Source organism: Pectinophora gossypiella, chromosome 21 (genome assembly GCF_024362695.1).
Source record: "Pectinophora gossypiella chromosome 21, ilPecGoss1.1, whole genome shotgun sequence".
Classification (NCBI taxonomy): domain Eukaryota; kingdom Metazoa; phylum Arthropoda; class Insecta; order Lepidoptera; family Gelechiidae; genus Pectinophora; species Pectinophora gossypiella.
The window spans coordinates 8,662,795-8,806,973 of record NC_065424.1 but is presented as its reverse complement, the minus strand read 5'-3'; the positions used below and the strand labels follow the sequence as shown (position 1 = coordinate 8,806,973).

The window sequence follows — 144,179 nt, the reverse complement described above, 5'->3', positions numbered from 1 at the left end:
TGGTGAACTGACATAATCAATCGATCACTTTTTAGGCAATTTTTACATAATGAGAGCAGATGTGTAAAAGTCGTTACAGTAACTTTTACTCCGCTAACATTACAGTATTATTATATTTAAAGAAATATTGTCGTTCTCGTATGCATTGTCTTAAGAGCTGTAAGTAATTTTGCTTCCAAATAATATTTTAACCAGATGGCGGTTAAGTAAATTTGCTTTACTGTAAACTGAAGTCATTTTTACGTAAGCGCCACTATATCCTAAAATAGCAATCCAACAGTTATAATATGTATTGCTGGACATAGAAAATTAAAAAACAATGTAACCTTACCTTGACATCATCTAAATTGGATAATTGGGTAAAAAGTTATGATAAAAAAACGAAAAAATGAAACTTTAAACGGCTTTTTCTCGAAATGGCCTTTTGGCGCTTACGTAATTTTGCCTTTCCAGTGACGATATGTATGGCATTCCTATTGCCATTTATTTCTGATTTCGAATGGTTGGCTAGAAGTAATACATTTTTCACATTTGCTATAAATTTATATTTATTATGGAACTATATTGAAAACTGTTTATATAGTTTTCAACTCAACTATTACAGGTTGGGCAGAGCATCGTGCCTGATGTATCGCGTAACGGCCTGCATCGTCAGAATACGAGGTGAGTTTCATAAAGTCTACGAGTATTTTTTTATCTCTATCTCTACTAGATGTACCATATATCTATCTATGTCTATCCTTATCAAAATCCCGTTACTCCGTAGACACGATAATGCCCGGGACACGGTAACTGGTAACGCGCCGTCTGGGAGCCGTGTCCGGGGAAATCATAAACTTGACCCTCGCGTCCGGGGGCCGGCCCACTCGCGACGATAAAGCGGACATTTTGTGACTTGATATTACGATTTTGACATGATAAGCATTTAAGCGTGCTTTGGAGGGCACTTCAAACTGTCGGTCCCGGCTATTAGCCGTATAACAGCTCCACCAACTCCCAGTGGAGCAGCGTGGTGGAGTCTGCTCCGTACCACCTCCGGTTGATTAAGAGGAGGCCTGTAGCAGCAGTGGAATGTATATAGGCTGTTTATGTTTGGAACCATTTAAAATATGTATAAATTTAATTTAGATTTAAACGATCCTAACCGCTGCGTCGTTTAATTCGAGTAAAATGGATTACATTATCGTTTACAACTTTATATTGTCTTGACTTATGGTAGGTTTGTCTCTAGTAGCATGTTTACTACTTGGCCGGATAATGGGGATAGCTGAGGGCTCTCACCGCGACCTTTCCAGCAACAACAAATTTCTTCTTCTATCGTGTGGGTTGTGAAGTGAAATACCAACAACCTCAACCCTGGTGTCAGGGTTATTATTGAGCCGCCAAAGGCCCCAAACATGGCTCATGTAACTATTACTCACTTACATCGGTAAGTAGTAACCGGGACCAACGGCTTAACATGCAAAAAAACAAAGAATTAGTTCGTAGTAACATATGTTCAGGACTGTAATATTCGCAATCGGGCTAGCTAGCCTGGCCCGCTGGCTATCCGCTGCCAGCAGACAGTGCCACAGCCGGCGCACAGCAAAACTTATATACTTTGATGACCAAGCTTCCTATTTGTTATGGAAATTGAGTCGAAACCACTTGAAGTCAACATTATTACAGACCTAAGAAAATAAATTCAAAACGTAATTTATTCGTTATTTGCCCTCTTCATAGAGATCCCTGAACAGCAAGTTAGTATTTATGTCCTGAATAGTAATGACGTACAAAAAATTAACAAGTACAAAGTTTTATGATAAAATATGGATCGACTTGTAAACATCTCGACTTGAAAGTATTGAAGAATATTTTATTGCATTATAGTATGGAACTACCTCTACGAGTCCAATAAGTTACCATCATACGTCTATGAAATATAGAATCACTCGAAGAGCAAAGATCAATAGATTTTTCAATAGTTTTAGGTTTGTTATGGTTTCATATAATTTAGATATTTATTTAAAGAAAGTTGTCACTATTTATGTTTCTACAAAGTTTAATTTAAATTATTCTTTTTAGTAGAGATAATTTGTAAACTTTAGCGCCTGTTATTATTATCATAGCCAATGTTATGTGCGTCCAATGGGCAGGCATGCAGGAACCTTTATTAAGCGTATATTATTTTGTGTTTTGTATATGCACCATAATAAATAAGTAAAGTTTAAAACAAGCGAAGCAAAAATGTAAATTAGAGTTTAAATCTCTTCTATTAAGTAGTCTTTCCTTTCTGAATACGAATGGGCTCCAATGTCATTTAACATTCTCGTAACGAGCCTTGACAACAACCCCCTCAGCCAGGACGTGGAGGCTCTCAGCTCGTCCTGCCAACAACAACAGACGCCGCCATTAGCCACAAAGAGAACGTAAACTAATAACGGAGACAATCCGAGCACTCCGCTACCGACATCCAGATACTTACGTATGACATTCTTTACTTTATGTGGCCTTTAAGACTCGGTTATGGAGGAAAACGAGGAGTACTAAAGAATTCCGTCACTGGAAACGTCTCCTAAAATAGCAGTCCATGTTGTGGCAAACATAGAAAATGAAAAAAAAATCTTAATCTTAATTCCGTCCTTCGGAGGGCACGTTAAGCCTTTGGTCCCGGCTATTAGCCGTAAAAACACCTCCACCAACACGCACTGGAGCAGCGTGGGGTATGCTCCATACCCCCTACGGTTGATTGAGGGGAGGCCTGTGCCCAGCAGTGGGACGTGTATGGGTATATGTTATGTATGATATTCAGGCGAGTGGTGGAGCCCGCAGCCCGATTATTGTTATTCCCGCCATTGTGTGGGTTGTGAAGTGGATTACCAACCGGCAGCGCCGCGTCGTACAAAATTTCTTTTCTTTTTTGTCTGTTGCGAGGTTTTGTTAACAAAAATCACATACGAATATGATTTTTCAAAAAGGCGCTTATGTAGTTGTCACTGTAATACGACGATGTACCAGTAGAGTCCAACATAGAAGCCATACGTCTTTTCTGGACAGGAATACGACCTTTGCGCGGAGGTCGATCCCCTCCATCTCGCCAGATCGAAAGCGGCGAGGTCCTTAATACGATCCACTTGTAATCCTAATTGAGTAACCACCGCCCTAGAGTTAATTAAACTTCACAACTACAACAGTGGAACAATAATATTGTAGCGACTAAGGGAGATCGTATCGCCGGCCATCATTATATGGGATAATGGATAAACTCCACTAGTTAGTGGAGCATAATGTGTATAATTGTGAGGGGTAGTGGTGTTTTAAGGTCATGTTGGGGAGATGAGAACTATCAAATTTGGTGTTTCATCAACTTTTTTTATTTTATTTAGGTAGAAAACTTTTTAAAGAGTTTTGTATTGCTCACAACGTAGAAGCCTACAATCTCATTCGCATTTATTTTTATTTTTATATGCAGTTATATATTTTCTAAAAAAAATATATCTATTACAGGGTGTTAGTGACGTCGTAACGAAAACTTTGAGGGTTGATTCAGACCATGATTCTCAGTTGATATCAAGTGGAATTTTCTGTCGCAAAAGTATGGAATTGAAAATAATTTTAAAAAAACACAAAACAATTCATGAATTTTCCGACAGGAAATTCCACTTGATATCAATTCAGAATCATGGTCTGAACCATCCCCCCTAGTATTCGTTACGGTGTCACTAAGATCCATGTAATACCTACTTGTATGGCTACCTGTACGTACTTGGACAGGGTGTAAGTGACATCGTAGTAATATACTTTGTAATTAATTATCCGAAGTTCATTATCCTGTGAAGATTAATCATAAATGTGTAAACGCATGTAAGTACCTACTTACTTACCTAGGTATGTTTATAAATATTATCCTTGAAGATAACCGTAAGGGCCTTATCTCACTAAGCTGCTCCACACTATGGTTGAGCCACCAGCGGGAAATTATTCAGGATTCGGTTGCCGAAAACTAATTTTGGTTGCACAACCAGGTTAGGTACCCTTAATACAACTGTATACATTTTGTCGTTGGCGCCACCACGGTGTTGGGTCCTATGTCACGGTGTGTCTAGTGACATAGGACCCTAACAGTAAGTGACATATTACCGCTCACTAATATAATTAACTATTTTCCTGTCATATTTATGCTGGTATTTCCTACGAGGAGGAATTGTTAAGTTGCTTGTAATAATTATTGTTATTTTAGAACACGACACTTCCTCACAAGTACTTTTTAATACATATTGAGTACTATATCTGATCATTTCCTTATTATGAGGATAACACATTGATAAACGCATTGTTTAATTTATAGTTTAGCTACGCAAAGTACCTACAATAAGTCTGCCTCGCCCGATATCCCGATTGGGTTGGTGTTAATGCCGAATTAATTTAAATTTTTAAGATTATAAGAAATTCAAGTTTTTAAGTGATGTCAACTCTGAAGTTAAGTATATATATAATAAACTTGTAAGTAACTGGAAGGCCTGTGCGTAGCAGTAGGCCATATATAGGCTGTTTATGTAAGTATGTAAGTAATTGGAAGGTAGGTACCGGAGAATTGTGATCAGATTCGATCGTCTGCAAGTACCAAGCCCGCAGCGTCGCTTAGCAAACTATTATAAACTAATCCTACCAAAGCAATCCTGAGAATTACTACGATTTCCCCGAGCACAACATGCATCACAAGTTTCACCCCCGCAGTACCATCATACTGTCGAATGCCAAACTTCACCGACCTCCGTACAAACAAAGGATCCCGCAAGTTCATCCCGCACTGAAAGCGTCTTGTCTCGTAAACTTGACAGACTTGTGCTGTCAGCTGTACCTTTATATTCTACCTCAAAACAGTAGAGTGGAATATTCTCGTCTATGAGTGACTCCAACTAAGTTTAACAAGTCGTTGTTTAATCGGCTTTCCTGAGAGAATTACAACTGCAATGTTCGTTCGGAAGATAAATTATTCGCGTACAGACGATGTATAACATCGAAATAACACTTTAGGTTGGACTCTGTTATTTTTATTATTGTTTGTGATGGTGCAGTAAAAAGTACATTCGTATTGTATCGATTATTGAGTACTAACAAAGAAAAAACTTGAGGGAACAGACGGAAAATATCTCGCGAAAGAAAAACTAATTTGTGGATGCGAAAAGTGTGTTAGCAGGCTTTGTTAGGAATGGCGAGTGAATTAGTTGGACGGAGGGTCTGTACCACTCCCCCCCCTTCACCCCCGTCCAGTTGAGCCTGATTGGCAACCAATCGCCGAGAGCGATCCAATGAATGGGGCTCTCCAGCTAGATAATATTACACCATTTCGTAGCCCCGTTGGTTCGGAATGATCTGAGGACAAAGGATGCTTATTTGCTTATACTCGGCCTTTTTGAATCATTAATTCCACAGATGACGCTCTCATGTTTTGTAAATTGGCATATTAAACCTCATTGCACCCGTATTTAAATGGTATTGGCGGCCATCGTGGAAGTTAAGCTATTCTCGACGCGGGTGAACACATTGAAGGAATTAATCTAAAATAACAATATATCTATATCTACGTAACATGTGTTTACATTTGTACTTTTATATGCGCAAATGTCACATAGCAATATTGCTTTTAATATTCATTGCTTAATTGTGGCCTTTTTAGACCCTCTGTTTCATTTATTTAAGAGCACGACGGTGATGCATTTATTAATATTTTGCGTGCTAAATACATTAAGTGTTGAGAAGTCCAAGATTTTAAGAAATTGTTTGGGAAACACAATTTCACCGGTCCTTCGCTGTTCGCATTAAAAAAGAGGCGAAACGTTTTGCATCCACGACAAAGTTGAAAACCCGTAGACCACAGTCACTGCACTGTACTATAACGTGTAGGTAGGTATTGTTTATTAATCTATGATACTTACTGCTACAGTGTAGGTTACAATATCCCTGCCAGCTCACCGAGCAACAGGTCAACTGTACACTGTACGAGGTATACTGCAGTAGTTGCCGTCTACTGTGGTACAAGTGTTGGGTCAGTTCACTCTGGTGTAGGTGACAGGTAGTATTGGTCACATCCCGGACACTCCATATAAAAATATAATTCTTATCGTGTCCCTCCTAATGTGTAGCTGCGAAGGAGATAGATAGTCCGCGCTCCCTTACTATTATTTTATTTAGGGAGTTATGACTAAAATCAGACCCAGAGTGGGTGAGGTGGCGCCCGTCACGAACTGTTGCGGGGCGGAGAGCTACCGTTCTACACTTAGTAGTATTCTTTACTCTATGCTAGTAGTGTCAGTTAAATTTGTGGACAGTAGTTGCGGTCTATAGTGACTGAAATAGTTTTTTCAAATTCAAATTCAACTCAAAATTCTGACATGTTCCCTAAATAGGCACACAAATTAAAGTTGCTGTGACCTAAATTCATTATTCCAGTTAAAATAAAATTCTCCGACATTTATAGATAACATAACATAACACATTGACATTTATAGATATTGACACAAAAAGATAAAACCTTTTTTAATACACTTCGCATACAAATATATCCAATAACAGAACGGAAATGAACAAATATTGGTATTTCTAAACGAATGCAGTATCGACTGTCAGTTATTATCTACGCCCCAGCGAGCTCTGGACGAACGTCCACACGGCCATAGAGTAAACAACTACACCATAACATATAGAAGGGACACTAAGGGATAAAAGCTAAGAGCGAGCTTGATTTACCTCCCCCAGGCTGCGACACTACACACCTCAAATGGCATGCATATGCATCGACATGCATAATAATGCATATGCAACGGACGATACGGCGCATACTCCCGTCTAGTTAAACGTGTTCAATCGCTCTTGTAATCCAGCTCAGACAGATATAGCTCACAGTCATTAGAACACCGGAGATCTGCGTTCTGTGCTCACGCCCGTATCCTGGCAGGGTGGGCAGAGACACGAACGCCGAAATAAAAATAAATCTCTATAAATATAAGTCGTATTATCATGTACCTTATTGGACTTATGACTTTGAAGCAATCGTCATTGGTCATGGGTCCTTTTTGTGATACTGCCAGGGTCTGATCTATTTACTTAAGTACTAGTCGTTACATGTCAGGTGCCTTTAGCGGCTCAATAACAACTCCGACACCAGTGTTGATGAGCTGAGTGTTGAAGAGGAAGAAATAAATAAGGCCAAGTTTAAGTAAATAGTTCAGAAACAAAACAAAGTTATGTATTCATCCTGCAGCCATTGTTGACGGCCTCGTGTGACCACTCTCCCTTCTCTGTCTCCCAGTCCTCTGGCATCCCTGATAATGCCACAAGACAGTGTAATCCTACATCTACCGCGTCGGCAGATGGACCTACTTCAATTGACTGATTAATTTATTTAAATAAGTATGATACAACATTCCCTTCCTGCCACGAAGTTCCAAGGGCCCTTAATATCCCTCCCACTACAAACATAATTGTTAGTATTAATTGGGATATAGGTGACAATGGCTGACATTTGCCATTATAATTACGATGAGAATCACGTCCAGCGTTGTCAATAGATAAACATTATTATAGGGAGGCGGCCATGTTGGTTCATTCAATGAAAACAAAGGTTATCGTCAACATCCAGCAGCACATAATAATATAATTATGCATATTTGCGATAGGAAAACTTTGCATTTAGGTAAAAGTTTAATATTAAGTTTTTATTTAAAACATACCTGATATAACTGATTACTATTCTACTATTATAATCTGAACTCGCATACTCACACATTCATATTCCTACTTAACACACACACCCTTCACTCTAATACTTAGATGTAAGATTAATGTTAAGTTTCCTTTGGCAAACTATGCGCCAACATCAGATGTACCTTTTTTTACGGTTTCCCAAGATACAGGCTCCGCCTAGTTTGGGAACCTCTGTTCATTGGGTCATATTTTTAATATAAGGACCCATCCTACTGTATGTGCGTCATTGTATTATTTTCTTAACGAAGATGCTGCTGTTGGATTGCATGTCGTCGGCGAAAGTATCCATAATTTATATTGACATACGTAACGCACCTGGCGACGCTTTGGAAACAAATACATTTAACTGTTTGGTGACGTGGCCTCGGCGAATCTGTGAGTGATTGCTCTAAAGTTAAATAAAATAGCAGAATGTTGATTGTATAGATAATATATGTTAATGTTTATCACTACGTATAGATACAGCATCAATAGAAAAGAGAAACTTGTTGACAAGTACGGGACACGTCCCGCATTGATCGGGACACATGAGACGCGGGACCGCGCGTGACCGACATACTCGATCACCGGACTTTGATATCGAGAGAGTACGACTTTGTGCTTACCTGCAAACGCAACTACCCGTCCATAACTCCTAACAGGACGGGCAGAAAAACAGATAGTCCGAAGACAACTTGTAGCTATCGAACTGACATGATATCGAAGACCTTAAGATGGGTGGAATGGGAATTTGATGAGAGTGGAAGAAGTGAAAGTGGTGTGTCAGGATGGTAGTAAGTGGAATTCTGTGGTCTTTGTATACCTTGTATCTAATTATTATTATTATTTTTATTATTAATAGCCCTCAATGTCCAACTGCAGGGCAAAGGCCTCTCTTCCCTTTTTCCACTCCTCCTTGTCCCCAGCTTGTTCGTGCCACCGTTTCGAGTAGCGGGCTAACTCGTGTATCTAATATGGGTACAATAAACCAGTACGGTAAACCTTATGTTTACTAGGCGACAGAGACTTTCACCGTGTCTGTCGGAGGATCTTTTTTTTTCAGTTCAGCAGAGCAAATTTTACCGGGTCATAATTATATACCTTCAACACATTATAATTGTTCGAATTATGGCTGTCAGCGAATCCCCGAACGTCGATTCCCGTTACGTCGCGTCTGTCATTTGTTTGTATTGTTCAAAACAGTGACAATGAATATCCAATTTTGTACCTTTCACGAGCAAAAAATAAATAAGTCATACGTATTCCTTCAGCGGCGTACCTACACATGACACACGTCTGTCAATGTTATGTGTTGTGTAGAACGCGTCAACCTCACGGACGCCATTAACATACTTCATAATATAATCTTGTTGACACCGCGACAGTTCCGCGGAGTGACGCACGGATAATGCCAGACACCAGGATTATCCTGGGATATCGGTATAACCGGGCGACAGAGCCGTCTTAAGGAATGCAGAAGCCCATAAGCTCAGTGTTGGGGAATCCTAGAAAGCCAGTACGTAATCAGACTCAGGAAAAAGGATACTATAAAATAAATAGTACTGTAGACGTATTGCTAAGTGTACAGCTTAAACACAAGCCCCACAGCTGGACACGGGGTTCCATTGAACCGGGGTACGGGTCTCGCTGTCTGACATGTTTATATTAGGTACCTCCTATAAGAGGTTATCTAAAAGGGCCCCATTTAAATTAAGCTTTTCTTGAAGGAAGTTTCCATCAAGACAAGGGGACATGTTGTGGAAAAGACGGACCTGTGTGGGAGGGGGGCCGCGGGGAGGGATCATGAAAGGTTAATAAAGAGAGCAAAAGGTCGCGTCGTCACACCTCCATGGAGGACCTCGACACCCTGTGTGAATGTGTTTAATGGACCGCGAGAGATTGCTTTAATATATGCTGCTTCATAGAAAGGAGCAACCTAAATTCTCTCGTTGATTGAAAACACGAAATTATTACATTAATTTATGAACGTACTGTGGTGTGTGTCCATGTAGAGTTCATCAATATGCCTTTAATGACTTGTAGATCTGCCAAATTAAAGAGAAGGCGGAAGTTGCGTCTTCTTAAAAGTCAAGGAATTGGCCTTTGATAGACAAGAATGGAAAATACTACACCGACAAGAGTATGGTTTTTACATTAATGCTGGTGAGATCTGCCCAATCCAATGGGGGTTGAGTATGGGAATGTCTAAAATGTAAGGGACGGCCTAATCCTGTGGTGGCCTTACAACACTGCTCCAATCCAATTTCGCACCTTTAGACTGATGGAGAGGCTGAATGTGACGACGGTCGAAGAGCTGTTCCATGTGGCCAGGAAGAGACACACATGCCATGAGCTGATTGCCAATCTTCAGTAATGGAGAGAGGCATGCCAGAAGAAGTTTTTGGAATAAAAATAACTTGCTTTACAAGTCAGTCGATTACATAAGATTACTAAATCTTTTAAGGGGCAATGTATACGTTTTTACAATAAGATTCCCATTGACATTCAGAATTTGCCTTTCAACTGCTTTAAGACAGTAGTTAAACAAAAACTTTACAAAAAAGGTTATTATAAAGTTAGTGATTATTTAGAAGATATGAATGCATGGGATTAACTGTCTGAGAACTGATATTAGGCAGCTAAATTACTCAATTGTATATCAATATTTTATGTTTATTTTTATTTTTTTAAAGAACGTCTAGGGCCCTGTGCCGAGGTTTTTCTCGCAGCTTCTTTTCCCCGGCTATACAGGTTGTGAGAAGCTGCAGTAGTTTTAGGCGGATGAGACGTTCGTTATGTAAAAATTGACGATTCAAAGTGTAACTATGTTACCTACTGTATAAAGATATTTTTGAATTTGAATTTGAAGACTTACAACATGCTCGGGAATATACCTAATATTGCTGACGGCAAGCGACCAGATGGGCTAACTCTTACACCTTGGGAGAAGGGTCGCTGTTTAGTGTGGGACGCCACATCGTCAGCACTTACGCGGCCTCTCACTTGCCCCGAACAACCCGGAAGGCTGGTTCTGCTGCTGAATGGGCCGCTTTACAAAAACGGGCTAAGTATAAGGCTCTTGAAGGGCCATATATTTTCATTCCCTTCGCGGTAGAGGTGAGTGGGGTATGGTGCGCTGAAGCCAGGAGTTTTGTGCGCGAGTTGGGGCGGCGCCTCAGAAATAGTGGAGCGGATCCCCGCTCAGAATCGTATCTGGTGCAACGCATATCGCTGGCTGTTCAACGCGGAAACGCAGCCAGCATTATGGGTACATTTGCACCAGGTACGATTCGAGGCGGGCTTCTTAATTAATATAGTTTAGTTTAAGTGTTAATTGTACATAATTTATTTTATTTTGAGTTCTGTTTATTTGTTTTAGTTTTATTTTAATTTTATTTGTTTTGTTTCATATTTTTCTAATATTTTTGTTATGTAACTGTTTTGTTTATGGTGTAAATAAATTTTACCTAATATTTCGTATTTAATACATATTGTATTCCGTAAGTCCACTATATCGAAAACTCTTTCAAGATTTCCTAAATAAAATTGTTTTGCAGCAGTAACTGCAGGCAGACCGCAGATTCTGTTTTGTCCATTTATTTATTCTATATTGTTCTGTTTATATGTGTATTAAAGAACCATAATCTCACTAGGGCACAATGGTGGCGCAACCATGAATAGAGCTGGGCAAGAGTGAATAAGCACTTTCTAGGGAAGCGTGTTCCATCCTTGGCCACATCTTCACACCATCACGTGAGATTGGGATCAAATATTTGCCTATCTTCCATAAAAAAATTATAAAAAACCGGGTGCATTTATAGAACAACATTTTCTTGGTTGCGCTGCCATGGTGTCCTAGTGAGATAGGGCCCAAAGAGAATTTGTGTTCTATAACCATCTTACTAGCTACATTCTGTACTCCCACTCCATCATATAACTATATAAATAATTCTGTACGCGATTTACACCTAAGCGATATATTAACCCCCCATCCATCATAGAGCCGCTCAGTACAAGCTGTTTGAAACACTTTTCACTGTACGTCTCAACACTTTCTGGAAGCGAATGAAAGAGCCGGGGCTCATTGAATATGAATTGAAACTAGCGAGGGTTCTATTCATCGCACACCTCACCACACCGCCGGTCGGTATAGTGCGGTGTGTCGCGGACAGAAAGCCGCCAATCTACGCTCGTGAATAGTGGATGAGGCGCGGTAGAGCGACCACGATAACACCAATAGTGGGACTTGTAAGAAATATAATTTAGTGACAATTATTTGTATTATTAATAATTTAGACAGAGTTACACAGTGTCAAACAGACGCAATAACAACAACAAGATATGACGTAAGTAAGGTAGGTTAGCCAAAGTAAAGGTTTCTCCGCTTTACAACCAGGCTAGGCTTATTACAAAGCCTTTACAATTTACATACGAGGGGAGGTCAAAAAGTTCGCGGAATGGAGGGGTTGGAGGGGGTTGGTTTGCTCGTACAGGTAGCCGCTAGTTGCACACCTCATTAACAGTATATGTACCAAGTTTGAAGCAAATCGGGTCATTAACGTTTGAACTATCGACCAGCAAACAAGTGAATCGGGAAGAACTCAGCGAATATGGAGAAAATTGAACACCGCGCCGTCATTAAGTTCCTCACCAAGCAAGGAAAATCCGCTCAGACGATTTTTCAAGAGCTGTTAGCAGTTTACGCGGACTCTGCCCCTGGTAAAACCATGGTTTACAAGTGGCATAGTCTTTTCAAGCAAGGAAGAGAGTCGATTGAAGATGACCCCCGCTCCGGACGGCCCATTGAGGCCACCACACCGGAAATCATCGAAAAAGTAGAGAAACTTGTATTAGAAGATACCCGCTTGAAGAAGAAGCAGCTTGCAGCAATGGTCGGTGTATCCGAAACAAGTATTTTAAATATCCTACATCAACATCTTGGTATGACTAAGGTCAGCGCAAGATGGGTTCCAAGAATGCTCACGCCACTTCAAAAAAGCGAGCGTGTCGAGTGTTCTCGCCAGTTTTTAGAGCTCTGTGGAGAGAATAAGGAAGAAGTTATGGCCCGGATTGTTACTGGAGATGAAACCTGGATTCACCACTATGAACCTGAGTCGAAGCAAGAGTCGATGCAGTGGCATAAAAAAGGCACACCTCCTCCAAAGAAGTTTAAGGTGTCACAATCGGCCGGAAAGATCATGGCCACTATTTTTTGGGATACAGAAGGTATTTTGCTGATTGATTATAAAGATCGTGGTGTGACTATAACGGGACATTACTACGCTTCTTTACTGGATAGATTGAAAGAGGCTATCAAGGAAAAAAGAAGAGGAAAGCTGTCAAGAGGTGTGCTCCTTTTGCACGACAACGCACCCGTCCACACGTGCCATGTTGCGACGGCTGCCATTCACCGATGCGGGTTCGAAAAATTAAACCACCCGCCTGACAGTCCAGACTTGGCCCCCAGCGATTATTATTTGTTCCCAAAAATGAAAAAGGAACTGCGTGGACGAAAATTTGGCGATGATGAAGAAGTCAAGTCTGCAATTTCGGCCTATTTTGACAGCAAAGAGAAATCTTTTTTTTATGATGGAATAAACAAATTATTTGATAGATCCGGAAAATGTGTTAAGGTTAAGGGAGAATATATTGAAAAGGAAAAATAGTTTCGTGTTTAATTTCGACCCCCTTCCCCTTCATTCCGCGAACTTTTTGACCTCCCCTCGTAGCATACATAGCTGCCCGCGGCTTCGGTGATTCGGGCCGGTCTCATGTAGTTTATTTTTATGTTGTTCGTCTTTCGAATCTGTTACTAATACTAGGTTAAGCTTTTTGTTACTACCTCAATATGGACTAGTTTCCGAAATAATATTTTGAATTTGAATTTCACAGTAGCATTCTTCTGTTCTTATCATAGGACTCCCCGTAAACGCACAGGAAACAATATCTCTACTTTCTTAATAGTATTTTTAATTCATTTTAATTCTTATAACTAACGATGAACTTACTGGAGTCATGAGAATTGTTGGAGATCCAAATAAAAGTATGTATACTACTATGTATGACATGGTCACCCTACACCCTCCGCCCCGCGCGGTACAGTCGGCCGCGGCTACCTGTTGCTACGATACTATACCGAGGGGATTACAAACAACAACCACACAACAGGTGGATCGCATTAACTAGATGGACCAACATTATGGTATTTATTAGTTCCGTCACGTCTCGTTGAGGATGAGAAAACTTTAGTCATCTGATGTCTTGTGCTTTGTTCACGGCGCAGGCGTCGGGCAGCCATCAGGTGTGGTGTCACTCACAATCTGATTAATATACAGTGATGCTCTATTACAGATCCAAGAAAGGGGCTGCCATGGAATCTAGGGGTTCCGTAAAAAAGTCATCAGGATTCCGCGAAATATTCTTTGCATTCAAGGTTTCACCTTTACTATATTTCTTATTACAGTATTTAAATTATAGTTTCTTCGATTGGTAATCAAATGATATGGGGTTCCATAAAATTAAGGTATATGGTGAATGTTACGTTATATTAAAGTTTGAGAGCCGCTGCTCTATTAATATGCAGTGCCGCTCCATCTCTATCACGACATGGTACATCTACGTTCCTAAAATGGGTATAAACTTCGAAAAAGTTATTAAATTAAATGCTAAAGTGACATGCCAATCCTTAACTTTGTCAAATCTAAAATAATTTGATCGATCACTTTTATGTCATCAGCTAATTTCACGACAATTTTCCCGACAAATGAAATTCCAAGCAATCTAAATGTTTCCTCCATCTCGCTGGCTCGTTTGACACTGACGAATGATAGAGACGTCGCTAGAACTCCGACACTGCGATGGCACGGTTACATATCCTGGTGTTAGGACAACTGAAGTTGTGCGGGAGTTCTAGTAAAAAAAGATCGGTTTGAGCTGGTCAGGAGTATAAGTTTGACACATGGCAAGGCGGGGCGATGACCAATAGACGAAGGCAGAGACGGTTTACTGCTTGGAGGCAGACCACGAGCACGCCAGGTGATTGTATGAGGTATCCCGGAAAGGAAATGATCACAGCCAATGGTTGCACAGGACCGCAAAGACTGGCTTGACAAAGAACATACTCCACTAGAAGCAGTGGGTAGATGCAGGCTGAATAGATACATAGATGTAAATCTCGACTCTATCGCGAGCAAATGCGATCCGTCCAAAAAAAATCTATCCTAATATTCTAGGAAACGCGCATTAATATACGCTTGAATGTTGATAACCTACCGTTCTCTTTATACTAGGATAGTGTATGGTAATCCTGGAAGACAAACTACCGGATTATCCTAGATTTAGATGAGAGTGTGTGTGTGTGTGTGTGTGTGTGTCAGCTAGTCACGATCTCATCTCACATGCGCCTCCTCGCCGCAATATATCACCGGCTACTTACAGCTCTTCACATATTACGGCCGAGAGTCTCCATATAAACCCTAGATTAGTTTCATCGTAGGGGCGCATATTTGCCTAGACTCTACATGAATAGTTGTTAGCAAGCAAGTATTACAGACGTACTTGATCTCTTCTATGTCTGTTTAAAAATAAAAACACAGGAAGCTCCACGCCTGTATCCCTGAAGGAGTAGGCAGTGGAGTATAGTACATACACTCACTCCTCGCCAGCTATATTTAACTCCCATGTAACTGAGGGCGAGCCTAATGTTTACTATTGGTAATAGTTACATCTATATCCCAATGTCTATAAGGAATCCCTCACTTGTGACAGGACCTGAAACTATGATCTGTTGTCTGTAAAAATAAATACTCAATTTGCTTAACCCCATCGATGCTCACTGGAACTAACCGCAACAGATCGCCGGCGATCCGTCACTGTCCGCGCCACGTCACGACGTTTTGTCCGCGCTGTCACCGCGAGCGTCACGTGACACTGCGGCGACAGTCGCGCCACAATTGCTCGCGACCCCGCACGCGATATCCGAACAACTGTAACATGATACATACAGCCAATAGCTACGTTTTTCTTTGTTTATTCCGAACAGGTTTGCGTTTGACCGGTATTCAGCCTGGATGATAAAGCGGTTGAAAATGTGTTTTAATTCTAACTTTCAATAGGAATTCTAACCCCAAATGTGGCTGACATGGAAAAGTGGTTGTCGGCTGTAATATCCAAATTCTACTTCCCCATAACCTTAAATAGATCTTACATACTTTCGTGAACGACTGTACATTCAACAATTTCTTAGCATTTTCATTGCTGGCAAGGAGTGGGTGTAGTTATTTTATAATATCACCGCTTTAAGTACAAAATCTGATGCTCAGTATTACGGAATACCCGTTAAAAAAATGAGTTTAAAAATTAAACCCAACTCCGGAAAAATCACACTCTAAAAAGTATGAAACAAGAAAATAGGTATATATCTCTGAAATTCTTCCGAATAGTGTTGTTTAGGAGGTAGCCGTGTAAGCAAACTCTTAGGACAGATTGGCATACGACCATGGCTATCTACTAAACATCAATTCCAGAAAATATAGCGTAAGTCAGGGATAGTTAGCCGTAGTAATTTCTGGACCATATTAAATAAAACACATATCCCCCTTGAGTCGGGTAATTAAGCATCCATCTTTTCTCTGAACTCTATAAGGGACCGGTGATAGGATTTAATAAAGATTTCCAACTCAAATAGATCAGTAGGACATTGACAAGTCGGACGGGACGTGGGCAAGTGGACACAATATCGCAAACAAAGCAGAAGCAATCAGTCTCCCGGCGAGACGCGACCGGGACACTGATGTCAATAGACGATATTACTGCATTGTCCGGCGGCCCCGACCGAGGGGTAGGACACGGGGACATTTTGCACAAACTTGCGTCGTATATAACGGAGCTAATCTTAGAACTGCTTTGTTCCGCGTTGAGCTGAACATCAACGACACAACCAAATAGACGCCTAATACCACTTGATTTTTGGCAATATAATTTATTCTGTCAACTAACTTAGGTTTTGGTTGCGTCCTGCGTCCTGATTGGCTCACTGAAGATCTTAAACACGTCGAGAAAACTCGGAAGCGGTCGCAATTGGTCCAAACATTAAGCGGCATCTTATACCTGATTTATTAGTCAGATGTGCTGGCAGAATCGGTTCGTCCGTTATAAGGAGTTAGATTGTGTTTTGCGACGGTTCGGACATATATTGCGGCAAGCGTGGTGGTGGAGGGACAATAATTTGAATTTATCTAGCCGCAGCCACGAAGGTACACATTACGGGCACAGATCGTCGCCAGATTACATTAATTACGAGCACACACCCGCCGGCCGAGGCACTCACAGTTTTTGCAGCGCCATTTGTTACGACTGAGGTTAATTTACTGTTGTCTCTCAGAGGCAAAGGTTTTGTAGGCAAACGTGGACAGAATAAAACGTACCCTTTTTTGTTACTTTGCATACTTGGATTAACTTGCGACCGTAATCCATTTTATTACTTAAGCGGAGATATTTTTGGTGTCAATGTTCAAGATAATAGCTGATGTTAAAAATGAATATCTTCTTTAGTTTATATATATGTTTCTCGTCTAAATGTAGTTACAATCAAACGCTTGTCAGCGTCCAATACAATTTTTATAATTCTATAACAGCCAATATTACATCCACGTATTTTCCATGTCCTCGAAAACCCAGATCTATCTCCCAATATATTAGAACAACGATCTGATATCTTCAATTTTACCATTAAGTACATTTTCGCATTTCATTTTAATAAGGACATCTACTGGAGTGTTTTTGGCAAAAAATTAAAAAATATCGTAAAACCGGAGTGACCTCTCCTCTGATCAAGTAGCGAGCATTCTTGGAGGACCTTGGGCGGGAACGTGGGAGGTCCGACACTCTGATCAGGAATGTACTTGACAAGGCAAGGGGAATAAAAATAGATAATTAATTACTTTTGGAAAAAGTTCTGTCGACATAATGAATTAAAATAAATCAAGGTTAAATTTATTGTGAGTTATAGGTATTCAATATTCTACATTTGCATACTATACTATTTTTTATTTACTTGTATTACTTCGAACTTTTTACTTAGTATGGAGGGTGTTAGTGACATCGTAACGAAAACTTGTGGAATCAAGTGGAATTCTATTATAATGTTGACCTCCAAAATTAATTTAAACGAGTCTGTAGGTAAAGCATAAAATTAGGATTGGTCATGTAAACTACACATTGACACGATATTTTTTTCCTTACTTACAGAAAATCTCAAGTTTAGTGACTTTATTCCACGAGCTAGAATAAAAGTCCGACCATACTTGTTAACACATTTTACCGCAATTTGTACAGATTTAATTCCGATGAAAGGTTTCAGCAACTATTGGCGCTTGTTCAATACTAGTTTAGGAGTATAACATTTAGGTTGTAGGTACATAAGTAATAGATATAGCTACGTAGGTGCGTGTATAATTGCGTGCGTTCACTCGTATAGTGGTCGGCGACAGCGCGGCGCCGCGCGTACTGTGCTCAGCGTTTGGTGTTAATTGCAGCATCGCCTAAGCTGTCTTCTACACTACCAAATGTAGGCGTGAGAAAAGTACCTGCCCACCCTGTAAATGCTCGACCACCACTTTATCTACGATACGAGGGGTGGAATATGCAGTTTGGCCACCTTTCTAATTACACAGACTTCAGAATTTAATATACTAAATTCTGAATACGATATCTTACTTTTACTTTCTATTAGACAAATTTTGCTGTCCGTTTTTTCAATATTTTTAAAGCACACGTGTTTTGAAGTCCACATAAGACTATTGTACGAATATTGTGCAATTCCAACAATACCTATTACATATCAAATTGATAATCTCCTAATTTGAAGCCGGTTAAAAATATAATATTAGTTTGGTACACGAAAGAAAAAGTTTGGTAAGAATAGTGGAATAGGTAGGTTTATGGCTAGTGGGAACACATACCAAAAGTCTTACGCAAAGACAAACCCGGGATGATCAATAGCATAATTTATTACTTACTTTTTAATCTGACCCATTGAGGTACCAGTCGTACTATGTTGTAATAGCAATCCCTGACACTGCTGTATACGCTCGCCTGATCTCGCCACTCGATAGAGGCATTCACTACAAGTCCTGAGAGCTTTCACCCATTAGCAGACGATAGTCGCTAGATGTTAGATATATCTCGAGGATTCACTCCGATCCATCGCCATTACAGAGCAGGACTCTACAGAGAGGGAATGGTAAAAAGTAGTACTTATTTCACTTGATAAATTACAAACTGTGGTTAATAATTCCTTATCTTCTTTCCTTTAGGTATATAAACTTTAAGACAATTATAGTGTGTTCAGGGCGTCGTTTGCATGGGGATTATATTTGAAAGTATTAATCGACCCTAATGGGTTGATAGCGATGAGCGCTGAATGAGGGCAATCATCGACCACGCCGGTGGGGTAGGTATCGGAGTTCTGAAGTGTTTGTTGTCGCGAGTTGATTGGCCGCCTCTGTAGTAGATAAAGTCAATTTTGTATCGGATTGTACTATTAGGACCAAAGGACGACGCAGCTTTTGCAATTTTATCCCTAATACTGTTCTAAATTACTGTCCACCAGGCTCATGCGGTACAGTAACACCGTCCGAACATTCACAATAGACAGTTGGCATGCAATAACAGCTGTCATCCGTCACCATACGCGTCACACGACCGCCCGCGCAACGCGCAGCGTACATACAACGCGCAGCCACAAACTGGCAAATGAATGCGTAGTTCAAATGTATTCAGCGGGAGAGTTATTGCCGACATGAATCATGATCGTTATGGAATAAAAGTTCGATTAAATCCTGTGGAAAATTACAGCCATTTTGTTCGACATAAATACCTTTGCTGGGTAAACTCGTTACACTTTCTTAAAGTTAAATCAAAGCCTTTTGATTTAAAAAATCCTGTCGTATATTAAGATATCAGATACATTTTACCCAAAAAGAAATATTCTCATTGATCTACCTATATTTGAAATAAAATTGATACGGACTTTGAATCTTATTCATGAATATTATCCCGAAAAAAATACGACACCCCACAGAACTTGTCTTCGAGGAATTGTAAACTTTATTGAAACTCTATTAACTTTTTTAGTCGTCTTTTACGATTCACTTGTAATTTTTAATAGGTTTCAATGTAAATGTTTGACTCGGTAGTCAATACTCAGTTGTGTGCCAATTAGAGGATTTGATCCCGGGATCCCGGTTATATTTTCTAACGATGTGTGGCTCTGCTCGCCTCGGTAGGGATCATACACTAACGTAGTCGCGAATAGTATACTAACTCTCTAATAAAACAATTATTTTCACTTTAGCCTCGAGACCAGTTATTTGGCAACACACAAATTTTATTGCGTAATGTCTCATTACTCGACGTAATAAATAGGCGTTTGTAGGCTAATGTGTAGTATCGTGCGCAGAGCGAGTAAATACAAGAAATAGGCCAGCGGCCCTCGGTGAGCACGCGACTGCTGTAAGTGTATGTCGAAGTTTACATATTTGGATACATACTTTGTCTGCTTGTTCCCTCGTGTGGGTTGTGAGACCAATGACCGATCTCATCAGCCCTTGTGTCAGTGATAATACTATCCGCCAAAAACTCCTGATATAACTCATGTAGCGACTACTTACTTAAGAACGTAAATAGTAATCGGAACGGACTGCTTAACATGCCCTCCGAAGCAAGTAATCTCTGAAAGTGTTTTACTTTTTGATAGACGTGTTTCCACCGGGAATCGAGTTCAGAACCTCGGGACGGAATGCCCAACGCTCAACCATTGAAGAACTCTGTGAATAATGTTCCCATTTCAAGCATGAGTCAGATAAACGCTGTCTTAGTATGATACAGGGCGGACATCAAGCGTGCAGGCGGCGGCGGTGTGGTGCGGTATGCGTGCACCTCTCATCGTATGTAAATTGTTCCCGGGACACCGCACTACACCTCACACCAGTCTATAGCTTTTACACCCAGCTCTCAGGAAAAGGCATCTTTTATTTTCTTTCAAGAGAAATATGTTGTTTACATCGGTATTTGTTTAGTGGGTGCATCGCAATCGTTAATTTTATAAATAACCGCAATACAAGCTCTGCCTACTCCCCACCTTGTATGTTCTATGACACATTACCGACCGGCCCACGACACTGTGCGTATGTGTGTAAGTTAACCAGTGCCTGAAGACTAGTGAGAGTATCCTGCCTACCCTACAAGGAGTATCGGTAACGTACCACATCATATTGCCATAGTTCGTCGACTGACTATTTTATATTTTACTTTGTGTTCCCCTGTACCCCAGCAACTTCCAAAACATTTGGTAGCAGAGCGTGGTTTAGATGCCTCTAATCTAATAATTGCATCCAACATAGTATCTCATAATCATAACAGTACTAAAACCCCTTAAATAAATTAATTCTTCCTTTTAAATTGCGTATTTGTAGAATTGAAATTGTGATGCGCCTACCTACTTCTGCATAACATTTACACCGCATTACTTATTAATTACCTATTCGAATTTGCCAATCGTATATTTCAAAGTGTAAGAAGTGATTAAAACAGCTGTATCTTACGTAACTTGTTTGTTAGTTAGTTGAATGCATCTTATCAGCCTACTATTGTAAGCGCGTTTAAATCTTTTGTTCCCAATCAGCCGGTCCTTATCGAGTCACTACCTTTAGCTTCGTTCTCGCATTTTCGAGTTATACTTCGAATTTTATAGTGAACTTTACCTATCATGTCGGATAACGACAATGTGACTGTTAGGCATGTACTCTTCACCGATACGCCCGAATATCGTGACGCAGTTGGTGTGGTGCGTTTTATTGGTGAGTGGATAGATGATACTCACGAAATGTTAGATTCATATTCCGCGGCTAAATTACGTGTTCGCTTATATGAAGTCGATAAACACCAGGAGAAGTTCTCTAACGCGTGTGCCCGCTTGTTAGGTGGCCTTGACCCTAATATCTATGAGCAGGAATACACCTATGTTAAACGACAAATGCGTGTGTTACGGGAGAAGGTGGACGATCTTAAAATGAAATATGAAGAGATACGTCCTCAGCCTCCAGGCGAACCCTCCGCGTTTAGTACTCCTGTCAAAGATGCTAGACCCTCCACCTCAGAATCAAATATGAGTAGGCTCCCGGACTTGCCAATCCCGCATTTTGACGGCCAACCTGATACTTGGATCAGTTTTATCGATCAGTTCGATAGCGTAGTCGACTCACAACCCAACCTGACCCCTACTCTCAAGTTGCATTACCTAGTAGGGGCTCTGTCGGATGAACCGCGCCGACTTATTCAACATTTAAAGATCGAAGCGGGCAATTATGGTGTAGCTCGCGATCTATTAAAACGGAGATACCACAACCTACGGGTGTTGACAGACACACACATCGCTCATATTATGTCCCTTCCTACCATTACATCCAAATTGTCTGGCTTGAGGATATCGTTCCTCAATCCCCTCTTGTCATCCTATCGGTGTTTAGAACGACTAGACTTACCTGTTAAACACTGGTCCTATATGTTGGTTCATATATGTTTGGGAAAGTTACCTTCGGAACTCAAATCTCGATTTGAACGTCGTTATGGCGATGACCCGCGGTCGTTACCCACCTTTGACCACCTAATTACCTTTCTGGAGAATGAGTGTCGACACTACGATAATGTAGGTAGTACTGCACTAGTGGACACCCGTCCTCCGGCGTCTAGTGCCCCCCGGTCGGCCCCGGCCAAAGTTATGGCCCGCGCTCTTTCCCCCTTGCCTAGAGCGTACGTAACGATGACGTCACAACCTCGGCCCAAGTGTTTTATGTGCGACAGTGGGTCGCACTACCTCCGTGAGTGTCCGGACTTTCATCGGCTGTCAGTACGAGAGCGCTCTAATTTTATCAGAGAGGCCCGTCTCTGTTATCGATGCCTAGATGGACACTCTGTCGCCTTATGTAAGCGCGATTATCGTTGTGGCACCTGCCATCGCACCTCCCATCACACAATGTTGTGTTTTAATGACCCGCGCCAACCCCAATATCCACCTCAGCGAGACCGCACCGTCACCTTCCGTGATATAGTAGTTAACCGTACGCGTTCTTCACCCCCGCGTACGGGCGGGCGATCTTCTCCTCCTCGGCGATCCTCTCCTCCTCGCATGTACGCACGTTCGTCTCCCTCTCATTCCGCTGAGAGGCATCCTCGCTCTCCGCCTCCCTCTAATAATCGCCGCGAACGTAATTATCGTTCCCCTACTCCCACACGTGATCACCATGTGGATCACGGCAGCTCGCGACGACAGAATTCCGGAATTCATTCCGGTGTTCGCCAGAGTTCTAGGCAATAACTAGGCTCTGTTTCTCCATCCTCCCTACCTGCCTGTAAACCTATCCCTCAAAGTTCCCTCGTGCTTCTTCCCACTGCTCTTATTCAGGTTCGAACCTCCTGTGGTTACTTTGTTGAAGCGCGAGCCCTGTGTGATACCGGTGCCCAAGGTTGTCTCATCACCACGGAACTGGTTGTTGACCAAATGAACATTGCCATCTCTCCTTCCTCAACTCCTGTGCGTGGTATAGGTAATGTTCAAGTTACGCAGTCCCGTGGTACTGTTTCCCTGTGTTTTAGGCCTGTGAACTCGACCATTCCAGAGATCTCGACTACGGCAGTGGTAGTTGATGTTATTGCTGGTACCCATCCTGAGGTAGAGTTACCTAAGCAAGTGGTGTCTTCCACTTTTCACCTGTTTTTAGCTGACCCTTCCTTTTACAAACCTGGGCCTATAAATGTTCTCCTTGGAGCCGATGTCATCGGATCCCTTCTGCGGCCCCAGATTAGTATTTTGCCTTGTGGTCTCACAGCCTTATCTACCGTATTCGGGTTTATCCTTTCTGGCCCCGTTCCAGGACGTTTCTGTGATCTTGAGCCACCTATGACGGGTGTGTCACTATCTCAGATCGTAGAAAAGTTCTGGAAAATTGAAGAAGCCCCTCAGTTGGATGTAGCTAACCCCTTAGATCAAGAGTGTGAGACCATCTTTAAAACTACTACCACCCGTGGAAGGGATGGTAGATTTGTAGTTCGTCTTCCTTTCCTACAGGATCGGCCTTGCCTTGGTGATTCCAAAACTACTGCCTTGCGTCGATTCCATAATTTGGAAAAGCGTATGCAAGCAAACTCTGAGTTTCGCGATAAGTATGTGGCCTTCATGCGAGAGTACCTAGAACTGCACCATATGTCCTTGGCTTCGGTAGACCTTACTCGCGAGCATTATTTTATCCCGCATCATGGAATTTTTAAAACTGGTGGAGACAAGATACGTGTGGTGTTTGACGGTAGCAGCTCCACTTCCTCTGGCGTCTCCCTCAACCACTGCTTGCATACAGGCCCTAAACTACAGAGAGATATTGCCCATATTCTCCTAAACTTCCGTAGACACGAGGTAGTATTTGTCACGGACATTCGGATGATGTTCCGCATGACGTGGATCCATCCCGAGGACAGAAAGTACCAACTTGTGTTCTGGCGTGCGGATCCTTCCCAACCTCTCCTTGCCTACGAACTCAACACCAACACATACGGTTTGCGATCAAGCCCCTTCATATCCATTCGTGCCCTGCTGGAGCTTGCTGAGCGAGAGCGTACTACGTTCCCCCGAGCCGCAGCAGTCCTTGAGAGTGACATTTATGTCGACGACTGTCTCACTGGTGCCGAGTCCCTTGAATCTGCCCGTCTCCTTAAATCTGAGCTGGAAGGTATTATGGCATCTGGTGGTTATGAGCTCCGTAAATGGATCAGCAACAGACCGGAACTGCTTGACGACCTACCACCAGAACATCTTCAACCTCATTGTTTCCAGGACTCAAATAATCCCCAGACGATAGCTGTCTTAGGCATTCAGTACGATCCCGTGAACGACACCTTTTCCTATAATACCCGATTGGATTCACCAGACCTCATTACCAAGCGTAAGGTGCTGTCACTAATCGCACGTATTTATGATCCCTGCGGTTGGATAGCCCCTCTTGTATTTAAGGCCAAATTAATTATTCAGCGCATGTGGCTCTCAGGTTTGTCGTGGGATGACGAGTTGACCCCAGTCCTTGCGGCGGAATGGGAAGCGTTTGCCCGAGACCTTACCCAGGTGAGCAGCATTAGAATCCCTCGCCACATAGTTCCTTCCGGTTCCTCGTCTCTTTCCATCCACGGATTCTGCGACGCTTCCGAAGCCGGCTATGCAGCTGCAGTATACTTGCGTGTGGAACATCCTTCAGGCTCTTGCTCCGTCCACCTTATAATGGCGAAAAGTAAAATTTCACCTGTTCGGACCCATTTAACAATTCCTAAATTGGAATTGTTAGGAGCTGTTCTCCTTTCAAAATTACTTCGACACGTTGTCCTCTGTCTCCAGAGGTCAATGGTGTTGGACAATATCAATAGTTGGACGGATAGCAAGATAGTACTCGCCTGGTTGAAGACCCCAGCCCATCAGTTGCAAACTTTTGAAGCAAACCGTGTGACCCAAATCCTCAACAGCGAACCTCAGTCCATATGGAGACACGTGCCTGGTGTTATGAACCCTAGTGATTGCGCGTCACGTGGTCTCCTTGCCTCCGAATTAGTCAATCACATACACTCATGGCTATCCCCCAAGTGGCTGACACAGTCTCCTGACCTCTGGCCTGGTGTAACAGAACCGGATCCTTGTCCTGATTTACCCGGACTTCGTTGTTTGGTGATGACTTCTGCACCACTCTCCTTTGACGTTTCTTCATTGCTAGAACGTTATAGTTCTCTTAATCGTCTAATCAACGTTGTCTCATACATGCTCCGGTTTGTTCATAATGCACAATCTCCCAATGATCGTCGCAGTTCTCCTTTCCTTACCTCAGACGAACGTGGACGAGCCCTTCTATCTATAATTAAGGTGGTTCAATATATTTCCTTCCCTGACGAGTTAGATCTTTTGCATCGTGGTGAACTTATTCACAATTCTTTGAGGAAGTTGAATCTCTTCCTGGATGACAGTGGCCTTATCAGAGTTGGGGGTCGTCTACGTAACTCTGATCTCCCTTACGATGCGCGTCATCCTCTTCTCCTACCCAGAAACGGTCATTTTATTAATTTATTAATCTCCCATTGTCACCAAGAAAATGCACATGCAGGCGCTAATACCATCCTAGCTATTCTGAGCCGTGACTATTGGATCCTGTCCGCCAGGAGAGCCATCCAGCATGTCATTTTTAAATGTATCCCCTGTTACCGCCTGAAGGCGGTAGTCTCTCAACCTCCGATGGGTGACTTACCTAAAGACCGTGTGACAGCTACTAGACCTTTTGATGGTGTAGGTACGGATTTTGCAGGACCTTTCTATACCAAAGTTCAAGCCTATCGCAACCGTAAACTCGTTAAGAGTTACCTGTGTGTATTTGTGTGCTTGTCTACAAAGGCCGTTCACCTCGAGGTTGTGTCGGACCTTACTACCGAAGCCTTTATTGCGACCTTTACTCGTTTCGTCTCACGTCGCGGTTTACCTAGACTTATCCGATCTGACTGCGGACGAAATTACGTAGGGGCCAATAATTACTTAAAGGAGCTAGAAACTTTTATCTCCCAATATTCTACGGTGCTAGGCTCAGAGCTTTCCAAAAGGAAAATTAATTGGGTGTTCGATCCCCCCGTTTGCCCTCACTGGGGCGGCCTATTTGAGGCGGCAGTTAAGTCAGCGAAGTCCCACCTAAAGCGTGTTATAGGGGAAACCCCACTAACCTTTGAAGAACTGACCACCGTCTTCACTAAAATAGAGGCAGTTCTGAACTCGCGTCCCCTGTGCCCTGTTTCCCCGGACCCCAACGACGTTGAGGTACTGACTCCCGGCCATTTTCTTGTAGGTCAGCCTTTAACTGCCCTACCCGAGTACCCGTATCAGGATGTTAAGATGCATCGACTTACCCGATTCCAATTAGTGCAACAAATCACGCAGCATTTTTGGTCACGCTGGCACTTAGAGTACCTAAATACCCTACAGACCAGACAGAAGTGGACCTCCCCTGTCAACCCTCCCTGTGTAGGCGATTTAGTTCTTCTCAAAGAAGACCACCTTCCCCCTTTGCAGTGGCGCCGCGGACGCATTACTCAATTGTACCCCGGTCAAGACAAAGTCGTACGTGTGGTCGATGTCAAAACTCCCACCGGCACGCTCAAGAGGTCCTTGACTAAATTAGTTCGCCTTCCTATTGATTAAGTTTTATTGTTGAAGTCTTTATTAGTTTCCCTTTCTTTTTTCCATATTATTTAGTATATCGTAAACATTTTACATGTTTAGGGCGGGCGATATGTTTACATCGGTATTTGTTTAGTGGGTGCATCGCAATCGTTAATTTTATAAATAACCGCAATACAAGCTCTGCCTACTCCCCACCTTGTATGTTCTATGACACATTACCGACCGGCCCACGACACTGTGCGTATGTGTGTAAGTTAACCAGTGCCTGAAGACTAGTGAGAGTATCCTGCCTACCCTACAAGGAGTATCGGTAACGTACCACATCATATTGCCATAGTTCGTCGACTGACTATTTTATATTTTACTTTGTGTTCCCCTGTACCCCAGCAACTTCCAAAACATATGTGTTTAAATTTTCAGTCCTCTTTTGTGGCTATGAACCTTTTTAGTAAAAAAGGTGAAGCATGAAGCGGTTTTGGAAATGGAAAAACGCTTGGCTTTTGCTGGTTCGAATCCAGCGCGGGCTCAAATTGTTTTCGAATTCATCTTTGGATCATAAATGCTCACGAGCTCAGCGATAAAGGAAAACATCCAAAGGAAACTCTCACGCCAGTTAAATGCATTTTCGGTTTAATTGAATAAAAAATGTTTATTATAAAATAATGCCTCACACAACGTTCGTCACGATCACGTTCGCTCTTACCAAAGATTTTATGACAATTAATGTTTGAATGTAACAATAATTGAACAATTATCCGTTGTAAAAATCAAATAACCCTTATGCTGTCTGGGATAATCAATTTGTAACTGTATATGGGGCATGAGTGGATGTGTGTATGTAATGTTATGTAAATATTAAAGTTAGTATTTCTATACTAACAGCAACATTGTTCATGCGACTGACTCTGCAGTACTCTCATGTTGCCACGATCACATGAGTTTATTTACGCCCACGCCACGTCATGCCACGCGACGCCACGCACACGTGACGTCGCTAAACTTTAACACAGATTAATGTTGCTGCTCTGAGCACGAGACAGAGCAGAATAATTATTATTAAATATGCTCGCATTATTATATTTATATGAAACGTAATTGTGTACAAAGCTAATACAAGTCGATAGAAATGGTTATTCCAAGCACGTATCGGCATGCCTCAGAACCACACCAATTGGACGCGCCACGCCGCCGCCGGGCGTTATTATGGCAGCCGTAACATGAAGCTACGCACGTAGCACGTGCTACGAGCGTAGCGGGAGAAGCGTAGCAACAGACTACGAACGAAATATAATTTGATACGAAAGTTTTCGCTTGTTTTGTTGGCAAAACTCTCCAACGTCCGAGATGAGTAAATCCGTGATAGCCCTGTTCGGAAAAGCCATGATTTACATCGTAGAGTCACGGGTTCGAATCCTGGCTCGAACTCTAAACCACTGAATTCGACTTTACGAATTTGAATTCATGATTGGACCATATCACGTAGTTACCAGGAATTATGACCGGTTAATGGCAATTATAGGCTTGCCCCCAATAACATGGGACTTAAACATATATGTATATACTATACACCTCTGTGTACCACTTCGGAGATACAGGCGTGATACTATGTTATGTAAGAAAATTTGTCCACAATAGAACAAACAAAACTTATATAATGAATGCGGCCATTGAGGGTTTAACACACCCGCTGATACAGGTTGATTTGCGGCGAGATTACCGTGGTCCCGGGGCAGGCGTTTACTGGACAATATTGTTGCGTAGGGTTCCCCAGGAAGGGAATAGTCACTTTTTAGTAGGTCTACTGAGTTAGCGCTATAAAATACATGGTTTCCTAATACATTTATCTGCGTTTTTGTTTTACTTATTTATGCAAGTTCCGAACGAATTCAGAAACAGTTTACACAAGTTATTTTGTTGCTCAATGTTTCGACTCTGTCTATTGATGGGTTCGAAATTCGTGTAAATGTAATCTAAAATGTCCCACAAGGAAAGTAAAGTATTGGCGACAGGAGCCGCGAGACAATCTCCGGCGAACAAGACTGATTTAAATATTTAAATAAATACTCGAGACATTCGGGAAAAATGTCCACAGTTACATTGTCCCGTCGCGAGCAATCAGCGCAGCTCCTATCTCCAGGGCTTATGTGCTAATTTGCTCTGGCGCACGACACGCGGCTTCAGAAGCTGATTAAAGCATTCAGTGCGTAAACTTTATGCAAATTGTCCACTTCCCCCCGATAGATGGGGGGGGGGGAGTTTAAATCGAGTTTTATCTCCGACGCACTGCACAATTTTATAGGTATTAAGAAGATCCTCACCGCGGGTATTCTCGTCACGTTTGAAGTAATTCAGTCTTTGTGGACAAGTATTGCAAATATCTGATGCGATTGTAAATATCGATAATTCCAAATACATAACAGCAGTAGCAACATAGAACACGTTCAGCTGATTGTCTTCCCAGGCATGTCGAGAAGTCCGACAGAGGGTTTTGTCCTTTCAAACAATGGATTTTTTTTCTGGGCGATAGGATGCTCCCTTGTCACCTTAATGTCATCATATCCCTCTTAAGACTTCGTATCAAGCTGCAAATTGTCTTTGATTACTAGTGATTATGTCCACCCCATTAGGGATTACGGGTGTGAGTTTATGTATGTATATAACTAGAGAAATATTTAAAATCTTGTAAAAAAGGAGGAGATCCTAAACGGCGCGTTCACGTAAGCAAGGAATGTATGGAGCAGCGAGTGCATTGATATAAAGTCGACGACGTGCGGCCCGCACGTGACACACACACAGGCAGCTGTCCACACACGTGCTGCAGCTGCTGTATTGTCTTTTATGAACTGCGACAGTTCTTCCACAAGTGCAACAGTTCTGAACTACGAGTATCACAAACTGGCTTGCAACAGTTCAGCACAGTTCGAGTTTATTGGTGAAGACCATGTTGCATGTGCTCTATTTGCTTAATTATTTTAGTATCTCGCCTGTTTTTGAACGTGAAAAGGACGAAATATAATAGGATTATGAAAGATTTATATCAATGCTCGATGCCGCACCATAAGCAATAGCGACATTTTGAAATAAGAAAAACAAAAACAGATCTGTAAAATAGGATTACACTCCCACGCCGGAGCGGGGCCGGTGTGCGCACAACACCGTCGTTTGATCCCGCGGGTGTCACTCGACACAAAAGAAGCTAGCGTCTAATTCGCTCCAGTACGAAATTGCCTCCCGTCCTTTTTGTAACAAGTCCATTTATAAACAAACTATTAGGTATTTCCTTCGTGCTGTTGTTGAAAGCCGAAATTTGACTCACAAATTTCTCTTTTGTAAGAAAACACAAATCAAAGGCATTGACTCATCACGAGGGCAAGATACAAAACCATCTTTAACATATAATAATATTAATAATTTATTTATTTATAAATTGATTTGTACAATTTCGGTTAACACATTATTGCACAAATTAATTGTTAAACCCTGAGTCCGAAACTAAGCTTAAGTCTGAATCTTGGGAATCAGTGTTTTACAGCAGCTAATGATGAGGCAGGAAGTGAAATTGACCGGTAGAACACTAATAACTACAAACCAGAAGAAAGATACAGTACAGATATAAAAACGTCATCATATCGTCATCTTTCCTTTTCGTCTCTAAAATGCAAGTGTTGTTAATAACTCAGTTGAAATGTCGCCAGGGCAAATGTCCCGAATTACCGGACATGTCCCACTTGCCCGCTAAACTTCGGAGGACAGATGTTCTGCTGGCTCGCGGGCGAGTTAATTCAACATCCAATTAAAAAGGAAATTCCGCAACCGGCCTGCCGCAGGGTGATTTCAATCTGTTGCGTTTGTAACTCATTTATTATTGTAAGTATTCTCTGTAACAAATGTTTAATAATAGAATTTCCTGCATTTTGCTACGTTACTCAGAGCAGCGTATTTCTCACTTTATGTTTAATTAAGTTAGATAATTTATATACCGCGGCCGGACTGTGCTGGATCGGGTCACCTTGTCGACTTAGGTGACTACTCATGGGATGAAACGTCACTCTTCAAATTGTTAGGACACGAATCATCCTCGAGTATCAACCACCATTTTTACTTGGCTTGTGATACTTTTAATTTTAACCGAAAAGGCTACGCCAGAATGATGCGTCAATGAGAGACTGATGTTGTTATATTGTCAATGGACAGTCATGAGTAATATTATGTACCCACTTTAGAACCCTGTCGCACTATCATATTTGACATTTATTGATACTTACGGTTTAATTTGTCAAAAAAGTTAATGTGACATGGTATCAAAGTGTATACATATTAGTACTCGTGACCGTATGTGGCGGCCTTTTATTTTAAATAATTTCCTTTTTCCTTTTCTCTATCAGCTACGTGTCAACTCATTGGGTAATATTATAGATGATCTCAACTATTTGAAGAGGGTGGCGATTCATCCAACAATGAAATATTTAACTAAGTAATTCTTACTCTCAGCTTTAATATCTTGTCGATCTAATAAAGACAAGTGTGTCGTAAGTATTCATATTAAACCAGTTAATCCGTGAGGATGGCCAGTTATTAAATTCCTTGAGATAAGAAAAGTACGAGATGAAGTCGACAATGTAGGCACTTAGTATTCACGGGGTGTTGTCTTGGCGCCGGACAGCAGGGCGTGAATAACCGAAAGCATATCGGTGAAAGTGGTTAGCAGTATGACGTCATACCTTTAAACAACGATACCGAAATTGCGCGCTGCCGAAATATGAACAACCAATACCGAAATTATAAAATCAAGCTCATAAAGGTTTTAGAACTGGCAATGTCGTCACGCTCGTGTCGTATCGAATTTCGGTACCGTTTCAAAACCATTTTTCGTTACATACTGATAAATAGTGATATGTACTGGTAGCGTTATATTATACCAGTACCATAACCATGGCTCTCCCTTTAAGTCAAACCGGTACAATAATTTTATACCGGTAGCGTGACCGTAGCGGACCGTTAGAACTGTGTGACAGCGAGATAACAACGAGAGACATTCACAAAGTAAAGCAGTTAAATCTTCTACAATTTCGAGTGTAAAAATGAAACTTAGCTAACTGCTAAGGAGTTTCCTGCGCTAAATTACGTGAGCTCTCAAAACTTTAGACAGTAATGCGACTTTTTAAAATTTTACTCAAATATACAACTCTTGACAAATGGTTTTAGGTTGTTGCTGTAATCTTCGCCGGGAAACAACGAGACTGCTTCATAATCCTCGCAGAGTTGAGTGGTTGTTGCCGAAATGGAATATCATCTTTTCACATGAATCACTGTAACTTTCAAAGCAATCCTTACAATTTATAGCTCACACAGTCTAAAGATCTTGATAGATACATCCAAATATATTTGGGTAGCGACGTAACTTCCGAAAACCATGTATGACGTCATTGAATGCAAATGTGATCGTAAAGAGCCGGTCTCTGTGCAAGGACGCGCGCAGGAGACGCCTGCTGATAACTGGGAGACAGCATACTGTCCATTGAAGCGAAAATTACTTCCGTAACAACGCGTTGTTATTGTCATTAAAATGAATGTGGCGCCCAACAATGAAATAACCTGCTCTCTTCAGTGCCTGCGGCACGGGTTCAGCGCCGCTATCGAATGGTATCGAGCTGTTTAGACTATTGGACGCAGCCAATGCTGTCTACGTGAATAAACGGCTCTTCGATACAAATCCCGTGCCACAGGCGCAGATACCTGCTACCTACAAAAAATACACAGGTAACCCAACATCCTCCTTAAAAGAAGCCTGATATACTTGAATAGCTTACTACGTGAAAAGTAAAGATATATTTAGAGCTATAGCTCTACATAGAATTTATCAAGTTCTTATTTCACCAGTCTCAGACATCATAAACAAAAAAACTTTATGATCTTAAACTACCAACGAAGATTCTGTAGTTTTTTTTTTTACATGGAAAAGTTTTGTACAACGTAACAAATTAAAAACATGATTCAATTAGCGAGAGACGCTCACCGAAAAGCAGCTTGCACCCTGCTGCCAGATAGTACTTGCCTCACTGTACAACACTCAGTTCACACAATCATCAGCACGACAACAAACTTCAGTACACAGTAATGAGAGTATCTCGTCGCGAGTAAGTTGCTCGTGTGCCGTGAGTATGTCGCGCGGGTGTCGCGGCGGGCGCCGGCGGCTGCGTTGTCGCGCGTACTGCCGCGCCGCAGCACCGCGCCGCCGGGCGGGCCCGCCACGCAGCGCCGGCCCGCACGGCCACATTAACATTTATTTAGTTACAGCCTATCAGGAAGGTCACTATTAATTGCTGAAGCACGTAAGCTGTGGCCCTCTCAAAGTATTTTTTCAGCGTGATGAAGTATAACATTTTATTAATGATGCTCCTTGGTTGTACCAGGACTATGAAAGGGAGAGAAAATGTTATGACATAATAACATTTTACACGTCAATCGTTATCTATCAAGATATGTATTAGGTACTCTTCATCTTGAACTTCAAACTCTGAAGGTTACTTACCAAATTGTAAGGAGTGTTAATAAATTATCCCAGAAGCACCAACCTATCTCATTACCCACTAAAGTCTGAACTTACTTGAGGATTGATCTCGCTCCTAGTTACCTAGAGAGCCGTACCTGACTTACGACAACATTTATTTGGTATTATTTAAGCAACATTACCAGCGACTGTTTCGGGAACAAAATGAAATACCACTCATAAATACGTCGTAAACATTTTAATGGAAACATTTCATCACTTAACATCATTAATTACATTCAGCCTCTATCGCTCGAGGAAATAAAACGATGAAATATGAAGTATGAGCTATGACACGCACGGAGTGACGGCGACACTTAATGTCTTCTGTTTGGTGTCGGGATGAACGGGTGCTCAGGTAGACATTTTTTTGAGAATGAAATCGAATCATTTCAACCACGAACTAGTAATAAGGGAACAGGAGACTATATTCGTATAAGTGCCTGCGCTACATTAACCCTATAATTTACGTACAATAAACCGTTATTGCTCGCACGTTTTAATACTCATGTACACAAATATTACTACGTTGTACACGCGCTTATGTGAAGATAGTTACCGGCCAGCTGTTGTAGCGCCAGCGCCCGCGCCGCCCCAGCAGCGCCCGGCGCCCGGCCTAGCGCGGGCGCGGGCGGTGCGCGTCCCGCAGCTGGCGCGCCAGCCAGCCCAGCCCGTCCGCCAGCCCGGCGCCCGACACCGCCGACGTCGCGCAGATGTGCCACGGCTTGTCCACCACGCGCTCCAGGCCCAGCGCTGGACAACACACCAACACACATACTTACATTACATATTTAACCTTTTATTTTCACACAAACACCTAGACAAAAAAAAAAATTCAAAATTCAAAAATATTTATTTTTCAAAATTGGCTTACAAAGTTAGCGCTTTTTGAACGTCAAACAAAATTAAATTACATATTATGTAACTAGCTGTAAAACTACTACCACATCGGAATCTGTAACGCTGAGGGAAAGACGTGGCCAGAAAACCTCCCAGCACAGGGCCCTAGTCCTACTGTTTCATGTTTTCCTTTCTTTTCTTTTTTTTTTAATCCAGTTTGTATTACATAATTTATAGACTTAAATACAATGGTATTCCAATTACAGTCGGTGGAAGGAAAGTGAAAAATAAAGAGTTTATGTGACTATCACAGAAACAGTGTTTTATGAGCTCCCTGACAGAAGCAGGCCTGTCCACATACGCAGCACCCGATCACGAGTTGACGCGAAAGCCAGCCATCGCTCCCTTCGCACATTTTTGAGGGAAAGGTGCGACCCGACTTCCGGACGCCACCGCGTACACGAACATTTCGAGGCGAGCATGCACCACTTATATAAAGAAGCTCAAAATCCTCCGCCTGGATATAAAAAAAAGTACTCTACTGTTCAAATATCATCAAGTGTTTCACAATCCTTTTTAATCCACTTACAAAGTTTTTTTAAATTCAGTATTTTAGGGCCAAGTTTTTATTGCAAACAGTCTTGTCTTTCTTGTGTTGAGCTGAAGTAATCCATTTAATATTATTATCTTTAAGATAGTCTCCTACTTTATAATAAGCTTTACTGATTAAAGTAGTTTTTATAACATTCTTAAACATGTTTCCCGAAAGGCCTAGTACATCTTCTGGTATCTTATTATAGTATCGCACACACAGCGCTACAAATGATGTGCTAATTTTGGATAGTCTGGAACTAGGAACTGCTAATTTGTTCTTATTCCTTAGGTTGTTTTTGTGCTTATCACAGTTTCTTAAATATAAGTGTAAATTTTTCCTAACATACATAATGTTCATATATATGTATTGACAAGGTACAGTCATAATGGAAATCTCTTTAAAAAATTCTCTGAGAGAATCGCGGCATCTCAGTTTGTAGATAGATCTGATTGCCCTTTTTTGTAGAATGAAAACGGTTTCAATATCAGCTGCTCTACCCCAAAGCAAAATACCATACGACATAATACTATGGAAGTAGCTAAAATATACCAATCTTGCAGTCGTCACGTCAGTCAGTTCTCTAATCCTTTTGACTGCAAATGCAGCTGAGCTAAGTCTACCTGATAATGATTTAATATGTATGTCCCATTTGAGTCTATCATCAATATTTAATCCCAGAAAAACTGTATTTTTAACAAAGTCTAGTTTCTGGTTATTTAGAAGTATATCACAATCAGCAGAATTTACGTTAGGTAAACTGAATTTAATACATTTTGTTTTCTTTCCATTCAAAACTAGGTTATTTATTGTAAACCAGTGGTGGATCTGGCAAAGGGCGTGATTTATATGGTCATTGTTGGGCTTTCGTCTGTCTGTTTTAAAAATAAGGGAAGTATCGTCCGCAAAAAGTACGATATTTGACAAGTTCTGACCCTCCACCATGTGGGCCAAGTCATTAACATAAACTAAAAACAAAAATGGCCCGAGAATGGAGCCCTGCGGAACACCTATCTTGACTTCAGAGCCGAAAGATTCTGTATTATTTATTTGAACCTTTTGTGATCTACCAGACAAATAAGATCGCATAAATTCCAATTCTTTACTTTTAATACCGTAGTGTTCTAATTTGAGAAGCAAAGTTTCATGATCCACACAGTCAAAAGCTTTTGAGAGGTCGCAAAAAACTCCTATAGCATCTTGGCGTTGCTCCCAGGCTGAGAAGATATGTCTCATGAGAGCAACTCCCGCGTCACTTGTCGAACGACCCTTTGTGAAACCAAACTGTTGCTCATGTAGCACCTTAGTTTGGTTAGCTTAGACCTAGAAGAACATTTATGAAACAAATAAAAGAAAAGGTACAGGTCGTGTCGTATCAGGAGGTGAAGGGAGGAATGGCGATTACTCCACCGACAAGACTGACTGGCAGTTTAGAGATTTTCAGACGTGAGCGAAGGTTATTATCACTATCATTATCGCGGTTAAATACGCGTCCTTTCAACGGCATTAATTGAGAGTTAGGTACGCCGTAACTGTGATTTACATCAGATCTCTATACAGGGTGTTAGGGGCATCGTAACGAAAAAAAAAATGGAACGCCTATTTGATTGTACTAAACACGATGGTGGGTGTTTTTCTTGTCGCAAATGTTTAATTAAGATTTTGAAATTTTACTGTGCCGCAATGTAAGTCGAACAACGCGGCACACAGACGCTAAACCTACGCGCGGCTACGTTACGTGCGTGATAACGCACACGGCACACGTACATCGTATCCGATGTTGATATCTAGGTAGTTTTCATTCTCTTGTATTTAGATGCTTAGTGGTTCAACGTTTAAAAATGTTGAGTTTGTTGAAGTAGAACACCTACTGCCACGATTTTTCACGCACGGTACCTACCTACCAGTTATTAAAACGTTCCTAACTTATTAACAATAAAAACCCTACTCTTGCCTTACCTTAATTGTTATTCCTTCGGATGAAGTACCTAGGTAGGTACCCTAGAACATGTCACGTCACGTAGGTATGCAACATCGCGTTTCCTCCGCGGTAGGTAGGTATCACACGCACTCACAAACACAACACCTTGCTCTTTAATAAACATCAACAATCTTCCATACTTTTGCGCAGTAAATGGTCTATGATCTATCATCATAGTCGACACTACTCATTTACAGAATAAAACAGACACAAAACACTCACAAACACGAAAAAAATATCCTCGAAAAACATCACGCAATTCGGGTCAAGCTTAGTACTCGACTGAGCGGAAGCGCGCGGCGGCGTTCGCGCAAAGCATCAAAGGCGCCGACGACGAGCCGGCCGCGGGCGAGTCGAGCCGACGACTAGAGAGAGAGAGAGAAGTATGTTTATGGTGCAAGTGACAGAGAAAGAAATAGTATCTCTTCGTAATGCCTACTTTATTGGCGCGCGTTGCCCTTGACCCGTGCGCTGGCTATTCACCTGTGCGGCTGTGCATAGCTGAAGTTGTAGGTGTACGTTATTATTTATTGATGACATTGATAAAATTTAACAATTAGTAATTTTTATTTGTTTATTTTAAATGTGGGTTCTATGCAGCTTAAAACACAATATGGGACTGAAAAAAATTTAAAAAAAATCCTAATTTTTTATGAATTTTGCGACAGGAAATTCCACTTGATAGCTATCAACTCAAAAGAAATAGTATCTGTTCGTAATGCCTACTTTATTGGCGCGCGTTGCCCTTGATCCGTGCGGCTATTCACGTCCGAGTATTCATCAAGACAGATCAAACAAGCCCTAACTCGGAGGTCTTGCGTCCCAGGATCCTTTAATAAATAAAAAAAATAAAAAATTTAATTAATTATGTCTTAGAACCTTCTTGGCCTATGTGGTCCAGTGGTTGAGCGATGGGCTCATGATTCGGAGGGTCCGGGTTCGTATTCCGGTGGGGACATATCACGAAAATCTGTTTATAAGGCCGTTGGTTAGGACGTTCAGGCTGATCACCTGATTGTCCGAAAGTGAAATGATCCGTGCTTCGGAAGGCACGTTAAGCCGTTGCTCCCGTCTACTAGGTACTTATGTAAGTACGTACCCGTTACATGAATATTGTACACAGAACAGGATAGGTTTAATTAGTTCTTTACTGATGATTTAACAATGAGATTTAAAACCACGAATAACTTAGTACTTAGTACCTCGGTACCAACATGTAACAAGAAAAATAAGATCACTTCTCTCGGACAATTTTTTTCTTTGAACATGCCGACATTGCCTACGCGGCTTAGTTGCCGAACTATCGATAGGTAGATTATCAATTGTTGACCTTGAAAATTGTCTAAACTATCGAAAGTAGTGATAGTACATTTAGATCGATACTAGCGATAGTACCGATAGGTCTTGCTTTGTAACAATAATGGGTATTGATCTAAAAGATCTATCGATAGGTACCTACTATTGGTTTTTTTTTAACTAGGTATCGATAGAATATCGATAGGCAACACTCTGGCGGAGTGTCCGCCCAATTCTAGACGCGATCTCGCTCGATTTTTGTGTAGCGAGGTTTTGCGTAGGTACTTGACATACTAAGTTGGTGGATGGTTGACGTAGTAGGTAACTAATTACCTAATCTGTGGTGGTTGTGTTAGTTGGTTGTGAGTTATTCTAATGACAACAAAGAATACAATTATTTACTGTTTCAGCTGTTTTAGGTAGATAATGGCCCCGATTCCTATGAGTGAATGAATAACCCGGCCGAATCAAAAAGGTATCTCGCTGGTATGCAAACCGTTTGACGTGTGCTGTCAACTTAATTCTGTCGGTTGTTTTAGATTTCTGCCTAAAATTGACGTGTATTTCATAAATTTTATGCCTGTCGGTTACCCGTCCATTTAAGAATAAGAATAAAATAAATTTATAATTTACGATAGACAGAGAAAGAAATAGGATCGGTTCGTAGTGCCTACTTTGTAGGCCGCGCCGCCGCCGCCGCGCCGCCGCCGGTGTGCGGAGCGTGGCGTGCGGAGTGGGGCGTACGGAGCGGGGCGCACGGCGCGCGCGGCGCGGTGCGGGTGGCCGTTGACCCGTTCGAGCGTTCCGTGATTACGGATACCGCAAAATTGTTGGCTCCATTACATTGAAAATTTTCGATAATTTGTCATTATTGGTTTTTTTATTGAAATTTGGGTTCTATGCAGCTAAAAACACAACATGGAATTGAAAATAATTAAAAACAAAACTCAAAATTTCATGAATTTTGCGACGGAAAATTCCACTAGATATTAACTCAGAATCATGGTCTGAATCATCCCCCTCAGTATTCGTTACGATGTCACTTACACCTTGTATATATAATTAGAGTTAATTAGTATAATGCATAAATGTAACCCATGTGGCAGTACTAATTAAATAAATAAATAGAAGAACCTCCGGCAAAGGAGAAGCACCGGAAGAAAATACAAATATTTCCGTCGGCAGCACCCACAAACGTGCCACAAGTTGCTTTGAACGTTTGTACCCGAAAGAGCGCCGATATAATCCGCAGAGACATCGCAGCGGAATTTCAATTACTGGTATTATACATAATTTATTACACGCGGTGGCTGGATATGAATACTTTATTGATTCACCTCCACGAGATAACAAATTAATATTACTTCGTAGGTCACACAATATTCGAAATATAATACTTATTGTGCAACAAAATCCAAGACGAACGAGAGAGCATATTGTTAATTGACCAACATCACCTACATGGGTGTTGATTACCATCATATAAGGATAGAAATATAAATATAATTTGAATAGTGCACATTATAATATTCTACTTTCGTCGGATCGGATAGCATTCACTATCTGTCCACCTACTTATTTGATCATCATCATTGGCCGCAGTATCTCTTATGTGATTGTTGCGACTCTAGTGAGTTTCCTGCGGATTCCCGATTGGTCGTTGATGTTTTGATTTGCTACAGGTATTGGTGCGGCGGCATGGGGGTGGTGGTGTGTACCGGCGGCCACGTGGTGCGGCGGCAGCGCGCGCGGCTCGTCGCACTTGTTGGCGCACACCAGCAGCGGCAGGCGGCGCGCGCTCAACTCCGGGTGCGCCAGCGCCAGCTCCAGCTCCTCGCGCGCCACCACTGCACACACCAACACACACATCGCTACCTCCTCTTCTACACACATCATTGCGGTCACGTTGCCACTGCAATACGTCATCATTGTCAAACAACAAACATACAACAGAATTTGTTATATCGCTGTTACTTTCGTTTCGACGAAAAAATATTTTAATTAAATTAATTTCGCTACATCGAAAATCATCAGAGATTATCACAACCAATCCGTATGGAACGAACATCTTTAGGACCAATTTGAAGTGAAAATCAGTGAAGCCAATAATAATTTGCAATCGTACTGGAAAATAATATCGAGTATCTGTAGCGCCGCCTAGTGGCGAGTAGTACTAAGTATATAATGTCACCGAGTCTGAGATGGTCAGCGGCGTCGACGACGAAGATGATGGCGTGCGCGGTGCGGTAGTGGCGCTCCCACAGCGCGCGGTGCCGCGCCGCGCCCGCCGCGTCCCACGCGCTGAACGTCACGCCGCCGCCTACGACACAGGCAAGCTCGTATCACTCCTCAAGTCCTTGTTCACGACACAGCCAGGTTAAACTATAAACTTTCCACGTTATAGGCACACCCCGGACACTTCATACAAAAATCCTCGTTTTACACGAATACTGTTTGTGTAACGCCTAACAGCATACCATTTAAGACTAAAATAAGACTCGTTCAGCCGCTGGTGGAGAGGAGAGAGTAGCCGTTCTATACGTAGTACTATTCTCAACTATGTTATAGGTAATTATGATAATACTATCTGCTTCACAGTAATCAATACTATACCAGCTGACAATTCTAGACACAACAATTATAAAGTCAATAACATAATATATACCTGAAATAGAATAGGATCCAGGAGTGATCCTTGAGCCACGATCATTATTATGTGTAAGAGTAATTTTAAAACTATAATTTTTTCGAACTCCTACGTGAAAAAAGTAATTTTAAACAATCTAACATAGTTACATATAGTATTCATTTACAAATACCGCATTATTTAAATAAATCTTCATGCTTAACTCAATCAAACGCTTTAGATAAGTCTTAAACTATATCAATATTATTTTGTGAAGTTTTCCTGGCATAAACAATGTTCCAACTTTGTTACACGTGTATTTAATTTCTAGTTTTTCCAACAACTCACCACAGCCACCACTTTGCAAAGGAGTAAGGTTCTAAAACTGCGCCCAGCGGTGAAACTTATATTACTCATAAACAAATTACTCATAATGTAAACAACATTATGTTATAGTAATAATAATATGTGATACCAGGGTGATTGAGGTTGGTACTCCACCTCACAACCCACACGATAGAAGAAGAAGATGTGTCTCACAGCCCATGAGACTCACTCTGGAAGCGCTCGGGCTGCGCGGGGGCGTCGGGCTGCGTAGACGCGTGATGCGCGGGGTCAGGCGGGCGCAAGGCGCGCAGCAACGCCGTCTTGCCGGCGTGGTCGAGCCCCAGCACCAGCACGTGCGCCTCCAGCCGCGACGTGCCCAGGAAGCCGGAGATCTTGTCCAGGAGACCCATCGCAATCACTCACTCACTTGCTCTGCAACTTCAAACTCACAGATATTAACTAATTTTTAGGTATCGGCGCCGTATTTCATGTGCCTACTGTTGGGTTTCACTGATATTGTGCTATTTTGAGTTCAGCAGAGTCCTATTCCTGTCCGAGAGTGTGAGGGAAGTTTAATAAGAGTCCGTGGAACGAAACCTCTACCTGACGTCCCTATGCGACTCGTCAACTGTGACGTCAGTTGGAGTCAATCGTCCGGTAGCGCGCGCGGGGTGCATGAAACAATGCCTACGATAAGAATAAAAATAATTTTGCCATCCTATCGCGGTGGTTTAGTTACTTGCTATAGTAACATAATATTATACATCAAATAAGCCTGTTCACTTAAATTAACAATTAAAATGTCACAAACTTACTCAGACAACTCGTTACTAACTCCAGAGATACTATTAGTACAGTCACCAAGGTTGTAATTACAGAAAATTAAACGGAAATAAAGGTGTAAAATGACTTAAGGTATATTTAAAAATTGTGAATTATCTGACGTAGTCACTAACGTTTAATATCATAGGTAGAGGAACACGGGTCTGGTAATCAATGTTTGTAGCATTCGTAGCCATAGCAACCTAACCTTATCCAATACTATTATTCAGCATAGATGCGACTGGATTTTGCTAGAAAGTGGGTTTAGAAATAAAAAAATACATTTCAGGAAAATGACTAACACTTATTTAATAACGTTACAAGTAGTTTACTTATCACTAATTAATTTAAAACGAATTCACAGGGACGTCCATTGAGTTCTATCACTATCATCACTTTTCACGGGGACCACTGTTACACTGTCGGAGGGAACTTTATTACTGTCACTTGTATCACCGGGCGTGTTTTCGACATCTTTATGTTTGAGTGGGCAGATGACGTCATATATCTGCTGTGGGTCCCTGCCCCTTGTCTCCGGCAGCGCGAGCGCCGCAAACGCCGCGTAGGCCAGCGTGAGCGCGGCGGCCAGCGCCACGGCCGGCGGCACGCCGTACATGCCCACGGCGCCGAATATGGCCACCTCCAGCGCGTTGCCGCCCGCTGCTGCCGCCGTCGCCACGATCAGCGCGCACCCGCGGTACTGCAAATTGGAAAACCAAATTATTTACTTTCTTTAAGTACTTAAATAAAGTCCCAATTGAGTAGTTCGAAATCTTCTAAATCGTTGTTGGGACTTCCTAAAGCTTCGTTCAGAGACCTGTACCAGGAAGCTGGGAGCCCCATTCATTCTTATCTCTTTTACAATTTAATAGAAAATACGAGAACATAATTAATTAGCTATATACCTACTTACAAGATATTTGTTTAAGCTCTTAGAGATTGCGTTGCGAAGTAATTTTACCATATTTTGATACGGTCAACAAAAGAAATTCTTTGATAGATATGAATAAGTATTTGAATTTAATGACCGCAGCAAACTTGATAGAGTGGAGAGGTCGAGAGTAAATAGGGTCTCTATTAATGAAAAGGAGAATAAGAGAGAGATAAAGCTTTCAAAGCACTTACCCGGTAGTGGAACATGTCTGCCAACAGCGCGTAGGGCGCGGGCTGCATGCCGAGGGAGTCCGCCGCTACGGCCACGCCCAGCAGCCCCGCCAGCGTGGCTGCGCCGGCACCGCTCCACGCCAAGCCTGCGCCGACGGCCAGGCAGCCGCCACATATCAGCGCCGTCCACACTATCAGCGGCTGCAAGCACACCACATACACGAATCAGTCAGAAATTCACAAAATCATCAGAACAAGGCGACGCGAAGTCTCTCGTCACACTCTCGGCGTGACGAGGCGCTAGCGCGGCGTTGTAATGTGACACCAGACCTTTACACTCGACGCGACGGCTCCCCTACATTTCGGTACATAACAACTACTGGCACCGCGGTAGAGAGTATCGGCGTCCGAAGGACGTAATATACGATCCCGACGACCCGATTACTCTAGCCATAGAGGCAGCCAATCAGCTCGCGACACCAAACACTTCAGGACCCCGATACCGACCCCGCCGGCGTGGTCGACGATTTCCCTCATTCAGCGCTTATCGCTATCGACCCACTAGGGTCGATTAATTCTTTCAAATATTTTTCCTCTCAGACGACGCCCTGAGCCGAGGTTCGCGCCCAACTGGGCACACTCGGGCCTGTTGTCTTAAACGTTGTACCGGGTGAGAGCCTTCAGCGCTCCCCATTTGTCCGGCCAAGTAGTTAATGCCATCTGCGGCAAATCTACAATAAGTCACGTCAAAAAAAAAAAACAAAAAAAAAACCGCGGTAGAGCTGCGTCAGGCCGGCAGTGAGACAACATAGCGTATCCAAAAAAACTTTTATTGTGCTCGCTCAATCAATCAATCAAATCAAGATTCCTCACCTTCCGTCCAACGCGCTCGACGAGGTACAGCGCTATAGCGGAAGCGACCAGCTGCACGGCGCCGAGGATGAGCGCATGCCGTGCCGGGCGCCCCGCAGTAGCCGTGGCCCCGCCGTCGGGGATAGCTTCCTGTAGCACCAGCTCGGCGAACTGCAACAGCGCCAGTAGCCCGCAGCACTCCTGCCCCGCCACCGCCACCACTGACAGCACCAGCGCGCGACGACGTCCCCGGTCGCTCCCTGAGCATCAGGGAAATGTCAAACGTTAAAAGGGGGTTAAGAATATACGTCATTTAATTTTGTTCCGGTCTAAATCGAACAGTACTTAACCGCCTAAAAGGATGGGAAAATTTGCACATAGGTCGATCTAAACTAAGAGACGGATACAGGGGGTACTTTCCAGGGCAGGCTTAGAGTACTACCGCGATATCCGCAACCCCGTCGCGGCGGCTAATACATACATAATTCCTTAATGAGTGAGAAAGGCGACTCGTCGGAGTCTTCCCGCGGCGGCAACATGTCCACCTCCTTATCCAGCCGCGCACCCTCCGCTGGGAGCACGCGCAGCCACGCCAGCGACGCACGCGCACCCTGCAGTACATAAAACATTACAAAGGATGATATTTCAGTTAAGAAATTTGCACGAAATGAGTGACACAGTTTATCAAAAACTAAATTAATAAAAACTACTAAACTACCACTAAATACTATTTGCTGAATTAGTAATTTCAAATACTTAACTATTTTGAATTTGATTTTATCTGTATGACGCCTGACAAAGATGAATGGAAGTTTAATACCTATAGTAGATAACTTGATCTGATCTGTTTGTAGATAACTGTATGTTGTTTTGTGTTTAATAAATAATGATATACTTATAGTACAGAGTGGGATAGGGGCAGTAGGATGATACCTCGTGTTTCCCGGCGGCGGCTAGGAAGCTGGGTGACTCGGGCACGAACATGAAGAGCACGCAGTGGACCAGCGACACGCCCAGGCACACCCACAGGATCACCCTGCAAGTGACGAGACAAACATAACACACCTCTATTTATACGCAACGAAAGATATTTAAACGTATCCTTATGTAAGTAAACCGAGCCAATAAGAATGAAAAGTCTAAGAATAAAATAACCATATCTTAAAATACAACATCTACAAACTCTTGATTTCACACAAAAGAAACACTTTACATTTACTTTGTTTACATAAGTATCATATCTTGTATAGACAACGATGATGATGGATAAGACAAAACAGAGGTAAGCTCTCGACTCATGGCAGGAGTGAGTGCGACGCCTGCACAGCGCTAGTAATCGTAATGTACTGAAATGTAGGAGAGACGTCACTCTGCGGGCGCTCGCCGTCGGGCCCGCAGAGTGCCGGGAGGTTTATTTCTGGCGATGGCAAAGAGCGTGTTACATACTGGTGCGGCAGGTCCGCGTCGGCCGCGGCGTACATCAGCAGGAAGCCCACGTTGTGTGCTAGCACCGGCGCCGCCGACGCCGCGCCGCGCACCGCGCCCGAGCTGATCTGGCGGAACAAACATCCTTGATTTTGTTTTCCTCCTTCTTTGTACGCACACTTACAAAATAAAGTATTTCAATGTTTGTGGTAAGATTTAAGAACACATTAGGTAATGGATTTTGTTGTTGGTTTGCAAAGAGTAGTATGTCTGACGTACAAAAATATAAATAAGCAAACGCTAGAGAGATGTAACATTTTAGTCAATAAGTAGTACCTCTCGTCCGTACAGCGGCGCCGCGGTCCAGGCGGCGGCGCCGGCGAGCCCGGCGAAGATGCGTGCTGCCAGCAGGCAGGCGGGCCCGGCCGCCAACTTGAGCCCCCAGCAGGCGACGAAGGCGGCCGACGCGGCCAGCAGCGGCGGGCGGCGCCCCACGCGCAGCGCCGCGGCCGCCAGCAGCACGCCGCCCACGCTGGCCGCGTGCGTCAGCCCGGCGCCGCCCGCCACGGCGCCCGCGCTGGCCCCGCCGCCCTCCTCGCCGCGCCCGGCGCGCGCGCTCGCCAGCGACACCCACGCCAGCGACATGCCGAACGACACCGTCGGCACGTTTGCTGCAGCACAACACAATCGTAATACCTCGCTGCCACAAAACCTTAAGTTGTGGTCCTAACACGGAACAGATATGACGGTGTACCAACGACGTAGGGTGGAATACCTTATGAAAATTCAAATATCACCTAATTGTTATTAGGTGATTTCATTTTAACGTTTAGTAACACGACCAACCAGTTGTGATCTGGTGATGATAATTAGGTGAGTGAGATCAAACTACAAATGAAACAAATAATTTAAGATCCTCGTGGACTTCAGTTGCACATTTACATCACCCGCTTTTTATTTCAGACCTAATCATCATCATCATCAGCCGTACGACGCCCACTGCTGGACATAGGCCTCCCCCAAGGATCTCCACGACGATCGGTCCATCATATATGTTGTATTGTTTTCCGGAATAAAAACTTTCCTCTATTCTTCCCCAAGTCTCAAACAAAGATTAAGTCTCAAACGATGTCTATACCCTACATAACATAAAGATGTTGTTTAAATTCGGCAGGCAAAGATCGCCCACCTATAAAAGAACTTTCTTCTGTTCCGTAGGCACATGCCTACCCTCAATCAGCCAGAAGAGATACCTAGATCATAGAGTAACACGGACCTCCGCAGATGCTATAGATTGATGATGGATTAACTTTCGCATTCATAATATTAGTAGATTAGGATTTATTTCGTTTAAAGCGTGTGCTGAATTCTCACTTGATCCTTTAAAATTTATTTGATCCTCAGCAGTGAGTGTCTGTCTTTGTTTCTGTGTACAATAAATTGTTAAATAATTAAACCCAATTAACATCCTCGCAGAATCTGATTTTGAAAAAACCGTTCACGAGGGTTGCACTGAGAACATGCAATGAGTTGCATGTTTGTTTAAAAAATCAGTTATTTCATATTAACATTTATTACGGTGGAATATTTACATGGCACACGGGGCATGGAGTAAGTAGATGTATAATTATTAAGTAAGTGGTTGAGATTTGTCCAAAAATAAGTTTATTTTTGCCGGTTAACTTGCCGGGAGTTTTTGTAGTGTTGATTGAATGACTTTGTTTAAATTTAATTCAAGTTTTTGTCCCATGGGTTTTATTGCGGTCAGAACACGAGACTAGTGCAGCGTGGGACCACACCGCGGCTCTTGTATAATAGACCGTAACTCAATGCCATAACGGCTAATACCTCCAGCGCAGCGGTGGTCACTCAAGTGTGGTATTTCCAAACACGTGTGGCGATCGTCTGATGTTATTGTTTATTATTTATTTTTGTTATCTTTTATTTTATAATTAAAACCCATTTAGGATTTTTTGTGGTTAAAACCGTACCTTTGCCTAAAAAATAATATTTTTAGGCGTATGACGTAATTTGTATAATTGAGCTGGTTTTAGCAGTCGCTTATCTGTTAAACGAGACCTGTCAACTTCAAGTTAGGTAAGCGAACCCCGAAACATAGGTAAGTACGTATTTAACCGGCAAAAACCACGTTGGTAGTCCATCATTAGATACTCTGGAGTAAGAAGAAAATCTATAAATACTATCCTATCTATTATCCCGAGACATATTTTAACTATTATGTGTTACGTACGTCACCAGCCAATAGGTAGGTACTTTGAGTGTAAAAAACACTGAACACGGTAATTATCATACCATTAAATTGAACAAGTATAGGTACCTACAAACATCACCACCGAGTCGAATTTCAACATGGTGGACAGTAAGTACATTCCCCGCTTATTGATATTTTTATAAATTCTTCCACTGCTGCAGGCGCTGCAGCAATTCTTTTCGACGACGTATTCAATGTACCTATATGAATAGTTTATGATACTTTACGATAAGTACTTATTATTTCTTATGATTTGTTTATTTTGTATTCCGTTTATAAGACGTTACTGGTATACCTAGACCACCGCCGTAAAGTCGCCTGTCTGTCGGTTTTTTACAGATTGTACTTCGGGGAGTGTGCACAGGAGCTCCATCGGCTCATTCCACCAAGTCCTTTCCATCTGAGGACATCCAGACGTACGGCGGGTTACCATCCTTACTTGGTTGACATACCACTAATCCGCACCAAGCGCTTCGCTTCATCCTTCATAATGCGCACAGCCAAGGAATGGAATGGGCTGCCGGCGTCGGTGTTTCCTGACTCTTATAACCTGGGGTCCTTTAAATCACGGGTGAATAGGCATTTTCTGGGTAAGCTCGTTCCAACGTCGATCTCTTCTTCTTGCAGAAGAACGAAGTCAAGAGCAAACCCATCTTAATTAAAAAAAAAAAAAAAAAAAAATACCGGTCAGCAAGTGACAGTGTACACAATAGTTATATAACGCATCCAGCTGCTTGTCGTAAATTAAGCTCGCCCTTTACTTTGATCACCCGTTCATCAAACCCATCTTAGGAATTCTTATCAAACCTCTACTAGAAACTTACCCCATTAGAGATTGCGGACGTGAGTTTAATAAAGACGTGAGATGTGGGGCGTGAGTTGTGTTTTGGTGCAATAAAGTATATATTTGTATTTTAATCTCCAAACACAACTTACCCAGGAGCACAAGAAGGATCTGCCTGGCGGCGGCGTGGCACATGCGCACGCGCTCCGACACTGCCGGCACCGGGAGCACCGTCATCTCGGACTATCAGCGCTCACTGCTCACAACCAACAGCCCACTATACACTGTCTAGTGTAGCACCACAGGGCAGCCGCAACATGCAGCAGTACACACGGCGGTGGTGGGTGCTCGGCGCGCACTACGCGGGCCGCCGCCGGCGTCGGCATATAAGCCCGTTCGGCGCACGCGTCTGGAAAAACACATGTTTTTCAACAATTTACCTACCGACGTCGGATAACAACCGTCGTGCCGCGCACTTTCCTCCTCTTTTACCTTTACTTGGTACGCGTTACTTTAAATTGTTCAAAATCTTGTTTATTTTTTATTATTTCCTCTTTGCCTACACTCCTATAGAGGAAAGGAACGCCGCCGTACACGTAACACAAGGTTTACAATCTCATTCATATTGTTTCTGAGTCTTCTAACAATCATGAGGGTGTCCCTACTTGGTCTGCAGCATTATTTTATTTCAGAAAAAAAACTCTAAGCGCACTCCATTCCGTAGGAACCTACCTCATATCCGCAAGGCGAAAGCTCTTTCCGGACTTGTATGTGTAAGTATCGCTTTTCATAATAACATAATGTCTAAAGCAAAAATGTTGATATGGCTCATTGGCTACCAAACACAATCCGTGTTCACCGATTATTTTCGATTCGGGGAATACCTAACACCCTACTTCCTAAATAATTAATTTGTCGCTTAGTCTTTCTTTCTATTTTTATTAATTATGTATTTTATTTCATAGCTTTGAATAAGAAGTCGTAGTGTAGGTACCTAGTAGTATTTACTTAGGTATGTAGATTTGTCATTAGAAGTGGGTCACTAGTTTTAAAATTCAATGTTTGGGGTGATCTCTACCAGAAAATGAACCCCATATCAATAAATAGGTTCGTCGCACGCAAGATGATGCTGCTGAGGCCTGAGACATCATGTGTTTATGTTGTTGGAGTTGATATACTTAGGTACCTACCTACCTACGTCACGTAAATGGGGTTTCTTAAGCTTTCAGTTACTCATTAGACCACAAATCCACAGTTTTCTCCTTATAAAACCACAATTTCAAGCTTTGTACACAGAACAAAGAAACGAGTCACTGCAACGATTCATAGTGCATAAGTATTTCTGAGTCAGTGTCCTATACAATGTATCTATATACTTACTATGTAGGTATCTACTTTCGTTTTGTAAGTATAAGAAATAATAATAACAAAGGTTCTACCAAGTACTCAATGAATCAGAAATAGCAAGGCATCAAACAGATCAGATGCAGTTTGGAAAGGATCAGCGTCTTCGTGGGAAGGATCAGCGCTGGATCTTATCTGCTTGCAGCACACGTAACATAAACAGCCTTATAATTATACGTCCCACTGTTGGATCAGTCAACGGGACCGGACTGGAGCTTACCTCCTAAACCACGCTGCTCCACTGCGGTTTGGTGGAGGTGTTAGGGTTACCTTACATAAATCAATGTTTCCTACATAACCTTTAAACATACAATTTCGGGATATAAAAAAAGTATTTTTAAGCGGCAGTAAGTGGTACATAAGCTAGGCTAGGATTCGAAGTGGTCGCCATGGCCGAAATCGGTCGGAGATCATCATCATCAAGTGGTACAATCAGTAGAAGGAAAGCCTAGGCGAAGATGCAGTACTCTGCATACCCCAATGGGTAATAGGCGTGATCTTAAGTACTTACTCGAGTAATGTAAATAAGATATAGAGAACATAGGTAATTATTAAGTTAAATCTCGACAGCGCCACCTATAGGTATATACCTATAATTTTGGGAAGCGCAGCCTGGAAAGTCCCTTATTCACCATCGATGGCCGGTCGGTGTAATTATGCCGGAGATAAGCATCATACATAGAACACTTGTATAGCTTTTTTTTTCTCTGACGAATAACGTTTTCATTTAAGGAAATTCTTGAAATATCTTTAAGTTGCCATAACGCACATAGTGGTATCTTAGTTACACGTGTAGTATTCGACTGCCTGTACTTGGATATTCCCGCATTGTACTAGGTATGCTTGTTGTAGATATTCAAATGATTCAAGTCGCAGCGTGGTCACGGCCCGGCGTACCTATCCTCCCGCAGTCTGAATAAATAATAACTTACTTTAACTACTTTTGCAGTTTCCTGCTCACCGCCACCGCCGCCTCACGCTCGATCGTTTTACATACACTTACCATCTTACTTACCTACTCAGAAGAAAACAATATTTCCCGCGATAAGGAAGATTACGATTTTCCTACTTCGGTACAAATAAATTAATTCATGAGTACCAATATAAAGATCTGCACGTACCTACATCATGTAGGTACACGTGCATGCGTCTACGCTGGACTGGGAGTGAATAAAAAACTTAAAATGCGTTCAGCACTTATATAATATTATTTGTTATCTTCCCGGGCATCTTGTAAAAATACGCATGGATTTGACCTCTCATCAGCAATGAAAGTAATGTCGCGCGTAATGTTATGATCGCGCTAAGATTTGATAGCCCCAGGAGTAATAAATCTATATAATCCATGCAACAGGATATTAATTACTTTAAGGAAACAACCATAAAGAATTTCTGTAGTATATACCTACTCGCACTTAGTAACATGACATAGCCTCTGTTACTCTGTTGTATTGTACGTGGTTGTCCCATTATTCTATGGTTGTACATCAACTCCACAAAAAACGATATAGGTACGTGTCAAACATATCGTTAGCGCTCGCATCGCGTAATGAAAACGAGCTTTACTTCATGTGTTTCATGTAGTGTTGGGTTCTTACCCGGAAAATTCCCGCGATTTGGGAATTTTCCCAATTCTGAGGGAAAAAACCCGAAAAATTCCCATTTCAAGGGAAAATATTTTTTATCGCATATATTTGTATTAAAAGTAAGGATTTCCAACAAAGACCATTTAAATATAATGTATGCCTACTTATGCCCAATTTATCTTCAGTCGTAGTGTCGTATGAACTCTTAAAAAACTTAAAAGAGATCATCGGATTTCGGCCCAGAAGTCAAAGTGCCGGCCAAAAAATAATTTTGCTTTATTCCGTTAGATCTTATCCATATGAGCATTTATTACTATGGCACCAAAGCTGTAGGGTCAATATCTTCGGTTTTATTCGATTTTAAAAAACTGTATTTTTCATACATTTTTGGTGAAAATGTAAAGTGCCGGCCATGAAACAATATTTGTATATACCGTTAGAACTTATCCATTTGGCTATTTATTATTAGGGCACCAAACGTCTATGACCATTATTTTGACTTTTGTTGGACTTTACGTTATAGTTTCTGTGTGAAAAGTGCCGGTCAGCAAGTACACATGTCAAAGCTATCGAGAAGATACCTGTAAACATTATTCACTATGACAAAAACGTGTATGACCATTAATTAGTTTGGCTTTTGTTGGATTTAAAAAAACTTGATTTTTTATTCATTTTGTATAAAAATAAAATATAACAGGCGCGTTATTTAAAGGATCGTCAGAATGTTTATTACTATGGCATTAAACGACTATGACCAATATTTTGAACTTAATTCGATTTTCCAAAAATCAAAAAAAAGTTTTATCTAGTGATAATGGAACTATCTTGCTAAAGGCGTAATATGGTGGTCGTCTTTTGAAAAATAGGTTTGCGTTTGACCACTACTTTACCTGATGGTGATACACGCTTAAGAAACTACTTTTTTTAAAGAAAAGTGTATACAAGGAATAAACAGTGGGGTGATAGAGGTACCTACTATGTTATCGGCCGAGTAGCACCAGGATATTGTGATAGGCATACTTGCAAAGTACAACTACCCGAATCCTGTTTTCCCTAACAGATACTTCAAACGTCATGCCAATATACGAGTTTCGTCACTAGATGGCAAGCTTATCTTTGGAGGGTGGTAACCATTTACGGTCAAGGTGAATCAATACCATAATTCAACCTAAACTTAGGCCGTAACGTTGAGTCGAATGCAAAAACTACAGCCAACGTCATATCTAAAATCAGATAGTATTAATATAGAAGTTCACCTAACAACACACAAAACAAAAACACAAAGTATTTATCTGACTAATAACTAGCCATTGGGAAAGCTCTACTTGTTGTCATTGTTAAAATGTATAAAAAAAGTTTTTTTAAAAAGTCCAATAAAAGCCAAAGTCGACATTTGGTAGTATAGTAAAAATACGTCGTTCAAGTCGTTTACCAAAAGATTTGACTTATTTTGTTTCGCTGGCTGACATTTTCCCATTTGAACCAAAACGGAAAGAGAGACGAATAAAAAGTCAAGATAACGGTCAAAAATGTTTTGCGCCAGATTATTAAATGTTCTAAAGGTCCTTTGTAATCCGCCGTACCGCATTTTTTACCCAAAGCACTTTATTTTCATACAAAATAAATAAGAAACAAAATTTTTAAAATACACTAAAAGCCAAACTAATGGTCATACAAGTTTGGCGCTATAGAAAAAAATGTTAACAGACATCTACTCGATACTCTCAACATGATATTTTTGCTGGTCGGCATTTTTCATATTTAAACTAAAACGTAAATTCCAAAAATAATGTCAAAATAATGGTCATAGATGTTTGGTGTCATTAAAAAATATTGAGAAGCAACTATTAGACAGATTCGACGTATTTTTTTCGATGGCCGGCATTTTAACATATTAACCAAAACTGAAAGTCCAAATAATGGTCATAGAAGTTTGGCGCCATACTAATAAATGTTCTAATGGTCCTTTGTAATACGCCTGTATACCTTTTTTTCCCAACGGACATAATATTATTTTTTACAAAATGTATGAAAAGTCGAGATTTTTAAAATCCAATTAAAGCCAAACTAATGGTCATACACGTCTGGTGTTATAGTAAAAAATGTTCAGAACAATCTACTCGAAAGGTTTGACACATTTTTTTTCTCTGACCGGCACTTTCAAATTTGGGCCGGCCAAAGTATGGAAAGCCGATGATCTGCTTTGTAATATATTTTGAATGAAATGTTCGATTTTAATAATTCCATGCAAAGATATCTACATATTATAGGATATATAGAATGCTTTTGGCACGAGAGAATGTCATCATTGAGGAGCAACATGGTTTTGTGCAAGAAATTGGGAGGCACGAATACCTACAGATATTATTTACTTGGACTATGAAAAAGCTTTTAATCGAGTTCCTGTCACACGATTGATTGCTAAATTAGAGCCCTTTGGAATCAGAGGCAATGTCGTGAAGTGGATTGAAGACTTCCTGTCAAATCGCACATTCTCTGTGCGCATCGGAGAATCATACTCTGTTCCCAGAAAAGTCCTCAGCGGCGTGCCGCAGGGATCGGTGTTAGGACCTATTTTATTCAGTATCTACCTTACATATCTTAAACATGGTATCATGTCTGATATATCACTCTTTGCAGATGACACGAAAATAACGGGGAATCCACTTATTAGCCATAATATAATCCAAGATGATCTTGATAGAGTAATTGCTTGGACCTGAGATTGGCTAATCACATTAAACGTAGACAAATGCACTGTGTTGCATGTTGGCAGTAACCACCCCACGTTGAGTTACACCATTGACTCAAAACCTCTCGAGTGTGTTAAAAAACAAAAGGACCTTGGCATAACGATAACACATAATCTAAAGTGGGACGAACACATTATTGGAATCACTAAGAAGGATAACTCGCTTTTATACATAATTAGAAAAGCTTTTTATCATATAGATACGGAATTGTTTCTTAGGCTTTACAAAACTTACTTACGTCAGACCGCTGTTAGAACATGGGTTTCAAATATGGAGACTTTACTATCGGAAGGACATTGCACTACTAGAGAGAGTCCAAAGAAGAGCAACAAAGATGGTGACAGTACTGGCTGGCCGGAGTGGACCTTAGCGGGGGCCGCAGGACTCTTACCTCTGGCTTGCCTTCATTGGCCAGCCAGAGTGGGGCGTTAGAGCTATACGCTCGCAGGGTGGAAGTGAAAGATGCATAAGTCGCGAGTTGGTAAGGCGGATAAACCGCCTCGCAGAAAGCGGTGTACACCTCTTGACACCCTGAGATGCTCACAACCATGTTGCTGTCTTGCCGTCCAGTCGCGTCGGCTAGATAGGTGGCCCAACCAGTGAGTGACGAGTCACCGCCTGCCCAATGTATCTCTGTTATTAACATTGGTCGAGCAGGCGCAGTAGCCCCAGTATATAGGTTCACTAATCCCCAACCCAATAGCCCAGTTCCTTTTGTTCCCATAATCTGCAATAGTCCTACACGAACCAGGGATTGACTTTGGGTGCACTCCCAAAGTGCATACAGGGATAATCGCCGGTTGGTGTCACAACACATTTAGAGTAAATTGTCTTAAGGGGCCTCTACGTGTTGGCTTCGGCCCTACGCACGCCTTCCAAAAGTCCGGGACTCCTGACAGACCCGACCCGAGACATGGAAACGACATACAAATAATAATAAGATTAAAAATAATTAAATAAAAAATATTTTCCCATGATTCGGGAATTTTTCGGGTGTTTATTTTATTTTCCCATATTTTCCCGATATTTTTTCTTTCCCACCCAATTTTTTCTTTCCCTGCCCATCACTAGTTTCATGTGTTTGTGATGTGCAAAGTGAAAATGTAAAGTGAACTTTATAAATTTATGTAAAATATATAAAAATATAACAAAACCAATTTAAATTTTCTAAGTATATCTTGTTAATTAATTGTAGTAGGTATCGATTTAAGTTTTTTTATACATTTGTATTAACTTCCATTTTTCGGCTAATGGTCAAGTTACCAGAGCCGTAATTTTAATAAAATAACGTGCGGTGCGAACATTGAATGCGAAAACCGAAACGTCAATGCAATGTCAAGTCAGTTAGTCAGTCAGTTGTCATTGTCACACAATCACAAGTTCAAAACAAGGTGTGAACGCTGCTATAGGGAAACCAGGAGAAGGGCGTAACACGTCGTATTCCTCGCGTGATGAGTATAGTAGCCCTGGCAGCCCCGGCATAGCGTGCGCAACCATGGGACGAGCAGGTCAGTGCGGCAGCGGAGGCGCCATGTGACCGGCGGCGGGTACTGCGCCGCGGCCTTGCCCGCGTGCTCGGTGTAATCCGGTTAGCGGCGGCGCTGCGGGCAGCCCGTACAGTCGACGCCCTCGCCGCCGTCGCTGACCCGTGCTTTTGTTGCAGGAGCCGCCATGAAGCCGCACACTCGCGATGACTTCCACAACGGAGACGGTGAGTGCCTCAACAAACGCGCCCGCGCCCCGCGCCCCTCGGCGCCGGCGATCGTAGATACAACATACACACTAATCTTATCACAGGCTGTAAAAATATAACAAGTTATTATGCACTGGCTGTACAGATGCCAAAGGTACACATTATAACATTACATAAATAAAAGTAAGTCAGTTGAACAATGTGAATGTGTGTGATGTGGGAGCTCATAAACATTTGTCATAGCTATAGCTTGGCTTGCACGGTTGTAAGAAATGAGCGTGACATAGAAAACCATAACAGATTTACTACCTATAACATTGTATGATGTACTGTATTATTCAGTCATTGATGGAGTTAATAATGATCAGCAAAATATTGCGATATGAAGTTTAGTATTGCAATGTTGAACAAAATTAAACATTCACAGTCTTAGCGTGGTATGATACAATGCTTACCTTTACTATAATAGTAATTTGATAAAATCTTCTAGAATGTTTGTCCACCTAATAGTAGATATTAATAAAAGTAAAGTAAGCCAATCAGTCCACACAATGGTTACTAAAATAATGTAATTTAAAAACGTATACACATACACACATAATCACTTCTATTTCCCACCGGGGTAAGCAGAGAATATGAATTCCATTTGTTGCTTCCTCAACATTCATTAATCGTTTCATAAATGCATACCTGTTCAGAGTAGATTATTATTATTATTAGAGTAGATTGTACTGAACCTTTTCTAAGGACATCTCCAATTTGGTCAATGTACGCCCTTAGATGCCTTTCTGTGCAAGCCTGACCACCAACCTAAAACACTTATAGGTTATGGTTTAATGGAATCAGTCTTGTTATAACAGTTACAAACTACTACTTAACAATATGTACTACTACTACAAGTGGATTTTACTGGTACTTACTACATAATAATAGGTATGTATTAGATATTTAATTAGGTTTAGACTACCTTCTATGTTCGTGACACTAACAACTTTAGTTTTGCATGCTTTTGGAGCTTCCATTGTATTGAATAGTAAATAATTTGATTATTTTTCTTATCTATAATAGCGGAAAATATAGGAAGCTGAGTGATAATAGTCACACTTATTATCTTTACATCAGATAAAGCCTCTGTCTCTTATGACCATACATTTTATTGTGTATGTAATATCATTACAATCACAAAATCCAAACATGTGCATTTTGGTATAAACCATAATTATATAATGTAGTTCAATACTTCACTGCTTTCAATTACTATTAAAGGAATGGCATGAGTTCATACAAACATGCCTATGAATATAATTATTGAATTCATAATAATAATGTTAGATAACATTCTTCAGACATGTAATATGTGTCATATTACAAGTTTGTACTAAAAAAAACAGTTATATGTTCTTGATTGGAATTATGTAAATATTTTGTTGTTACATGTTTTGATTTACATATTTTGAGTGCTTATAAACAATATTAAAATTTGTTGGATAGAGTAATGGGACAGTCGTTGATCGAAATGTGTAGCACAGCACATCTCGTCGCGGCGGGCTAGCAACAGCCGCGAGACATGCGTGCCGCGGCGGCCCGTGATGAGCGCCCAATTGAAGCAATTGCCGGCGCGGACTACTGATTGCGAATTGTAGATTTGTAGGTAGCTGCGAGTGTGCCGGTGGGTGGTAGGAGCGTGTATGCAGGCCCCTCGCGAGGCTGCGCCCGCGGCCGCGCGTCACGTGCGCGCCGCGACCTTTATCTGTCGTCACGCGAGGATTACCTTCCTGCTTATTGCATTGCAACTTACTTACAATTATTTACCTCGATATTTGCTCTCTATTATAAATAACGTTAGTCATCTAATGACACTGTTCACACCTTGTATTTTGCAGGTAGGTAGGTACCTATATGGTTTGTTGTTGTTAATGAGTGGTATTCTGTGCATCAATTTAAACTACATATGTATACCTGATAGATGTATGTTATATGATAGGATATTTCTAGTTAATCGGAATACGACTCGTGGAATACCTGTATGTCATGAACGAAGGTAATAGCTACGAGTGATGAATGAGTCGCTTCAATTGACGCGCACGAGAAAGATCAGCCGGCACGTGTAGCGCGGTGCGGCGAGATGCTCGTTAATGGTTTCTTTAAAACGTAATCATTACGTCATCTTTAACAAAACGTAGACAGCGTAACAAACAGTTAACACGTCACATAATTAACGAGAGTTCTCTCAAATAACACCGCTCACTAGGAGGTAACGTAAACTCGTCGCTATAACTGCGGGTGGGGTGTGCACACAGAGGGCTCCGGGTCGGACTCGGAGGCGGGCTCGGAGACGGACAGCGAGCTGTGGGTGGAGGACCGCGAGGCGCCGGCCCGCGCGCTGGCCGCGCTCAACGCGCTGCGCAAGTCGCGCCAGCACTACGACGTGGTGCTGCTGGCGGGCGGCGCCGAGGTGCCGGCGCACCGCGCGCTGCTGGCCGCGGCCTCGCCCTACCTGCTGCAGGCGCTGGCGGCGCCCGCGTCGCCGGCCGCGCCCGCCGCGCCCGACGCGCCCGCCGCGCCGCCGGCCGCGCCCGCCATCCGCGTCGAGGGCGTGGACGCCGACGCGCTGCGCGACCTGGTGGACTACATGTACACGGGCCGCCTGAGCGCCCGCGACGCGGCGGCCGCGCGCCGCCTGTACTGCGGCGCGTGGCGCCTGCGCCTCGAGGCGGCGCGCGCGGCGCTGGCCGAGCGCCTCGTGCGCCGCCTGGCGCCCGGCGACTGCCTCGACACGCGCGCGCTGCCCGACCTGCCGCCGCAGTACCTCGAGCAGCTCGACGCCTACATCGCCGACAACGTGAGTTCCGCCGCTCCCGCTCGCAACGATCATCGGCGCTCGGTTCGTTCACCCCATAATCCCTTCTTGGCGGTATTTGCAGTTCGACGAGTTATGCACGAGCGGCGCCCTGGCCGCGCTGCCGCTGGTGCGCATAGAGATGCTGCGCGCGTCGAGCGCCGACGGCGGGGAGGAAGCGCCGACCGCCGTGGCCGAGGCCGCCCTCGCCTGGCTGCGCGACCACGACGTGCCCGACACGGTCAGTCGGAACGTTCTACTTTTTGTCGAGCCCTTGTACCCAGACGGAACCGATCGTTCGGTGAGTTTTCAAAGCCGTGTTCACGGTCACTGAACGGCCGACGCTCCGCAGCTGGAGGAGCTGTGCTCGCGCACGCACCTGGTGTTCGTGGACGGGCGCGGCGCGCTGCGCGACTGCGGCGAGCTGCCGGCGGCGCGCGGCGACGCGCCCGAGCTGCAGGAGTACCGGCGCGCCGCGCACCTGCGCGCCGAGCGGCCGGGGCGCCGCGCGCCGCCGCCGCGCCCGCTGGCCGGCCTGGAGCTGGGCGCGCGCCGCCCGCGGCCGCACTGCGCCGTGCTGGCGGCGCGCGGCGCCGGCGCCGGGCCCGCGCCGCAGGCCGCGTGCCGCGTCACGCGCGCGCTGCTGGCGCTGCACGGCCGCCTCGTGGCGGCGCGCGTGGCGTGGCGCGACGTGGGCGACGCGGCCGGCGTGGCCGTGGGCGGCCCGCTGGGCGGCGCGCGCGACGCCGAGGGCGCGCGCCGCGCCTCGCTGGCCGTGGGCCGCTGCGCGCACGGCTCGGCCGTGCTGGGCGCGCGCCTCGTGGTGTGCGGCGGCTACGACCGCGCGCGCGTGCTGCGCGCCGCCGAGGCCTACGACCCCGAGGCCAACGAGTGGCGCCCGCTGCCCGACCTGCGCACGGCGCGGGCGCGCTTCCCGGCCGCGCGGCTCGGGGACGCGCTGTACGTGTGCGGCGGCAGCGACGGCCACAACGAGCTGGACTCGGTGGACGTGTACACGGAGGCCGCGGCCGCCTGGGCCCCGCGCGCGCGGCTGCCGGTGGCGGCGTCGCACGCGGCCGCGGCCGGCGACGACGAGCACGACGTGCTGTACGTGGTCGGCGGCTGGGCCGGCGGCCGCAGCCTGCGCAGCGTGCACAAGTACGACCCCGCCACCGACGCCTGGAGCGAGGCGCCTTCGCTCATTTCCGGTCAGTTCCCTCGCCCGTCGCGCGCTGTGCGTGGAGGCTAGCCCGTGGTAACGTGCCGCACGTCGCGCAGGTCGGTCGCAGTGCGCGGCCGTGGTGTGGGAGGGCGCGCTGTGGGCGCTGGGCGGCTGCGACGCGTGGCACTGCGTGGCCAGCACGGAGCGGCTGCCGCTGGCGCCGGGCGCGCAGTGGGCGGCGGGCGTGGCGCTGCCCACGGCGCGGCGCTCCGTGGGCGGCTGCGTGTGGCGCGCGCGCCTGGTGTCGGCGGGCGGCTCGGACGGCGCCGCGTCGCTGCGCCGCGTGGACTGGCTGGCGCCGCGCGCCGCCGCCTGGCGCGCGCTGCCGCCGCTGCGCCGCGCGCGCGCCGCGCTGGGGCTGCTGGCGCTGCACGACGTGCTCTACGCCGTGGGCGGCTTCGACGGCAAGGTACGTGCCGCGCTCGCCGCCCCTGTCGTGCCCTAACGTGTTACGCAGCGACGTCTCGGTCCGCAGGAGTTCCTGTCGTGCGTGGAGTGCCTGTACTCGCCCGAGGGCGAGTGGACCACGCTGTGCGCGCCGCCGCCGCCGCGCCCGCCGCTGCCCGGCGCCGGCGCCGCCGCCGCGCTGCCCGAGGACGCCGACGACCCGTCCGAGGTGACCGACTCCTCCCGTACGACTTTTTCTAAATAAATGTTCGACTTGACGATGAACTACCGTCGTATTTGTGCAGGACTCGCAGCGGCTGGAGAACGGCGCCGCGGCGTCCGCGGGGCGAGAGTGACGCCGAGGCGGCCGTACATAGATAAATATATTTTTATAAGGTAGCGGTGGAAGGGGAAGAAGTATTAATTTTATTGAATAGTTATACTTTTATTACGCCACGATGTAGGCGAGCCAGCGCCGAGGGTCGTATTATTGTAACCACCTACCTCAAAATTGTGCCGCGGGACTCCGCGCACGCGCACTCGACGCCACCCGCCGCGGCGACGGTGACGTCACACGCGGGGTGACTCCGGCGCCGGGGGCTGCGTCACGGGGAAGCAAAGTTGATGCCTTTATATGCATTTTACGTAACTGATACATTGTCCATATGCATGTATTGTATATATTGCTCTTTTGTACCTATCTACTTATTTTTAATAAATTATTATATCATTCCGGGTGCAGAGTGAATGAATAACGACTTGCAAAATTGTTTCGCTGATTCTCCAGGCTGGAACATGGTAGACAGATAAATTGAACATTATTATTATGAATTGAAGACGTGATGTGCGAGTCTTTAGTTGACTGTGCAGCCGGCGACGGCGACGGGCCGGGCGCGGGCGGGCGAGGTGACGTCACCAGTCACCAGTGCGTGGCTGGGGTTATCGAGGGTGCAGAGAAACAACATTTTGGTACCCTGCCTTAATCATATCATACTACGTCATGACACGTACTAGTTTCTGGAATTAGGAGAACTCGGCTCGTCCCGCGCCGCGGCCCGCTCCGACACACGCGTCGCCAGTAGTGCGCCGCGCGCGCCTAGTGTAGGGTCCACATTAAAAGACACTAGAGTAAGTCCCGTCCGCGCCCTGCGGACGCTAGTTATAATCGTTTATGGTTACTAAATAAATGCATTTTATGTGGGCAAACGAGTTTTATTTCATTTGTAACTAACGCTAAGTTTCTGATAAAACTAGACTTACGTACTGTTGAATGATACCTCGAAGAATAAGAATTAGATTAAAGACGAGATAATTATTATTTTTTACTTTTGATTAGATTCGTAATAATTTTAAAATTATATCTATTAATTCCCAGGTCCGTGAATTCCCAAGACAAAATATTGAAAAATGGCGGGAGGATACTTTTTTTATCGGTATTTTTTTGGCTTGAATTCAAAAATATGCCTTACCTCATTCAGGACACGTACAATTATTTCTTATTCTATAGCCTCACGTGAGATGATTTATTATCATCAGTTTAATATGAAGGCAGCTTAAAACTATACATCTAATAATACCTATATTTAACAACACAACTTCCAAAATGGCTGTTTGCGCTTAAACAATTGCATTGGCATTACCATATTCGGGAAAAGTAAAAAAAGTTTATGACAGTGACAGGTAGATGACAACTACACAAAGTTCGTGACTAAAGTGAAGTTTTTGTTCCAATTAACAAAATTAATAAAAGTTCGCCATGTGTCAATAGCGAAATTAATCCGACCCGCCATAATCTGGCTTATCAGATTACCGTGTCTAGTGACGTGGGCGCGTGCGTGCTAGTGAGACAGAGGGAACGTGACGGCGGCACGATGTTGTCGCGGTTCGTGGTGTCGCAGGTGAAGCACAACTCGTACTTCCTGGTGGGGCTGGCGCTGGGGCTGTGGCTGGCGCTGGCGGCCGTGCCGCTGGAGTCGGGCGGGGAGGCGGCGTGCGCGGCGGCAAGCGCGGGCGGCGCGGACGAGTACGCCGCCGTACGCGAGGAGCGGCCGCTGGGCGGCGGAGGGCCGGCGCGCGCGCTGCAGCGCCCGCGCTACTACACCACGGAGCTGGGCATGCGCGCGCCGCTGCTGGCCGCCGTGCTCTCCTCCGAGGACGCGCTGGGTGAGTCAATACTTAATGCAGTGCACAAATTTATCATCCGGGTGGATGGGAGCCCTTATCCCACTTTAAGTGACATCAAACTTGACTACATGTATTCTTCCATTCATCTCTGTCAGTCATCATCTCAGTACTTACACCTTTCAAAAACATAATAATATCCTTCTTCACACATGTGTGAATATTGAAACACATAAATAAGAATACAAGATCTGAGCTGTCATGATAATTCTAGTAAGTCTTTATCCATTAAAGATACTATGTTGTAACCACATGAATTCATGTATTGCACTGCAGACCCTGAGTAGATACACACTGATATAAAAAATATATCATATGATAAGCTTACGACTGTATTCCCACTGTTGGTAGTTAGTGGTACAGCATCACCTGATGATCCAAGTACCCATGTTTCACAGAACTGTATCAGCCGTAGTGATAGGTGGTGACCCTACTGCCACGTGCAGTTACAGGGTTTATTATTCAATCAGATGGTTCATTGTATCTCACATTATGGGAATTAACTTCAGTTTTCCCTATAATAACCTCAATATTAAAGTGTTGTTTAATGTTCATTGAAATTCGGCTCAAATTATATTTTAGTAGTATTATAGTTTACCAGTAGATTATTATAGTGATAAAAGTTATTTTATCACCTTACAATGTTTTACTGATAGCATGTTGAACATTTATGTGGTGTAGTGGTAGATCCTAAATATCATATGAACTTTTAAAATTAAAATATTATACTATTTTAAAGCAATAAAGAGAATACAAACAAACAAACAATAATTATGACTTTTCTTCAATTAATTAATCTTAAGTTTGTCATATCACTCTTTAGACCTAAGAGGGAAAGATAAATATATAAAATACTTTATTGAGCACAATATACAGATGTAAGGACAACATATACACAAAGGCACAACAGGCGGCCTTATCGCTCATGCAGCAATTTCTTCCAGCCAACCTTTGGGTACAGGAAAAAAGGTGATGCAAAATATAAAGAGAAGTGGTCCATTTTCACCAGGGGCAGTAGTGTACAAATGCAATGTTCTGTAATTGACATGATACGATCGTATGAGTCCACAGGCCCCGAGGGCCGCGCGAGCGCGCTCAACGCCACGGCGGGGCGGCTGGGCGGCGCGCTGCGGTTCTTCATGGCGGCGTCGGCCGTGGCGGCGCCCGGCCTGCCCAACGTCGTCGGGTTCACCGACACGCGCGAGATGCTCAAGCCGTTTCACGCGCTCAAGTACCTCGCGGACAACTACCTGGACGAATATGACTTCTTCTTCCTGGTGTCCGATACCAGCTTCGTGAACGCGCGCCGCCTCGCCGCGCTGGTGGCGGAGCTCAGCGTCAGCGCGGACGTGTACATGGGCGCCGTGGCCGACGACGACTCGCACTACTGCACGCTCGGTGAGTCACACGTCACGCGCCTGCGCCGCTGAATTGCATACAAATATTTACATTTACTTGAATTTACTCAAGGCCGTAATCTTTTATGGAGGGGGCAGAACTACACTTCTCTATCGACTTTTACGACACGCCTGGGAAAATGGCTGGCTTCCAGTTCGGCGTTGGAGCTACACGTCGTCTATAGAATAGTATGTAATAATATTGGTGTCCCGTGTCGTACACGCAGAGGGCGGCATCCTGCTGTCCAACTCGGTGCTGCGCGCCGTGCACGCGGAGCTGGACTGGTGCGTGCGCAACTCGTACTCGGCGCACCACCACGAGAACATCGGGCGCTGCGTGCTGCACGCGGCGCACGTGGCGTGCGCGCCCGCGCTGCACGGCGCCCGCTACCGCGCCGCGCGCGACGCCGCGCCCGCGCCGCCCGCCGCGCTGGCCGGCGCCGTCACCGCGCACCCCGTCACCGAGCCGCGCCGCTTCCACGAGCTGCACGCCTACGTCGCGCGGGTACGTCTAGTGCCCACCGTTTCTCTTTGCCGTTAAGTCTACTGTCGGCCCTCGCTCTCTCTGATGACAAGTGTCGCCTGGCAGGTGTACCTGGAGCGCGGGCGCGCGCAGGAGCGGGCGCTGCGCGCGCAGATGCGCCGCACCTGGCGCAGGCACCCGCCCGGGTACCGCAACGGCAGCTGGCCGCGCGGCCTGAGGACCGACCCGGGGCTGGCGGATCCTACACCTGACAATAGGTACTCTACGGTTTTCTCGGCTCCTATCTATAATTTTAAACATTGAAAAATTAAAAATAGGAAAATAAATATGTCTCTTTGTTTTATTTGTAGATGGGACCACCTGCGCTGGACGATGTTCAACCTGTCGCACGCCTTCATGCCCGACGAGCACCGCAGCGTCGCTCCGCTCGCCGGCTCCACTGCAGAGGCCGTCAAGGTGACCTCATTGCAATAACAACGACTCGTTCAAATGACTTATTATGTGATTGCGATATTATGACATCGAGTGTTGTTAGAAACATTGGAATTAAAAATAGAACCCTTAAAAACCTGAGTTACCTTAGACCACATCTTCATTTACATTAGGTGAAACTGTGATCAAACGGAAAGTAATCTGTTATCATTTAAATGGTAAACATGTCCGTTTGAATCTCGTATTTGTTTTTCAGTTGATGTACGAAGCGGTCAGCGCTTGGGCCGTGCGTCGTTGGGGCGCGGCGTCTTGTGAGCTGGTGGAGGGGGCGTGGCTGTGGCAGCCGGCGGCCGCGCTGCGCTACCGGCTGCTGCTGCGGCTGGCGGGGGCGGGGGCCGCGGGGACGGGGGCGGGGGCCCGGCTGCGCTGGGTGGAGGCCGTGAAGCCGCTGGGCGCCGCGCGCCTCGTGCCCGTGCCCTACGTCACGGAGAGCGCACGCGTGTGGCTCGTGCTGCCCGTGCCGCCGGGCGGCCCCGCCGGCGAGGCCGCGCTGGCCTTCCTGCGCCGCTACGACGCCGCCTGCCTGCAGCGCCGCGCCAACACCGCGCTCATCACGGTGCGGACTCCCCCGTCGTCTCCTCGTATACTTTACTGTCACTTGTGACACACGATTGGATGTCTGTGTTTCAGCTGTACAAATTAGACTAAGAGCTCGTGTCTGAAAATTTACTAACGAATCTGTGAAATCTCACATTCTGTACGGGGTGTTAGTGATATCGGAATTAAAATTTTGAGGAATGGTTTAGACCATGATTTTAATAATAATAACGTTTATTGCATCAATTCAGGTTTGGTACATTGCAGATTACAGTGCATAAAAATAGTATCACCAAATTCTACTTTTTCAAGCATATACAATGAAAGAACGGACGGTACAAGTTACATTACGTTAACTACTGCCTATATAATAAAATAACAATTAATAAAATATCTTAAGCTACCCATATTCATAAAATATTAAAACTAAAATAACAAAACACCAAAATTTGAAAAACAACTAAAAATGATTTTTAGTTGATATCAAGTGGAATTTTCCGTCGTGTAACAAATTATGTCAAATATACACCTACCGATATCTATTAGAATAAAGTATAATATAATTTATATCACTAAACAGTTTTAAGGTAAGATTATATAGATTTTAATTCGTATATGCTCTTTAAAAAGTCTGTAATAAAATTAAGCAAAATTAAAAATTTTGAAAAAACCCCGCGACGGTAAAAATCTCATCGAAAAAGAATAAAATATCTCAAAACTCCCGAATTAACCCAATTATTATGTAACGAGATATTATAATAGACTTGAAAATACTTTCTAAAAAGAGTTGATATCTCGAGAAAGCGGTAATAGATATAATATACTTAAGTATCTAAACATTGAATATAGATGTTTACAGTTTTTTCCTAACGTGTGTTTCTCGAAGATATACTTAAACGTAGCGATAATCATTTTACCGTAATACATAATCGAGGAATATTCGTCGGGGGCTGTCGGTCCGTTCCGTCGGGGGTAGGAAAAGTATGGAACTGAAAATGATTAGAGAAAACGGTAAAATGTTCATCAATTTTTCCGACAGAAAATTCCTCTCTATATTAACTCGGAATTATGACCCTTGCAGGAGGGGTTACGCTACGCAGTTTTATCGGCATTAGGACTCACTATAATAATGAACGCAGCGACAACAGGCGCCATTGGAGGCACACGTGAGTAAAGCCCCCGCTGCCGCAGGTGGTGCTGCAGCCGGAGGGCGGGCCGCCGGAGGCCGCGGGCGCCGTGGCCGCCGCCGTGCGCGCGCTGGCGGCCGCGCACCCCTGGGCGCCCGCGCCGCTGCTGCGGGCGGCCTGGGCGCCCGCGGCCCCCGTGCCCGCGGCGCGGGCGGCGCTGGACGCGGCGCTGGGGGCCGCGCCCAGGGACGCGCTGCTGCTGCTGGCCGACGCCGCCATGGACTTCAACGAGGACTTCCTCAACCGGGTACACGTGATCACACGCTGCTAATAACCACTTTGTCCATCCCCCTCATTTTTACGTTATTCCTAATACAAAAACCTAAATAAATAATATTATAAAAATATGAGTTTAAAAACCAACACCCGAACGATACAAAAACGTTTAGAAGATCACCGTGGTCGCCCACCGTGGTAAGCAAACTAAACCAAAACTCAGACAAATCGGCACCCGACCACGGCCACCTTCTAAATATCACTATTCCAAAACAAGAATACATATCCATTTTCTTGTTTTAGAGCGTCATCATCCATGATCGGATTTTAATTTTTAAACTGAAATCTTTATTTATGTTATTTTGCGGTCCTATTTGTTATGATAACATGCTTTCTTTTGGAGATAAAACCTATCCCGAACATGTCTCGGCAATCATATTATTACAATAATCGAACAAATACAAGAATACCCACAAGTAAAAGGTAGTAATATAAACACTTTATTTTTAAATTCTGACAGGTGCTTTAGAACAAATGTGCACACACGCATATACATATATACATACATAGCGTTCAAACACATACCACTCCTCTTTGTTTCGCCGCAAGCAAGCAAAAACATTTCTTAACACTCTATATTTATTTGCTTCTATTTGAACGCTAACATTACCTACATCATCTACCTTTCTAATTGTCTGCCGAGCTGTCTCTGTCGTGCAACATTTCCGCCCCACGTGGCGCTGTGGCCCGCAGGTCCGCATGAACAGCATCGCCGGCGCGCAGTGGTTCCTGCCGGTGCCGTTCGCGCGCTACGCGCAGTACGCGCACCCGCGGTTCGTGGACGCGGCGGGCCGCAAGCCGCAGGTCAACACGGGCCGCTTCAACCGCGGACACCGCTCCGTGCTCGCCGTCTACCGCCGCGACTACGAACAGGGTGAGGACACGCCGCGAACACGTATTTATATCCTGTCACCGTTCATGAGTGTATCGATGAACCATGTGTCCGTCCCCGCTGCAGCGCGGCCGAGCGCGCCCCCGGCGGCGAGCGTGGCGGAGGTGCTGGCGGGCGCGGCGCTGCGCTGCGTGCAGGCGCCCGAGCCCGGCCTCGTGCTGGCGCCGCCGTCCTGCCGCGGCCCCGACGCCGCCTGCCTGCGCGGCCTGCGCCGGCGCCGCTTCGCCGACCTCGACCTCGGCGCGCGGCACACGCTCGCCAAGCTCCTGCTCGAAGTACAAGCCGAGCACTCGTAATCTACCCGCGGAACGCGAACCTCCAAGTCTATGCCGCCTAGTAACCGGCGAACTAATCGGCCGTATGTGGATATTTGGACCACTGCTAATAAAACGTTATAATATACCTTACTTGTGTCTGCAGTTTTATTTCTCCTTACACAATATTCCAGTAGACAAAAGCCGGACAAGTAAACCTGGGTAGGCTTACTTACATGTTAAGATAATTATTAGACGATTGTTTAAATTGTAGAAAAATAACCGGTTTCCACAGGTTATGATGACAGCGGCTCACCTTACAGATAATCGAAACTTAAATATAATCCAATCAAAAACATAAATGTGAAATGACAGCCAAGTTCAATATTATGATAAATGCCTTGGTTGTGACTAACGACAAAAGAATTGAGATCTAAATGGGGTGCCAAGTTCAATGGTCAGTCCTGAAATTTATTTATAAGTAACAGTATAACATATCATATCTTCTTATAACATTATAAGATAATTTATTGTAGCCTAAGGTCTGTGTTGGCTAGTTTTCATATATGAATTATAGCCTTCGCAAGTTTGAAACCTACAATTATTTGTTGGTTGTGATTTTATAATTCCGAAAATTTAGATTGCTGGTAGTAACTAGCGATCGAACATAATAATTCGTTGGTAGGTTTATAAAAACTAGCCAAGACAGACTTTAGGCTACGATACATTATCTTATAATGTTATAAGAAGATATGTTTAATAAATAAATAAGTATCATTCTATACATAATGTGATCCAAATATCAAGCAACAATTAGTTTTATAAATGCTTCTGCCATCGCATTACATTTTTTTACAATTATGTACCCCAGCAATGAGAAAATAGGTAACAATCAAGTGTTAAAAGTGAACAACGCCATCTGTCGTGTGTTTGGGGAACGTCGATTGGAAAGTCTCTCATTAGCTGGACCGCTTTGCAAACTTTCATAAACAATGAGCGCCATCTATTGAATATGGGTGGAACTAGCTGGTCAAATAGTTGGGTCCGCTACAAGATTTTGTCCTGAGCAAGCAACATTACCCATGTGGGCAGCATCCCTGAATCGCTGATATACTCTCTGTCTACGTAAGCTTAAGTAAATATGCAAAGAAATAAATAAGTATGCAAGGAAATAAGCAAAATGTATAAAAATAAATCAATATCTAAAAGTTGAATAAAAAGTAATAATACGCATAAGTACATAATATAAAAAGTGTATAAAGAAAAAAAAATCACAAGCACGAAATTAAATAAGTATTCTAGGAATAACATTGCGAGCGGATTTCCCTGCGGGTAAGAGACCTCGTCTACCTAATAAATCGCCACAGGGTGGGTGGAAGGGCGAAATTTTTGCGTTCCCGGCGTCCTAGAGACGCCGGAGTGGTCTTAAAATTTTCGGGGTGAACAGGACTACCCTATGAAGCAATAAAAAAGAAAGGCTTCTATGATATTTTGATGCAGTAGAGGGATATTACGAATTTTCATTGATAATAATATGAAATAACGAACTGAACACAAACCAAACAATACCCAAACCTAACCTAACCCCAAATTAACAAGACCCAAACATAACACAATTCAAAGCTAACCCAACCCAAACACAAACTGAACCTACAACAATCCAAACCTAACAGAACCCAAACCTACGTAAACCTAACCAAACCAAACCTAACCCAAACCCTACCACAACCTAACCCAAACCAAACCCACATCTAACCCCAACCTAAGCCAAACCTAACCCCAAGCTAGCCCAAACATAACGCAAAACTAACCCCAACCTAACCCAAACCTAACCGTAAAATAACCCAAACCTAACCGAAACCTAACCCAAACATATCAAAACCCAAACCTAAAAAAAATACCAAACACAAACCTGAGCCAAACCTAACCCAAACTTAACCCAAACCAAACCTAAACCTAACCCAAAACTAACACAACTCAAACCTAACAACATTCAAACCAAAAAAACCCAAACCTAAACAGATTGAAAACTAGCCAAACCCAAAAATAAATAAAACCCAAGCCTACCCAAACCCAAATCTACCCAAACCTAACCGAAACCTAACCCAAACCTAACGCAAACTCACCCAAACCTAACCCAAACCAAACACAAATCGAACCCAAAACTAACACATCTCAAACCTAACAACATTCAAACCAAAAATACCCAAAACTAACCAAATTCAAAACTAGCCAAACCCAAAAATAACTAAAACCCAAGCATACCCAAACCCAAATCTACCAAAACCTAACCGAAACCTAACCCATACTAACCCAAACATATCAAAATCCAAACCTAAAAAAAAAGCAAACACAAACCTGACCCAAACCTAACCCAAACTTAACCCAAACCAAACCTAAATCTAACCCAAAACTAACACAACTCAAACCTAACAACATTCAAACCAAAAAAACCCAAACCTAAACAAATTGAAAACTAGCCAAACCCAAAAATAACTAAAACCCAAGCCTACCCAAACCCAAGCCTACCCAAACCCAAGCCTACCGAAACCCAAATCTACCCAAACCTAACCCAAAACTAACACATCTCAAACCTAATAACATTCAAACCAAAAAAACCGAAACCTAACCAAATTCTAAACTAGCCAAACCCAAAAATAAATAAAATCCAAGCCTAACCAAACCCAAATCTACCCAAAGCTAACCCAAACCTAAACCAAACCTAAAGCAAACTCACCCAAACCTAACCCAAACGAAACCCAAATCTAACCCAAAACTAACACATCTCAAACCTAACAACATTCAAACCAAAAAAACCCAAACCTAACCAAACTCAAATCTACCCAAACCTAACACAAACCTAACCCAAACCTAACACAAACCCAACCCAAACCTTACCAAAACCAAACCCAAACCTAACCCAAAACTAACCCCAAACCAAACCCAAAACTAACCCCAACCTAACCCAAACCAAACCCAAACCTAACCGAAAAATAACCCAAAACTAACCGAAACCTAACCCATACTAACCCAAACAAAAAAACCCAAACCTAAAAAAAACCAAACAAAAACCTGACCCAAACCTAACCCAAACCAAACATAAATCTAACTCAAAACTAACACAACTCAAACCTAACAACATTCAAACCAAAAAAAACCCAAACTTAACCCAAACCTAACCCAAACTTAACCCAAACCTAACCCAAACCTAAACCAAACCTAACCCCAACCTAACACGAACCAAACCCAAACCTAACCGAAAAATAACCCAAACCTAACCGAAAAATAACCCAAACCTAACCGAAACCTAACACATACTAACCCAAACATAACAGAACCCAAACCTAATAAAACCAAAACCTAAAAAAAAAACCAAACACAAACCTGACCCAAACCTAACCCAAACTTAACCCAAACGTAACCCAAATTTTATGTATTTTTTAAAAAACATATATATTGAAAACAATGTATTTACCGAATAGGGAATAAAAGACATAAACGTAATACAATTTAATGCATTTTGTTTATATTAATTAATTAAATTAATAAATAATAACAATAAAAATAATGTAATGTAATAATGTTTTATAATTATTATTTTTTTTAAATTAATTTGGTTTTGTTTATTTTACCTGATATAATATAATTATTGTAATATTGGCAGGGCTACTTGCAGATTAGATAGGATTAATTCTACATTACAACCTCGTAAATTGTTTTACTTATTTATGCAAATAAATTTATATTCTCCCGATACCAACCTCACTGGATTGGAGGACGATTTCCCTCATTCAGCGGTTATCGCCATGTCGTGGTAGCCCAGTTGGTAGAATGATTGCCTCTCACTTTGAGGTCGCAGGCTCGAATTCATGCAATGCATTTTCGGAGATACTTGTATGTGACCTAACCTGTAATGGGCTGGTTTTCCCTTCGCGGGTTATAAGGTTAGACAGTCTTCTGTAAAAATCCGGACCTGTCAAATCTTCAGGATAGATAAACGGACCTTGTGAAAATCGGGATAATGCTAGGGGAATGGTTGGGTAACCTATTACCTTAAAGACATAATTTTAAAACTGCAGGATTGTGTTGTGTCGAGGTGACGCTGTGAGTTTAATCTCTGCCTTCCCTGAAAGTAGGTCTGTCACATACCTAAACTGCCTATATACGTCCCACTGCTGGGCACAGGCCTCCCCTCAAACAACCGGAGGGGGAAATTAGGTCTGTGAACCAGTGTAATACGGCTCGTTCTAGCTTTTAGCCCTTTCTTTATTTATGATGATGAAATAAGTACAGGTTTGTACGGCATACTCATACAATAACTTACGCCGATTTTGCTGACCAGCAGTGAAGCACCGTGGTGGAGTATGCCCCATACCCCGGTTGATTGAGGGGAGGCCTGTGAGCAGCAGTGGGACCTTTATGCTGTTTTTGCTTACCAGCCATCGCCAAATATACCCATCATGTTTGGACCTTTTGCTTCCTCACCTAGTCCGCAAGACAAAGAAAAAATAATTTAAAGTGCAGCTACAATAATTCATCTATCGAGAAAGACAATATGTAAAATAATTAGGCATTTGATGTCAAGGTTCGAACCCCAGTACCGGATCAATGAGTTATTGTTTTCACTAACACAGTTGGCTCGGCAATTATAGACGGCGATACGGCTCACCACCCATCACGTTGGTCTAACAGAAAGCTCGGTGAAGTGTGGGTACTTGTTCATCTTGCAATGGACGTACTGAGCTTATGTTATGTATTATGTCAAAGGTATTAAAAACTGAAACGTATTACGCCTTTGAAATAGTGCCTTTGACTAGACAACTACTAAAGTTCTACGCCACAAAAGTAGTAGCAATAATATGAAGGTTTACACTGTATAAACAGCACAGGTTAGTTATACAATCAGAGACGTACAGCCCTGAAGTTGCTGCGGTTAAGCGAAATCCCGGCTTGGTGTGGGATTCTATCACGTGATAGTTCAAATAGTTATTAGTACAAGATCCGACTTTGCTGTAGTGGTTGATGTTTATTGCATAAGCGAAGCGGGAAGCGTTTATGTAACTTCTAAAAATAATAATTTCACTAACACAGTTGGCTCGACCGTTATAGACGACGAGACGGCTCACCACCGAATAAACTTGGTTTATCTTTCGAGGGATGTACCTCTGTCTACCCCGATTGGGATATAGTCGTGAGCTTATGTTATGTTGTTGTTGTAAAAATACTAATTAATTGAAGTGAATCATTCGAATCAATTATTCAATCATTTGTTTCTTATTGAACATCATAAGGTTACTTATAACATATATCAAGCGTTACTAGGAATAGTCGTTAATAGAATAATTTGTTTTAAGTCTTACTTTGTATGTGATTTCTCATTGTGTCTGAGGAATAATAAATACCAATGAAACAATGCACTTTATCAAGTTGAAAAATTAGGAGATTAAATTCATTGTCATTTTAACGACAAGTACATGTCATAAGTAACAGTTATATATATCAGCTTAAGCCATCGAATCGTGTCCTGTCTCCATCCGGGATTTGCCATTCAAATTTCAGTTAGTCGCTCGGCGTGATTTGATTAATAGCTTGCCGAATTATACTGTACGAATTGAAGTCCGTTTCATCCAGTTCCTACGTTTGACTTATGCCTAAATTGCTGTATTGATTTAGCCAGGGGTTTCTCTTATGTCCTTTTACTCTGTATTTTTGAGAAATTTTAAAAGTTAGTTGTTTTTTTCTTTTAGAATTTTAAACAATTTTAACCCATTTTCCCATGACTAAACATTCTATGGAATTTTTAAACAGTTTTATGGAATTTTCGTTCAAAGGAATTAGTAAACAAAAATAAAAGTGCTGTTAAATGAGACACTTTGTGAACTATCTGCAAGGCAAAGTTTGCTATTATGAATGCAAAACTAAGTTTGTGTTCGTCGAAAAGCATTTCTAAGGAATTTTTACCTGGGTTGTATCAACAATAGGTGAATTAGGGCCCTGCTGTTGGTAAAACCCGTGGGCTGCCACTTTATTCTTTTAGCCAGGTAAGACTCCTTAAGTGATGTTAAACATTGTCTTTGAAAAATATCGGGCTTTCTTTCCGTTTAATTTCGTTTTGTTCTAATATTATAAAGCGTTCTTCTAAATTATGTATTCATAAGATTCCCACTCTGATTCTTGTACATGTATTCATCATCGTCTTCTATCGTGTGGATTGTGAGTACTTGTGAGGTGAATTACCAATCTCATCAACCCTGGTATCAAAGTTACTATTGATTACTAACAATCAGTACGTAGTAACCGGGGCCAACGGCTCAACGCGCCTTTCGAAACACGAATCATCTTACTTTCTGACAATCAGGTGATCAGCCTGTAATGTCCTAACTAAAGTAGGGATCTCAAAGTTTTTTTTTTATTTGTCCTCACCAGGATTCGAACCCGGGACTTCCAGATCGTGAGCCTTACACTTTATAGCCTTTTTACATCATTCAGCAATTGTCACTAGTTTCGTTTCGAATCTTTCTCTATACCAAGTATGTTAGTGAAGTAATCGAAGCGTATACAAAGTTATGTCAAAAGTACTAATAGAGGTATAATATACGTATTTTAATATAAATCGAACCCATTATACGCATACAAATAAACGGGTTATCGTGTAAACATTTACTAATCAAAACTTTTAATTATATTGTATTTGCTCCTAAATTAATTTCACATCCCATCTCAATCACACAGGTTCAAACATACCTCACTAAATGGGATAAATACGTATACATACGTAGAATTCGATGACCTTCCATTTAGAGGGGGGATACACTTTTTTATCAAGTTCCCGGACCCCAAAGCTCAATTCGACTATTGAAAAGCGTTCGATCCATGCATTTGTTTGAACAAACGAACGCATTTCGATAGTCGATTCGGCGGCTTTAGTATACCACACCCACTCATTAGTGGCAGAACATAAATTACCTAAATTGTATTTTACACACTACTTTATCGATCTCTGGGGCCGTCTTATTTAGTGCAGCATACCTAAGGTTGTTGACCGTAACCATTTTTATTTTAATACCGAGTATTTTAAACGCTCATACTTATCAAAGGTCTATACTCAAAATGATTATCAATTTTAAAGTCTTCTATAAGAGATATAGATGTATTACTATGTTAGGTTTGGTATTGCTCCAATAAACCGCAGTGGAGCAGTGGACTTGGACCTTACTCCACTGCTCCACTAGTTTTGTTATCGGTTGATAAGGTGATTAAGTTACGAAGTATCTTCACAGACAGTTCATAATGTATGTGTTTTAAAAGCAGAAATAAATTAACGAATGCCTCCTAAAATCTTGTGAGGTTCTTTTTGTATTTTCCAATTTCCCAAGTTGAGAGCTTGAAGAGTAACTTGAGGAAAGTCAAACGGCCCTCCATTACTCATCAGAGGAATGCCTAAACGCCACTCGCTATTAATCAAATTAATTACAACGTTTCCTTGCATAAGAGGGATTTTTGTTTTGCAAAGTCATAAGCGGGGGTGAATAATGTACGACGCATTTTTTGCGTACATAGGTATTATTGGCGCGGGTGATCGCGCCCGTAACGCTAGCGGGTTGGATAAGGACACGAATTATCGGGAGACGACTTAAGCCTCACTTAAGATGTGTCTTGGGCGACATTTGTCAACCCTCAGACATTGGGTGTTATCGTCGGCAGCCTTCGCCCGACGTTCCAACTATGTGACAATTAGATGTCGAGCGATGTCTGCCGACGTCGTCCGATATCGGGAACACGTGTCGGCCGACAAATGTTGCCTAGTGAACACGAGGCTGAGGTGATATTGAAGTCATAAAAAAAATATATTATGACCAATACGGAGACTGGTTGGTTTCCAGCCCATGTTAGAGATATTCCACCACCTCCACTGCGCTTTGGTGGAGATACCGTCGACTCGACTGGGAATTGAAATCTGTGTGGTGGTCAAGGTGAATAGGCAATATACCATAGGAGAGTTCGTCAGAATGTAGATATTCTTAGTCCGGTTTCTTTTTATAAAATAAAATCCAATACACATTACTTCAGAAGGATCATACAACTCGGGAATACAGGTAAAATAAAAGTAGGTACAAAAGGCGGCCTTCTTGCTAAGGTAGCAGTTGCTTCCAGGAAACAGTTGATTCGTGATTTATACTTTAACAAATACAAAATTTACATTCGCAATGACTTCTCCGATAGTATGATTAAGTAATGATGTGTTTCTGCTGAGACGTGGCCGCTTACTATGGGTCTCGTGAGGAGGCTCGGTGTCGCTCAGCGGGCAATGGAGAGAGCTATGCTCGGTATTTCCCTGCTCGATCGAATCAGAAATGAGGAGATCCGCAGGAGAACTAAAGTCACCGACATAGCTCGGAGAATTGCAAAGCTGAAGTGGCAGTGGGCAGGACACATAGCTAGGAGAACCGATGGCCGATGGGGCGGAAAGGTTCTGGAGTGGCGACCACGTGTCGGACGACGCTCAGTGGGTAGGCCCGCTACAAGGTGGACCGACGATCTGGTGAAGGTCGCGGGAAGCCGCTGGATGCGGGCAGCGCAGGACCGATCGTCGTGGAGATCCTTGGGGGGAGGCCTATGCCCAGCAGTGGGCGTCATGCGGCTGATGATGATGATGATGATGTGTTTCTGCTGAAGCCTTTTCACAACTAACTTTATGCGGGTTCTCAACGAAATGTTGAGTTGTATTGGTACCTAACCTAGTAACAATAAGTACACATGTCAAAGGAACATACAACTCACGCGCATGTCTACCTGTTACCCCAACCTAACTTCGTATCGATTAAATCCTGAATGGCATCGTTCAAGCCAGAGACGGCGGACAACATGTAATGTGTAACAAAGAGAATTCGTTGTTGCTGGGTGTGGGAGCGAGATGTAAGTAGATTTAATAGGTAGTTGATAAGACGTAGTGATGACGAACTATCGATACTTTAACTATAATACCTATCGATAGTAAATAATAAACCAGGCCTAACCATATCGATTGTCCTATCGCTACTATCAATACTATTGATAAATATCACCGGTCGATACCTATTCAATAGTTAAATTACGGTCGATAGGAACTTACACTTTAGGGAATGGTGCAAAATTATACCTATTAAATTATTATTCATAGTATAAATCTTCTTTTCTCGAGTGGATTTTGACCTCACCATAGTGTTACCAAATAATCGATTATTTTCTAAGCCCTTAAATAATCTAAATGTCGAATATCGATTATTCGGCAACATTGCCTCACCCATAGTATCAATAGCCTATCGACAGTATAGAAATTTTGTCGGCTATCGATAGCCTATCGATAGTCCACACTCCATCAGCAACACTAGGGTGCGCGTGCGCCGTGGCGGCGGGCCGGTCGAGGCTCGGTCTGTCGTCGTGCAAACTGCGGCAGCGTCGGACCGCTCCACTCTCGGAGCGAACAACCCACGTGGGTTGTTCGCTCCGAGAGTGGAGCGGTCACGTGGCCGGCGAAACAAACCTACAAATCAAGTGAGTAACACGCATTTTACTTAACTTATACTTAACCAACTTAACTTAAACCATTTCTTGTTTATATTAAGTGACATAAGACCCCATAGCAACACGTCGCATTTGTCAATTACGCGTGGTGTAGGAACATGCGTGCAAACCTAAGTTATAGGTAAAACGCAATACATCGGTGTTTTATTCCACTAATAGTTTACATTATTTTATTAACGCTATTTATATTTATACATTAGAATATTTTGTGATAATTGATTGGCTGCAAATTAAGTTTCTAACTACATAATATCAATAATTAGTTGTTATTAATACGGTGAAAAAAATACAAAAAATGTAGTGTAGTAGTAAGTACTTAATTCTTGGTGCCTATAACAATGCATCAGACAAGGATATTGAACCCATGAAAGCTACTAAAAATTAATTCATATTGTTCATACCTACAAGTCCTACTACATATCAGCTGATTGCTCAAATTAATACGGCAGTCGCACTATTCTGTCCTATGTTCTTGATAACATAACCACGTGTTATTATATTCTTTTATTAATTATTGTAAAAATCCCCTTAGATAATCTTCTTTAAAGATATATTGAGAGGGATAATACAGCTGATGATTCTGAGTTAATATTATATATAAATAGTATAATTTTCCAACGCAGAAGTATAGAATTTAAAATAAGTTATTGGTAGAAACACAAAAAATATATGAATTTTGCGATAGAAATTTCTACTTGATATCAACACAGAATCATGAGCCAGTATTCAGTACGGTGCGGTGTCACTAACACCTTGTATTATCCCGCTCCGAATTGCAACTACTTATTGATGTTTACGATCAATACAGGTACCTACATAATAAACTAGAAGCTATGTTCTATCGTAATGGAACAATCTAGGATTTCTTCATTAGCCACATATAAACATTATTTAGTAATACCTCATATATTATCATATAAAGTGTGTGCTAGTCAATTTTCCTGCTACGAACCTTCTTACCATCAGAACGATTCTTTTTTTAATTTATTGCTCTACCACAGTTTTTGTGAGTTTTGTAGTGTTGAATATTAGGTTGCTAGTTGAGTAAGGACATTGTATATCGAATCGCCTGATTGTCCGTAAGTAAAGAAAATCTTACGTGCTTCAGAGGGCACGTTAAGTCTAAGATTTTTGTTACATGTCAGGAGTTTTTAGCGGCTCAATAAAACCCTGGTGCCATGATTGTTGAGGTCATTGACCTTACACCCCGCATGACAGACGAAAAAAGTGAAGTTCTTTTGTTGCTATAGAAGATGTCAGAAGAGTTGACCTGCGAGGTGGGGCCGCCGTGCAGCCTGGTGCTGGCAGATGGCTCCGTGTTCCGAGGACGCAGCTTCGGCGCACGAGTGCCCACCGAGGGAGAAGTTGGTACGTGTATTTTAAGCTTTTGTTATAAACTTATTGTCAACACAAACGAAATTTGAGGCACGGTTATAGTGCCCCGCCAAGACGAGCAAAGTGAAGCGCAAGGGCTCTAGCTTCCGTTTCTCGAAACGTTTCGTCTATGTTTTGAATAATACATGACTGTACAGATAGATAAATAAGTGCATATCTCATATTATTCGATAAAAAAATTAACACCTCGCCAATTAGAGAAATCTCCACTGAACATACTTACACAAACTTTATAAGTAAACAATATTTTTCTCTTCAATAATGCCCCCAGCTAAATACTCCATTAAATAATCCCATCGATCTGAAAAATATCACTCCTAGCACCAAAATGTATCGAATTAAATATAATTAAAACAACAATGGCGATTCCGTGTAACAGAAGAGCAAAGTAATATGTATATAAATTGCAAAGTTCAACCGTACATAGAGCAGACATAAAAACTGCATTATCTTTTATGTTAGTACAAACATTTAGCAGGTAGCATGGTGTACGTATCTATTGTGAAGAAATAAGATAGGTTGGGTTGGGTTTTGAACAGCCTCCGTGGTCTAGTGGTTAGAGCGTTAGGCTCACGATCTGGAGGTCCGGGTTCGATTCCCGATGGGGACATTGTCGAAATCACTTTGTGAGACTGTCCTTTGTTTGGTAAGGACTTTTCAGGCTTGAATCACCTGATTGTCCGAAAAAGTAAGATGATTCCGTGCTTCGGAGGGCACGTTAAGCCGTTGGTCCCGGCTATTTTTCGTAAAAACACCTCCACCAACCCGCAGTGGAGCAGCGTGGTGGAGTATGCTCCATACCCCCTCCGGTTGATTGAGGGGAGGCCTGTGCCCAGCAGTGGGACGTATATAGGCAGTTTATGTAAGTTGGGTTTAAATTCCACGTGGTCATAATAGGATATTATACTAGTCATTGTACTTAGAATTCGTTTACTTGCACCTTTTTTCAGTTTCCTGGTAGAAAACTGAATAGTGAAGTTAAGTTTACCTTGTACCGACACAATTATTATTTCTTTGTGTAGAGCAAAAAATGTATAGAATAATACAAATCGTAAATATTAACTAAGTAACCTAAAAAAAAACTCAGTTATTGGAAAAAATATATAAATATCTTAATTGCCAATAGGCCCGTCCCCTATCACATGGGACTTAAACATAGCTAATGAGGAGTGGTGTATAAACACTTCTGTTTACTACCGGGTGAGAGCCTTCAACGGCAAATCTACAATAAGTCACGTAAAAAAAAAAAAACAAAAAAGCAACTGTCTACTCCGTCGGTGATACAAATGTGGTGTTATATAAAATATTGTACTAATTCTATTTCTCTTTTGTTTTGTATTTTGTTTTTTCCTGTTTGTGCAATAAAGTATTTGTTATGTTATGTTATATCTTTGAATCTTCTATGAGTATGTTGCTTCTTATTTGAATCAATTCGTTGAATTTCTGCTGGGTATCGCATTGTGTAATATGATAAACGTAATGTTGACGAATTGTTCGTGTCATTACAATTATCTCTATAATTTCTTACTAGGTAAGTACCTTGTTACTTGTAACTACTTCATTGTGTAAAAGAACTATTTTATAGTCAGAAGACCGAATTTCCTTTTAAAATCCAAAGCCTATTGTTTAACTATTGTGTCTGGAAATCTCGGCCTTATGAGGTTAAGACTGTTCATTTCTCCATAGTAACCAAATCGTCAAAAAAAAAAGGCGACACAACTGTTCCGTTATGTTGATTTCTAAACCGGATCGAATTGAATTGGCGAATACCTAAAATAACTCAGCGAAGGAAATACAAACTTACTTAATAATAAAAATAAAAATATGTTTATTACCCTCACATCAACACGATAATTGGTAATTAACAATAAAACAAGATTATGATACAGTGATTGGTGAGAGAGACTGGGGTCTGTGAGAAGCAACAAGATTTATTGATGACTTTCAATAAATTATATATTAGTTCATTAAAATATACTTACACTTAATTACGTACGCATTACGTAATTACGTAATTGCCATTGCGTATTTGTATATAATGTGTACCTACTCATCGAAATATTTGTTGACGTGTAATATTTATTATGAATAAAGAATTGAATTGAATTATAGCTTTACAGGAAAAAGCAACGAAAATTGATACTCCATAGAACGCGCTAATTTAGCATAACGCAATCCCAATTATTAAAAAAACTACTTATTAATACCTACTTAAACATTTTATTAATGAGAAGCATTATACGTATATAAACTCACGCTTATTTCCCACCGGAGTAAGCAGACCATTGAATTCCATTTTCTTCGATCCCGACACTCTTCTCCTCCTTCTTCCACATCTATCAATCGTTGACAATTTTTTAATAAGCTATCTAACCTTATCTACATGATATGACCTTTTTGGGTAGGTCCCATTTGTTCCATAGAAATATTAAAAGTCGGGGGAAATGCTTGTATATAGTTCCTTAGAACATAATGGGAAAAAAGTCTCATTTTGTCCGATGACGTCATGTTCTATGGTAGAAATGGGACCTACCCACCTTTTTAACCTGAAAGGAGACCTATTTCGAATACAACACTTGCCTCCAATAATACTGTGGTGTTTTTCTAGTTCAATATCGTACCAACGGGTGTTTGCACGTTGTACCTAATATAATTTCCTTGTAGTATTCCAGACTGGTATGGTGGGCTACCCGGAGTCGCTGACGGATCCATCGTACCACGCGCAGCTCTTGGTGCTCACGTACCCGCTGGTCGGCAACTACGGCGTGCCTGATGAGGAGGATCGCGACGAACACGGATTGCCGAGGTGTGATATCCTTCAGTTATTAAAACGTTCTAGACACGTACACAGTGCGCACCTTGCCGAAAGACGTAATATACGATCCCGACAACCCGATTACTCTAGCCATAGGGGGACAACCCGATTACTCTAGCCATAGGGGGCGGCCCATCAGCTCGCGACACCAAACATTTCAGAATACCGATACCAACCCCGGCGGCGTGGTCGACGATTTCAGCGCTTATCGCTATCGACTTACTAGTGTCGATTAATTCTTTCAAATATTCTTCCCCTCAGATTGACCCAACTGGGCTTTCTCAGGCCGCAAATGGCATTAAATACTTGGTCGGAAAATGGGGAGCGTTGAGGGCTGTCACCCGATACTCATCCGCGACGGACTGCGGACGGATCATTGTAATTGTATTTCCCTCTCTTTTACAGATGGTTTGAATCCAGTCGCATTTGGGCAGCTGGATTGATAGTGGGGGAAGTAAGTACCCGGGCTTGCCATTGGCGCGCGCGCCGGTCTCTGGGCGCATGGCTGGCGGCCCGTGGCATCCCGGGTGTGTGCGGTATTGACACTCGCGCACTCACCTATCGCCTGCGAGAAGGAGTAATCCTGGGCCGCATCATACAAGGAGAACCTCCTTTCGGAATCCTCCCGGTTTTGAAGGACCCAAACGAAAGAAACTTAGTGGCTGAAGTCTCTGTTAAGGTATAACTATGATAATGTGTAATTCTGTATTCATAATTATCTCTAATTCCAATTATATATGCAACATTTATTGATTTCTCATTCCAGGAGACAAAAACGTTCAATCCCAATGGCGAAGTTACAATAATGGCCGTAGACTGTGGCTTAAAATATAACCAAATTCGGTGCTTAATCAAAAGAAACGCAAAGGTTATCCTTGTGCCATGGGACCACAAACTAGATTCCAGCAAATTCGATGGCCTTTTTATCAGTAACGGGCCTGGTGACCCTGAAGTATGCAAGAAAGTTGTTGATAACTTGAAGGAGATCATCAACAAGACAGACAATGTGAAACCAGTGTTCGGTATCTGTCTTGGTCATCAGTTATTATCTACAGCCGCTGGATGTAAAACATATAAAACTAGGTAAGGAAAGACACACGGACATCATTAATGGTTCTTCTTTGCAGACCTCTGTTTAGGTCTTTTATAATCATGCATTGTCGTAATATTATTCAAGTAATTCTGACTATTATATATCTATGCTTCCTTTATTTCAGCTATGGTAACCGTGGCCACAATTTACCATGCACGCACAATGGCACAAACAGGTGTTTTATGACATCTCAGAACCACGGATTCGCCGTTGATGACAAAACATTACCAGAAGGGTGGAAAGTGTTATTCACTAACGAAAACGACAAAACCAATGAAGGCATCATTCACAAATCTCTACCTTACTTCAGCGTTCAGTTCCATCCTGAACATACTGCAGGACCGACTGACCTGGAGTGTCTGTTTGATATTTTTATAGATTCTGTTAAGGCTTATAAAAACAAACAAAACGTTGTAGTAGATGAGATGATTACGAAGAAGCTTACATTCGAACCAACTCTTCCAGAAAAGCCAAAGAAAGTACTCATTCTTGGATCGGGAGGTCTATCTATTGGTCAAGCCGGAGAATTTGACTATTCTGGATCTCAAGGTGTTAAAGCCATGCAGGAAGAAAAAATCCAGACTGTACTTATAAACCCCAATATCGCTACAGTTCAAACCTCTAAAGGCTTGGCTGACAAAGTCTATTTCTTGCCTATTACACCAGAATATGTCGAGCAAGTAATTAAAGCAGAACGAGCAACAGGAGTACTGCTCACTTTTGGGGGCCAAACTGCATTGAATTGTGGTGTAGAGCTGCAAAAGTCAAAAGTATTCGAAAAATATAACGTGAATGTTCTAGGAACTCCAATACAATCTATCGTAGATACTGAAGACAGAAAAATATTTGCTGAAAAGATCAACGCGATTGGCGAAAAAGTGGCTCCTAGTGCCGCAGTGTCTTCGGTAGAAGAAGCTCTAGCAGCTGCGAACCAGATTGGATATCCTGTGATGGCTCGATCTGCTTTTTCACTTGGAGATTTAGGATCAGGATTTGCAAATAACGAAGAAGAACTCAGATCTCTTGCTCATCAGGCACTGTCACACTCTGATCAGCTAATTATTGACAAATCTTTGAAAGGATGGAAAGAAGTGGAATATGAAGTCGTCAGGGATGCATATGACAACTGTATCACTGTATGTAATATGGAAAATGTAGATCCTCTAGGAATACATACAGGAGAATCCATAGTCGTTGCGCCAAGTCAAACATTGTCGAACCGTGAATACTACATGCTCCGAAATACAGCTATAAAAGTGATAAGACATTTTGGCATTGTTGGAGAGTGCAACATTCAGTACGCCCTTAATCCGAACTCGGAAGAATTTTACATAATTGAAGTGAACGCTAGACTTTCCAGAAGTTCTGCGTTAGCAAGTAAAGCCACAGGTTATCCATTAGCATACGTAGCGGCAAAATTAGCTCTTGGAAAACCCTTACCCGAAATTAAAAACTCGGTTACTGGAGTTACTACAGCGTGTTTTGAACCAAGTTTGGATTACTGTGTTGTCAAAATACCAAGATGGGATTTAGCTAAATTCAATAGAGTAAGCACCAAAATTGGAAGTTCCATGAAGAGTGTGGGTGAAGTTATGGCCATTGGTAGAAGTTTTGAAGAAGCTTTCCAAAAAGCACTACGCATGGTTGATGAAAACGTGAATGGATTTGATCCAAATGTTAAAGAAGTAAACGAAAATGAATTGAGAGAACCCACGGACAAAAGAATGTTTGTCTTAGCTGCGGCACTTCGAAAAGGATATACCGTTGAAAAACTTTATGAGCTCACAAAAATTGATCACTGGTTTCTTGAAAAATTCAAGAACATAATAGATTATTATAAAACTTTGGAAGCCGTTGATTCAGCATCGATTACTTCGGAAATATTAAAGAAAGCCAAGCAAATTGGGTTTTCTGATAAACAAATTGCTGCTGCGATCAAAAGTACCGAACTGGCTGTGAGAAAATTGAGAGAGGAATATAAGATCAATCCATTTGTGAAACAGATAGACACCGTTGCGGCAGAGTGGCCTGCAACAACAAATTATTTGTATATGACATATAACGGTATATCACACGATTTAGATTTTCCAGGAGATTTTACAATGGTGTTAGGATCAGGGGTATATCGGATAGGGAGCTCAGTTGAATTTGATTGGTGTGCTGTGGGCTGTTTAAGAGAACTTAGAAATCAAGGCAGAAAAATAATCATGGTAAATTATAATCCTGAAACGGTTAGTACTGACTATGATATGAGCGATAGATTATATTTTGAAGAAATTTCTTTTGAAGTTGTCATGGATATTTACAAGCTTGAGCACCCCAATGGAGTTGTTCTTTCTATGGGAGGTCAACTGCCCAATAATATAGCCATGGACCTGCACAGGCAACAAGCAGTTATACTGGGAACGTCTCCGGACATGATTGACAATGCCGAAAACAGATTTAAATTTTCAAGGATGTTGGATCGTAAAGGTATTCTTCAACCGAAATGGAAGGAACTTACAAATCTCGAATCTGCTATAAACTTCTGTGAGGAAGTAGGATATCCTTGTTTGGTTCGACCTTCTTATGTCTTGAGTGGAGCAGCTATGAATGTGGCAAACTCAAACCAAGATCTAGAGGCATACTTGAAGTCTGCAAGTGAAGTAAGTAAAGATCACCCTGTGGTCATATCGAAATTTATCATGGATGCTAAAGAGATTGACATTGATGCAGTCGCTGCTGATGGAGTCATATTATGTATGGCTGTTTCTGAACATGTTGAAAACGCTGGGGTGCATTCTGGTGATGCCACACTTGTCACTCCACCTCAAGATATTAATAACGAGACCTTGGATAAAATAAAAGAAATTGCTAGAATAATAGCTGAAACGCTTGATGTTACTGGTCCCTTTAATATGCAATTGATAGCAAAGGACAATGAGCTCAAAGTAATAGAATGCAATATAAGAGTCTCCAGGTCGTTTCCTTTTGTGTCTAAGACACTTGATCACGACTTTGTTGCAATGGCAACTAAGGTGGTATTAGGTATACCTGTAGAGCCAGTAGACGTCATGACTGGTTGCGGTAAAGTGGGAGTGAAGGTTCCCCAATTCTCATTTTCAAGATTGGCAGGCGCTGACGTTACCTTAGGAGTGGAAATGGCATCAACGGGAGAAGTCGCATGCTTTGGTGAAAACCGTTACGAAGCTTATTTAAAATCTCTAATGAGCACTGGGTTTAGGATACCCAAAAAAGCCATATTGCTGTCGGTTGGCACATTCAAGGTAAGATGTTTAAAATTATTTTTATAACGCCAAATAACAATCTTCATTTAATAAAAAAGGAATAATACTTAACTAATGACCACGTTCTTTTTCTATTTCAGCACAAAATGGAATTACTTCCAATTGTGAGAATACTACAACGAATGGGCTACAAGCTTTACGCAAGTATGGGCACAGGTGACTTTTACACCGAACACGGAATCGAGGTAAGATTGACATTATTATTTAATTTAGAAGACAAACTCTCTAAGACAAACTAATGAATCTAAGCTAATCTGAATCTGCCCTAAACTTCACAAATTCAGATTTTTTTTAATCAATTTATTAATTTTAGGTCGAGAGTGTACAATGGACATTTGACCACATCGGAGATCCCGAAGACGCCAGATCAGACGGTGAACTTATGCACCTCGCTGACTTTATGGCTCGACGTCAACTAGACCTGGTGATCAATCTACCAATGCGGGGAGGAGCTCGTCGGGTGTCTTCCTTCACTACACATGGATACAGAACTCGCCGATTAGCTGTAGATTATGCAGTACCTTTGGTCACGGACGTGAAATGTGCAAAACTTTTAGTTCAGGTGCGTATAAATAGCGTTTGGCTCAAAATCTAATTAAAGGCCTTAAAATAAATTAATATTTGAAACTTTTTCAGGCCATGCTTCGATGCGGAGGGGCACCTCATATGAAAACACATACAGACTGCATGACTTCACGAAATATTATTAAATTGCCCGGATTTATTGATGTACACGTTCATGTTCGCGAGCCTGGCGCTACATATAAAGAAGACTTTGACTCCTGTACAGCAGCTGCCCTTGCTGGTGGAGTAACAATGATTTGCGCTATGCCTAACACAAATCCTCCATTGATAGATCGCACTGCATATGATTATGTGTCGACACTCGCTCGAGTAAGTGCACGATGTGACTATGCTCTGTATGTTGGAGCATCTTCGACTAATTGTGAAACTGCGTGTGATCTCGCACCTCAAGCTGCATCTTTAAAAATGTATCTTAATCAAACATTTACTACACTGCAATTAGATGACATGACTATATGGCAACGTCATCTTCAAAACTGGCCAAAGAAAATACCAGTTTGTTGCCACGCAGAGCGTGAAAAGACCGGAGCAGTAATTCTGATGGCATCTTTACTAGATAGGCCTGTGCATATTTGTCATGTCGCTAGGAAAGAGGAAATTCTTATTATCAAGGCTGCTAAAGAGCGAGGGCTAAAAGTGACCTGTGAAGTATGTCCTCATCACTTATTTTTAAGCACATCAGACGTTGACCGAGTTGGAGAAGGACGGGCTGAAGTACGTCCAGTTCTTTGCAGTCCTGAAGACCAAGCTGAACTGTGGAAAAATATGGACATCATCGATGTTTTTGCAACAGATCATGCTCCTCATACAGTGGAAGAGAAAAACGCGGATAAACCTCCACCAGGATTTCCGGGATTAGAAACGATATTACCATTACTTCTTAATGCAGTACACCAAGGACGCCTCACCATTGAGGATATCATCAACAAATTCCACAGAAACCCCCGAAAAATTTTCAATTTACCTGAGCAGCCTAATACGTATGTGGAAGTTGACATGGACTACGAATGGAAAATTCCGTCATCAATGGAGTTCACAAAATCCAAATGGACTCCATTTGCTGGTATGAATGTCTGTGGAGCAATTCACCGTGTAACTCTTCGAGGTGAAATTGCTTATGTAGAAGGTCAGATTTTAGTACCTCCTGGATTTGGACAAAACGTTCGAGATTGGCCAACTCCAAAGAAACAGTCATTCCCAGTTTACGCTATTGAGAAAACTGAAAAAAAAATTACCAGTAGACCTAACTCAGCACTAGATTTCCATACTTCTGGTGATGCCAGTCGTCTGAGTGATATTGAATTTGATCAAATCGAATCAAACAAAACTGATGGAATGAGTAAATTAAATGTTCACTTCAACGATACAGCAGCACTCAGAAGCATGTCGCCATTACCTCCACAAACAACCACGAGGCAACGATGTGACAGCACCTCTTATTACAACCCTCCTCAGCAATCGGGCACTCAGCGTCAACGTAGTGACCTGTTTGGAAAAAGTATCCTCACTGTTGCTACATTCACAAAAGACACACTTAATGACATATTTAACTTGGCCCAATTTATGAAGACGTGTGTGAGCAAAGGTAGAAACCTAGACGACATCTTACGAGGGAAAGTTATGGCATCCATATTTTACGAAGTCAGTACGCGAACAAGTTGTAGCTTTGCAGCAGCTATGCAGAGGCTCGGAGGCTCTGTTATTCATACTGATGCCACAAGTTCGTCGGCTAAAAAAGGAGAAACGTTAGAAGACAGCGTGGCGGTGTTAGCCAGCTACTCCGATGTTGTTGTACTGCGTCATCCCGAACCAGGCGCGGTTGCGGTGAGTAACATGACCACAAAAACTAGTTCAATGACTTTGAAAAATAATATTTAATCTGATCTTCATAATTATTTACAGAAAGCATCTCGACACTGCCGCAAGCCGATTATAAATGCAGGAGATGGCATTGGTGAACATCCTACCCAAGCGTTACTTGATGTATTCACTATTCGAGAGGAGATTGGTACAGTAAATGGCCTTACCATCACAATGGTTGGAGATCTGAAGAACGGTCGCACCGTTCATTCTCTCGCTCGCTTCCTCACCCTATACCAAGTCCAACTTCAATATGTGAGCCCGCCAGGACTTGGCATGCCAAAACACATCATGGAATATATAGCCAGCACAGGAACTCCACAAAAAGTTTTCGAGCGGCTAGAAGATGTTCTTGCAGATACCCATGTCCTATACATGACAAGAATTCAACGTGAAAGATTTGTTAGCCAGGAGGAATATGAAAAGGTAAATAATAATAATTCTTCATTTTACGGCTTAATGTAGAACTCGTCAGTTATTACACCTTCAAATTAAGTATAATTTACTTATCTTAATTCAAAATTAGTTGTCACCTTCAAAGACTTAATTATGACATCGGACAGTATTTCTGGCGTTATTTAATATCCTAATTACAATCGTGGTATTGCAGACGCGTGGCTTACTGGTGGTGACGCCGCAACTGATGACGCGTGCGCGGCGCCGCATGGTGGTACTTCACCCCTTGCCACGAGTCGACGAGATCTCCCCAGACTTCGACTCAGACCCTCGGGCCGCCTACTTCAGACAAGCGGAGTACGGAATGTACGTCCGAATGGCGTTACTTGCCATGGTTGCCGGCGTCAATCCTCTCATATAAGCGGATCTTCCAAAAGCGGATCTTTAATAGATAAAATCCTTAATCTCTCCACACACAGAGGCGGTAGCGTAAGCGTTGCGAGTTGGCAAGTCGGAGTTACTAAGAAAACGGGGCATATATCTCTGTGTGAACGCGTGCTTACGAACTCAAATATTACAAAATATTCCTGGCCGCATCTGTGTGCTTTAAATTATTTGTATAATTGACAAATTAGGAAGCGATCCTAGTAAATTAATGTAATGTATCTATTCGTAGATCGTATAGAAAAATAGAAATAATCGAATCATCTAGACATAGGTTTCCAAGGCCCAATGTCAATAGATAACGAAAATAGTAAAATAGATAATACAAACATACTGACCTATCTTAATAATTGATTTAATGTGATTAAGGTACGGGGGTGCGGAGTACGAGACCACAACCGAGAAGGGATGTGTCCAGGGGTCAATCGGTGGTCCCATACTATGGAACCTTCTGCTGGACCCCCTATTAAAGGGATTAGAGGAACGTGGGCATACGTGCCAAGCATTTGCGGATGACGTGGTACTCGTATTTGACGCACACACTGCACAAGAGATACAAAGGCATGCCAATGCCGCTCTCGAGTATGTTCGGGTGTGGGGAATCATGAATAAGCTCAGATTCGCACCGCATAAGCCCAGCGCAATGCTGGTGACGCGGAAGCTTAAGCATGACACCCCACACCTGACCATGGGTGGGATCGACATTGGCATGTCCAAACAGATAAAACTTTTAGGCCTGACCATTGATGAACAATTAACATTTAACACACACGTCGCCAACGTCTGTTCTAAAGCTGTAGGAATCTACAAGCAGTTGTCTAGGGCCGCAAGGGTGAGTTGGGGTCTGCATCCGGAAGTGATACGCAGCATATACACCGCGGTGGTAGAGCCTATCGTCTTGTACGCCGCAAGCGCATGGGCGCCGGCGTCCAACAAACTGGGAGTGAGGTCTAAGCTGAACAGTGTTCAGCGAAGCTTCGCCCTGAAGATGTGTCGTGCATATCGCATGGTATCCCTAAACTCGGCACTGGTGTTGGCTGGGATACTCCCCTTGGACCTGCGTATACAGGAGGCTGCATCGTTGTATGAGGCCCGAAGGGGAGTATGCCACCCAGCGCTGGCGGGCGGGGAGATCGAGCGTGTTGCATCGGCACTCCAGATGCCGCACCCGGCAGAACGGAGAGCGATAGAGCTGCGCCACCTGGTAGACGAGGAACACTATCGCGAAAATTGCGACTTCGAAGTCCGCATCTTCACGGATGGCAGCAAGATTGAGGGAAAGGTCGGAGCCGCACTATCCATCTGGACTGGTGCGGCGGAGACGAAAACCCGAAAGCTTGCTCTGCCATCCTATTACACCGTCTACCAGGCCGAGCTTCTCGCTCTCTGCGAAGCCACTCGGGAGGCCCTGAAACGTAGAGAGACCAGCTGTGCCATATATAGCGACTCTATGGCAGCCCTCCTCACAGTCGTGAACCCCGAAGCCCTCCACCCTCTTGCCGTGGAATCTAGAGACGCCATTTACCGCAGTAGTATCCAGAACAAGAGCGTCTCCTTGTTCTGGATAAAAGCTCACGCGGGGTTGGAGGGTAACGAGAGAGCCGACTCGCTCGCAAAGGAGGCTGCCCTAAGGTCGAAACGCAAGCCGGACTACGATATGTATCCGGTATCATTCGTCAAGCGCTTTATCCGAATGGATACGCTTGACGAATGGAACCGGAGATACAGCACGGGGCACACAGCGTCTACCACCAAGCTGTTTTTCCCGAGTGCGGTTGAGGCGTACAGGACGGTACGCAAGCTGAGTATCACCAAGGAGTTGACCCAGGCTCTAACGGGGCACGGTGGGTTCTCCGAGTATTTGACCCGTTTCAAATGCAAGGACAACCCAGCGTGTGCCTGCGACCCAGACACTGCAGAAACAGTTCCCCACCTTCTCGTAGATTGCCCCATACATGGCAGGGAGAGGTATGACCTGGAGCAACGAATTGGCTACAAGGTAGAGACTGTAAACCTGAGCCAAATCATTGTAGATAGGAAAAATTGTGAAGCTTTTGTTAGTTATGTAAGAAAAATTGTAATGTTAGTCAATAAGAGGAATAGTTGAAGCAAAACTGACTATATAGTATATTGTCATATATACATATAATAGCCAAATTGTAAAAATAAATAGATATAAGTAATTAGAAATAAGATAGAGCATAATAAGCAACTGTTAGCAAGTAACAAATAAATTAGGATTACTTTGTAAAAGAATAAAATTGAAAAGTAGATAAAATAAAAATAATCCCCCTGTGTCCATTCCCTTCCCCTAGCAATAAGTGTAGAGTAGGAAGTAGGTATGAAAAGAATGAAAGATGATGAATGAAAGTGCGAGAGGCATAAATGCGAGAACTGGTATGGTAATAGAGGAACAGAATGATAGTGTGAGCAGCGTAGGGCCCTATTGCGGGCAGAATTAGAAAATATCAATAGAAAATAAGGCTATGTATGTCCCTGAGAAAGTCCCTGCCTATCTTGTGCGGCAGGGGTACAAGGAATAAAAAAAAAAAAAAAAAAAACCTAACCTAACCTAACCTAACCCAAACCAAACCCAAACCTAACGGAACAATAACCCAAAACTAACCGAAACCTAACCCATACTAACCCAAGCAAAAAACCCAAACCTAAAAAAAACCAAACAAAAACCTGACCCAAACCTAACCCAAACTTAACCCAAACCAAACATAAATCTAACTCAAAACTAACACAACTCAAACCTAACAACATTCAAACCAAAAAAACCCAAACTTAACCCAAACCTAACCCAAACTTAACCCAAACCTAACCCAAACCTAAACCAAACCTAACCCCAACCTAACACGAACCAAACCCAAACCTAACCGAAAAATAACCCAAACCTAACCGAAAAATAACCCAAACCTAACCGAAACCTAACACATACTAACCCAAACATAACAGAACCCAAACCTAATAAAACCAAAACCTAAAAAAAAAACCAAACACAAACCTGACCCAAACCTAACCCAAACTTAACCCAAACCTAACCCAAATTTTATGTATTTTTAAAAAAACATATATATTGAAAACAATGTATTTACCGAATAGGGAATAAAAGACATAAACGTAATACAATTTAATGCATTTTGTTTATATTAATTAATTAAATTAATAAATAATAACAATAAAAATAATGTAATGTAATAATGTTTTATAATTATTATTTTTTTTTAAATTAATTTGGTTTTGTTTATTTTACCTGATATAATATAATTATTGTAATATTGGCAGGGCTACTTGCAGATTAGATAGGATTAATTCTACATTACAACCTCGTAAATTGTTTTACTTATTTATGCAAATAAATTTATATTCTCCCGATACCAACCTCACTGGATTGGAGGACGATTTCCCTCATTCAGCGGTTATCGCCATGTCGTGGTAGCCCAGTTGGTAGAATGATTGCCTCTCACTTTGAGGTCGCAGGCTCGAATTCATGCAATGCATTTTCGGAGATACTTGTATGTGACCTAACCTGTAATGGGCTGGTTTTCCCTTCGCGGGTTATAAGGTTAGACAGTCTTCTGTAAAAATCCGGACCTGTCAAATCTTCAGGATAGATAAACGGACCTTGTGAAAATCGGGATAATGCTAGGGGAATGGTTGGGTAACCTATTACCTTAAAGACATAATTTTAAAACTGCAGGATTGTGTTGTGTCGAGGTGACGCTGTGAGTTTAATCTCTGCCTTCCCTGAAAGTAGGTCTGTCACATACCTAAACTGCCTATATACGTCCCACTGCTGGGCACAGGCCTCCCCTCAAACAACCGGAGGGGGAAATTAGGTCTGTGAACCAGTGTAATACGGCTCGTTCTAGCTTTTAGCCCTTTCTTTATTTATGATGATGAAATAAGTACAGGTTTGTACGGCATACTCATACAATAACTTACGCCGATTTTGCTGACCAGCAGTGAAGCACCGTGGTGGAGTATGCCCCATACCCCGGTTGATTGAGGGGAGGCCTGTGAGCAGCAGTGGGACCTTTATGCTGTTTTTGCTTACCAGCCATCGCCAAATATACCCATCATGTTTGGACCTTTTGCTTCCTCACCTAGTCCGCAAGACAAAGAAAAAATAATTTAAAGTGCAGCTACAATAATTCATCTATCGAGAAAGACAATATGTAAAATAATTAGGCATTTGATGTCAAGGTTCGAACCCCAGTACCGGATCAATGAGTTATTGTTTTCACTAACACAGTTGGCTCGGCAATTATAGACGGCGATACGGCTCACCACCCATCACGTTGGTCTAACAGAAAGCTCGGTGAAGTGTGGGTACTTGTTCATCTTGCAATGGACGTACTGAGCTTATGTTATGTATTATGTCAAGGGTATTAAAAACTGAAACGTATTACGCCTTTGAAATAGTGCCTTTGACTAGACAACTACTAAAGTTCTACGCCACAAAAGTAGTAGCAATAATATGAAGGTTTACACTGTATAAACAGCACAGGTTAGTTATACAATCAGAGACGTACAGCCCTGAAGTTGCTGCGGTTAAGCGAAATCCCGGCTTGGTGTGGGATTCTATCACGTGATAGTTCAAATAGTTATTAGTACAAGATCCGACTTTGCTGTAGTGGTTGATGTTTATTGCATAAGCGAAGCGGGAAGCGTTTATGTAACTTCTAAAAATAATAATTTCACTAACACAGTTGGCTCGACCGTTATAGACGACGAGACGGCTCACCACCGAATAAACTTGGTTTATCTTTCGAGGGATGTACCTCTGTCTACCCCGATTGGGATATAGTCGTGAGCTTATGTTATGTTGTTGTTGTAAAAATACTAATTAATTGAAGTGAATCATTCGAATCAATTATTCAATCATTTGTTTCTTATTGAACATCATAAGGTTACTTATAACATATATCAAGCGTTACTAGGAATAGTCGTTAATAGAATAATTTGTTTTAAGTCTTACTTTGTATGTGATTTCTCATTGAGTCTGAGGAATAATAAATACCAATGAAACAATGCACTTTATCAAGTTGAAAAATTAGGAGATTAAATTCATTGTCATTTTAACGACAAGTACATGTCATAAGTAACAGTTATATATATCAGCTTAAGCCATCGAATCGTGTCCTGTCTCCATCCGGGATTTGCCATTCAAATTTCAGTTAGTCGCTCGGCGTGATTTGATTAATAGCTTGCCGAATTATACTGTACGAATTGAAGTCCGTTTCATCCAGTTCCTACGTTTGACTTATGCCTAAATTGCTGTATTGATTTAGCCAGGGGTTTCTCTTATGTCCTTTTACTCTGTATTTTTGAGAAATTTTAAAAGTTAGTTGTTTTTTTCTTTTAGAATTTTAAACAATTTTAACCCATTTTCCCATGACTAAACATTCTATGGAATTTTTAAACAGTTTTATGGAATTTTCGTTCAAAGGAATTAGTAAACAAAAATAAAAGTGCTGTTAAATGAGACACTTTGTGAACTATCTGCAAGGCAAAGTTTGCTATTATGAATGCAAAACTAAGTTTGTGTTCGTCGAAAAGCATTTCTAAGGAATTTTTACCTGGGTTGTATCAACAATAGGTGAATTAGGGCCCTGCTGTTGGTAAAACCCGTGGGCTGCCACTTTATTCTTTTAGCCAGGTAAGACTCCTTAAGTGATGTTAAACATTGTCTTTGAAAAATATCGGGCTTTCTTTCCGTTTAATTTCGTTTTGTTCTAATATTATAAAGCGTTCTTCTAAATTATGTATTCATAAGATTCCCACTCTGATTCTTGTACATGTATTCATCATCGTCTTCTATCGTGTGGATTGTGAGTACTTGTGAGGTGAATTACCAATCTCATCAACCCTGGTATCAAAGTTACTATTGATTACTAACAATCAGTACGTAGTAACCGGGGCCAACGGCTCAACGCGCCTTTCGAAACACGAATCATCTTACTTTCTGACAATCAGGTGATCAGCCTGTAATGTCCTAACTAAAGTAGGGATCTCAAAGTTTTTTTTTTATTTGTCCTCACCAGGATTCGAACCCGGGACTTCCAGATCGTGAGCCTTACACTTTATAGCCTTTTTACATCATTCAGCAATTGTCACTAGTTTCGTTTCGAATCTTTCTCTATACCAAGTATGTTAGTGAAGTAATCGAAGCGTATACAAAGTTATGTCAAAAGTACTAATAGAGGTATAATATACGTATTTTAATATAAATCGAACCCATTATACGCATACAAATAAACGGGTTATCGTGTAAACATTTACTAATCAAAACTTTTAATTATATTGTATTTGCTCCTAAATTAATTTCACATCCCATCTCAATCACACAGGTTCAAACATACCTCACTAAATGGGATAAATACGTATACATACGTAGAATTCGATGACCTTCCATTTAGAGGGGGGATACACTTTTTTATCAAGTTCCCGGACCCCAAAGCTCAATTCGACTATTGAAAAGCGTTCGATCCATGCATTTGTTTGAACAAACGAACGCATTTCGATAGTCGATTCGGCGGCTTTAGTATACCACACCCACTCATTAGTGGCAGAACATAAATTACCTAAATTGTATTTTACACACTACTTTATCGATCTCTGGGGCCGTCTTATTTAGTGCAGCATACCTAAGGTTGTTGACCGTAACCATTTTTATTTTAATACCGAGTATTTTAAACGCTCATACTTATCAAAGGTCTATACTCAAAATGATTATCAATTTTAAAGTCTTCTATAAGAGATATAGATGTATTACTATGTTAGGTTTGGTATTGCTCCAATAAACCGCAGTGGAGCAGTGGACTTGGACCTTACTCCACTGCTCCACTAGTTTTGTTATCGGTTGATAAGGTGATTAAGTTACGAAGTATCTTCACAGACAGTTCATAATGTATGTGTTTTAAAAGCAGAAATAAATTAACGAATGCCTCCTAAAATCTTGTGAGGTTCTTTTTGTATTTTCCAATTTCCCAAGTTGAGAGCTTGAAGAGTAACTTGAGGAAAGTCAAACGGCCCTCCATTACTCATCAGAGGAATGCCTAAACGCCACTCGCTATTAATCAAATTAATTACAACGTTTCCTTGCATAAGAGGGATTTTTGTTTTGCAAAGTCATAAGCGGGGGTGAATAATGTACGACGCATTTTTTGCGTACATAGGTATTATTGGCGCGGGTGATCGCGCCCGTAACGCTAGCGGGTTGGATAAGGACACGAATTATCGGGAGACGACTTAAGCCTCACTTAAGATGTGTCTTGGGCGACATTTGTCAACCCTCAGACATTGGGTGTTATCGTCGGCAGCCTTCGCCCGACGTTCCAACTATGTGACAATTAGATGTCGAGCGATGTCTGCCGACGTCGTCCGATATCGGGAACACGTGTCGGCCGACAAATGTTGCCTAGTGAACACGAGGCTGAGGTGATATTGAAGTCATAAAAAAAATATATTATGACCAATACGGAGACTGGTTGGTTTCCAGCCCATGTTAGAGATATTCCACCACCTCCACTGCGCTTTGGTGGAGATACCGTCGACTCGACTGGGAATTGAAATCTGTGTGGTGGTCAAGGTGAATAGGCAATATACCATAGGAGAGTTCGTCAGAATGTAGATATTCTTAGTCCGGTTTCTTTTTATAAAATAAAATCCAATACACATTACTTCAGAAGGATCATACAACTCGGGAATACAGGTAAAATAAAAGTAGGTACAAAAGGCGGCCTTCTTGCTAAGGTAGCAGTTGCTTCCAGGAAACAGTTGATTCGTGATTTATACTTTAACAAATACAAAATTTACATTCGCAATGACTTCTCCGATAGTATGATTAAGTAATGATGTGTTTCTGCTGAGACGTGGCCGCTTACTATGGGTCTCGTGAGGAGGCTCGGTGTCGCTCAGCGGGCAATGGAGAGAGCTATGCTCGGTATTTCCCTGCTCGATCGAATCAGAAATGAGGAGATCCGCAGGAGAACTAAAGTCACCGACATAGCTCGGAGAATTGCAAAGCTGAAGTGGCAGTGGGCAGGACACATAGCTAGGAGAACCGATGGCCGATGGGGCGGAAAGGTTCTGGAGTGGCGACCACGTGTCGGACGACGCTCAGTGGGTAGGCCCGCTACAAGGTGGACCGACGATCTGGTGAAGGTCGCGGGAAGCCGCTGGATGCGGGCAGCGCAGGACCGATCGTCGTGGAGATCCTTGGGGGGAGGCCTATGCCCAGCAGTGGGCGTCATGCGGCTGATGATGATGATGATGATGTGTTTCTGCTGAAGCCTTTTCACAACTAACTTTATGCGGGTTCTCAACGAAATGTTGAGTTGTATTGGTACCTAACCTAGTAACAATAAGTACACATGTCAAAGGAACATACAACTCACGCGCATGTCTACCTGTTACCCCAACCTAACTTCGTATCGATTAAATCCTGAATGGCATCGTTCAAGCCAGAGACGGCGGACAACATGTAATGTGTAACAAAGAGAATTCGTTGTTGCTGGGTGTGGGAGCGAGATGTAAGTAGATTTAATAGGTAGTTGATAAGACGTAGTGATGACGAACTATCGATACTTTAACTATAATACCTATCGATAGTAAATAATAAACCAGGCCTAACCATATCGATTGTCCTATCGCTACTATCAATACTATTGATAAATATCACCGGTCGATACCTATTCAATAGTTAAATTACGGTCGATAGGAACTTACACTTTAGGGAATGGTGCAAAATTATACCTATTAAATTATTATTCATAGTATAAATCTTCTTTTCTCGAGTGGATTTTGACCTCACCATAGTGTTACCAAATAATCGATTATTTTCTAAGCCCTTAAATAATCTAAATGTCGAATATCGATTATTCGGCAACATTGCCTCACCCATAGTATCAATAGCCTATCGACAGTATAGAAATTTTGTCGGCTATCGATAGCCTATCGATAGTCCACACTCCATCAGCAACACTAGGGTGCGCGTGCGCCGTGGCGGCGGGCCGGTCGAGGCTCGGTCTGTCGTCGTGCAAACTGCGGCAGCGTCGGACCGCTCCACTCTCGGAGCGAACAACCCACGTGGGTTGTTCGCTCCGAGAGTGGAGCGGTCACGTGGCCGGCGAAACAAACCTACAAATCAAGTGAGTAACACGCATTTTACTTAACTTATACTTAACCAACTTAACTTAAACCATTTCTTGTTTATATTAAGTGACATAAGACCCCATAGCAACACGTCGCATTTGTCAATTACGCGTGGTGTAGGAACATGCGTGCAAACCTAAGTTATAGGTAAAACGCAATACATCGGTGTTTTATTCCACTAATAGTTTACATTATTTTATTAACGCTATTTATATTTATACATTAGAATATTTTGTGATAATTGATTGGCTGCAAATTAAGTTTCTAACTACATAATATCAATAATTAGTTGTTATTAATACGGTGAAAAAAATACAAAAAATGTAGTGTAGTAGTAAGTACTTAATTCTTGGTGCCTATAACAATGCATCAGACAAGGATATTGAACCCATGAAAGCTACTAAAAATTAATTCATATTGTTCATACCTACAAGTCCTACTACATATCAGCTGATTGCTCAAATTAATACGGCAGTCGCACTATTCTGTCCTATGTTCTTGATAACATAACCACGTGTTATTATATTCTTTTATTAATTATTGTAAAAATCCCCTTAGATAATCTTCTTTAAAGATATATTGAGAGGGATAATACAGCTGATGATTCTGAGTTAATATTATATATAAATAGTATAATTTTCCAACGCAGAAGTATAGAATTTAAAATAAGTTATTGGTAGAAACACAAAAAATATATGAATTTTGCGATAGAAATTTCTACTTGATATCAACACAGAATCATGAGCCAGTATTCAGTACGGTGCGGTGTCACTAACACCTTGTATTATCCCGCTCCGAATTGCAACTACTTATTGATGTTTACGATCAATACAGGTACCTACATAATAAACTAGAAGCTATGTTCTATCGTAATGGAACAATCTAGGATTTCTTCATTAGCCACATATAAACATTATTTAGTAATACCTCATATATTATCATATAAAGTGTGTGCTAGTCAATTTTCCTGCTACGAACCTTCTTACCATCAGAACGATTCTTTTTTTAATTTATTGCTCTACCACAGTTTTTGTGAGTTTTGTAGTGTTGAATATTAGGTTGCTAGTTGAGTAAGGACATTGTATATCGAATCGCCTGATTGTCCGTAAGTAAAGAAAATCTTACGTGCTTCAGAGGGCACGTTAAGTCTAAGATTTTTGTTACATGTCAGGAGTTTTTAGCGGCTCAATAAAACCCTGGTGCCATGATTGTTGAGGTCATTGACCTTACACCCCGCATGACAGACGAAAAAAGTGAAGTTCTTTTGTTGCTATAGAAGATGTCAGAAGAGTTGACCTGCGAGGTGGGGCCGCCGTGCAGCCTGGTGCTGGCAGATGGCTCCGTGTTCCGAGGACGCAGCTTCGGCGCACGAGTGCCCACCGAGGGAGAAGTTGGTACGTGTATTTTAAGCTTTTGTTATAAACTTATTGTCAACACAAACGAAATTTGAGGCACGGTTATAGTGCCCCGCCAAGACGAGCAAAGTGAAGCGCAAGGGCTCTAGCTTCCGTTTCTCGAAACGTTTCGTCTATGTTTTGAATAATACATGACTGTACAGATAGATAAATAAGTGCATATCTCATATTATTCGATAAAAAAATTAACACCTCGCCAATTAGAGAAATCTCCACTGAACATACTTACACAAACTTTATAAGTAAACAATATTTTTCTCTTCAATAATGCCCCCAGCTAAATACTCCATTAAATAATCCCATCGATCTGAAAAATATCACTCCTAGCACCAAAATGTATCGAATTAAATATAATTAAAACAACAATGGCGATTCCGTGTAACAGAAGAGCAAAGTAATATGTATATAAATTGCAAAGTTCAACCGTACATAGAGCAGACATAAAAACTGCATTATCTTTTATGTTAGTACAAACATTTAGCAGGTAGCATGGTGTACGTATCTATTGTGAAGAAATAAGATAGGTTGGGTTGGGTTTTGAACAGCCTCCGTGGTCTAGTGGTTAGAGCGTTAGGCTCACGATCTGGAGGTCCGGGTTCGATTCCCGATGGGGACATTGTCGAAATCACTTTGTGAGACTGTCCTTTGTTTTGTAAGGACTTTTCAGGCTTGAATCACCTGATTGTCCGAAAAAGTAAGATGATTCCGTGCTTCGGAGGGCACGTTAAGCCGTTGGTCCCGGCTATTTTTCGTAAAAACACCTCCACCAACCCGCAGTGGAGCAGCGTGGTGGAGTATGCTCCATACCCCCTCCGGTTGATTGAGGGGAGGCCTGTGCCCAGCAGTGGGACGTATATAGGCAGTTTATGTAAGTTGGGTTTAAATTCCACGTGGTCATAATAGGATATTATACTAGTCATTGTACTTAGAATTCGTTTACTTGCACCTTTTTTCAGTTTCCTGGTAGAAAACTGAATAGTGAAGTTAAGTTTACCTTGTACCGACACAATTATTATTTCTTTGTGTAGAGCAAAAAATGTATAGAATAATACAAATCGTAAATATTAACTAAGTAACCTAAAAAAAAACTCAGTTATTGGAAAAAATATATAAATATCTTAATTGCCAATAGGCCCGTCCCCTATCACATGGGACTTAAACATAGCTAATGAGGAGTGGTGTATAAACACTTCTGTTTACTACCGGGTGAGAGCCTTCAACGGCAAATCTACAATAAGTCACGTAAAAAAAAAAAAACAAAAAAGCAACTGTCTACTCCGTCGGTGATACAAATGTGGTGTTATATAAAATATTGTACTAATTCTATTTCTCTTTTGTTTTGTATTTTGTTTTTTTCCTGTTTGTGCAATAAAGTATTTGTTATGTTATGTTATATCTTTGAATCTTCTATGAGTATGTTGCTTCTTATTTGAATCAATTCGTTGAATTTCTGCTGGGTATCGCATTGTGTAATATGATAAACGTAATGTTGACGAATTGTTCGTGTCATTACAATTATCTCTATAATTTCTTACTAGGTAAGTACCTTGTTACTTGTAACTACTTCATTGTGTAAAAGAACTATTTTATAGTCAGAAGACCGAATTTCCTTTTAAAATCCAAAGCCTATTGTTTAACTATTGTGTCTGGAAATCTCGGCCTTATGAGGTTAAGACTGTTCATTTCTCCATAGTAACCAAATCGTCAAAAAAAAAAGGCGACACAACTGTTCCGTTATGTTGATTTCTAAACCGGATCGAATTGAATTGGCGAATACCTAAAATAACTCAGCGAAGGAAATACAAACTTACTTAATAATAAAAATAAAAATATGTTTATTACCCTCACATCAACACGATAATTGGTAATTAACAATAAAACAAGATTATGATACAGTGATTGTGAGAGAGACTGGGGTCTGTGAGAAGCAACAAGATTTATTGATGACTTTCAATAAATTATATATTAGTTCATTAAAATATACTTACACTTAATTACGTACGCATTACGTAATTACGTAATTGCCATTGCGTATTTGTATATAATGTGTACCTACTCATCGAAATATTTGTTGACGTGTAATATTTATTATGAATAAAGAATTGAATTGAATTATAGCTTTACAGGAAAAAGCAACGAAAATTGATACTCCATAGAACGCGCTAATTTAGCATAACGCAATCCCAATTATTAAAAAAACTACTTATTAATACCTACTTAAACATTTTATTAATGAGAAGCATTATACGTATATAAACTCACGCTTATTTCCCACCGGAGTAAGCAGACCATTGAATTCCATTTTCTTCGAATCCCGACACTCTTCTCCTCCTTCTTCCACATCTATCAATCGTTGACAATTTTTTAATAAGCTATCTAACCTTATCTACATGATATGACCTTTTTGGGTAGGTCCCATTTGTTCCATAGAAATATTAAAAGTCGGGGGAAATGCTTGTATATAGTTCCTTAGAACATAAATGGGAAAAAAGTCTCATTTTGTCCGATGACGTCATGTTCTATGGTAGAAATGGGACCTACCCACCTTTTTAACCTGAAAGGAGACCTATTTCGAATACAACACTTGCCTCCAATAATACTGTGGTGTTTTTCTAGTTCAATATCGTACCAACGGGTGTTTGCACGTTGTACCTAATATAATTTCCTGTAGTATTCCAGACTGTATGGTGGGCTTACCCGAGTCGCTGACGGATCCATCGTACCACGCGCAGCTCTTGGTGCTCACGTACCCGCTGGTCGGCAACTACGGCGTGCCTGATGAGGAGGATCGCGACGAACACGGATTGCCGAGGTGTGATATCCTTCAGTTATTAAAACGTTCTAGACACGTACACAGTGCGCACCTTGGCCGAAAGACGTAATATACGATCCCGACAACCCGATTACTCTAGCCATAGGGGGACAACCCGATTACTCTAGCCATAGGGGGGCGGCCCATCAGCTCGCGACACCAAACATTTCAGAATACCGATACCAACCCCGGCGGCGTGTCGACGATTTCAGCGCTTATCGCTATCGACTTACTAGTGTCGATTAATTCATTCAAATATTCTTCCCCTCAGATTGACCCAACTGGGCTTTCTCAGCCGCAAATGGCATTAAATACTTGGTCGGAAAATGGGGAGCGTTGAGGGCTGTCACCCGATACTCATCCGCGACGGACTGCGGACGGATCATTGTAATTGTATTTCCCTCTCTTTTACAGATGGTTTGAATCCAGTCGCATTTGGGCAGCTGGATTGATAGTGGGGGAAGTAAGTACCCCGGGCTTGCCATTGGCGCGCGCGCCGGTCTCTGGGCGCATGGCTGCGGCCCGTGGCATCCCGGGTGTGTGCGTATTTGACACTCGCGCACATCACCTATCGCCTGCGAGAAGGAGTATTCCTGGGCCGCATCATACAAGGAGAACCTCCTTTCGGAATCCTCCCGGGTTTTGAAGGAACCCAAACGAAAGAAACTTAGTGGCTGAAGTCTCTGTTAAGGTATAACTATGATAATGTGTGTAATTCTGTATTCATAATTATCTCTAATTCCAATTATATATGCAACATTTATTGATTTTCTCATTCCAGGAGACAAAAACGTTCAATCCCAATGCGAAGTTACAATAATGGCCGTAGCTGTGCTTAAAATATAACCAAATATTCGGTGCTTAATCATAAGGAAACGCAAAGGTTATCCTTGTGCCATGGGACCACAAACTAGATTCCAGCAAATTCGATGGCCCTTTTTATCATTAACGGCCTGGTGACCTGAAGTAAGCAAGAAAGTTGTTGATAACTTGAAGGAGATCATCAACAAGAACAGACAATGTGAAAACCAGTGTTCGGTATCTGTCTTGGTCATCAGTTATTATCTACAGCCGCTGATGTAAAACATATAAAACTAGTAAGGAAAGACACACGGACATCATTAATGGTTCTTCTTGCAGACCTCTGTTTAGGTCTTTTATAATCATGCATTGTCGTAATATTATCAAGTAATTCTGACTATTATATATCTATGCTTCTTTATTTCAGCTATGTAACCGAGGCCACAATTTACCATGCACGCACAATGGCACAAACAGGTGTTTTATGACATCTCAGAACCACGATTCGCCGTTGATGACAAAACATTACCAGAAGGGTGGAAAGTGTTATTCACTAACGAAAACGACAAAACCATGAAGGCATCATTCACAAATCTCTACCGTACTTCAGCGTTCAGTTCCATCCTGAACATACTGCAGGACCGACTGACCTGGAGTGTCTGTTTGATATTTTTATAGATTCTGTTAAGGCTTATAAAAACAAACAAAACGTTGTAGTAGATGAGATGATTACGAAGAACTTACATTCGAACCAACTCTTCCAGAAAAGCCAAAGAAAGTACTCATTCTTGGATCGGGAGGTCTATCGATTGGTCAAGCCTGGAGATTTGACTATTCTGGATCTCAAGGTGTTAAAGCCATGCAGGAAGAAAAAATCCAGACTGTACTTATAAACCCCAATATCGCTACAGTTCAAACCTCTAAAGGCTTGGCTGACAAAGTCTATTTCTTGCCTATTACACCAGAATATGTCGAGCAAGTAATTAAAGCAGAACGAGCAACAGGAGTACTGCTCACTTTTGGGGGCCAAACTGCATTGAATTGTGGTGTAGAGCTGCAAAAGTCAAAAGTATTCGAAAAATATAACGTGAATGTTCTAGGAACTCCAATACAATCTATCGTAGATACTGAAGACAGAAAAATATTTGCTGAAAAGATCAACGCGATTGGCGAAAAAGTGGCTCCTAGTGCCGCAGTGTCTTCGGTAGAAGAAGCTCTAGCAGCTGCGAACCAGATTGGATATCCTGTGATGGCTCGATCTGCTTTTTCACTTGGAGATTTAGGATCAGGATTTGCAAATAACGAAGAAGAACTCAGATCTCTTGCTTCATCAGCACTGTCACACTCTGATCAGCTAATTATTGACAAATCTTTGAAAGGATGGAAAGAAGTGGAATATGAAGTCGTCAGGGATGCATATGACAGACTTGTATCACTGTATGTAAGTATGGAAAATGTAGATCCTCTAGGAATACATACAGAGAATCCATAGTCGTTGCGCCAAGTCAAACATTGTCGAACCGTGAATACTACAATGCTCCGAAATACAGCTATAAAAGTGATAAGACATTTTGGCATTGTTGGAGAGTGCAACATTCAGTACGCCCTTAATCCGAACTCGGAAGAATTTTACATAATTGAAGTGATCGCTAGACTTTCCAGAAGTTCTGCGTTAGCAAGTAAAGCCACAGGTTATCCATTAGCATACGTAGCGGCAAAATTAGCTCTTGGAAAACCCTTACCCGAAATTAAAAACTCGGTTACTGGAGTTACTACAGCGTGTTTTGAACCAAGTTTGGATTACTGTGTTGTCAAAATACCAAGATGGGATTTAGCTAAATTCAATAGAGTAAGCACCAAAATTGGAAGTTCCATGAAGAGTGTGGGTGAAGTTATGGCCATTGGTAGAAGTTTTGAAGAAGCTTTCCAAAAAAGCACTACGCATGGTTGATGAAAACGTGAATGGATTTGATCCAAATGTTAAAGAAGTAAACGAAAATGAATTGAGAGAACCCACGGACAAAAGAATGTTTGTCTTAGCTGCGGCACTTCGAAAAGGATATACCGTTGAAAAACTTTATGAGCTCACAAAAATTGATCACTGGTTTCTTGAAAAATTCAAGAACATAATAGATTATTATAAAACTTTGGAAGCCGTTGATTCAGCATCGATTACTTCGGAAATATTAAAGAAAGCCAAGCAAATTGGGTTTTCTGATAAACAAATTGCTGCTGCGATCAAAAGTACCGAACTGGCTGTGAGAAAATTGAGAGAGGAATATAAGATCAATCCATTTGTGAAACAGATAGACACCGTTGCGGCAGAGTGGCCTGCAACAACAAATTATTTGTATATGACATATAACGGTATATCACACGATTTAGATTTTCCAGGAGATTTTACAATGGTGTTAGGATCAGGGGTATATCGGATAGGGAGCTCAGTTGAATTTGATTGTGTGCTGTGGGCTGTTTAAGAGAACTTAGAAATCAAGGCAGAAAAATAATCATGGTAAATTATAATCCTGAAACGGTTAGTACTGACTATGATATGAGCGATAGATTATATTTTGAAGAAATTTCTTTTGAAGTTGTCATGGATATTTACAAGCTTGAGCACCCCAATGGAGTTGTTCTTTCTATGGGAGGTCAACTGCCCAATAATATAGCCATGGACCTGCACAGGCAACAAGCAGTTATACTGGGAACGTCTCCGGACATGATTGACAATGCCGAAAACAGATTTAAATTTTCAAGGATGTTGGATCGTAAAGGTATTCTTCAACCGAAATGGAAGGAACTTACAAATCTCGAATCTGCTATAAACTTCTGTGAGGAAGTAGGATATCCTTGTTTGGTTCGACCTTCTTATGTCTTGAGTGGAGCAGCTATGAATGTGGCAAACTCAAACCAAGATCTAGAGGCATACTTGAAGTCTGCAAGTGAAGTAAGTAAAGATCACCCTGTGGTCATATCGAAATTTATCATGGATGCTAAAGAGATTGACATTGATGCAGTCGCTGCTGATGGAGTCATATTATGTATGGCTGTTTCTGAACATGTTGAAAACGCTGGGGTGCATTCTGGTGATGCCACACTTGTCACTCCACCTCAAGATATTAATAACGAGACCTTGGATAAAATAAAAGAAATTGCTAGAATAATAGCTGAAACGCTTGATGTTACTGGTCCCTTTAATATGCAATTGATAGCAAAGGACAATGAGCTCAAAGTAATAGAATGCAATATAAGAGTCTCCAGGTCGTTTCCTTTTGTGTCTAAGACACTTGATCACGACTTTGTTGCAATGGCAACTAAGGTGGTATTAGGTATACCTGTAGAGCCAGTAGACGTCATGACTGGTTGCGGTAAAGTGGGAGTGAAGGTTCCCCAATTCTCATTTTCAAGATTGGCAGGCGCTGACGTTACCTTAGGAGTGGAAATGGCATCAACGGGAGAAGTCGCATGCTTTGGTGAAAACCGTTACGAAGCTTATTTAAAATCTCTAATGAGCACTGGGTTTAGGATACCCAAAAAAGCCATATTGCTGTCGGTTGGCACATTCAAGGTAAGATGTTTAAAATTATTTTTATAACGCCAAATAACAATCTTCATTTAATAAAAAAGGAATAATACTTAACTAATGACCACGTTCTTTTTCTATTTCAGCACAAAATGGAATTACTTCCAATTGTGAGAATACTACAACGAATGGGCTACAAGCTTTACGCAAGTATGGGCACAGGTGACTTTTACACCGAACACGGAATCGAGGTAAGATTGACATTATTATTTAATTTAGAAGACAAACTCTCTAAGACAAACTAATGAATCTAAGCTAATCTGAATCTGCCCTAAACTTCACAAATTCAGATTTTTTTTAATCAATTTATTAATTTTAGGTCGAGAGTGTACAATGGACATTTGACCACATCGGAGATCCCGAAGACGCCAGATCAGACGGTGAACTTATGCACCTCGCTGACTTTATGGCTCGACGTCAACTAGACCTGGTGATCAATCTACCAATGCGGGGAGGAGCTCGTCGGGTGTCTTCCTTCACTACACATGGATACAGAACTCGCCGATTAGCTGTAGATTATGCAGTACCTTTGGTCACGGACGTGAAATGTGCAAAACTTTTAGTTCAGGTGCGTATAAATAGCGTTTGGCTCAAAATCTAATTAAAGGCCTTAAAATAAATTAATATTTGAAACTTTTTCAGGCCATGCTTCGATGCGGAGGGGCACCTCATATGAAAACACATACAGACTGCATGACTTCACGAAATATTATTAAATTGCCCGGATTTATTGATGTACACGTTCATGTTCGCGAGCCTGGCGCTACATATAAAGAAGACTTTGACTCCTGTACAGCAGCTGCCCTTGCTGGTGGAGTAACAATGATTTGCGCTATGCCTAACACAAATCCTCCATTGATAGATCGCACTGCATATGATTATGTGTCGACACTCGCTCGAGTAAGTGCACGATGTGACTATGCTCTGTATGTTGGAGCATCTTCGACTAATTGTGAAACTGCGTGTGATCTCGCACCTCAAGCTGCATCTTTAAAAATGTATCTTAATCAAACATTTACTACACTGCAATTAGATGACATGACTATATGGCAACGTCATCTTCAAAACTGGCCAAAGAAAATACCAGTTTGTTGCCACGCAGAGCGTGAAAAGACCGGAGCAGTAATTCTGATGGCATCTTTACTAGATAGGCCTGTGCATATTTGTCATGTCGCTAGGAAAGAGGAAATTCTTATTATCAAGGCTGCTAAAGAGCGAGGGCTAAAAGTGACCTGTGAAGTATGTCCTCATCACTTATTTTTAAGCACATCAGACGTTGACCGAGTTGGAGAAGGACGGGCTGAAGTACGTCCAGTTCTTTGCAGTCCTGAAGACCAAGCTGAACTGTGGAAAAATATGGACATCATCGATGTTTTTGCAACAGATCATGCTCCTCATACAGTGGAAGAGAAAAACGCGGATAAACCTCCACCAGGATTTCCGGGATTAGAAACGATATTACCATTACTTCTTAATGCAGTACACCAAGGACGCCTCACCATTGAGGATATCATCAACAAATTCCACAGAAACCCCCGAAAAATTTTCAATTTACCTGAGCAGCCTAATACGTATGTGGAAGTTGACATGGACTACGAATGGAAAATTCCGTCATCAATGGAGTTCACAAAATCCAAATGGACTCCATTTGCTGGTATGAATGTCTGTGGAGCAATTCACCGTGTAACTCTTCGAGGTGAAATTGCTTATGTAGAAGGTCAGATTTTAGTACCTCCTGGATTTGGACAAAACGTTCGAGATTGGCCAACTCCAAAGAAACAGTCATTCCCAGTTTACGCTATTGAGAAAACTGAAAAAAAAATTACCAGTAGACCTAACTCAGCACTAGATTTCCATACTTCTGGTGATGCCAGTCGTCTGAGTGATATTGAATTTGATCAAATCGAATCAAACAAAACTGATGGAATGAGTAAATTAAATGTTCACTTCAACGATACAGCAGCACTCAGAAGCATGTCGCCATTACCTCCACAAACAACCACGAGGCAACGATGTGACAGCACCTCTTATTACAACCCTCCTCAGCAATCGGGCACTCAGCGTCAACGTAGTGACCTGTTTGGAAAAAGTATCCTCACTGTTGCTACATTCACAAAAGACACACTTAATGACATATTTAACTTGGCCCAATTTATGAAGACGTGTGTGAGCAAAGGTAGAAACCTAGACGACATCTTACGAGGGAAAGTTATGGCATCCATATTTTACGAAGTCAGTACGCGAACAAGTTGTAGCTTTGCAGCAGCTATGCAGAGGCTCGGAGGCTCTGTTATTCATACTGATGCCACAAGTTCGTCGGCTAAAAAAGGAGAAACGTTAGAAGACAGCGTGGCGGTGTTAGCCAGCTACTCCGATGTTGTTGTACTGCGTCATCCCGAACCAGGCGCGGTTGCGGTGAGTAACATGACCACAAAAACTAGTTCAATGACTTTGAAAAATAATATTTAATCTGATCTTCATAATTATTTACAGAAAGCATCTCGACACTGCCGCAAGCCGATTATAAATGCAGGAGATGGCATTGGTGAACATCCTACCCAAGCGTTACTTGATGTATTCACTATTCGAGAGGAGATTGGTACAGTAAATGGCCTTACCATCACAATGGTTGGAGATCTGAAGAACGGTCGCACCGTTCATTCTCTCGCTCGCTTCCTCACCCTATACCAAGTCCAACTTCAATATGTGAGCCCGCCAGGACTTGGCATGCCAAAACACATCATGGAATATATAGCCAGCACAGGAACTCCACAAAAAGTTTTCGAGCGGCTAGAAGATGTTCTTGCAGATACCCATGTCCTATACATGACAAGAATTCAACGTGAAAGATTTGTTAGCCAGGAGGAATATGAAAAGGTAAATAATAATAATTCTTCATTTTACGGCTTAATGTAGAACTCGTCAGTTATTACACCTTCAAATTAAGTATAATTTACTTATCTTAATTCAAAATTAGTTGTCACCTTCAAAGACTTAATTATGACATCGGACAGTATTTCTGGCGTTATTTAATATCCTAATTACAATCGTGGTATTGCAGACGCGTGGCTTACTGGTGGTGACGCCGCAACTGATGACGCGTGCGCGGCGCCGCATGGTGGTACTTCACCCCTTGCCACGAGTCGACGAGATCTCCCCAGACTTCGACTCAGACCCTCGGGCCGCCTACTTCAGACAAGCGGAGTACGGAATGTACGTCCGAATGGCGTTACTTGCCATGGTTGCCGGCGTCAATCCTCTCATATAAGCGGATCTTCCAAAAGCGGATCTTTAATAGATAAAATCCTTAATCTCTCCACACACAGAGGCGGTAGCGTAAGCGTTGCGAGTTGGCAAGTCGGAGTTACTAAGAAAACGGGGCATATATCTCTGTGTGAACGCGTGCTTACGAACTCAAATATTACAAAATATTCCTGGCCGCATCTGTGTGCTTTAAATTATTTGTATAATTGACAAATTAGGAAGCGATCCTAGTAAATTAATGTAATGTATCTATTCGTAGATCGTATAGAAAAATAGAAATAATCGAATCATCTAGACATAGGTTTCCAAGGCCCAATGTCAATAGATAACGAAAATAGTACCTATCTTAATAATTGATTTAATGTGATTAAGGTACGGGGGTGCGGAGTACGAGACCACAACCGAGAAGGGATGTGTCCAGGGGTCAATCGGTGGTCCCATACTATGGAACCTTCTGCTGGACCCCCTATTAAAGGGATTAGAGGAACGTGGGCATACGTGCCAAGCATTTGCGGATGACGTGGTACTCGTATTTGACGCACACACTGCACAAGAGATACAAAGGCATGCCAATGCCGCTCTCGAGTATGTTCGGGTGTGGGGAATCATGAATAAGCTCAGATTCGCACCGCATAAGCCCAGCGCAATGCTGGTGACGCGGAAGCTTAAGCATGACACCCCACACCTGACCATGGGTGGGATCGACATTGGCATGTCCAAACAGATAAAACTTTTAGGCCTGACCATTGATGAACAATTAACATTTAACACACACGTCGCCAACGTCTGTTCTAAAGCTGTAGGAATCTACAAGCAGTTGTCTAGGGCCGCAAGGGTGAGTTGGGGTCTGCATCCGGAAGTGATACGCAGCATATACACCGCGGTGGTAGAGCCTATCGTCTTGTACGCCGCAAGCGCATGGGCGCCGGCGTCCAACAAACTGGGAGTGAGGTCTAAGCTGAACAGTGTTCAGCGAAGCTTCGCCCTGAAGATGTGTCGTGCATATCGCATGGTATCCCTAAACTCGGCACTGGTGTTGGCTGGGATACTCCCCTTGGACCTGCGTATACAGGAGGCTGCATCGTTGTATGAGGCCCGAAGGGGAGTATGCCACCCAGCGCTGGCGGGCGGGGAGATCGAGCGTGTTGCATCGGCACTCCAGATGCCGCACCCGGCAGAACGGAGAGCGATAGAGCTGCGCCACCTGGTAGACGAGGAACACTATCGCGAAAATTGCGACTTCGAAGTCCGCATCTTCACGGATGGCAGCAAGATTGAGGGAAAGGTCGGAGCCGCACTATCCATCTGGACTGGTGCGGCGGAGACGAAAACCCGAAAGCTTGCTCTGCCATCCTATTACACCGTCTACCAGGCCGAGCTTCTCGCTCTCTGCGAAGCCACTCGGGAGGCCCTGAAACGTAGAGAGACCAGCTGTGCCATATATAGCGACTCTATGGCAGCCCTCCTCACAGTCGTGAACCCCGAAGCCCTCCACCCTCTTGCCGTGGAATCTAGAGACGCCATTTACCGCAGTAGTATCCAGAACAAGAGCGTCTCCTTGTTCTGGATAAAAGCTCACGCGGGGTTGGAGGGTAACGAGAGAGCCGACTCGCTCGCAAAGGAGGCTGCCCTAAGGTCGAAACGCAAGCCGGACTACGATATGTATCCGGTATCATTCGTCAAGCGCTTTATCCGAATGGATACGCTTGACGAATGGAACCGGAGATACAGCACGGGGCACACAGCGTCTACCACCAAGCTGTTTTTCCCGAGTGCGGTTGAGGCGTACAGGACGGTACGCAAGCTGAGTATCACCAAGGAGTTGACCCAGGCTCTAACGGGGCACGGTGGGTTCTCCGAGTATTTGACCCGTTTCAAATGCAAGGACAACCCAGCGTGTGCCTGCGACCCAGACACTGCAGAAACAGTTCCCCACCTTCTCGTAGATTGCCCCATACATGGCAGGGAGAGGTATGACCTGGAGCAACGAATTGGCTACAAGGTAGAGACTGTAAACCTGAGCCAAATCATTGTAGATAGGAAAAATTGTGAAGCTTTTGTTAGTTATGTAAGAAAAATTGTAATGTTAGTCAATAAGAGGAATAGTTGAAGCAAAACTGACTATATAGTATATTGTCATATATACATATAATAGCCAAATTGTAAAAATAAATAGATATAAGTAATTAGAAATAAGATAGAGCATAATAAGCAACTGTTAGCAAGTAACAAATAAATTAGGATTACTTTGTAAAAGAATAAAATTGAAAAGTAGATAAAATAAAAATAATCCCCCTGTGTCCATTCCCTTCCCCTAGCAATAAGTGTAGAGTAGGAAGTAGGTATGAAAAGAATGAAAGATGATGAATGAAAGTGCGAGAGGCATAAATGCGAGAACTGGTATGGTAATAGAGGAACAGAATGATAGTGTGAGCAGCGTAGGGCCCTATTGCGGGCAGAATTAGAAAATATCAATAGAAAATAAGGCTATGTATGTCCCTGAGAAAGTCCCTGCCTATCTTGTGCGGCAGGGGTACAAGGAATAAAAAAAAAAAAAAAAAAAACCTAACCTAACCTAACCTAACCCAAACCAAACCCAAACCTAACGGAACAATAACCCAAAACTAACCGAAACCTAACCCATACTAACCCAAGCAAAAAACCCAAACCTAAAAAAAACCAAACAAAAACCTGACCCAAACCTAACCCAAACTTAACCCAAACCAAACATAAATCTAACTCAAAACTAACACAACTCAAACCTAACAACATTCAAACCAAAAAAACCCAAACTTAACCCAAACCTAACCCAAACTTAACCCAAACCTAACCCAAACCTAAACCAAACCTAACCCCAACCTAACACGAACCAAACCCAAACCTAACCGAAAAATAACCCAAACCTAACCGAAAAATAACCCAAACCTAACCGAAACCTAACACATACTAACCCAAACATAACAGAACCCAAACCTAATAAAACCAAAACCTAAAAAAAAAACCAAACACAAACCTGACCCAAACCTAACCCAAACTTAACCCAAACCTAACCCAAATTTTATGTATTTTTAAAAAAACATATATATTGAAAACAATGTATTTACCGAATAGGGAATAAAAGACATAAACGTAATACAATTTAATGCATTTTGTTTATATTAATTAATTAAATTAATAAATAATAACAATAAAAATAATGTAATGTAATAATGTTTTATAATTATTATTTTTTTTAAATTAATTTGGTTTTGTTTATTTTACCTGATATAATATAATTATTGTAATATTGGCAGGGCTACTTGCAGATTAGATAGGATTAATTCTACATTACAACCTCGTAAATTGTTTTACTTATTTATGCAAATAAATTTATATTCTCCCGATACCAACCTCACTGGATTGGAGGACGATTTCCCTCATTCAGCGGTTATCGCCATGTCGTGGTAGCCCAGTTGGTAGAATGATTGCCTCTCACTTTGAGGTCGCAGGCTCGAATTCATGCAATGCATTTTCGGAGATACTTGTATGTGACCTAACCTGTAATGGGCTGGTTTTCCCTTCGCGGGTTATAAGGTTAGACAGTCTTCTGTAAAAATCCGGACCTGTCAAATCTTCAGGATAGATAAACGGACCTTGTGAAAATCGGGATAATGCTAGGGGAATGGTTGGGTAACCTATTACCTTAAAGACATAATTTTAAAACTGCAGGATTGTGTTGTGTCGAGGTGACGCTGTGAGTTTAATCTCTGCCTTCCCTGAAAGTAGGTCTGTCACATACCTAAACTGCCTATATACGTCCCACTGCTGGGCACAGGCCTCCCCTCAAACAACCGGAGGGGGAAATTAGGTCTGTGAACCAGTGTAATACGGCTCGTTCTAGCTTTTAGCCCTTTCTTTATTTATGATGATGAAATAAGTACAGGTTTGTACGGCATACTCATACAATAACTTACGCCGATTTTGCTGACCAGCAGTGAAGCACCGTGGTGGAGTATGCCCCATACCCCGGTTGATTGAGGGGAGGCCTGTGAGCAGCAGTGGGACCTTTATGCTGTTTTTGCTTACCAGCCATCGCCAAATATACCCATCATGTTTGGACCTTTTGCTTCCTCACCTAGTCCGCAAGACAAAGAAAAAATAATTTAAAGTGCAGCTACAATAATTCATCTATCGAGAAAGACAATATGTAAAATAATTAGGCATTTGATGTCAAGGTTCGAACCCCAGTACCGGATCAATGAGTTATTGTTTTCACTAACACAGTTGGCTCGGCAATTATAGACGGCGATACGGCTCACCACCCATCACGTTGGTCTAACAGAAAGCTCGGTGAAGTGTGGGTACTTGTTCATCTTGCAATGGACGTACTGTATTATGTCAAGGGTATTAAAAACTGAAACGTATTACGCCTTTGAAATAGTGCCTTTGACTAGACAACTACTAAAGTTCTACGCCACAAAAGTAGTAGCAATAATATGAAGGTTTACACTGTATAAACAGCACAGGTTAGTTATACAATCAGAGACGTACAGCCCTGAAGTTGCTGCGGTTAAGCGAAATCCCGGCTTGGTGTGGGATTCTATCACGTGATAGTTCAAATAGTTATTAGTACAAGATCCGACTTTGCTGTAGTGGTTGATGTTTATTGCATAAGCGAAGCGGGAAGCGTTTATGTAACTTCTAAAAATAATAATTTCACTAACACAGTTGGCTCGACCGTTATAGACGACGAGACGGCTCACCACCGAATAAACTTGGTTTATCTTTCGAGGGATGTACCTCTGTCTACCCCGATTGGGATATAGTCGTGAGCTTATGTTATGTTGTTGTTGTAAAAATACTAATTAATTGAAGTGAATCATTCGAATCAATTATTCAATCATTTGTTTCTTATTGAACATCATAAGGTTACTTATAACATATATCAAGCGTTACTAGGAATAGTCGTTAATAGAATAATTTGTTTTAAGTCTTACTTTGTATGTGATTTCTCATTGAGTCTGAGGAATAATAAATACCAATGAAACAATGCACTTTATCAAGTTGAAAAATTAGGAGATTAAATTCATTGTCATTTTAACGACAAGTACATGTCATAAGTAACAGTTATATATATCAGCTTAAGCCATCGAATCGTGTCCTGTCTCCATCCGGGATTTGCCATTCAAATTTCAGTTAGTCGCTCGGCGTGATTTGATTAATAGCTTGCCGAATTATACTGTACGAATTGAAGTCCGTTTCATCCAGTTCCTACGTTTGACTTATGCCTAAATTGCTGTATTGATTTAGCCAGGGGTTTCTCTTATGTCCTTTTACTCTGTATTTTTGAGAAATTTTAAAAGTTAGTTGTTTTTTTCTTTTAGAATTTTAAACAATTTTAACCCATTTTCCCATGACTAAACATTCTATGGAATTTTTAAACAGTTTTATGGAATTTTCGTTCAAAGGAATTAGTAAACAAAAATAAAAGTGCTGTTAAATGAGACACTTTGTGAACTATCTGCAAGGCAAAGTTTGCTATTATGAATGCAAAACTAAGTTTGTGTTCGTCGAAAAGCATTTCTAAGGAATTTTTACCTGGGTTGTATCAACAATAGGTGAATTAGGGCCCTGCTGTTGGTAAAACCCGTGGGCTGCCACTTTATTCTTTTAGCCAGGTAAGACTCCTTAAGTGATGTTAAACATTGTCTTTGAAAAATATCGGGCTTTCTTTCCGTTTAATTTCGTTTTGTTCTAATATTATAAAGCGTTCTTCTAAATTATGTATTCATAAGATTCCCACTCTGATTCTTGTACATGTATTCATCATCGTCTTCTATCGTGTGGATTGTGAGTACTTGTGAGGTGAATTACCAATCTCATCAACCCTGGTATCAAAGTTACTATTGATTACTAACAATCAGTACGTAGTAACCGGGGCCAACGGCTCAACGCGCCTTTCGAAACACGAATCATCTTACTTTCTGACAATCAGGTGATCAGCCTGTAATGTCCTAACTAAAGTAGGGATCTCAAAGTTTTTTTTTTATTTGTCCTCACCAGGATTCGAACCCGGGACTTCCAGATCGTGAGCCTTACACTTTATAGCCTTTTTACATCATTCAGCAATTGTCACTAGTTTCGTTTCGAATCTTTCTCTATACCAAGTATGTTAGTGAAGTAATCGAAGCGTATACAAAGTTATGTCAAAAGTACTAATAGAGGTATAATATACGTATTTTAATATAAATCGAACCCATTATACGCATACAAATAAACGGGTTATCGTGTAAACATTTACTAATCAAAACTTTTAATTATATTGTATTTGCTCCTAAATTAATTTCACATCCCATCTCAATCACACAGGTTCAAACATACCTCACTAAATGGGATAAATACGTATACATACGTAGAATTCGATGACCTTCCATTTAGAGGGGGGATACACTTTTTTATCAAGTTCCCGGACCCCAAAGCTCAATTCGACTATTGAAAAGCGTTCGATCCATGCATTTGTTTGAACAAACGAACGCATTTCGATAGTCGATTCGGCGGCTTTAGTATACCACACCCACTCATTAGTGGCAGAACATAAATTACCTAAATTGTATTTTACACACTACTTTATCGATCTCTGGGGCCGTCTTATTTAGTGCAGCATACCTAAGGTTGTTGACCGTAACCATTTTTATTTTAATACCGAGTATTTTAAACGCTCATACTTATCAAAGGTCTATACTCAAAATGATTATCAATTTTAAAGTCTTCTATAAGAGATATAGATGTATTACTATGTTAGGTTTGGTATTGCTCCAATAAACCGCAGTGGAGCAGTGGACTTGGACCTTACTCCACTGCTCCACTAGTTTTGTTATCGGTTGATAAGGTGATTAAGTTACGAAGTATCTTCACAGACAGTTCATAATGTATGTGTTTTAAAAGCAGAAATAAATTAACGAATGCCTCCTAAAATCTTGTGAGGTTCTTTTTGTATTTTCCAATTTCCCAAGTTGAGAGCTTGAAGAGTAACTTGAGGAAAGTCAAACGGCCCTCCATTACTCATCAGAGGAATGCCTAAACGCCACTCGCTATTAATCAAATTAATTACAACGTTTCCTTGCATAAGAGGGATTTTTGTTTTGCAAAGTCATAAGCGGGGGTGAATAATGTACGACGCATTTTTTGCGTACATAGGTATTATTGGCGCGGGTGATCGCGCCCGTAACGCTAGCGGGTTGGATAAGGACACGAATTATCGGGAGACGACTTAAGCCTCACTTAAGATGTGTCTTGGGCGACATTTGTCAACCCTCAGACATTGGGTGTTATCGTCGGCAGCCTTCGCCCGACGTTCCAACTATGTGACAATTAGATGTCGAGCGATGTCTGCCGACGTCGTCCGATATCGGGAACACGTGTCGGCCGACAAATGTTGCCTAGTGAACACGAGGCTGAGGTGATATTGAAGTCATAAAAAAAATATATTATGACCAATACGGAGACTGGTTGGTTTCCAGCCCATGTTAGAGATATTCCACCACCTCCACTGCGCTTTGGTGGAGATACCGTCGACTCGACTGGGAATTGAAATCTGTGTGGTGGTCAAGGTGAATAGGCAATATACCATAGGAGAGTTCGTCAGAATGTAGATATTCTTAGTCCGGTTTCTTTTTATAAAATAAAATCCAATACACATTACTTCAGAAGGATCATACAACTCGGGAATACAGGTAAAATAAAAGTAGGTACAAAAGGCGGCCTTCTTGCTAAGGTAGCAGTTGCTTCCAGGAAACAGTTGATTCGTGATTTATACTTTAACAAATACAAAATTTACATTCGCAATGACTTCTCCGATAGTATGATTAAGTAATGATGTGTTTCTGCTGAGACGTGGCCGCTTACTATGGGTCTCGTGAGGAGGCTCGGTGTCGCTCAGCGGGCAATGGAGAGAGCTATGCTCGGTATTTCCCTGCTCGATCGAATCAGAAATGAGGAGATCCGCAGGAGAACTAAAGTCACCGACATAGCTCGGAGAATTGCAAAGCTGAAGTGGCAGTGGGCAGGACACATAGCTAGGAGAACCGATGGCCGATGGGGCGGAAAGGTTCTGGAGTGGCGACCACGTGTCGGACGACGCTCAGTGGGTAGGCCCGCTACAAGGTGGACCGACGATCTGGTGAAGGTCGCGGGAAGCCGCTGGATGCGGGCAGCGCAGGACCGATCGTCGTGGAGATCCTTGGGGGGAGGCCTATGCCCAGCAGTGGGCGTCATGCGGCTGATGATGATGATGATGATGTGTTTCTGCTGAAGCCTTTTCACAACTAACTTTATGCGGGTTCTCAACGAAATGTTGAGTTGTATTGGTACCTAACCTAGTAACAATAAGTACACATGTCAAAGGAACATACAACTCACGCGCATGTCTACCTGTTACCCCAACCTAACTTCGTATCGATTAAATCCTGAATGGCATCGTTCAAGCCAGAGACGGCGGACAACATGTAATGTGTAACAAAGAGAATTCGTTGTTGCTGGGTGTGGGAGCGAGATGTAAGTAGATTTAATAGGTAGTTGATAAGACGTAGTGATGACGAACTATCGATACTTTAACTATAATACCTATCGATAGTAAATAATAAACCAGGCCTAACCATATCGATTGTCCTATCGCTACTATCAATACTATTGATAAATATCACCGGTCGATACCTATTCAATAGTTAAATTACGGTCGATAGGAACTTACACTTTAGGGAATGGTGCAAAATTATACCTATTAAATTATTATTCATAGTATAAATCTTCTTTTCTCGAGTGGATTTTGACCTCACCATAGTGTTACCAAATAATCGATTATTTTCTAAGCCCTTAAATAATCTAAATGTCGAATATCGATTATTCGGCAACATTGCCTCACCCATAGTATCAATAGCCTATCGACAGTATAGAAATTTTGTCGGCTATCGATAGCCTATCGATAGTCCACACTCCATCAGCAACACTAGGGTGCGCGTGCGCCGTGGCGGCGGGCCGGTCGAGGCTCGGTCTGTCGTCGTGCAAACTGCGGCAGCGTCGGACCGCTCCACTCTCGGAGCGAACAACCCACGTGGGTTGTTCGCTCCGAGAGTGGAGCGGTCACGTGGCCGGCGAAACAAACCTACAAATCAAGTGAGTAACACGCATTTTACTTAACTTATACTTAACCAACTTAACTTAAACCATTTCTTGTTTATATTAAGTGACATAAGACCCCATAGCAACACGTCGCATTTGTCAATTACGCGTGGTGTAGGAACATGCGTGCAAACCTAAGTTATAGGTAAAACGCAATACATCGGTGTTTTATTCCACTAATAGTTTACATTATTTTATTAACGCTATTTATATTTATACATTAGAATATTTTGTGATAATTGATTGGCTGCAAATTAAGTTTCTAACTACATAATATCAATAATTAGTTGTTATTAATACGGTGAAAAAAATACAAAAAATGTAGTGTAGTAGTAAGTACTTAATTCTTGGTGCCTATAACAATGCATCAGACAAGGATATTGAACCCATGAAAGCTACTAAAAATTAATTCATATTGTTCATACCTACAAGTCCTACTACATATCAGCTGATTGCTCAAATTAATACGGCAGTCGCACTATTCTGTCCTATGTTCTTGATAACATAACCACGTGTTATTATATTCTTTTATTAATTATTGTAAAAATCCCCTTAGATAATCTTCTTTAAAGATATATTGAGAGGGATAATACAGCTGATGATTCTGAGTTAATATTATATATAAATAGTATAATTTTCCAACGCAGAAGTATAGAATTTAAAATAAGTTATTGGTAGAAACACAAAAAATATATGAATTTTGCGATAGAAATTTCTACTTGATATCAACACAGAATCATGAGCCAGTATTCAGTACGGTGCGGTGTCACTAACACCTTGTATTATCCCGCTCCGAATTGCAACTACTTATTGATGTTTACGATCAATACAGGTACCTACATAATAAACTAGAAGCTATGTTCTATCGTAATGGAACAATCTAGGATTTCTTCATTAGCCACATATAAACATTATTTAGTAATACCTCATATATTATCATATAAAGTGTGTGCTAGTCAATTTTCCTGCTACGAACCTTCTTACCATCAGAACGATTCTTTTTTTAATTTATTGCTCTACCACAGTTTTTGTGAGTTTTGTAGTGTTGAATATTAGGTTGCTAGTTGAGTAAGGACATTGTATATCGAATCGCCTGATTGTCCGTAAGTAAAGAAAATCTTACGTGCTTCAGAGGGCACGTTAAGTCTAAGATTTTTGTTACATGTCAGGAGTTTTTAGCGGCTCAATAAAACCCTGGTGCCATGATTGTTGAGGTCATTGACCTTACACCCCGCATGACAGACGAAAAAAGTGAAGTTCTTTTGTTGCTATAGAAGATGTCAGAAGAGTTGACCTGCGAGGTGGGGCCGCCGTGCAGCCTGGTGCTGGCAGATGGCTCCGTGTTCCGAGGACGCAGCTTCGGCGCACGAGTGCCCACCGAGGGAGAAGTTGGTACGTGTATTTTAAGCTTTTGTTATAAACTTATTGTCAACACAAACGAAATTTGAGGCACGGTTATAGTGCCCCGCCAAGACGAGCAAAGTGAAGCGCAAGGGCTCTAGCTTCCGTTTCTCGAAACGTTTCGTCTATGTTTTGAATAATACATGACTGTACAGATAGATAAATAAGTGCATATCTCATATTATTCGATAAAAAAATTAACACCTCGCCAATTAGAGAAATCTCCACTGAACATACTTACACAAACTTTATAAGTAAACAATATTTTTCTCTTCAATAATGCCCCCAGCTAAATACTCCATTAAATAATCCCATCGATCTGAAAAATATCACTCCTAGCACCAAAATGTATCGAATTAAATATAATTAAAACAACAATGGCGATTCCGTGTAACAGAAGAGCAAAGTAATATGTATATAAATTGCAAAGTTCAACCGTACATAGAGCAGACATAAAAACTGCATTATCTTTTATGTTAGTACAAACATTTAGCAGGTAGCATGGTGTACGTATCTATTGTGAAGAAATAAGATAGGTTGGGTTGGGTTTTGAACAGCCTCCGTGGTCTAGTGGTTAGAGCGTTAGGCTCACGATCTGGAGGTCCGGGTTCGATTCCCGATGGGGACATTGTCGAAATCACTTTGTGAGACTGTCCTTTGTTTGGTAAGGACTTTTCAGGCTTGAATCACCTGATTGTCCGAAAAAGTAAGATGATTCCGTGCTTCGGAGGGCACGTTAAGCCGTTGGTCCCGGCTATTTTTCGTAAAAACACCTCCACCAACCCGCAGTGGAGCAGCGTGGTGGAGTATGCTCCATACCCCCTCCGGTTGATTGAGGGGAGGCCTGTGCCCAGCAGTGGGACGTATATAGGCAGTTTATGTAAGTTGGGTTTAAATTCCACGTGGTCATAATAGGATATTATACTAGTCATTGTACTTAGAATTCGTTTACTTGCACCTTTTTTCAGTTTCCTGGTAGAAAACTGAATAGTGAAGTTAAGTTTACCTTGTACCGACACAATTATTATTTCTTTGTGTAGAGCAAAAAATGTATAGAATAATACAAATCGTAAATATTAACTAAGTAACCTAAAAAAAAACTCAGTTATTGGAAAAAATATATAAATATCTTAATTGCCAATAGGCCCGTCCCCTATCACATGGGACTTAAACATAGCTAATGAGGAGTGGTGTATAAACACTTCTGTTTACTACCGGGTGAGAGCCTTCAACGGCAAATCTACAATAAGTCACGTAAAAAAAAAAAAACAAAAAAGCAACTGTCTACTCCGTCGGTGATACAAATGTGGTGTTATATAAAATATTGTACTAATTCTATTTCTCTTTTGTTTTGTATTTTGTTTTTTCCTGTTTGTGCAATAAAGTATTTGTTATGTTATGTTATATCTTTGAATCTTCTATGAGTATGTTGCTTCTTATTTGAATCAATTCGTTGAATTTCTGCTGGGTATCGCATTGTGTAATATGATAAACGTAATGTTGACGAATTGTTCGTGTCATTACAATTATCTCTATAATTTCTTACTAGGTAAGTACCTTGTTACTTGTAACTACTTCATTGTGTAAAAGAACTATTTTATAGTCAGAAGACCGAATTTCCTTTTAAAATCCAAAGCCTATTGTTTAACTATTGTGTCTGGAAATCTCGGCCTTATGAGGTTAAGACTGTTCATTTCTCCATAGTAACCAAATCGTCAAAAAAAAAAGGCGACACAACTGTTCCGTTATGTTGATTTCTAAACCGGATCGAATTGAATTGGCGAATACCTAAAATAACTCAGCGAAGGAAATACAAACTTACTTAATAATAAAAATAAAAATATGTTTATTACCCTCACATCAACACGATAATTGGTAATTAACAATAAAACAAGATTATGATACAGTGATTGGTGAGAGAGACTGGGGTCTGTGAGAAGCAACAAGATTTATTGATGACTTTCAATAAATTATATATTAGTTCATTAAAATATACTTACACTTAATTACGTACGCATTACGTAATTACGTAATTGCCATTGCGTATTTGTATATAATGTGTACCTACTCATCGAAATATTTGTTGACGTGTAATATTTATTATGAATAAAGAATTGAATTGAATTATAGCTTTACAGGAAAAAGCAACGAAAATTGATACTCCATAGAACGCGCTAATTTAGCATAACGCAATCCCAATTATTAAAAAAACTACTTATTAATACCTACTTAAACATTTTATTAATGAGAAGCATTATACGTATATAAACTCACGCTTATTTCCCACCGGAGTAAGCAGACCATTGAATTCCATTTTCTTCGATCCCGACACTCTTCTCCTCCTTCTTCCACATCTATCAATCGTTGACAATTTTTTAATAAGCTATCTAACCTTATCTACATGATATGACCTTTTTGGGTAGGTCCCATTTGTTCCATAGAAATATTAAAAGTCGGGGGAAATGCTTGTATATAGTTCCTTAGAACATAATGGGAAAAAAGTCTCATTTTGTCCGATGACGTCATGTTCTATGGTAGAAATGGGACCTACCCACCTTTTTAACCTGAAAGGAGACCTATTTCGAATACAACACTTGCCTCCAATAATACTGTGGTGTTTTTCTAGTTCAATATCGTACCAACGGGTGTTTGCACGTTGTACCTAATATAATTTCCTTGTAGTATTCCAGACTGGTATGGTGGGCTACCCGGAGTCGCTGACGGATCCATCGTACCACGCGCAGCTCTTGGTGCTCACGTACCCGCTGGTCGGCAACTACGGCGTGCCTGATGAGGAGGATCGCGACGAACACGGATTGCCGAGGTGTGATATCCTTCAGTTATTAAAACGTTCTAGACACGTACACAGTGCGCACCTTGCCGAAAGACGTAATATACGATCCCGACAACCCGATTACTCTAGCCATAGGGGGACAACCCGATTACTCTAGCCATAGGGGGCGGCCCATCAGCTCGCGACACCAAACATTTCAGAATACCGATACCAACCCCGGCGGCGTGGTCGACGATTTCAGCGCTTATCGCTATCGACTTACTAGTGTCGATTAATTCTTTCAAATATTCTTCCCCTCAGATTGACCCAACTGGGCTTTCTCAGGCCGCAAATGGCATTAAATACTTGGTCGGAAAATGGGGAGCGTTGAGGGCTGTCACCCGATACTCATCCGCGACGGACTGCGGACGGATCATTGTAATTGTATTTCCCTCTCTTTTACAGATGGTTTGAATCCAGTCGCATTTGGGCAGCTGGATTGATAGTGGGGGAAGTAAGTACCCGGGCTTGCCATTGGCGCGCGCGCCGGTCTCTGGGCGCATGGCTGGCGGCCCGTGGCATCCCGGGTGTGTGCGGTATTGACACTCGCGCACTCACCTATCGCCTGCGAGAAGGAGTAATCCTGGGCCGCATCATACAAGGAGAACCTCCTTTCGGAATCCTCCCGGTTTTGAAGGACCCAAACGAAAGAAACTTAGTGGCTGAAGTCTCTGTTAAGGTATAACTATGATAATGTGTAATTCTGTATTCATAATTATCTCTAATTCCAATTATATATGCAACATTTATTGATTTCTCATTCCAGGAGACAAAAACGTTCAATCCCAATGGCGAAGTTACAATAATGGCCGTAGACTGTGGCTTAAAATATAACCAAATTCGGTGCTTAATCAAAAGAAACGCAAAGGTTATCCTTGTGCCATGGGACCACAAACTAGATTCCAGCAAATTCGATGGCCTTTTTATCAGTAACGGGCCTGGTGACCCTGAAGTATGCAAGAAAGTTGTTGATAACTTGAAGGAGATCATCAACAAGACAGACAATGTGAAACCAGTGTTCGGTATCTGTCTTGGTCATCAGTTATTATCTACAGCCGCTGGATGTAAAACATATAAAACTAGGTAAGGAAAGACACACGGACATCATTAATGGTTCTTCTTTGCAGACCTCTGTTTAGGTCTTTTATAATCATGCATTGTCGTAATATTATTCAAGTAATTCTGACTATTATATATCTATGCTTCCTTTATTTCAGCTATGGTAACCGTGGCCACAATTTACCATGCACGCACAATGGCACAAACAGGTGTTTTATGACATCTCAGAACCACGGATTCGCCGTTGATGACAAAACATTACCAGAAGGGTGGAAAGTGTTATTCACTAACGAAAACGACAAAACCAATGAAGGCATCATTCACAAATCTCTACCTTACTTCAGCGTTCAGTTCCATCCTGAACATACTGCAGGACCGACTGACCTGGAGTGTCTGTTTGATATTTTTATAGATTCTGTTAAGGCTTATAAAAACAAACAAAACGTTGTAGTAGATGAGATGATTACGAAGAAGCTTACATTCGAACCAACTCTTCCAGAAAAGCCAAAGAAAGTACTCATTCTTGGATCGGGAGGTCTATCTATTGGTCAAGCCGGAGAATTTGACTATTCTGGATCTCAAGGTGTTAAAGCCATGCAGGAAGAAAAAATCCAGACTGTACTTATAAACCCCAATATCGCTACAGTTCAAACCTCTAAAGGCTTGGCTGACAAAGTCTATTTCTTGCCTATTACACCAGAATATGTCGAGCAAGTAATTAAAGCAGAACGAGCAACAGGAGTACTGCTCACTTTTGGGGGCCAAACTGCATTGAATTGTGGTGTAGAGCTGCAAAAGTCAAAAGTATTCGAAAAATATAACGTGAATGTTCTAGGAACTCCAATACAATCTATCGTAGATACTGAAGACAGAAAAATATTTGCTGAAAAGATCAACGCGATTGGCGAAAAAGTGGCTCCTAGTGCCGCAGTGTCTTCGGTAGAAGAAGCTCTAGCAGCTGCGAACCAGATTGGATATCCTGTGATGGCTCGATCTGCTTTTTCACTTGGAGATTTAGGATCAGGATTTGCAAATAACGAAGAAGAACTCAGATCTCTTGCTCATCAGGCACTGTCACACTCTGATCAGCTAATTATTGACAAATCTTTGAAAGGATGGAAAGAAGTGGAATATGAAGTCGTCAGGGATGCATATGACAACTGTATCACTGTATGTAATATGGAAAATGTAGATCCTCTAGGAATACATACAGGAGAATCCATAGTCGTTGCGCCAAGTCAAACATTGTCGAACCGTGAATACTACATGCTCCGAAATACAGCTATAAAAGTGATAAGACATTTTGGCATTGTTGGAGAGTGCAACATTCAGTACGCCCTTAATCCGAACTCGGAAGAATTTTACATAATTGAAGTGAACGCTAGACTTTCCAGAAGTTCTGCGTTAGCAAGTAAAGCCACAGGTTATCCATTAGCATACGTAGCGGCAAAATTAGCTCTTGGAAAACCCTTACCCGAAATTAAAAACTCGGTTACTGGAGTTACTACAGCGTGTTTTGAACCAAGTTTGGATTACTGTGTTGTCAAAATACCAAGATGGGATTTAGCTAAATTCAATAGAGTAAGCACCAAAATTGGAAGTTCCATGAAGAGTGTGGGTGAAGTTATGGCCATTGGTAGAAGTTTTGAAGAAGCTTTCCAAAAAGCACTACGCATGGTTGATGAAAACGTGAATGGATTTGATCCAAATGTTAAAGAAGTAAACGAAAATGAATTGAGAGAACCCACGGACAAAAGAATGTTTGTCTTAGCTGCGGCACTTCGAAAAGGATATACCGTTGAAAAACTTTATGAGCTCACAAAAATTGATCACTGGTTTCTTGAAAAATTCAAGAACATAATAGATTATTATAAAACTTTGGAAGCCGTTGATTCAGCATCGATTACTTCGGAAATATTAAAGAAAGCCAAGCAAATTGGGTTTTCTGATAAACAAATTGCTGCTGCGATCAAAAGTACCGAACTGGCTGTGAGAAAATTGAGAGAGGAATATAAGATCAATCCATTTGTGAAACAGATAGACACCGTTGCGGCAGAGTGGCCTGCAACAACAAATTATTTGTATATGACATATAACGGTATATCACACGATTTAGATTTTCCAGGAGATTTTACAATGGTGTTAGGATCAGGGGTATATCGGATAGGGAGCTCAGTTGAATTTGATTGGTGTGCTGTGGGCTGTTTAAGAGAACTTAGAAATCAAGGCAGAAAAATAATCATGGTAAATTATAATCCTGAAACGGTTAGTACTGACTATGATATGAGCGATAGATTATATTTTGAAGAAATTTCTTTTGAAGTTGTCATGGATATTTACAAGCTTGAGCACCCCAATGGAGTTGTTCTTTCTATGGGAGGTCAACTGCCCAATAATATAGCCATGGACCTGCACAGGCAACAAGCAGTTATACTGGGAACGTCTCCGGACATGATTGACAATGCCGAAAACAGATTTAAATTTTCAAGGATGTTGGATCGTAAAGGTATTCTTCAACCGAAATGGAAGGAACTTACAAATCTCGAATCTGCTATAAACTTCTGTGAGGAAGTAGGATATCCTTGTTTGGTTCGACCTTCTTATGTCTTGAGTGGAGCAGCTATGAATGTGGCAAACTCAAACCAAGATCTAGAGGCATACTTGAAGTCTGCAAGTGAAGTAAGTAAAGATCACCCTGTGGTCATATCGAAATTTATCATGGATGCTAAAGAGATTGACATTGATGCAGTCGCTGCTGATGGAGTCATATTATGTATGGCTGTTTCTGAACATGTTGAAAACGCTGGGGTGCATTCTGGTGATGCCACACTTGTCACTCCACCTCAAGATATTAATAACGAGACCTTGGATAAAATAAAAGAAATTGCTAGAATAATAGCTGAAACGCTTGATGTTACTGGTCCCTTTAATATGCAATTGATAGCAAAGGACAATGAGCTCAAAGTAATAGAATGCAATATAAGAGTCTCCAGGTCGTTTCCTTTTGTGTCTAAGACACTTGATCACGACTTTGTTGCAATGGCAACTAAGGTGGTATTAGGTATACCTGTAGAGCCAGTAGACGTCATGACTGGTTGCGGTAAAGTGGGAGTGAAGGTTCCCCAATTCTCATTTTCAAGATTGGCAGGCGCTGACGTTACCTTAGGAGTGGAAATGGCATCAACGGGAGAAGTCGCATGCTTTGGTGAAAACCGTTACGAAGCTTATTTAAAATCTCTAATGAGCACTGGGTTTAGGATACCCAAAAAAGCCATATTGCTGTCGGTTGGCACATTCAAGGTAAGATGTTTAAAATTATTTTTATAACGCCAAATAACAATCTTCATTTAATAAAAAAGGAATAATACTTAACTAATGACCACGTTCTTTTTCTATTTCAGCACAAAATGGAATTACTTCCAATTGTGAGAATACTACAACGAATGGGCTACAAGCTTTACGCAAGTATGGGCACAGGTGACTTTTACACCGAACACGGAATCGAGGTAAGATTGACATTATTATTTAATTTAGAAGACAAACTCTCTAAGACAAACTAATGAATCTAAGCTAATCTGAATCTGCCCTAAACTTCACAAATTCAGATTTTTTTTAATCAATTTATTAATTTTAGGTCGAGAGTGTACAATGGACATTTGACCACATCGGAGATCCCGAAGACGCCAGATCAGACGGTGAACTTATGCACCTCGCTGACTTTATGGCTCGACGTCAACTAGACCTGGTGATCAATCTACCAATGCGGGGAGGAGCTCGTCGGGTGTCTTCCTTCACTACACATGGATACAGAACTCGCCGATTAGCTGTAGATTATGCAGTACCTTTGGTCACGGACGTGAAATGTGCAAAACTTTTAGTTCAGGTGCGTATAAATAGCGTTTGGCTCAAAATCTAATTAAAGGCCTTAAAATAAATTAATATTTGAAACTTTTTCAGGCCATGCTTCGATGCGGAGGGGCACCTCATATGAAAACACATACAGACTGCATGACTTCACGAAATATTATTAAATTGCCCGGATTTATTGATGTACACGTTCATGTTCGCGAGCCTGGCGCTACATATAAAGAAGACTTTGACTCCTGTACAGCAGCTGCCCTTGCTGGTGGAGTAACAATGATTTGCGCTATGCCTAACACAAATCCTCCATTGATAGATCGCACTGCATATGATTATGTGTCGACACTCGCTCGAGTAAGTGCACGATGTGACTATGCTCTGTATGTTGGAGCATCTTCGACTAATTGTGAAACTGCGTGTGATCTCGCACCTCAAGCTGCATCTTTAAAAATGTATCTTAATCAAACATTTACTACACTGCAATTAGATGACATGACTATATGGCAACGTCATCTTCAAAACTGGCCAAAGAAAATACCAGTTTGTTGCCACGCAGAGCGTGAAAAGACCGGAGCAGTAATTCTGATGGCATCTTTACTAGATAGGCCTGTGCATATTTGTCATGTCGCTAGGAAAGAGGAAATTCTTATTATCAAGGCTGCTAAAGAGCGAGGGCTAAAAGTGACCTGTGAAGTATGTCCTCATCACTTATTTTTAAGCACATCAGACGTTGACCGAGTTGGAGAAGGACGGGCTGAAGTACGTCCAGTTCTTTGCAGTCCTGAAGACCAAGCTGAACTGTGGAAAAATATGGACATCATCGATGTTTTTGCAACAGATCATGCTCCTCATACAGTGGAAGAGAAAAACGCGGATAAACCTCCACCAGGATTTCCGGGATTAGAAACGATATTACCATTACTTCTTAATGCAGTACACCAAGGACGCCTCACCATTGAGGATATCATCAACAAATTCCACAGAAACCCCCGAAAAATTTTCAATTTACCTGAGCAGCCTAATACGTATGTGGAAGTTGACATGGACTACGAATGGAAAATTCCGTCATCAATGGAGTTCACAAAATCCAAATGGACTCCATTTGCTGGTATGAATGTCTGTGGAGCAATTCACCGTGTAACTCTTCGAGGTGAAATTGCTTATGTAGAAGGTCAGATTTTAGTACCTCCTGGATTTGGACAAAACGTTCGAGATTGGCCAACTCCAAAGAAACAGTCATTCCCAGTTTACGCTATTGAGAAAACTGAAAAAAAAATTACCAGTAGACCTAACTCAGCACTAGATTTCCATACTTCTGGTGATGCCAGTCGTCTGAGTGATATTGAATTTGATCAAATCGAATCAAACAAAACTGATGGAATGAGTAAATTAAATGTTCACTTCAACGATACAGCAGCACTCAGAAGCATGTCGCCATTACCTCCACAAACAACCACGAGGCAACGATGTGACAGCACCTCTTATTACAACCCTCCTCAGCAATCGGGCACTCAGCGTCAACGTAGTGACCTGTTTGGAAAAAGTATCCTCACTGTTGCTACATTCACAAAAGACACACTTAATGACATATTTAACTTGGCCCAATTTATGAAGACGTGTGTGAGCAAAGGTAGAAACCTAGACGACATCTTACGAGGGAAAGTTATGGCATCCATATTTTACGAAGTCAGTACGCGAACAAGTTGTAGCTTTGCAGCAGCTATGCAGAGGCTCGGAGGCTCTGTTATTCATACTGATGCCACAAGTTCGTCGGCTAAAAAAGGAGAAACGTTAGAAGACAGCGTGGCGGTGTTAGCCAGCTACTCCGATGTTGTTGTACTGCGTCATCCCGAACCAGGCGCGGTTGCGGTGAGTAACATGACCACAAAAACTAGTTCAATGACTTTGAAAAATAATATTTAATCTGATCTTCATAATTATTTACAGAAAGCATCTCGACACTGCCGCAAGCCGATTATAAATGCAGGAGATGGCATTGGTGAACATCCTACCCAAGCGTTACTTGATGTATTCACTATTCGAGAGGAGATTGGTACAGTAAATGGCCTTACCATCACAATGGTTGGAGATCTGAAGAACGGTCGCACCGTTCATTCTCTCGCTCGCTTCCTCACCCTATACCAAGTCCAACTTCAATATGTGAGCCCGCCAGGACTTGGCATGCCAAAACACATCATGGAATATATAGCCAGCACAGGAACTCCACAAAAAGTTTTCGAGCGGCTAGAAGATGTTCTTGCAGATACCCATGTCCTATACATGACAAGAATTCAACGTGAAAGATTTGTTAGCCAGGAGGAATATGAAAAGGTAAATAATAATAATTCTTCATTTTACGGCTTAATGTAGAACTCGTCAGTTATTACACCTTCAAATTAAGTATAATTTACTTATCTTAATTCAAAATTAGTTGTCACCTTCAAAGACTTAATTATGACATCGGACAGTATTTCTGGCGTTATTTAATATCCTAATTACAATCGTGGTATTGCAGACGCGTGGCTTACTGGTGGTGACGCCGCAACTGATGACGCGTGCGCGGCGCCGCATGGTGGTACTTCACCCCTTGCCACGAGTCGACGAGATCTCCCCAGACTTCGACTCAGACCCTCGGGCCGCCTACTTCAGACAAGCGGAGTACGGAATGTACGTCCGAATGGCGTTACTTGCCATGGTTGCCGGCGTCAATCCTCTCATATAAGCGGATCTTCCAAAAGCGGATCTTTAATAGATAAAATCCTTAATCTCTCCACACACAGAGGCGGTAGCGTAAGCGTTGCGAGTTGGCAAGTCGGAGTTACTAAGAAAACGGGGCATATATCTCTGTGTGAACGCGTGCTTACGAACTCAAATATTACAAAATATTCCTGGCCGCATCTGTGTGCTTTAAATTATTTGTATAATTGACAAATTAGGAAGCGATCCTAGTAAATTAATGTAATGTATCTATTCGTAGATCGTATAGAAAAATAGAAATAATCGAATCATCTAGACATAGGTTTCCAAGGCCCAATGTCAATAGATAACGAAAATAGTAAAATAGATAATACAAACATACTGACCTATCTTAATAATTGATTTAATGTGATTAAGGTACGGGGGTGCGGAGTACGAGACCACAACCGAGAAGGGATGTGTCCAGGGGTCAATCGGTGGTCCCATACTATGGAACCTTCTGCTGGACCCCCTATTAAAGGGATTAGAGGAACGTGGGCATACGTGCCAAGCATTTGCGGATGACGTGGTACTCGTATTTGACGCACACACTGCACAAGAGATACAAAGGCATGCCAATGCCGCTCTCGAGTATGTTCGGGTGTGGGGAATCATGAATAAGCTCAGATTCGCACCGCATAAGCCCAGCGCAATGCTGGTGACGCGGAAGCTTAAGCATGACACCCCACACCTGACCATGGGTGGGATCGACATTGGCATGTCCAAACAGATAAAACTTTTAGGCCTGACCATTGATGAACAATTAACATTTAACACACACGTCGCCAACGTCTGTTCTAAAGCTGTAGGAATCTACAAGCAGTTGTCTAGGGCCGCAAGGGTGAGTTGGGGTCTGCATCCGGAAGTGATACGCAGCATATACACCGCGGTGGTAGAGCCTATCGTCTTGTACGCCGCAAGCGCATGGGCGCCGGCGTCCAACAAACTGGGAGTGAGGTCTAAGCTGAACAGTGTTCAGCGAAGCTTCGCCCTGAAGATGTGTCGTGCATATCGCATGGTATCCCTAAACTCGGCACTGGTGTTGGCTGGGATACTCCCCTTGGACCTGCGTATACAGGAGGCTGCATCGTTGTATGAGGCCCGAAGGGGAGTATGCCACCCAGCGCTGGCGGGCGGGGAGATCGAGCGTGTTGCATCGGCACTCCAGATGCCGCACCCGGCAGAACGGAGAGCGATAGAGCTGCGCCACCTGGTAGACGAGGAACACTATCGCGAAAATTGCGACTTCGAAGTCCGCATCTTCACGGATGGCAGCAAGATTGAGGGAAAGGTCGGAGCCGCACTATCCATCTGGACTGGTGCGGCGGAGACGAAAACCCGAAAGCTTGCTCTGCCATCCTATTACACCGTCTACCAGGCCGAGCTTCTCGCTCTCTGCGAAGCCACTCGGGAGGCCCTGAAACGTAGAGAGACCAGCTGTGCCATATATAGCGACTCTATGGCAGCCCTCCTCACAGTCGTGAACCCCGAAGCCCTCCACCCTCTTGCCGTGGAATCTAGAGACGCCATTTACCGCAGTAGTATCCAGAACAAGAGCGTCTCCTTGTTCTGGATAAAAGCTCACGCGGGGTTGGAGGGTAACGAGAGAGCCGACTCGCTCGCAAAGGAGGCTGCCCTAAGGTCGAAACGCAAGCCGGACTACGATATGTATCCGGTATCATTCGTCAAGCGCTTTATCCGAATGGATACGCTTGACGAATGGAACCGGAGATACAGCACGGGGCACACAGCGTCTACCACCAAGCTGTTTTTCCCGAGTGCGGTTGAGGCGTACAGGACGGTACGCAAGCTGAGTATCACCAAGGAGTTGACCCAGGCTCTAACGGGGCACGGTGGGTTCTCCGAGTATTTGACCCGTTTCAAATGCAAGGACAACCCAGCGTGTGCCTGCGACCCAGACACTGCAGAAACAGTTCCCCACCTTCTCGTAGATTGCCCCATACATGGCAGGGAGAGGTATGACCTGGAGCAACGAATTGGCTACAAGGTAGAGACTGTAAACCTGAGCCAAATCATTGTAGATAGGAAAAATTGTGAAGCTTTTGTTAGTTATGTAAGAAAAATTGTAATGTTAGTCAATAAGAGGAATAGTTGAAGCAAAACTGACTATATAGTATATTGTCATATATACATATAATAGCCAAATTGTAAAAATAAATAGATATAAGTAATTAGAAATAAGATAGAGCATAATAAGCAACTGTTAGCAAGTAACAAATAAATTAGGATTACTTTGTAAAAGAATAAAATTGAAAAGTAGATAAAATAAAAATAATCCCCCTGTGTCCATTCCCTTCCCCTAGCAATAAGTGTAGAGTAGGAAGTAGGTATGAAAAGAATGAAAGATGATGAATGAAAGTGCGAGAGGCATAAATGCGAGAACTGGTATGGTAATAGAGGAACAGAATGATAGTGTGAGCAGCGTAGGGCCCTATTGCGGGCAGAATTAGAAAATATCAATAGAAAATAAGGCTATGTATGTCCCTGAGAAAGTCCCTGCCTATCTTGTGCGGCAGGGGTACAAGGAATAAAAAAAAAAAAAAAAAAACCTAACCTAACCTAACCTAACCCAAACCAAACCCAAACCTAACGGAACAATAACCCAAAACTAACCGAAACCTAACCCATACTAACCCAAGCAAAAAACCCAAACCTAAAAAAAACCAAACAAAAACCTGACCCAAACCTAACCCAAACTTAACCCAAACCAAACATAAATCTAACTCAAAACTAACACAACTCAAACCTAACAACATTCAAACCAAAAAAACCCAAACTTAACCCAAACCTAACCCAAACTTAACCCAAACCTAACCCAAACCTAAACCAAACCTAACCCCAACCTAACACGAACCAAACCCAAACCTAACCGAAAAATAACCCAAACCTAACCGAAAAATAACCCAAACCTAACCGAAACCTAACACATACTAACCCAAACATAACAGAACCCAAACCTAATAAAACCAAAACCTAAAAAAAAAACCAAACACAAACCTGACCCAAACCTAACCCAAACTTAACCCAAACCTAACCCAAATTTTATGTATTTTTAAAAAAACATATATATTGAAAACAATGTATTTACCGAATAGGGAATAAAAGACATAAACGTAATACAATTTAATGCATTTTGTTTATATTAATTAATTAAATTAATAAATAATAACAATAAAAATAATGTAATGTAATAATGTTTTATAATTATTATTTTTTTTTAAATTAATTTGGTTTTGTTTATTTTACCTGATATAATATAATTATTGTAATATTGGCAGGGCTACTTGCAGATTAGATAGGATTAATTCTACATTACAACCTCGTAAATTGTTTTACTTATTTATGCAAATAAATTTATATTCTCCCGATACCAACCTCACTGGATTGGAGGACGATTTCCCTCATTCAGCGGTTATCGCCATGTCGTGGTAGCCCAGTTGGTAGAATGATTGCCTCTCACTTTGAGGTCGCAGGCTCGAATTCATGCAATGCATTTTCGGAGATACTTGTATGTGACCTAACCTGTAATGGGCTGGTTTTCCCTTCGCGGGTTATAAGGTTAGACAGTCTTCTGTAAAAATCCGGACCTGTCAAATCTTCAGGATAGATAAACGGACCTTGTGAAAATCGGGATAATGCTAGGGGAATGGTTGGGTAACCTATTACCTTAAAGACATAATTTTAAAACTGCAGGATTGTGTTGTGTCGAGGTGACGCTGTGAGTTTAATCTCTGCCTTCCCTGAAAGTAGGTCTGTCACATACCTAAACTGCCTATATACGTCCCACTGCTGGGCACAGGCCTCCCCTCAAACAACCGGAGGGGGAAATTAGGTCTGTGAACCAGTGTAATACGGCTCGTTCTAGCTTTTAGCCCTTTCTTTATTTATGATGATGAAATAAGTACAGGTTTGTACGGCATACTCATACAATAACTTACGCCGATTTTGCTGACCAGCAGTGAAGCACCGTGGTGGAGTATGCCCCATACCCCGGTTGATTGAGGGGAGGCCTGTGAGCAGCAGTGGGACCTTTATGCTGTTTTTGCTTACCAGCCATCGCCAAATATACCCATCATGTTTGGACCTTTTGCTTCCTCACCTAGTCCGCAAGACAAAGAAAAAATAATTTAAAGTGCAGCTACAATAATTCATCTATCGAGAAAGACAATATGTAAAATAATTAGGCATTTGATGTCAAGGTTCGAACCCCAGTACCGGATCAATGAGTTATTGTTTTCACTAACACAGTTGGCTCGGCAATTATAGACGGCGATACGGCTCACCACCCATCACGTTGGTCTAACAGAAAGCTCGGTGAAGTGTGGGTACTTGTTCATCTTGCAATGGACGTACTGAGCTTATGTTATGTATTATGTCAAGGGTATTAAAAACTGAAACGTATTACGCCTTTGAAATAGTGCCTTTGACTAGACAACTACTAAAGTTCTACGCCACAAAAGTAGTAGCAATAATATGAAGGTTTACACTGTATAAACAGCACAGGTTAGTTATACAATCAGAGACGTACAGCCCTGAAGTTGCTGCGGTTAAGCGAAATCCCGGCTTGGTGTGGGATTCTATCACGTGATAGTTCAAATAGTTATTAGTACAAGATCCGACTTTGCTGTAGTGGTTGATGTTTATTGCATAAGCGAAGCGGGAAGCGTTTATGTAACTTCTAAAAATAATAATTTCACTAACACAGTTGGCTCGACCGTTATAGACGACGAGACGGCTCACCACCGAATAAACTTGGTTTATCTTTCGAGGGATGTACCTCTGTCTACCCCGATTGGGATATAGTCGTGAGCTTATGTTATGTTGTTGTTGTAAAAATACTAATTAATTGAAGTGAATCATTCGAATCAATTATTCAATCATTTGTTTCTTATTGAACATCATAAGGTTACTTATAACATATATCAAGCGTTACTAGGAATAGTCGTTAATAGAATAATTTGTTTTAAGTCTTACTTTGTATGTGATTTCTCATTGAGTCTGAGGAATAATAAATACCAATGAAACAATGCACTTTATCAAGTTGAAAAATTAGGAGATTAAATTCATTGTCATTTTAACGACAAGTACATGTCATAAGTAACAGTTATATATATCAGCTTAAGCCATCGAATCGTGTCCTGTCTCCATCCGGGATTTGCCATTCAAATTTCAGTTAGTCGCTCGGCGTGATTTGATTAATAGCTTGCCGAATTATACTGTACGAATTGAAGTCCGTTTCATCCAGTTCCTACGTTTGACTTATGCCTAAATTGCTGTATTGATTTAGCCAGGGGTTTCTCTTATGTCCTTTTACTCTGTATTTTTGAGAAATTTTAAAAGTTAGTTGTTTTTTTCTTTTAGAATTTTAAACAATTTTAACCCATTTTCCCATGACTAAACATTCTATGGAATTTTTAAACAGTTTTATGGAATTTTCGTTCAAAGGAATTAGTAAACAAAAATAAAAGTGCTGTTAAATGAGACACTTTGTGAACTATCTGCAAGGCAAAGTTTGCTATTATGAATGCAAAACTAAGTTTGTGTTCGTCGAAAAGCATTTCTAAGGAATTTTTACCTGGGTTGTATCAACAATAGGTGAATTAGGGCCCTGCTGTTGGTAAAACCCGTGGGCTGCCACTTTATTCTTTTAGCCAGGTAAGACTCCTTAAGTGATGTTAAACATTGTCTTTGAAAAATATCGGGCTTTCTTTCCGTTTAATTTCGTTTTGTTCTAATATTATAAAGCGTTCTTCTAAATTATGTATTCATAAGATTCCCACTCTGATTCTTGTACATGTATTCATCATCGTCTTCTATCGTGTGGATTGTGAGTACTTGTGAGGTGAATTACCAATCTCATCAACCCTGGTATCAAAGTTACTATTGATTACTAACAATCAGTACGTAGTAACCGGGGCCAACGGCTCAACGCGCCTTTCGAAACACGAATCATCTTACTTTCTGACAATCAGGTGATCAGCCTGTAATGTCCTAACTAAAGTAGGGATCTCAAAGTTTTTTTTTTATTTGTCCTCACCAGGATTCGAACCCGGGACTTCCAGATCGTGAGCCTTACACTTTATAGCCTTTTTACATCATTCAGCAATTGTCACTAGTTTCGTTTCGAATCTTTCTCTATACCAAGTATGTTAGTGAAGTAATCGAAGCGTATACAAAGTTATGTCAAAAGTACTAATAGAGGTATAATATACGTATTTTAATATAAATCGAACCCATTATACGCATACAAATAAACGGGTTATCGTGTAAACATTTACTAATCAAAACTTTTAATTATATTGTATTTGCTCCTAAATTAATTTCACATCCCATCTCAATCACACAGGTTCAAACATACCTCACTAAATGGGATAAATACGTATACATACGTAGAATTCGATGACCTTCCATTTAGAGGGGGGATACACTTTTTTATCAAGTTCCCGGACCCCAAAGCTCAATTCGACTATTGAAAAGCGTTCGATCCATGCATTTGTTTGAACAAACGAACGCATTTCGATAGTCGATTCGGCGGCTTTAGTATACCACACCCACTCATTAGTGGCAGAACATAAATTACCTAAATTGTATTTTACACACTACTTTATCGATCTCTGGGGCCGTCTTATTTAGTGCAGCATACCTAAGGTTGTTGACCGTAACCATTTTTATTTTAATACCGAGTATTTTAAACGCTCATACTTATCAAAGGTCTATACTCAAAATGATTATCAATTTTAAAGTCTTCTATAAGAGATATAGATGTATTACTATGTTAGGTTTGGTATTGCTCCAATAAACCGCAGTGGAGCAGTGGACTTGGACCTTACTCCACTGCTCCACTAGTTTTGTTATCGGTTGATAAGGTGATTAAGTTACGAAGTATCTTCACAGACAGTTCATAATGTATGTGTTTTAAAAGCAGAAATAAATTAACGAATGCCTCCTAAAATCTTGTGAGGTTCTTTTTGTATTTTCCAATTTCCCAAGTTGAGAGCTTGAAGAGTAACTTGAGGAAAGTCAAACGGCCCTCCATTACTCATCAGAGGAATGCCTAAACGCCACTCGCTATTAATCAAATTAATTACAACGTTTCCTTGCATAAGAGGGATTTTTGTTTTGCAAAGTCATAAGCGGGGGTGAATAATGTACGACGCATTTTTTGCGTACATAGGTATTATTGGCGCGGGTGATCGCGCCCGTAACGCTAGCGGGTTGGATAAGGACACGAATTATCGGGAGACGACTTAAGCCTCACTTAAGATGTGTCTTGGGCGACATTTGTCAACCCTCAGACATTGGGTGTTATCGTCGGCAGCCTTCGCCCGACGTTCCAACTATGTGACAATTAGATGTCGAGCGATGTCTGCCGACGTCGTCCGATATCGGGAACACGTGTCGGCCGACAAATGTTGCCTAGTGAACACGAGGCTGAGGTGATATTGAAGTCATAAAAAAAATATATTATGACCAATACGGAGACTGGTTGGTTTCCAGCCCATGTTAGAGATATTCCACCACCTCCACTGCGCTTTGGTGGAGATACCGTCGACTCGACTGGGAATTGAAATCTGTGTGGTGGTCAAGGTGAATAGGCAATATACCATAGGAGAGTTCGTCAGAATGTAGATATTCTTAGTCCGGTTTCTTTTTATAAAATAAAATCCAATACACATTACTTCAGAAGGATCATACAACTCGGGAATACAGGTAAAATAAAAGTAGGTACAAAAGGCGGCCTTCTTGCTAAGGTAGCAGTTGCTTCCAGGAAACAGTTGATTAAAATTATATACTTATTACTTAAACAATCTATAGTATTAAATTATAAATTGTAAGGGTTAAATTGTAGTCTTAAATACAGATGGCGCCACCGTTCAATAGTGCAGTCCTGAAACGCGCTATCGAAGTTTACATAGCGTGACGCATAATATGAGCAACTTCCAACATGACACTAGTGGATCATCGATCCCTAGTCACACTACCAACTATGCTCTGTTTGGTACCTCGAAAACATCCTATGGCGGCAGCACACCCTCGCCGCCAAAGACATGTCATTTAGTTCCATTGAAATCCGCGGGTCTTGTTTCGTGATTTATACTTTAACAAACACAAAATTTACATTCGCAATGACTTCTCCGACAGTATGATTAAGTAATGATGTGTTTCTGCTGAAGCCTTTTTACCCACGACGGAACGGAGCAGGTATATGCGTTTAGGGTGAGAGATGTTTGTTGTGCAAAGAAATGTTACTAATTATCTTCTAAACTAATAATCCGATTTTGATGCGGTTTTCAATAACGGGTTTGTGTTTGATAAGTTCATGTTATTAGACAGGTGTCATGTCTGTAACTCACTAGGGGGCGCCACAATATTAGTGTTTAGAGTCAATATTATTCGAAACGCCTCTTCAATTTATAATAGCAATTTATTTGCAATAGTTTTTATTAGTTAATTGTTTTTGACAGGCGTTTTTTTTTCGGTTCCATTGATTACACGTAATTACGTCGAACACGGTACTGTTTCATTGCTACCTAAATCCCTTAAAAATCAGTAAAAAGGCATATCAGGCATATTCATGGTCCTTCGAGCCAGATTTCAGAGAAGATCACAATCAATAAATTGTAGTTAAATTAATACGAAATGATTGGCGAAGATTAAAGAAAAATCAAGATCGACTATAAGTGGCTCGTGGATTGTGTGGTCAAGTGAATCAAATTCATCCAATTAATCCTCATTTAATTCATAAAGTTGTACCCATCATTCAATAATCAGGTAGTATTAAGTAAACAGCCTCCGTGGTCTAGTGGTTAGAGCGTTAGGCTCACGATCTGGTGGTCCGGGTTCGATTCCCGATGGGGACATTGTCGAAATCACTTTGTGAGACTGTCCTTTGTTTGGTAAGGACTTTTCAGGCTTGAATCACCTGATTGTCCGAAAAAGTAAGATGATTCCGTGCTTCGGAGGGCACGTTAAGCCGTTGGTCCCGGCCATTAGCCGTAAAAATATCTCCACCAACCCGCAGTGGAGCAGCGTGGTGGAGTATGCTCCATACCCCCTCCGGTTGATTGAGGGGAGGCCTGTGCCCAGCAGTGGGACGTATATAGGGTGTTTATGTATGTTATGTATTAAGTAAAGCAAAGTGTTGTTAATTACGGTTAGTATAATTTTAATTACATTTATTACCCACGACGGAACGGAGCAGGTATATGCGTTTAGGGTGAGATATGTTTGTGTGTGCGTTTGTGCAAAGTAACGTTACCACCTATCTTTTAAACTAATGATCCGATTTTAAGGCGGTTTTCAATAACGGGATTGTGTTTGATGAGTTCATGTTCTTAGACAGGTGTCATGGCTGTAACTCACTAGGGGGTGCCACAATATTAGTGCAAAACAATGTTGCAATATAATCAAAACGAAATGTCCGATTACAATTCTGTTTTCGGCAATGTGTACGTGGTAGCTTATTGCATGTTCCCAAATAATATAAAAATTACGTCTTTCTAGAGGGTGCTACAATATTAGTGAAAAATAGTATTGCAATAATATTAAAACGAATTGTCCAATTTCAATGCGGTTTTCAGCAATGGGTTCGTAGTTGAATGGTGCATGGTCTAAGATAAGTCTTATGATATTAACTCACTAGGAGGCGCTGCTATATTAGTGTGAAACGTTTATATTGCAATATTATTAAAATTAAAACGTATTGTCTGATTTCAATGCGGATTTCAGGAATGAGTTCGTGGGTGATTGGTGCATGTTCTCAGATGAGTGTTATAGAGGTAACTTTAAACAGAAAGCAACTGTATAATATATAATAAGGGACTTAATATTATGTGGTAGGATGAATCACACTTATTGTTTTGCGAGATCTTACCTACACATTATATAGATTATAATTCGTATATGCTCTCTAAAAAGTCTGAAATAAAATTAAGCAAAATTAAAAATTTTGAAAAAACCCACGACGGTAAAAATATCATCGAAAAAGAATAAAATAACTCAAAACCCCCGACTTAAGCCAATTATTATGTAACGAAATATTATATTAGACTTAAAAATACTTTCTAAAAAAGAGTTGATATCTCGAGACATCGGTAATATATAAATTTAAGTACCTAAACAATGAATATGGATGTTTACAGTTTTTTCCTAACGTGTCTGTTTCTCGAAGATATACTTAAATGTAGCGATAATAATTTTACCATAATACATAACCGAGGAATATCCGTCGGGGGCTGCCATTAACCCAGCTAAAGTTTTTCTAGTGACGTGAATACAATTATTGAAGAATTGTAGATGTTTAACGACGACATAAAATACACTTATGAGTATGATTAAATTTCTGTTGAAATTTCATATAGAAAAGGCAGCCCCCGACGGATATTCCTCGGTTATGTATTATGGTAAAATTATTATCGCTACATTTAAGTATATCTTCGAGAAACAGACACGTTAGGAAAAAACTGTAAACATCCATATTCATTGTTTAGGTACTTAAGTATATCTATTACCGATGTCTCGAGATATCAACTCTTTTTTAGAAAGTATTTTTATGTCTAATATAATATTTCGTTACATAATAATTGGGTTAAGTCGGGGGTTTTGAGTTATTTTATTCTTTTTCGATGATATTTTTACCGTCGTGGGTTTTTCCAAAATTTTTAATTTTGCTTAATTTTATTTGAAGTCGGTAATAACAAAAGCTGTTGTCAATTCATTGAGTATGACGGCGCATCATAGAGCGCCATCTGTACGGATTAGAGTGAACTACGCTGACGTTCGCTCTAGCGGAACGTCGTTTGCATATGGCGGCGGACCGGTCGTCTTGTCAGTATGACAGTTCGAGGGACAGCCGCCTGCGCACCGTACCCGCGACGGATCGCTTTAAATCCGAGGAATCCTTAACCATTTCTGTTGATTAATAGTGATTTATGTGCCTTAATAGTGTGATACAATAATTTAGAAGTTCATTTTGTTTCAAAGTACTTTAAATTAAATAACGTGTGATTAAGTAACTATTAAATTGTTTTAACTACCCACGTCCAGTGCTACATTAGAAAAATGACTGATTCCGATGAAGGCCCTACTGCGCCTTTAGGTACAATTATTTGTTATACAATAAACATGTTGGAACATGTCTCGGCGCCAGCCAGCAACCACAGCGATGTATTAAACGCGGCGATGACGTCATGACGCGACGTCATGACGTCATCGCCGCGTGTGGACCCGAAGCGCTCACTCGGTTTTATTTTATTAAATGAACTGCTATTGTATCTGTTGTTTCTATTACACTCCACACGACTGAAGATTATACCCCTACCCGCCCTGTCTCGGTTACGAACCGTGAAGAAAGCGATATTTAACGTAAATAGTAACGTATATCTGGAGTATGTCTACCCCGTAAGGATACTGTCATCACAGCCTTTCACAAAATCAATCAAAAACACCGTGTTTTAATTTCTTAAGACCGCAGAAACGGATGATGCGATAAGTAAACATTTCACCCTCCCTGAGCTGGAGGTCTCGCAAAAGAACACAAAAAGCAACAAAGCTGCCGGACCGGACGAAATATACCCCATATTTCTACAACATTTTAGAAAAATAAGTAAATGAGTGAATGAGTAAATAAGTAAATAAATAAGAAAAGAAGAAATCCAATAATTGACAAAATTGTGAGTGGTTTTTTCTATGCAGATATGTGACCGATTTTTTTTTGCGTTCCCGGCGTCCTAGCGACGCGGGAGTGGTCTTAAAATTTTTGGAGAGACCAGGACTACCCTACAAAGCAATATAAAAGGAAGGTGACTATGATATTTTGATACAGTAGACGGATATTATGAATTTCCATTGACAATAATATGAAATATGAAAATAAAGAACTGAATACAAACCAAACAATACCCAAATCTAACACAACCCAAAACTAACACAACCCAAATCTAACATAACCTAAACCTAACAAAACCCATACCAAAAAAACACAAACAGAACGCAAACCTAAGGCAAACCTAACATAAACCTAACACAAACCTAACCCAAACCTAAATCTAACCAAAACAAACCTAACGCAAACCTAAAGCCAAACCTAACCCAAATCTAACCCAAACCTAACCCAAACCTAACCCAAACCTAACCCAAACCTAACCTAAACCTAACCCAAACCTAACCCAAACCTAACACAAACCTAAACCCAAACCTAACCCAAACCTAAGCCAAACCTAACTCAAACCTAACCAAACCCAAAAAACCCAAACCTAACAAAACTCAAACCTACCCAAACCCAAATCTAATTAAAACAAACCTAACCGAAACCTAACCCAAACCTAACTTAAACCTACCCAAACCCAAATCTAACCAAAAACAACCAAACCCAAACCTAACAAAAACTTAACCCATACCTCACAAAAACTTAACCCAAACCTAACAGAACCAAAACCTAAAAAAATCCAAACCTAAAAAATCCAAACCTAAATCCTTAAACCTAAAATATCCAAACCTAAAAATCCTAAACCTAAAATATACAAATCTAAAATAAACAACACACCTAGAAAATTCCAAACCTAAAAAATTTAAAATCCAAACCTAACGAAACCCAAACCTA

The 144,179-nt window shown here is 41.7% G+C and overlaps 5 protein-coding genes and 1 pseudogene across 38 annotated transcripts; 5 read left to right on the top strand and 1 right to left on the bottom strand.

The window, feature by feature from the left end:
• Positions 1–34,143: 34,143 nt before the first annotated feature.
• LOC126376845 (probable metabolite transport protein CsbC) lies at positions 34,144–45,899 on the bottom strand (the record flags this gene model as incomplete). Its single annotated transcript, XM_050024395.1, has 12 exons — positions 34,144–34,280; positions 39,955–40,083; positions 40,428–40,556; positions 41,419–41,607; positions 42,021–42,034; positions 42,374–42,711; positions 43,137–43,316; positions 43,989–44,227; positions 44,449–44,578; positions 44,901–45,003; positions 45,414–45,520; positions 45,729–45,899. Coding segments are annotated over 12 exons (1,866 nt in total), but the record flags the coding sequence as incomplete, so codon positions are not given.
• A 9,634-nt stretch (positions 45,900–55,533) lies between these two features.
• On the top strand, positions 55,534–61,538 carry LOC126376514 (influenza virus NS1A-binding protein homolog B-like). The gene is made up of 8 exons (XM_050023957.1): positions 55,534–55,699; positions 55,855–55,902; positions 58,185–58,726; positions 58,809–58,964; positions 59,076–59,931; positions 60,002–60,354; positions 60,421–60,561; positions 60,638–61,538. Exons 1-8 carry the CDS (start codon positions 55,687–55,689, stop codon positions 60,686–60,688), a joined length of 2,160 nt encoding a protein of 719 aa, XP_049879914.1. The 5' UTR covers positions 55,534–55,686; the 3' UTR covers positions 60,689–61,538.
• A 141-nt stretch (positions 61,539–61,679) lies between these two features.
• On the top strand, positions 61,680–68,185 carry LOC126376844 (chondroitin sulfate synthase 2). Its single transcript, XM_050024394.1, has 9 exons — positions 61,680–62,495; positions 63,585–63,911; positions 64,138–64,415; positions 64,500–64,651; positions 64,745–64,850; positions 65,083–65,442; positions 66,615–66,857; positions 67,580–67,760; positions 67,845–68,185. The coding sequence occupies exons 1-9, from the start codon at positions 62,204–62,206 to the stop codon at positions 68,072–68,074; spliced, it is 2,169 nt and encodes a 722-aa protein (XP_049880351.1). The 5' UTR covers positions 61,680–62,203; the 3' UTR covers positions 68,075–68,185.
• A 9,233-nt stretch (positions 68,186–77,418) lies between these two features.
• Positions 77,419–131,899, top strand: LOC126376456 (CAD protein-like). 34 transcript variants are annotated; one of them, XM_050023814.1, is made up of 12 exons: positions 77,419–77,508; positions 119,637–119,661; positions 120,945–121,059; positions 123,751–123,892; positions 124,307–124,580; positions 124,668–124,984; positions 125,119–128,260; positions 128,362–128,466; positions 128,595–128,843; positions 128,918–130,690; positions 130,769–131,152; positions 131,337–131,899. In XM_050023814.1, the coding sequence occupies exons 3-12, from the start codon at positions 120,945–120,947 to the stop codon at positions 131,541–131,543; spliced, it is 6,708 nt and encodes a 2,235-aa protein (XP_049879771.1). In that variant the 5' UTR covers positions 77,419–77,508; positions 119,637–119,661; the 3' UTR covers positions 131,544–131,899. The 34 variants fall into 34 exon arrangements, with proteins under 34 accessions (XP_049879771.1, XP_049879756.1, XP_049879774.1 ...); XM_050023799.1 differs by having other exon boundaries at positions 120,942–121,059; XM_050023817.1 differs by lacking the exon at positions 119,637–119,661 and adding an exon at positions 98,608–98,632.
• LOC126376446 (CAD protein-like) lies at positions 102,736–110,845 on the top strand (annotated as a pseudogene).
• Positions 131,900–132,170: 271 nt separating the features above from the next.
• LOC126376843 (uncharacterized) lies at positions 132,171–133,673 on the top strand. Its single transcript, XM_050024393.1, has one exon. It carries the CDS (start codon positions 132,171–132,173, stop codon positions 133,671–133,673), a length of 1,503 nt encoding a protein of 500 aa, XP_049880350.1.
• Positions 133,674–144,179: the final 10,506 nt, after the last annotated feature.

Excerpts from the sequence above, each read along its gene's own strand:
- LOC126376514 (XM_050023957.1), top strand. Across the intron at positions 55,903-58,184 it reads TGACTTCCACAACGGAGACG|AGGGCTCCGGGTCGGACTCG; the intron begins GTGAGTGCCTCA and ends GTGTGCACACAG. Across the intron at positions 58,727-58,808 it reads ACGCCTACATCGCCGACAAC|TTCGACGAGTTATGCACGAG; the intron begins GTGAGTTCCGCC and ends CGGTATTTGCAG.
- LOC126376844 (XM_050024394.1), top strand. The coding sequence starts at position 62,204 with ATGTTGTCGCGGTTCGTGGTGTCGCAGGTGAAGCACAACTCGTACTTC. Across the intron at positions 64,652-64,744 it reads GATCCTACACCTGACAATAG|ATGGGACCACCTGCGCTGGA; the intron begins GTACTCTACGGT and ends TTTTATTTGTAG. Across the intron at positions 64,851-65,082 it reads CCACTGCAGAGGCCGTCAAG|TTGATGTACGAAGCGGTCAG; the intron begins GTGACCTCATTG and ends TTTGTTTTTCAG.
- LOC126376843 (XM_050024393.1), top strand. The coding sequence starts at position 132,171 with ATGAATAAGCTCAGATTCGCACCGCATAAGCCCAGCGCAATGCTGGTG.
- LOC126376456 (XM_050023814.1), top strand. The coding sequence starts at position 120,945 with ATGTCAGAAGAGTTGACCTGCGAGGTGGGGCCGCCGTGCAGCCTGGTG. Across the intron at positions 124,985-125,118 it reads TGTAAAACATATAAAACTAG|CTATGGTAACCGTGGCCACA; the intron begins GTAAGGAAAGAC and ends CCTTTATTTCAG. Across the intron at positions 128,844-128,917 it reads GTGCAAAACTTTTAGTTCAG|GCCATGCTTCGATGCGGAGG; the intron begins GTGCGTATAAAT and ends AAACTTTTTCAG.